This window comes from Andrographis paniculata, unplaced genomic scaffold, assembly GCF_009805555.1.
Source record: "Andrographis paniculata isolate CXL003 unplaced genomic scaffold, ASM980555v1 Contig65END, whole genome shotgun sequence".
In the NCBI taxonomy this organism is placed as follows: domain Eukaryota; kingdom Viridiplantae; phylum Streptophyta; class Magnoliopsida; order Lamiales; family Acanthaceae; genus Andrographis; species Andrographis paniculata.
This window is the reverse complement of record NW_026137601.1, coordinates 3,499,926-3,638,266: the sequence shown is the minus strand read 5'-3', so window position 1 is coordinate 3,638,266 and position 138,341 is coordinate 3,499,926. Positions and strand designations below refer to the sequence as shown.

The window sequence follows — 138,341 nt, the reverse complement described above, 5'->3', positions numbered from 1 at the left end:
TTGGTATGTCCCAAACACCCTGCAATATTTCCAAAATAGAGAAATAATTAATTATACTTAATCTTTACCCCACACTTTATCCCCTCACATCATCTGAATAAAAAAATAAAATATATATTTTTCTCTCAATCACATCACCTAATTTCTAAATATCCTACTAATATTATTCACCTAAAAACCCGTGTCAAAAGTAAATGTTGCACCTTATTTGGAACGGATTACTAATATTTATAAACAAATATGATACTTAAATCCAAATTTTAGTTTTCACTATTCGACGTTGTGCGGGCACCTATAATGTTTAAGCAAATAGCTTCGGTGAAGGTCCAGTAAAAAATATTATGTAATTATTATTTATTTTTTAAAGAAATAAAGTTCAAAATTAAATTTTATTATTTACTTATTTAAAAAATATATATTAAATTAAATAATTTTTTTCTTTTTTGATATTATACTTAAAAGTTTATTTAATATTTATTTATATTGTATTAAATAATTATATAAATTTAAAATTCCAAAGTAGAAAACTTTAAAATGATTGGGGCAGTCCTTACGGGGAAGAATGCCCACCACTTGATTCATCAAATCAAAGCCATTAATACGAGATGTATCATTGCCCACTTGAGTCCGTCGCTTATGTTTTCATTCAATATGAAAATTATTTATAAGATTGGTAATATCAAAGACATACGTATGACTAGATGTACGAATGCCTACGTGATATAAATTTTTTATCTTTTGTCATTTATTTATTGTTAGTGTATTAGCTTTGTTGTGTTAGGTTGTAAAAATGCAAATCTTTGATGTCCTAAAGTGTCATTTTGTTTATATTTTGTACTTTTGGTTATTGATATTGGATGTTTTTGAGAGTTGTGTTTTTTCAATTCCATTTTCTATTTTATAGTAATTTACTTGTACAAAATATATTGATATGGATATCATTTTGTAGATCGTCACGTTTAGTTACAATATTCCAATACTATGATATATAAAAAAATACATTTGAAACTAATGCAGGGGGTTTTGAATATGTTGGGCACGCAAAACAAAAAAAAATTTAGTCCGACTAGACGACTGATCTTACAGAAATAGAAGACATCCGATTTTGGGGCAGTCTCAAATGGTAACCGAGCAATTCCCTCAAATTCAAAATATAATTAAAAAAATTAAAAAATAATTAAAAATAAAGTTAATATTTTTTAAAAAATTCATTTGTTGCACAGAAATAAAAATATATATTTATATAATTTATTATATTTTTTTACCTCCTCTTTCTATCCCAAACGACTACTTACTGGACGGTTCTCCTCCTCTTTGTCATACAACCAATTCAGTATATATATCATTTTGTAGAAAATAATTTTTTAATAAAATAGAAAAAAAATTTATCCAAAGAAAAATATATATTTTTTTAAATTGGTTGTGTTGAGTACAAAAAATAATAATAATAATAATAATAATAATAATAATAATAATAATAATAATAATAATAATAATAATGGCAGTAGGACTATGGATGGGTTTGAATATAAGCCAAACGGCCTATACAGAGGTCGGACAAGATAAAGTCGGGCGAAGAAAGAAGTATCGGCAAACACGGAGGTCGGACAGGATAAGATCGGGCAAAGAAGAAGTATCGGCAGACACGGAGGTCGGACAGGAGAGGAAGTCGGGCGAAGAAAGATGAGACGGCCGATACAGAGGTCGGTCAAAAAGAGGTCGGACGAAAGGAAAGGTCTATTAATTGGTCGGGAGAACAAAGGTCTGTTGGTTGTTCGCTTAATTAAGCTACCTGTTAATCGCCTGATCGATTGGCCGGTCACTTGGTCAAAACAGTAGTTCAGTCGCTTGAAATGACGGTCAGTTGGTCGCTTGATTGGGCGACCAATGAATCGTCTGGACGAATGGTTGTTCGGCCATTTGAAGGGACCGGATGGTGGTCTCCTGATTGGGCGACCAATGAATTGTCTGAACGAATGGTTGTTCAGCCGAGTGAAGGGACTAGATGGTGGTCGCTTGATCGGGCAACCAATGGATCGTCTGGACGAATGGTTCTTCAGCCGATTGAAGGGACCAGAGGGTGGTCACTTGATGGGGCGACTAGTCGTTCGGTCTAGCGACCAGTTAGTATCTGGATTGGTCGGTTGGTCAATCGTTGGGTTATGCGGTAGGTTCAGTCGGTCGGCTTGCAGTCTGTCTAAAGTATGCTGGGCGGTTGGTAAGTCTGTTAACACACGTGTCGACAGAGGAGAACCTTGTGGGCGGTTGAGGTTGATTGCACATATATAAAAAAATATATTTATATAATTTATTATATATTTTTCTCTCATCTTTCTATTCCAACCGACTACTTACTGGACGGTTCTCCTCCTCTTTGTCGTCCGACCAATTCAGTATATAAATTTTGTAGAAAATAATTTTTTAATAAAATAGAAAAAAAAATATCCAAAGAAAAAAATATATATATTTTTTAAATTGGTTGGTTTCACAAATATAAAAAATATATATTTATATAATTTATTATATATTTTTCTCTCCTCTTTCTATTCCAACCGACTACTTACTGGACGGTTCTCCTCATCTTTGTCATCCGACCAATTCAGTATATATATTCATTTTGTAGAAAATAATTTTTTAATAAAATAGAAAAAAAATATCAAAAGAAAAATATATATTTTTAAATTGGTTGGTTTCACAAATATAAAAAATATATATTTATATAATTTATTATATATTTTTCTCTCCCCTTTCTATTCCAACCGACTACTTACTGGACGGTTCTCCTCCTCTTTGTCGTCCAACCAATTTAGTATATATATTCATTTTGTAGAAAATAATTTTTTAATAAAATAAAAAAAAATATCCAAAGAAAAATATATATTTTTTTAAATTGGTTGGTTTCACAGATATAAAAAATATATATTTATATAATTTATTATATATTTTTCTCTCATCTTTCTATTCCAACTGATTAATTACTGGACGGTTCTCCTCCCCTTTGTCGTTCGACTAATTTAGTATATATATTCATTTTGTAGAAAATAATTTTTTAATAAAATAGAAAAAATTTCCAAAAAAAAATATATATTTTCTTAAATTGGTTGATTTCACAGATATAAAAAATATATATTTATATAATTTATTATATATTTTTCTCTCATTTTTCTATTCCAGGCGACTACTTACTGGACGGTTCTCCTCCTCTTTGTCATCCGACCAATTTAGTATATTTATTCATTTTGTAGAAAATAATTTTTTAATAAAATAGAAAAAAATTTATCCAAAGAAAAATATATATTTTTAAATTGGTTGGTTGCACAGATATAAAAAATATATATTTATATAATTTATTATATTTATTTCTCTCATTTTCTACCCCAACCGACTACTACTGGACGGTTCTCCTCCTTGACCAATTCAGCATATATATATATATCATTCTGTAGAGAATAATTTTTTAATAAAATAGAAAAAAATTATCGAAAAAAATAATTTTTTTTTAAAAATTGGTTGGTTGCAACAGATATAAAAAAATATATATTTCTATAATTTATTATTGTTACGTAAGAAAAAAAAACCAATGTGCATGATTTTCGAGAATTGGTCTGTTAATGGCAGTGAGATCCTAAATGGGTTTGAATATAAGTCAAACGGCGTAAGTGTTATTAAGAAATGGGTTTTGTTCGGGAGAAACCTGTGATTAAGAGGTCGGACAAGAAGAGGTCGGGCGAAGAAGGGAAAACAATATACACTCAGGTCGGGTGGCATATAGGTCGGACAAAAGGAAGACGGGCGAAGAAAGATGAGACTGCCGATACGGAGGTCGGGCAAAAGGAAGACGGGCGAAGGAAGATGAGGGCCGATACGGAAGTCGGACAAAAGGAAGACGGGCGAAGAAAGATAAGATGGCAAACACGGAGGACGGACAAGAGGAAAGGTCTGCTAATTGGTCGGGCAAAGAAAGGTCTGTTAATTGGTCGTTTAATTAAGCAACCTGTTAGTCGCCTGATCGATTGGCCGGTCATTTGGTCAAACAGTAGTTCAGTCGCTTGAAAGGGCGGTCAGTAGGTCGCTTGATTGGGCGATCGATGAATCGTCTGGACGAATGGTTGTTCAGCCGTTTGAAGGGACTAAATGGTGGTCTCTCGAGTGGGCGACTGATTAGTCGTTTGTTCTAGCGACCTGGTAGTAACTGGATTGGTCGGTTGGTCGCTGTCAACCGCCCACTAAATCCTCCTCCATTGACACGTGGTTTTAACCGTCTCGCCAACCGCATAACCCAACGATTGACTAACCGACCAATCCAGATACTAACTGGTCGCTAGACCAAACGACTCATTTTCGCCCCACCAAGCGACCACCATCTGGTCTCTTCAATCGGCTAAACAACCATTCGTCCAGCCGATTCAATGGTCGCCCAATCAAGCGACCAACTGACCGCCCTTTCACTTGTCTGACCTCTGGGTCGGCCGTCTCATCCTTCTTTGCCCGACCTCCTTTTGACCGACCTCCGTGTCTGCCATCTCATCTTTCTTCGCCTGACCTTATTTCGTCCGACCTCTGTCTCGTCCCTCATCTTTCTTCGTCCGTCTTCCTTTTGTCCGACCTCCGGGTCGTCCGTCTCATCCTTCTTCGCCCGACTTCCTCTTTAAACCGTTTTTCGTATCGGCCGTCTCATCCTTCTTCGCCCGACCTTATCTTCTCCGACCTCCTTTAAGACCCTTCTACCATTATCATTATTATTATTATTATTTTTTATACTCAACAGTAATATTTAGATAGTTTAAATGAAACTTATATTAATTTCAACTATACATATAAAAAATTTAATGCTACCAATACTGCGCGCGTTGCATGCAAACGAGCACTAGTATATATATACAAATAATATATTTATATTCTTTTCGTCCCATTGAAAGGTTGTCATTTTTCATTTTTATTCATATCAAAACAAGATTACTGTTGATGTATTTTTTCAACAATAAAAAGTAAAATCCGAAAATAGGAAATTATCTTCGAATTTGATATATTTAGTGCATGAGATTAGGAATCTCTAAACATTATAGGATACATAAATAAAATAGAAAAATAAAACTACAGACTGGAAAATAAAGTGGTGATCCCTAAAGACAATTCTTTTGAATTTGGTGTCGATTGAAGATAGTTCCTTAGGTTAGGAACAGACTTATTTAAAACCCTTTACAGAAACGATTTTGATCCACCGTCTGGTCGGTTATAACAACCGCTGTCAACCACCCAGAAAGTTCTCTTCTGTCGACACGTGTGTTAACCGACCCACCAAGTCGTGCCTTCAAACCCGTTCATCAGTTGAAACTTCCCTCATCTGTCCAGGAACTGCTTCTTTCGCCCAACCTGCACATCTACTGCTTCCTTGCCCGACCTGATCATGTCCGACCTCAGCGCCCGACCTTATCACGTCCGAACTTATCCTGCCTCATTTCCGTACCTGACCTTATCATACCCGACCTTCTAGCTCGACCTAATTATGTCCGACTTCAGTGCCCGACCTTATAACACCCGACCTTCAATCCCGACCTTATACCATCTTATTTCTGTGCCCAATCTTATTACGCCCAACCTTTGAGCTCGATCCGACCACGTCCGACTTCAGTGCCCGACCTTATTACGCCCGACCTTTGAACTCGACCCGATCACGTACGACTTCAGTGTCCGACCTTATTACGCCCGACCTTTGAGCTCGACTCGATCACGTCCGACTTCAATGTCCGACCTTATTCCGCCTGACCTTTGCACCCGACCTTGTTACACCTGAGTTCCGTGCCCGACCTGATCACACCCGATCTTTGCACCCGACCTTGTTACACCTGAGCTCCGTGCCTGACCTGTTCGCACCCGATCTTTGCACCCGACCTTGTTACACCTGAGCTCCGTGCCTGACCTGTTCGCACCCGATCTTTGCACCCGACCTTGTTACACCTGAGCTCCGTGCCCGACCTGATCACACCCGATCTTTGCACCCGATCTTGTTACACCTGAACTCTGTGCCCGACCTAATCACACCCGATCTTTGCACCCGACCTTGTTACACTTGATCTGCCTTTTCCCGAGGAAGCTTCTTCTTTAATAGCGTTTATATTTGGACTTTTGAAAGCCCATTAAACTCGAATAAATCTTAACCTAATTTGGTAGGCCCATTCTCGCAAACCCTACCTATCGTTTTTTTCGTGCTCAACAATTACCATCTGTACTATATACATAAATATTCTTCAAACTTAAACTGTATTACACAAATTCTATTACTTTTATATTACACAATATTAATAAAAATATTTTTATTTTTTTACTACAACTTATTATAATACTAATATTAAAAAATCTACTTGTAAAAGGTATACGATAACGTTGCACTCCGAAACGGAGAAAGTCAACTATATATATTGTGCATTTATGACAGTTTCTTCATAGCTAGGTTAGGGGCAGGAATTTAGATGTCTTTTATTGATTTATTATTATTATTTTAAAATTTTGTACATATATATATATATATATTGTGCATTTTATTACAGTTTCCACATAGCTAGGTTAGGGGCAGGAATCTAGATCAGTTTTTATTGATTTATTATTATTATTATTTTAAAAACTTTAAAAAATAGAAAATTTGCACCGCCGTGCAAAATTCCAATAAATTAATTGTTTAATTATGTTAATAATTATTATTAAATAAAATATATTCAATATATATTATTTGATAGAAAATATAATTTTATATAATAAAGAAACATTTAAAAAATATAAATACTCCCTTATTTTTTATTTTTGTCTATCCTAAAATAAGAGTATTATTTATTTACTCTTTGCCTAATATAATAAATACTCTTACAATTTACAATATACACAAATACCATCGTTTTTAGAACACACCATACTAATAGGAACATTTTCGTTTTTTTTACTACAAATTAATATAATACTAATATTAAAAAATTTATGTGTAAAAAGCAAACGATACCATTCTTACGGAGGGAGTATTCATTTATAATTAATACAATTTAATACTCAAATTACACAATTATTATTCTTATAAATTTAATTTAATTTACATTTATATAATTATATTTCTTTTACCTATTAATCAACACACATTACAATTCTTCAAATTCAAATCAAATCTATAAACCCCAAAAATACAAAATTTTAAACTCATCTTAAAATTCAAATTCAATCGAAACTTCTTCCGAAAAAAAACCAAATCAAACAATCATATAATAATCAAGTTACAAATTTTTTGAATTATTCACAAAGTTGAATAAGGTACTCGTAACACTCTCAAGAGACCATTCTAGAAATCCCTACATTATTTGTCATGATAAAATATCCATTAAATCTTTTCACCAATCAAACATTTAAAAACTACATAATAATAATAATAATAATAATAATAATGGGAGTAGAATGCTTTCTTGGTCAGTTTGTATAGCTGTAGTTACATAAATTTAGATAAAATATAATTAATAAATAATTAAAAAAATATTAATAAAAATAATTATAAATTAATATTAATATAAATAAATAATTTAATTAAAATTAAAAAATTATAAATTTAAAATATAATTATATATTTATTCAAAAAATAAATTATATAAGACGAACTAATATAAAATGAAAAATAAAAATAAAGATTATATATAAAACACAGAAAGAATCAAATAATAATAATATGGGTGAGTGATATAATAAAGGTGAATTTAATTCTATCTAAGAAGTAATATCAGCCTGTTCATGACTTTTTTTTTTTTTTAGGCTGGGGCGGAATTGAAATAGTGGGCCCCTAAATATATATTTTTATATTAGTATAATAATAACAATTTTACATATTTTTAATGTAAATGTTAAAATAAAATTAATTTATATATATTGAAAATCAAAATATAAATAAAATTAACGTGACAGTTTTTAAGTATAATATAAAAAATTTTTAAAAAATATATGATTTAATATTTTTTAAAGAAATTTTTTTATAAATAGTCAAAATCTTTAAAAGAAATTTTCAAACAAAAGTATTATTTAGGGTGTTTTGTTTTGTATTTTGGTTTGAAGAAATGTTTTTGATATAATGTATAACAAATTATATAAATAATAAAAATATAATTGGCTCTGTTTACTTTAAAATTTTATTTCTACTTTTACTATTTCAACTTTATTTTTTCTTAAAAAATATCAAATCAAACACTCAATTTTTATTTATTTTATTATACTAAAATCTAATTTTACATTCAAAAGATCATATCAATACATATTTATATCACATCAATTCCAAAATTTACTGTTCAAAATCAAAACTTCTAAAGTAATATATTAGTTTTTTTTTGAAAAAATAACTGAAAAATTTTTGGTAAAAAAATAAACTCGTTATATAATATACAATTTTTAAAAAATATCACCAAAAAATATAATAGAATATACAAATTTAAATATATGACCATAAAAATATAATATAAATAACACACAAAATATTATCCTCTATCATATTTTCATAATTTTACATAATTTACAACAAAAATATATAAAAATTATACAATTAAATAAACACACTAAAACGTATAAATACATAATTAAAAAATTAAAATAAACATAATTTATTTAAAAAATAATATTAAATAAATTTTTTATGTAAAAATTAATTTTATTTATTCTTTAAAATATTTAACAATAATAATAATACATATTTATATATTAAGTATATAAAAGTATATATGAATATAATTGGGGGCTCTATGGACCCCTAGAAAAAATGGCCCTGGCCCAGGGCCGGGCCTGAGTAATATCATTGCATAAATAGCAAGCTACAACCAAATGCAGATTCAGATCTTTACAACAAATAAATTTTTTTCAATGAATGATAATAAGGGTTTTTTTTCTAGAGAATTTAGAATAATTAAATTTTAATTCGTATTAAATGAAGTGTCCAGACGTTTGATAGTAGAAAATTAGAAAAGAAGAAGAAAATGTGAAAAATTAAATACATAATGAGAATAAAAAAAAAAAAAAGATTTGATTGAGATGTTGGAATATGAGTTTACAACGATTACATTGAACCTATTTATAGAATATAATCGGTATCTGCAAACCGACACGATGTTTCTAATCTACTAAGAACATAAAAAGATGCAACATTTCAATACAAAAATAATAAATTACGAGAATTAAAACTAATCAATCTATTTATTTCTAACTTTAAATATACTTAATTTTGAGATTTTATCCAAATACCCATATTAATTAATAGATAATAAAGTAAAATAAAATAAAATAAAATAAATAGTAAAATATTTTTAATTAAAAAAAGTCATCGTCATAAATCGGAAATATTAAAATGGGGTAATTTATGTCTTGAATTCTATATTTTGATATCGTTTCATAATGAATTTATTTTTAATTTTCACAAAATTTTTCTTCTAAAAAAATAAAATAAAATAAAGGAGAAAGAAGAAATAAATGAAAATAACAACATGAATGTTATAAGATTTATTTCTTTAAAAATATGTTATTTGTTTATAATTAAAAAATAATACTATATTATATATTATAATTTATGTAAGACAATCCAATATTTAAATACAACGAAACAATAAATATATTTTAGGACTTGAATAAAATGAATTTGGAGGAGTGAGGACAATTTATTATATATTAAAAAATAATTTAAAATTTTACATATAAAAAAATTAAAAGTAAGAGGCTTTGGGGCAATTGCCTCTCCAAACCCCAATGTACATCCGTCTATGACAGTATTACTTGCAATCGAAAAATAAAAATCGGCAATTAATTTATAATTTGACAAACTATCACATAAATTTGAGAGACTATCAACCAAATAAATTTGTGAGGTGAGAGACACTGTCTTGAATTTGGAGTTGAAATTAAAGTGCAATGAATGTACATACTTAAAGATGTAAAGAGTTCAAGGATGGTGGCGATTACAATGGTGGCGAGAGTGAAGTATTTAGTAAGATGTGGACTGATAGAGTCTAATGTTTCGGGTTGAAAGATAGTGATGATGAGTGATTGAAGTAATATTATATTAGTGTTATATGTATATACTTTGTACGAGAGAATATCATGTGAAATTGATCATATAAAAATTTTGTTTGCTAGTCGCTTCGCCTTGACAATGATTCGTTTAGCCGAGAGGTAATCATGGAAAAATAAACTAAGACCTTGATTATCTCGCTAATTATTTATTTCTAAAGTCACGTGAGTCGTTCTTCGCGACAACTAGATCAAAGGCTTAGTTCGCTCTCTATCTACCGCCAATTATTCTGAGTCAAGTTATGCTCAAGAAGTCGCTTTCATGATGGGTCCTAGATAACCTAGTAGTGTAGAATCCTTTCAGAACCTTCTCACAAGATTTAATTAGTTGAGTTATATTTTCTTTCTATCCAAAGTCTACACTAACTGCGTCTTGAGATGTAGTTTTTATACTGGAGTCGACCATGCATGTTAGTGATATGCAGAAATATGCTATTGTATTAACTAAGAATTGAAATTTGTGTTTACATTATTAATGGAACATTGCATTTACACTGTGAAAATTGTATATTTATCTAAGTGCGAAAATTATATGGGATAGATAGCGACCATGCGACTCCTGTCACAAGTGCTACCAACCACCCATATTAAACTTCTAAAGTTTCCAACAGCTTGATCTCTCCTAAACCGTTTGCACTTTCAGAGAATAGAATTGTTACAAATGAGCTTGTATGACCCCTATCTATAGGCACAGGGCAGTGTTTCAAGAAGGAAGGTGGTTACACTTTTTCCGGTTGGCATAATCTCCTCAGCCATCTATTCTAGCATATGCTAATTTAAAAGGTCCAAATTTATCCTTATGGGGATTATCATTCAAACTTTAGAATTGAACTCTACTTTCTATTTTCACATATGGCTAAACCTATTCATTTAAGTTATCTGACAGCAACAAACTGACAATCTGACAATTACGATAGAAAATCAAAACGATATTGTCATACTCTTTTTCACAAGAAGCCATTCTTCCCTTTTAAATCTCTAGAACGTGACTGAAACACTTAAAATATGAAGGCATATCAACTTATACAAAAGAGGTTAAAAACATATTTGCCAAGCTATTTTGCCTTACTTAAACACAAATTTAATCTAAAACCATGTCAAATACTTACGAAAATCTTATGGCACAGACAGGCTGAACCGCCGGACTCCTTTATGAAATCCTTGGTTTTTATCCGGGTTAGGATTGTCTCCTTTTTTCGGGAATGCGGGCAGTTCCGAAGCTGCTCTCAAGCACTGGTTTGGTAAGAAAATGGCTACTAAAATGCTATATGATATTTTCATATCTCCGGGGACTAAATGGCAGCTGGCCACAACCATCTGGAGACGTCCAATCCTCCCCAAGCACGCGTTCATCCTATGGCTTGCTGACGACGGATCTGCTCAGTTTTGTGGACAACTCCTCTTCTTGCGCTGCTCCGGTGTTGCAGCCATGATTTATTACCTTTAGACAGTGCGGCGACCTCGAAAACTTCGTCTTGGACCCTGCTTTCTCGACGACTAAAATTAAGGCCTGTTGTTATCGTATTTTTTACTTTTTAGCGGGTGCTTGCTCGAATGGACCTCCGGATTGAATCTGCTCAGCCTGGAATCAGACCATGGGACCAGCTGGATTTATGTGCATATTTCTGGATGCTCATTGTAATGTCTCTGCTCCAATTTTGAATTAGGATTGATTTAGTTTGTAATTATTCTTTTATTTTAATTGGGACTTGGTGGCTTGCCACTGTTTTTTGCATTTCCTAGGTATGCCCGGTGTAGTTGTTCTCTCTTTTTATTGCTGTCTTTTTGGTTCCGGGTGGACAAGACAGCAATAAAAAGAGGTATGCCCGGTATGCCCGGTATATATATATATATTTTTTTTTGGAATATTTTTAGACATTATTTCTAATGATATTTTCATTTAAGTATTGATGTCTATTTTTTTTTAAATCACTCGTTATATTTCACGATTGATCAAGAGTACAACATTGTGTATTTTTCATGATCTAATTGCCTTCTTTCTTTTTTACCACTTTAAATACATAAATCCCATGTCGTGTTCCTCTATATACTCAATTCTCACTTTTGCTAATTATTTATCTCGCTTAAAAAAATATATTATGCACATTCAAAAAATTCACAATTTTCGTACCCCAAATATGCATAATTGGCGCCTGCATACCAATCGCCCTATTTTTAGTATATATTGAGTGATAGGTTCAAACAATTTCTATCCTAAGATTTTCTGTTTTTTCTTCTTTATTTTTTTTATTTTTTTCTTTTTCTCTAATTTTTCTACTATAATTAACTATTTACTTCAAACTTACTTAACAATTTTAAATTTAAAATTTTAACCGAATGATATGCTTACATTTTTTTATTTTGTATTTATATATACTATTCTATTTTTATTTATTTATTTTATATCTACATTTATATATTATTTTTTCAAGTGTTTAAAATGTGAGCATAACAATATGAAAATTGTGAAGATTATGCACACATGAAGTATAAAAATATAAAATTACACACATCTGGAGCATAAATTTTAATTTAATTATCATATAATAATATGAATATACATATAAATATATTTAGATATATTTCTCCTTTTGGCAAGATATATTCTAATCATTGAAAAAAATTCACATTTTTTTGTATCCAGAGCCTACCACGTGGCCTTAAGACACTAGATAGGACCAAAGCGAATGGAATTGTAACATGAAGATCACGCATAACTCGGGTTCATAAAAATAATTTTTGAAAGTGTGTAGAATATATTTTATCAATATCTAAATAGGGATTAAAAGTAATAATTTGGCATATATAGAGGATATTTTTTTTCAACTTTTCCTAACAAAAAAATAATATTGGAGATGAGATCATTACGTTTTTTGTTACTTTAAATAATTGTGAAAAATATTTCATGCTAATGGAAAACTTTGTGAATATTTTTGTTACGTAGCCGTGATTTTGAGTTATGAAAATTATATTATGAAAATGTTTGTAATAGTTTAAAATGTTGCGAATATTTTTGTTGTTTATGCCGCACCTTAAATTAGCCACAAATTTTTGACAATATTTGTGACGAAAAAACCAAAAGATACGGAATAAAAATACTCAAACATTTTTTTTACTTAAGTTGATGCTTTAAATAGTTACAAAAAGTTATTTATGATTTTTTTCGGAATATATTATACATGGAACAGTCATAACAAGAAGTTATGATATAATATTGTCACAAAATTACTATGTGTGACTTTTAATTGTCGTAAACTTAAATTTTGTGATAAATTTATGCGATTATTAAATTTTTTCCAGTAGTGATATATATTCTACATATTATGATATTTTAGTGAAAAAAAAAAATTATTTAACAATATGGCCACCTTTAAAATATTGCTAATTAGTCCTAATAGTACTGCATCTGTCCCACCACAATTGACATCATTTTCATTTTCGTTTATCTCTTAACAACGGATACTTTTCTACTTTAGGTAAAACTTACCAAATCAAAGCATATTTAACAAATATAATCAACTTAATTAACTATATAACATATAACATCATACAACCCACACAAAACCTTTATATATCTCTTTCTCTTCAAAAAAAATAAATATTTTTATCTACTTTTAGAACTTCACATTTTTTTTATCCTCTTCAAAATGATATTAATATTATATATATATATATTTTTTATTTCATAAATTAATTGTATTAACTGACAACATATAATAATAATTATATGTACAACACATTATTTTGATTACAATCATATATTTAGTATGCTATTAAAATACATAGATTAGTGCTAATTAGTATCTGCACCCTACCGGTCCCCTTGACAATACAATTGGAGTCGGCTTGGTTACTATTTAGAATACGTGTCAACACTATGTTCATAATATATTTTTGTCTCAACAATATTTTGAAAAAAAAAAATTAAGGTGTAATTCGCCCATTCATAGTATCTTATTTTGGATTTTTTACTTTATACTTCAAATCAATAATTTTTTACTATTTAGTCTATATATTTTCAATAAAAATATATTTTTTTCATAAAATTTAATACTAAAATATTATTTAAATCAAAACTTAAATTTAAACGTAAGATGTGATACTTCTGAATTTAGCCGATACTAGACCAACTCCCGTGTATGGATGAACTGGAACTAAGTCATCCGAGATTGAATAAAAATTAAATAGATTGATTAGACTACTCACGTCAATAATGTGCATATTCTTTTTCAGATTTTTTTTATTTTTATAAAATAATATCTCTATTAAATAAAAATATAGTTTTTAAAATCTTTAAAAATACATTTTAAATTTATTTACAACCAAACTTACAACTTGCAAGCAACACCTCGTTAATAATCCAACATAAAAACCAATTGTCACTGACATCTCTGTGATCCGATAAACAAATGCATATGTCTAGTTAATTATTACATAAACTATTTCACTAGTGGTTCGACATCTCTGATATCTCTCTTTAGTCAGGATTAAATTCATAACATAAACTAAATAGTTCGACAAGACTCTCATGCATAGACATGAATAGTTAATCCCTTTTTGCCCTTCCACAATCTTATCAAGAATCTAACGTCTCATTAATAATCTAACTATAAAATCCAATTGTCACTAACATCTCTGTGACAATTGAGTAGCATCTTTTCATGCATGATATAATTCAATTCAAGACCAGATAAAGTCTTCTTGATGTAGTATGTTGTTCTTTCTTTACTATTATCACAATCTTGTGCCAAGAAACAACTAATTACATCATGTGTTTTGGTCAGATACAGTTTTAGTGGCTTGTTCCCTCTGGATGGGACCAATATTGGAGGTTTGGCCAAAGTCTCTTTGATTGAATCAAGAGCTTTTTGTTGTTCATCATCCCACATCAATCCTTGTTGTTTGGCTCTAACTAGTTTATTGATGGGTTTCACTTTTTCTGTAGCATTTGAAATGAATCTTCGCAAATACTTCATCTTTTCAACATAGTTTGAATGTCTTCGGTGGAGTTCGAGGGTTGGATGTCCATGATGAATTTTGATTTTATTGTATCAATTTCATGTGACTTTTTTGAACTAGAAGTATGAAAAAGTTACCTACATATACACCATAAGTATATTTGGTTGGATTCATTCTCAGATTATATTTCCTCATCTTGACAAAAGCTTGTTCAAATCGACTAGGTGTGAGTGGAAGTCTATGGATTTCACAATCACATCATCAATATAGAACTTCATATTGTGATTGATTAGATCATGGAAATAGAATTCATGGCTCTTTGTTAAGTAGCTAATGCATGGTTTAACTTTAATGGTATCACAATCCATTCACATAAAGGCGTTTGGACATCTAAAAGAAACTTACATCTTCTGATAGAAAATTTTGGTTATAATTTGTGTAACCATCAATAAAGGACAAGATTTGATGCTCTACATCCAAATCGATTAACATATCAACCATGGACATGACATATTTATCTTTGAGAGTGACGAGATTAAACTCTCTCAAATTAATATAAATTCATATTTAACATTTTTTTCTTTAATAGGTATGATATTTGTGAGCCACTTAGCATATCTACAAGGTCAAATGAATCCCACTTTAAGAAGTCTTTCAAAATCTTCTATGATTTTGGGGCATTAATTTTGGATTAATGTGCCTTAACGTTTGTTTGCATGGTTTATATCTTTCTTTAATTGGTAGTCTGTGTTCGATCAAAGTTCGGTTCATAATTGGAATTTTAGAGTAGTCTTATGCTAAACAATAAGAAAATCTTTTAATCACACCAATCATCTAGTGTTATTGTTCTTGTGACAGCAAGCCACTAACTCAAAAAAAATTTGGGTCCTTATCGGTCCCTAAGTTGTAGTAAACTAAAAGATTTTGGGCTGAAATGGATAGTTCCATTTTCTCCAGCAAATCGGGCCATTTGAAGTTGTTTTCATTGAAATTAAGCACACATTCATAATAATACTTAGTAATAAAGTCATTATATTCATATATATTAGTCTTTGACATGATTACTAGATCAAAACTACTAGAAGTTTGGCTATATACAACCATGACAATAGTCTTTGTTCGATTCAATAAAAACAAGTACCCTTGATTGGTGAGTTTACAGCTTTGCCATTGGTATTCATCTACCAACACCACTTGGGAAATTGAGGTAATATAATTTGAGTATAGTACTATATATTCTATTGCATCAATCGGGCCGAAAGGACTAGGGTTGACATCTGTCATCAACACTTGATCTATTTCCTAAAATATGAGTTATTGATAAGTGAGGATGGGAAACAATGGGATGCATGTATTGTGATACCCCCGGAGTTGGACCGGTGCTAGGCCAACTCTCGTATATGGATGAGTTGGGATAGGTCATTCAAGATTAAATAGATTGATTTGACTATTCATGTCAATAATGTGCATATTTCTTTTCGGGTGCCCTATTAAAAGAATTTTAGAGTTAATTGTATTTTCTCTTGGGTAATTTCAGGATGGATGGCTCCATGGAAAGTCTTGAAAATGTATGTAAGTGAGGATAAAGAAAAAGACTTGTGTTAACCTGTGGGGTCAGTCTATAATACCAAGATGCCCCATCTTTGTCGCTTGTGGGTCAGGTTGTTACATGTATCCAATCCCTTTCCAAGAACACCGAATAGGTTATGTCTACCTCTATTATAAAATATACTATAAGAATTATTATTAGGCCAGTCTGAATACATGCTAACATTATTCCAATCTATAATCCCAAGATGTCCGATCTGCATGGCTTGCGGGTCGGGGCATCCTTTTTCAAGAACACTGAATAGGTTTATCTACCTCTATTATAAAAAAAAAAAAAACTGTCAAATTATTTTTAAGCCAATCTCAATAGGTGTTACCATCATTTTCTTTGGCTTTGTTGGTTTCCCAGTGAAACTAGTTGTTCCAATGTCAAGTTAAATCGGCTAATTTTTTTCTTAGCATCTTGAGAGTCTTCAGTGAAATTACATTTAAAATATCCCAAGTTAAAAAAAGAAAAAAAAAAACTCAATCGATATGTTTACCATTCATATACACATTCACATATAATGGTGTCAGATGTGGGGTTGTTTCTTTTGGAATAGGTGCGAATGTGATTGGTGTTTCTCGATCATATTTGGATCTTTGTACGCACTTAAAAAGCCATTGTAACCCATTATAGCTCTTTTTCCTCAATATCGTTGAACTCAGAAAATTCGTCCAATGTAGTTTCCGCTTCACCCACGCAAAATTCTAGCATTCTGATGTTTAATTTCGAATGCACTGACTCTTGGGCCTTATCAAAAAGAGTATTGGCTTGGAAAGTGGCCATAAAAGCATTATCGTCAAGTAACTTTAAGTCTTCAACATTAAAGTCTAACAATATGTCTAGTGATAAGTCCTTATGTGAAGACTTCCCTAGATAGCTTGGAATCTCTTTATTCAACAAAATTTGTATTTCGGATGATGAAAAGGAACCAAAAGCAAACTATGGTTTCCTTTTGTACTTTTGTTCTTGTATGTGAGGGTCAATATTGATTCAATTGTAGTATATGCATTGAAAATATTTGGCCTTGTTCAACATCGGCTTGACAAACTTCTTTTCTTTGAACTTGTCCTTATTTTCTTTGATGGGTCGACCTATTTTACCTATGATCCATTCATGCTTTATTGTCCTTGGCTCCATTCTTTAGTCTAATGTGATCCTAATTTTTGTTTTTTTCACCTATATGGTTCTTATCTTGGCAATTTCTAGACCAATGATGCTTTGGGTGGCTTTCTATATGTATTTTTTCTTTGCTCCCGTATAATGCTCCATACCTGTTGTTTGCATTTTGAATCTGAGTTCGATTCATTCCTAGAAACCGTTGGTCAATATCAATAGGTAAAGGCATTCTCTTAGAACTCGACCATTTATTTCCTTATTTCAGATTTTGGGGTTTGCGTATAGAATTCTCTTGTACAATCACCCCATCTCATACATTAACTTGGTATGTTCCATTGGCCATATTCTATTTTCGGCTACCAAAGTAGGGTACACCTTGTACCTATCGCTCATTTAAAGTTCCTACATCGCTTCTTACTTAGACTACACTTGGTCCTCTTAACTTGAATGGTATCACAATCCATTAATATAACGGTGCCATGGCATCTAAAAGAAATCATACTTACATCTTCTTTGGATAAATTTTTTTTGTTATAGCCTATGTAACCATCCATGAAAGAGAGGATTTGATGCCCTACATCTAAATCAATTAACATATCAACCATGGGCTTGACATATTCATCTTTGGGAGTGACAAGATTGAAGTCTCTAAAATCAATATAAATTCATATTTTAACATTCTTTTCGGTAATAGGTATTATATTTGTGAGCCACTTAGCACATCTACAAGGTCGAATAAATCCACTTTAAAAAGTCTTTTGATTTCTTCATTGATTTTGGGGCATTAATTTTGGATTACTATGCCTTAACATTTGTTTGCATGGTTTATATCTCTCTTTAATTGGCAGTCTATGTCCGATCAAAGTTCAGTCCAGATCTAGCATTTTAGAGTAGTCATATGGTAAATAATAAGAAAATATTTTAATCACACCATTCATCTACTGTTTTTGTTCTTGTGACAGTAAACAACTAACTCAAAAATTTCTTAGGCCCTTAACGGTCCCTAAGTTGTAGTCAATTAAAAGATCTTGGGCTGAAAAGGATAGTTCCATTGTTTTTTCCTCCAAATCGTGCCATTTGAAGTTGTTTGCGTTGCAATTATTCAATCACATACCATGCAAGAAATTTCGTAATTTCTTAAGCAAACATTCATAATAATACTTAGTAATAAAGTCATTACATTCATATATATATATTAGTCTTTGATATGATTGTTGGATTAAAACTAGTAGAAGTCTGGCTATGTACAACCATGACAATAGTCTTTGTTCGATTCAATAAAAATAGATACTCATGGTTGGTGAGTCTATAGCTTCGCCATGGGTTTATTTACCAACACCATTTGATAAATTGGGGGAATATAATTGAACTATAGTACCGTCTTTTCTATTGTATCAATCGGGCGGAAAGGATTAGGGCTGGCATCCATCATCAACACTTGATCTCCTTCTGAAATGTGAGTTGTTAATGGAGTGAGGATGGGAAACAATGGGATGCATGTATTGTGACCCTAAGAGTTGGGCTGATGCTAGGTCAGCTCCCGTATACGTGGATGACCCGGGTTAGGCCATTTGATATTAAATAGAGATTAAATAGATTGATTAGAGTACTCATGTCAACAATTTGCACATTCCTTATCAAAATCCGTAGTGAAATAACTTTAGAGTTAACCGTGTTTGCCCTAGGATAATTTTAGTATTGGTGACTTCATGGGAAGTCTCCCAAAGTGTATGTAAGTCGATAAAGCAAAGGACTTGTGTTGATCTGTGAGGTCAATCTGTGATCCCAAGATATCTGATATGCAAGGCTTGCAGATCGGAGTGTTACATGTATGCAATCCCTTTCCAAGAACACCCGAATAGGTTATGTCTACTTTTATCATAAAAAACACTGTCGAAATTATTTTTAGGCCAATCTCAATAGGTGCTACCATCATTCTAGCCTATAGTCCCAAGATGTTCGGTCTACGTGGCTCGCGGGCATGGGTGTTGCATGTATTCAATATCTTTCCAAGAACACTTAATAGTTTGTGTCTACCTCTATCATAAATATATATATATATCAAAATTATTTTTAGGCCATTTTCAATAGGTGCTACCATCATTTCCTTCGGTTTTGTTGGTTACCAATGAAACTAGTTATTTTAATGTCAACTTTATATAAATCCGCCACTTATTTCTCAGCTTCTTGAGAGTCTTCAGTGGAGGTTGGTTCTTAGTTACTCTCATAGTCGGTACTACCATTGAGACGCTTGGCAATTACGACTATGAACTAGCAATGTCAAACCTTTTTTTACTATTTGGCTAGAATGTAAACATATGGATTATACATTATAGTTGGGATCAGCTATGTTGCTTTCTCCCATTGTGATTGTCAAATTGTTATTGAAAAAAATAAAAAATTCGGCCAAAGCACAAATTTGATTTTAATAACTTGGGTTTAATAGTAAGTTCCTTAAGAGATGACATTGTAAATAATGAAAAGTAAAAATGCAAATAAATTATAGTGATTATCCTCAAATAATTCTCCAAGAATTATATGTGATTATATATATTGTTCCACTGGAAAGCAAGTATTTATAAGCACACCCTGATAGGTTATAATCAATTTTAGAATACAATCATTTTTCCCACATTTGCACTAGCTAGGTCATGGCCAGTTGAAAATTGCATAATAAAATACCTATAAAAATTTCTCAAATAAAACAGATTGAACTAGTTATTGTACTTATTAATCCAAATCAACATATTGTAATTATATGCACAATATATAATTGTTGAAATGACGAATGCCATTTATACAATTAGCATGTAACTGTGAGCTATATATTACATATTGTGTTGTATTAATATGTGATATGTACTGAAATCAACGGTGATACAAGTTGTGTGAACTATTGTCATATATTGTTAGTTCATATGTTATATTGTATTATATTAACATAAATTGTGTATTATATGTATGTGTTGTATTAATATGTGATATATCTTGAGACCAATAGTGGCATATATTCTGTGATGGACAATATCATGTGTTAGTCCATCATTTATTGTCTTTATATTATATTAATATAAATTATATTTCTTTCATCTCAATTCAAAATATTATTTTTATTATTTTCATTTATAACACTCAAAAGTATCATTTTTTATTTTAGAAAAAGTAAGCATGCATTAATATTAAAATACTCTTTAACATTTACTTAAATTACAAACATGCTATTACACATACAATTACTTTATACATAAAGTCAAATAACAAAAATATCAAAACTTCTTCCATACGGACATATAAAATACTTTTATGTATTAATATACTTAAAAAAGGATCCCTCTGGTTTGGAATGGAGAAAATAGTTTTTTTATATATTTTTTTAATATATTGGCCGTTGTATTGTCCCTAAGCCATCAAGAAATATGCTTAAACATTTTGAGTATGCATTTGAATGTGAATGTATATTTTTGTTAATTTTTTCCTTTTTATAGCAAAATAAAAAATAATATATTTTTCTATTAAATAAAGAAATAAAATCTAAGCACCGCCTAAAATAGATGCTTTGATATTTTATCTTATAAAGTTGACTTAGATAGAGCATCATATAATCTCATGGAGTTGACCTTGGGATACTCAACCCAGCCTTGCAAATTAATTTAACTGTATTGGACGCTACATATATATATATATATATTATGCTTGATTTTATAAATAATATATTGAACTTATTTAGGTTGCCTTTGAAATTGATTAATTTAATTGTATTGGATGCCATATATAGTCACGAAACTAGCATCTAAATCTCAGGGCAAAATGTTATAATTTATTTAATATTTAGCTAATAAATTTAAATAAATAATAATGACAAAATTATATATAAATTTAAATAATTTGGGGAGGGAAAATTGTATATAAATACATAAAAATTAATATTTTTAATACTAAAAAAATAATAAAAAATTTGGCTTGGAGGGTCCATCGACTCCCCAAACCCTAGTGTAGTTCCGTTCATCTGTATATATATTATGCTTGATTTTATAAATAATATATTGAACTTATTTAGGGTTGCCTTTGAAATTGAGGTTGAAAGTTAACTTTTATTATTAGTAATGATTTTGCTTTGAAATGTTCTATATATAAAATCTGATTAAAAATCAAATTAATATGTATTACAAATGTTACGTATAAATTAAATTTTATATAATACCAATATGCAATATATATAATTTTTGTAATATAAGTAATTATATATGATACGGCTAAAACATGCAAATTATCAAATCGTTGGCTTACTTATATGTTATTGTATTAGATTATGGGTAAATTATATAACATTTTCACATATTTTAGTAAAAATACACAAAATATTTTTTACTTTATTTATTGTGCGAAACTCTTGTGTTAATTAAAGTTTGTACATAACATCCTTTTCGTCTAAAACTGATATTTGATTGTAAATATAAATATAAATTATGCAAGTTTTTATACACTAAAAGAGGTAAAATATCTTAAATGATATTTTTTTAATAAAATAAATAAATAATTGATCAATCATTCGTTTTGGATGAAGAGGATGTTCTGTGCAAATTTTACAAAAAGGATTTCACGCAATAGATAAATTACAATGTTTTGTGCATTTTATCTAAAACAAAAGAAAGTGTTATATAATTTACCTTTAGATTATCGTCGATATGTTAAATTTTATTATTGATGTTTGCGAGATACCGTATATTATTATATGTATTTATTTTTACTAATAATATTTAATTACTTACTTTCTTCTTCTCATAAAAGTTAAATGTTTTCATTTTAGTATGTTCATAACAGTTGATATTTATCTAATTTTAATAAATTTATCATATTAAGTATATTTAACAAATATAAATTAATTTAATTAAATCTTTAACATATGATCACTCAAAATATCTTTATCTCTATCTTTTTTATCAATTTAATTAAAATTCTAACATATTATATGTAGACTCACTCAAAATCCTTTTATTTTTATATATTTCCTCGATAAACAAATATTTTTTTCTATATTTAAAACTCTATATTTTTTTATAAAATTAGTTTAGGTTAACAATAAGTATATAAAATATGTGTACATTTAATTGTATTATATAAAATTTTATTCTTTACAAATTGTGCACATAGTGTATATATTTTATTGAGATAATAGTGATTAAAATATTTAAATATATATTTTAAATTTATTTAAATCATAATAGTAATTTTTATTTTTAAAATATCAACACCACAACTCACCTAATAACTAATAAAATAATATCATAACTTACTTTATCAAGTTACTAAATTATATTTTTTTATATATTGTGTCACTGGTCAAACGCATAAACAGTTATGGGATGATGGTAGTATATATTAATCTAAGTTATACAATATATCACTCCATCTGTAATTCAATTTTATGTTCATTTTTTTTAGGTTATCATAAATAAAATGTTCTCATTTTTTTTAGCAAAAAAACAATATCACTTTTTTGTACTTTTTTTTTTTTTTACCGTAAAAGAACAAAAAATGATACTCCCTCAGTCCCAAAACTATAGTTTGGGTTGTGTTTGACACAGAATTTAAGGATTATTGATATTATATTGGTAGTGGGTAAAAAGTACGGATAAAATACTTTTTTACCATTGTGAATGTATTAGTATAAAAAATAGTGGCAATTGTGTAATAATAAAGAAAAAGTAAGGGTAATTTTATAGTGATATGATTATTTATGAAAATAAGACTATTGTTTTGTGACGGACAAAAATGGTAAACATGACTATTGTATTGGAACGGAAGAAGTAATTATTATTATTCACTTTTATTAAAATTTTATGTCCATATATTTGAGCACTATTTAAACGACGGAAGAAGTATTAAAATATTGACTTAAATCATTACATATATTGAATTTAATATGTACAATAGATTCATGACATTAGTATAAATAAATACTCCATCCGTCATCTATATTTATGTGCACGGCATGAATTTTAAGAAATTTGGATAAAATTAAAAAATATAATAATAAATAAATTCTTTTATAGTAAAAAAAATTGTAAAAACTATAATATAATTTTCTATTAAAATGAAAATAATTTTTTTTTATAACAACTAGGAAAAAAAAAAAAAAAAAAAGTTGAAACAAATTTGAATGATACCGTTGTCATCCAAATTGCTCTGTCATCCATATGTAGGTTCATTTTACTGTTTTAGTTGTCTTAAAAATATACTTTTATCTTTTTTTAGTAAAACAAATTATTCTTTCTGTTATTTAAATTAATTCTTTTTTCTTTTTTTTTGTCATCTAAAATTATATAGTTGTTTTTAGTAAAAAGGAAATCACTTTTTCTATATTTTTTTCTGTACTATAAAAGGAAAATAAATATATTTTTACTCACTTTTTTTAAAAAATTATGCCTGGTCAAATCAAAATAAAATTCGATAACGAATGAAATATTACTGTTTTTTACTATAAAAAAATATACATTATTTTTATTTATTTTTTAAAAAAATTGTGTTCGGTCAAATTGACATAAATTTTTATGACGAAAAATAGTAAATTATTATTATTATTATTATTATTAGGAGTGGGCATGTGATGCATGTCAGTGGAGAATTGATAAACAAATGTGGCCATTAATGATTAATTAAAATTGGGAATTAAGTAACTAATTAAATATAATTAGATTGTGGCCAAGATCCGTAGGTATTGGTGAAAAAAAATTCATATATTATTATTATTAAAAATTAATTTGTAAGTAATGTAATTATTATTTTAATCATTTAAGTAAGATAAGGTACAACCTTTGCTTGACTATCACATGTAATGTAAGGTTGTGTTCATGCAATAATTTTAATTGTTTTGGACAAATTCTTAGATTGATATTAATAAAAATATTATATGTATATACATATATTTAGCTACTATATATAATATATACTTCATTTATTTATAAAAAAATAATAATTCAATACAAAATATTATTTATTATATTACTAATACAATTTTTTATATCTAAAATAAATATATATTGCAAACAAAAAATACTAAGTAATCACACTTTAAAATAATTACCATCACAAATAGTAAAATATAATCATATATATAATTTATTTAAATTATCAAAATAATAAATGGTAGTAACATTTACATAATATTTAAAATAATAAAATTGTGACCATAAGATTATGAATTCAAATTTCCAATACCTCTAAATCTTATTTGTCACACATAGTTCGATTAGTATGACTTATCTTGCCAGACTAATTTTCAGGCTATTAAATTTGATCTATAATTTACCTGTAGCGCACTCAAAAAGTATTAACTATGAATTTTTACATTCGAAATTAGTGGCTTTGGTTCCAGAAAAAAAATAATAATGAAATTGTGTAACATGTATGTGTGTTTGCTTATGGGGTTTTGAATAATTAATAGTATTATAAATTACTCATAATTTTCTTTTCGATGCGATTTTCAATATATATTTTATTCTCTCGCAATAATCAACATTCTATATAAAATATTATTTTTTATATTATCGACATGATTCTCTATATTTTACCAATAAAATTAAAATCAAAATACTAAACAAACAAAGTATTTTTTTTTAAAAAAAATCAAAATAAATATATATTTTTTATATTATATTAAAAATAATTTATATTTAAAATATCGTATTAATATTTATTTATAACATATTAAATAATTATTTTTTGATTTAAAATTTTATTATATAAAATTTACTTATTCAACTTCTAAATCTACATATAAACAAGTACTAAGAGGCATTTATTTTTAGTTATAATAACATTATAAAAAATAGTTTCTCGTTTTCTGTAATTTTTTTTCAATTTTATTTTTTCTTGTAATAATTTAATAAAAAGATTATCAAAAAAAAAAAAAAAAAAAAAAAAGAAAAACCACTCAAAACTATACAAATACAAATAAACACACACAACTGCCATCATGTGGAAACATTCTTGTTTCCACATATACACAACTAGAACAAACAAAAACTACACCACACATCTTCTTACATATACATAAATATAAATATATATTTAGAGAGAGAGAGAGAGAGAGAGTATATCAACTAAAATACTTGTGAAAAATATATTTTATAGATTGTAAAAATAAGATTGTGATATTTTGTATTAATTTTTTTTTTCTTGTGAAATATAAAAATATTTTATTAATTTGTAGAGAAATCACAATTATTAAACTAAAAAGTACATTGATTGTAAAGAGCATGTTTATTTGTGAGATTTTGATTTTAATTTATTATTTTTAATTTTTTTTATATTATATTAAAATTTAATTTTATAAAAAATATCAAATTAAATAATTATTTTTTATTTATTATATTGTATTAAAATTTAATTTTATATTTAAAATATCATATTTATATCACATTAAATAATTATTTCAATTCAAAATTTTATTGTTCGAACCCAAAACAAATAAATAAAAATACCCTAATAAAATGATTACATTAAAGAAATGGAGCATATTATAAGGATGGAGAGAGCCGAAAATGGTGTATTAATACAAGGGTAAACTGTTTTTTTTAGTTCCATAATTTGACCCTTTATTATTTTAGTCCTGTAAAATGAAGTCTGTCGCAAACTAGTCCCATAAGTGAAAAACTTTATGCTGTTTTAGTCCTCCGGCGCCGGAGATGTCTGCGTGGCTCGCCGGAGGTAACGTGTTCGCCAAGTGTCGCTGATCTGGCGGACACGTTGATTTTTTTATTTATTTTTTAATTTTTAAAATTTTTTTAAAACTTATTTTTAATTTATTTTTAATTTTATTTGTATTTTTTTTTTGGTCCAATTTAAAAAAAATTAAAAAAATTTAAAAAAAATGAAATAAATAAATAAAATTCATGTGCTCGCCAGGTGTCGCTGACCTGGCGAGACACCTGACGGACACGTCACCTCCGGCGAACCACGCGGACGTCTCCGGCGCCGGAGGACTAAAACAGCGATAATTTTTCACTTATGAGAATAGTTTACGACATGCTCCACTTACGGGATTAAAATGATAAAGGGTCTTGTTACTGCATTAGAAAAACAGTTTACCCTTAATATAAAATAATAAATGTGATGTGTTTGGTTTTGTTTTTCCTTGCTCAAAGTGAAAATGTGTTTGAATAGTCCAATTTGCTTACTACTGTTAAATTTCTGAGTTTGCTAGCTCACAATTTTTATTTATTTAATTGTACATTACACTCAACATTTCAACGTGTTCACATATATATATATATTATGTTCATATAAATTTTTTTTTTTAAAAAAAAAAGATTAAGAAGAAAAAAAATATATTAATATTATAAAATAATAATTGCTTTAAAAAAATTAAAATTTTAATTAATGTTATAAAATATTTTATCATTCTGTCAAATTTACTATAACTTTCTTTTTTTAGTCGGTCCATTAAATTTACCTTATTATTAATTTTGGCAAATTTAAATACTCAATATTTAACTATTACCCTCTATTCAACACTTATTTATCATAATTGTTACTACTTTTATAACATTCCTTCTCTTCATTTCATTTCATTGCTAACTAAATTTCTAAAAATACCTTTAACTATTTCTTTTCATTTTTCAATAAAATATGTATTTTATTTAATTTTCGTGTCAACTCCAAATATGCTAATTTTTGCAGACAGAGAGAGTAATATAATACATACACACCAAATATATACACAAGATAAGGGCGGAAGTAGTCCCTGTGGGGAGTGAACTTGTGTCCGCCTTCAAGTCCACCTACAACACATGGTTCGCCTAGTGTGATTTGCCTTATCGGGCCTAGTTTACAGGATATTATGTTCGGTCGGAAGTTTACCCGGTGCGCACTTTCGGATAGCAGCTGCGGGTTCCCACATTATTATTATTATTATTATATCTGTTTCAAACACGGTACAATATTTATTTTCGGCACGGGAGTTTAGGTGAGTAGTACTTCTTCCGTCTCAAAATAATAGTCTCATTTTCATTTTTGGTAACTAACTTCCCATATTTTTACAAAATTATCGTTACTTTTTCACAATAATTATATAAAGTACGGATGTTTAGTCTTTTAAAAATACTTTACAATCACTATCAATATAATATTATTATTATTTCGTTTATGTGCTCATTTCAAATGTCCCTATTATTTTGGGACATATGAGTATTAAATAAGATAATTTATATTGAGTGATATGATGAAAAAGAAAAATATATATTTATTTGAGTGATGTGATGTGGTAAAATATAATATATGAATTAAATATATTTAATTATTTTCTATTTTAGAAATACTGCAAAATATTTGGGAAGAATAAAAAAAAAACCAAAAAAATAAATAAATAAATAAATAAATTGTTTTTAAGTAATATACTTACTAGTAATTAATATAAAAAAAATAATTAAACCTACAAATACTAGTTAACGGATACATCCAAAATAATTTCATAAATCTTTGCATCCAAAAATTCAACGTTACCGTCGCCATCATTTCTAGCAGTATCTGTAACCGACGAGAACTTTAAAATCAAAGTGAGTTCGTACTTCTTTTAATAAAATATACTTTCCCGCATCAATTTAAGTCTTTTTGGAATTTTTGTAATAAATTTAAAAAATAATAATATTTTATTAATTAATAAAAATATATAAAAAAATTTAATATTATTTGACTTGATATATATATAATTGTATGTGTAATTATATATGTAATTTAAGTAAAAATTAAATATATTTTAGTATCAATATATGATTATTTCTTCTAAAGTTAAAAAAAAATATATATATATATACTTTACTGACTAAAATGATAAAAAGAGCATAAGAGCATCTGTTACGGTCACCTCATTCATTGCCTTCGTGATTACATTTTCGGATTTTACTATAACAAAATAAAGTATTATCTTCTTTTTTTTTTTTTTCTTTTTGAAAATTTAAAATTTAAAATTTTAAATTCAATAAAAAGTATCTATAAATATATTTAAAATTCATTAACCAATTATAACTTTTTATCTATCATATTTTAAAATTATTTTTTTTTATCTCTAGTTTTTCCTATTCAAATTTTAAAATAGTAAATTATATGCTTCAAATTATTAAAATTTACATAAATTAAAATTTAAAAATTAAAATATAATATTATATAAAAATATTATTAGATAATAAAAATATATAGAACTATGTATAAATAAATAAATTATTTTTATTATATTATTACATAATAAAAATATTTAGAAATAAATAAATTATTGTAGGTATTATAAAATAGTAAAGATAATGAGTTGAAGATAATTAACTATAACGTGCGATAAAAAAAAAGTAATTTGAATGTAAAATGAACATGACGTGGATGGGAGAGATAAAAAAAATAATAATTTAAAAGTAACGACTATAACGGATGCTCTAATAAAAATCAAATGGTGTGTTCTTCCACTATTTTTCTTCCATACGTTTTCAAAAATATTAATAAAAAATATTAATACTCACACGCATTCATTATTTATATTCTCTACATAATTCTTCGTACCTCACATAAAAAAAAAAATACTTATTCAATTTATGTCAAGAAACAAAAACGCACATTTTGGTATATTTATGAGTTTTCATTTTGATTTTTTATTTACATAATATATTATTATTTAATAAAAATAATAATAATAATAATAATGTGCATTCCACCCTGGATAATTATAATTATGTCACAATTTTATTTTTATTAATCGTTATATTTATATATAATTATTTATGATAAATAATTTTATTTATTTATAATTTTTTATTATTATTAGTTTTGTTGTTGTTGTTAGATACACTTATTTAATTTATAATTTTGTAGTCCATCAATCTCTCATTTATTTTAATCTATATTTACGTGACTGTTAATATCTCTCTTCTATTAATAAATGATTACCAATTGGTTATAAATATTTTTATATATATAAATATATATATATATATATAAAATGCAATGAATCATAAGAAAAAAAAAATCAATATAAATCAGATCATTCAGTCACCCTTAATATAATTATTATTTTTTATTTATTTTATAATATGAATTATTATCTTTGTATTTATTTTCTACATTTGAATATATATTATTTTTTAGCTGGAAAGATATTTGGTTGCTTCCGCAACAAATCTTATAGCAATTCAATTTGAAACTCCAATTACGACCATTCGCAACTAATTTATAATAAATTTGTTTCTCTTGTAATCAATCGACAATATTCTTTTTATGATGATTCAATGTCAAAGTCTAATTATGGCTATTGAGGCAGCCAGATTATGGTGATTCTATTACTCCTTTTATCAATAATTAATATCTTTACGACTATTTGCAATTGAAAATTATTACAATTTGATTGTCGCTACTATGGCTTGTTGCATGAGCAAAAAAATCACAATTTGGTCATTTAGATTGATCATTATGACAATTGTTACATTTGGGTGTTAACAAATGACGACCACATTAGAAGACACATACAATAGATGTGGTTGATTCTCTTGCTACGTCTATGATCAGAGGTGAAATAGATCAGTTCATACAATAATATTTCATTTTTTTTTTTGAGGGAGATGATCACTCACCGTTCGCAGTTGAGCGTAATGATTAATAAAATAGAATTAGCGTCAATAGAAATTAACTAATTGTTCAAGTACAATTAATTTGAAAGAATGGCCGGAGGAAAACCAGAAAAATATTTTGGCCGCATCTAAACATCTAACGAGATCAAATATTTTGATCAATTTCTTGGTATAATATTTTATTTTCTATTTATTCTTAAGTATGAAAGATTAGTTTTATATTTCTTTTATACGTTCGAATATTCTTTTTGTAAATGTCTTGTATTTTTGTATTATAATGACTTCCTAAAATCGGCATTCAGATATAACTATTTTGAGTCAATAAGGATTCGATTGCGTTTACAACCAATTAACAATATTGTTTTTTTATGGCAATTCAATACTAAAGTTCAATTATACCAATTCATAGTGAAAATCAACAATTTGATTACTCCAACAATCAATTGACAATATTAGTATTGTCACAGTATGATGTCAAAATCCAATTATGATGGTTCGCAACCAAATTCTGGTCTCGTAAGGGATAATCTGAGGATGTGGAGATAGACTCGTGATCGTAAGGTCATGGGTTCAAACCCGTCTACGGGTCTTGTCTGCCACACATGATTTGCATAATGTGACATACGCGACTGCGAGTTTTTATATTATGTATAAAAAAATAGTTTTTTTTTTTTTAACGAAAGGTAGGTATCTTTTAAATTATTGGAATACTTACAAATATCATTTCATTTGTTTATATAAATCTTTAAGACTATCTCCAACCCACTGCATAATGCAGTTGGTTGGCTGAAAATAGAGGGGTTGGGGTATTTTGTGTATTTTTATAGTTTTTTGGTGTTTTGTATAGTTTTATTTTTTAAAAAGTGATATATAATTTTATTTTTTAAAAATTGATATAAAATTTTATTTTTAAAAAATAATATATAATGTCAAAGGAGCTCCGTTTGATCTCCCAGAAGCGGAAGCGGAATCAGGCGCTCGGCCTCTTGGAATTCTTGAAAGAGGGATCTAGGAGATTGGTTTTGATGCCATCCCAGAGACGACTTAAAAAAGTTATCAATATCGGGATACTCCATCGGCTTCGCCGAATGTCATGGCGAGCTCAACCCCCCTGGCCGTAGGCCAGGCTGTAGCTAGGCCGGGAAGGGCTTCCCGGACCACTAATACAATCTTCGCATTGGCATGCTTCTATCCTTTTGCCCTCCCCCGAATCCTGCTGTTCTTCCAGGGAACCCGTCTTCATCATTCAAACAAATCCGCGATATGTGAGACCCCTGAAAGCGGTCAAAGGCCGGGCTGTGGCCGATTTTTTGGCATTTTATTTTTTAAAAATGATATATAATTTTATTTTTGTAAAAAATAATATATAATTTATTTTTAAAAAAATGATATATAATTTTATAAATAAAATATGAATTATATATTTTTAGTGATAATGTAAAATAAATTAAAGTTATGATGTAATTTATAAATATGAAAAATTATATAAAATAATATAAAAGAAAAATATATAGGGAATATATATTTTTTTAGAGCAAAAATTGAAATTTGTGGTTTGAGTAAAATGACTGTATTTTTTACTGTAAGTGCTGCAAAAATGAAGTAATGGATTAGAGATGACCTAATGAATTATTTTATATTGTTGGTTCTAGCTTTAACATGATTTTGTAGATAATAATAATTTTGATAGCTTTTTAATTAGTTTGTCTTTATGTTTTATTTAAAATATTTTATAAACTGTATTAATAAAATAAAAAATATGAATAAAGAAAATTCACAAAATATATTGAAAGGAAGAGAGTATCTAAACAATTAAATTTAATAATTATTTTTATTTTTTTTAAAAAAAGTACAAATAAATATTAAGCGTCTATGAAATAGAAAATTAGCTCAAAAAATTCATAAAGATAAATACTGGTCACTTAGTTTTTTTTGTAAGTGGATTGATTTCCTAAAACTATTATTTAAAAACATACCATATACATACATAACATAATATATATAGTTTATGACCTATTTTTTTTTTTTTAAAAAAAATTAAAATTCAATATAAAATATTATTTTTTATATTACTAACACGACCATATTTAACACAATGAATAAACCTATAGCGTGTATACTTTGTGAAAATTTTCGACATACTTAAAAAAAAAATTAATATATTATACACTCATTATTTTTATATTATTTGTATAATTGTTATACCTTTCAAACCAAAATATAAAACAAACAAATCTAGTGTTTACTTCAATTTTTTTCCTTTATTTATAATTCATCCGTAATTTAAATAAGTATTTGTTTATTATTTATATGTAAATTTTTTAATATTAGTCTGATATTTATTTATAATTCATCCGTAATTTAAATAAGTATTTGTTTATTATTTATATGTAAATTTTTTAATATTAGTCTGATATTGATATGTAATATAGATTAAAAGAAAAAATTGACAAAAATATTAGTATGATACTATATACAGGTAATGATATTTGTATAATCTATCATAAATTGTAAAAATATTTTTAATATTAGATAAATAGTATAATTACTAAAAATAAAATTAATATTTTGTTATGCTACGGATCAAAATGAAAATATAGATAATTAATTAAGGGACAAGAAGTATTATGTAATTATTATACTCCCTCCGTTCCAAAACTATAGTATGAGTTGTGTTCGGCACAAGATATAAGGAATATTGATATTATATCGGTAGTGGGTAAAAAGTACGGATAAAAGATTTTTTTGCCCTTGAAAATTTATTAGTGTAAAAAGTAGTGGCAATTGAGTAATAATAATGAAAAAAGTAATGGTAGTTTTATAGTGATATGATTATTTATAGAAATGAGACTATTGTTTTGGAACGAACAAAAATAGTAAACATGACTATTGTTTTGGGACAGATGGAGTATTATTTTATAAAAATAAATTATTTTGATCTTACAATATATAATATTCCATCCGTCCACTTTGAAGGTTTACATTTGTTTTTTGTTTAATAATTTTTTAATATTAATTATTATATCAAAACGTAATACAAATTTAAAAAATGACAAAAATGCTTATATTAGTATCTTATAATACTAATAAAAAAATATTTATATAAAAAATTATACAAATATAATGATATTTTAAATGTTAAATACAAAAAGTAATGTAAACTTATTAAGTGGACGGATGGAGTAATATTTATAATTATACATCTTTTTATTTTGAAATACGAAAATTTTGAAAATACTACGAAGAATAATACTTCCTTTCGTCCGTTATGAATTATTGTATATATTTCTCTGTGTAGTAATTATGGATTCCATTATTTTATTATATATTTACTACTTTTTTCATCCTGTAATATTTAGCACATTTTGGTTTAGCAGGAGAATAAAGAAAAATAAATATTTTATTAAAAAAATAAAAAAAGTAAAAAGGTAGGTAGAAGTATTTTGGAAATTTGGCTAGTAATTAAAAAAAATAAATGTAATAAAGTTAGTAACATTATTTGTAAATAAGTGTGTATGAAGTATAATAATTAAATATTAATTTTTTTTACTTTCTAAATGTAATAATTGAATAAATTTAACAGACATGACGAAAAAAGAAAATATAAATAAATTTTGCAGACGAATGATATATTAAAAAATTAAAGATAAAACTATTTTTACACTATTTTTAACTGCAACAAAAGGTAATTATATACTCTCAATTCTATAAAATAGTTTTGTTTACCATTTTTGTCAGTCCTAAAATAATGTCTTATTTCCATAAATACTCGTGTCACCATAAAACTTATCGTACTTTTTCATTATTATTTCACAAATATAAATACTTTTTACACTAATATATTTGAATGACAAAAAAGTCTTTTACTGATATAAATATTTTTTAAATCTCATATTTAACTCAACTAAAACTATAGTTAACTAAAACTATAGTTTTAGAAGAGAGTGAGTATAATAAAGCTGGAAGAAAGAAATATTTAACCCCCAATCGAGCAAGAAAGATCAGATAGCATCTAGAAGTTTTCAAGACATTGTTTACACAACAATTTTGTCATTTTCGTTTTATTTTAATTTTTATAAAGATATCATATTAAATTTTTTTTTCTACAAATATTATACCAAATATTAATTTTTATTATTATTGAAATTTTCAAAACTCGGGGTGTGTTTTTTTTTTTTTATGAGTTTGAAAAAAAATTATTTAAATTTGGTATAAAAATAATATTTTATTTAAAAATGGGGAGGCCATAAAATCGATTAAGAAAATATACTAAACATGATCTTAGATTTCACGGATTCGGCTTCTTTGATTATGCGTGCTTTTGGAGTGGGAAGTGGAAACAACAATAAGTGTGTCCAGTCCACCCAGCAAATTTACCCATACAGCACAGCCCAGACGAGTGCCATCGATGGTCCCACATCTGAAGCGCACAGTACAACCCCAGCTCTCTATAAAAGTACGACCACCCACCCCGCTTCACTCCCACCGCCTCTCCTCCTCTTCTCTCCACTCCCCATGGCCGCCTCTCTCTTACTCATTCCCCTCTCACTCTCTCTCCTCCTCCAATTGGCCTACGGCGCACCAAGCTGTGCTGCACACGATCACACCTCCACCGGCTCCACTCTCCCCCTCTTTCACGTGAACAGCCCGTGCTCCCCCTTCCGGCCGCCGTCGCCCCTCTCATGGCAGGACTCTGTCCTCCAGATGCAGTCGGCCGACCGGTCGAGGCTGCTCTACTTGTCCTCCCTCGCCGTCGCCGGCAGGTCCTTCGTCCCCATCGCCTCCGGCCGGGCGGTCACGCAGAACCCTACCTACATTGTCCGAGCCAGTCTCGGCACGCCGGCGCAGACTCTCCTCGTCGCCATCGACACTAGCAACGACGCCGCCTGGATCCCCTGCTCCGGTTGCCTCGGCTGCTCAGCCACCACTTTTAACTCCGCCAAGTCCGCCACTCTCAAGCCGGTCCGCTGCGGCGCTGCGCAATGTAGCCAGGTGCGTACTGATCTTAACTTACTAAAATCGTGGTTTCCACGCGCCGCCGCGTGAGGATGCCTTCCTGCCTCCTTCCTTCGCAGTAGTTTCAGACTTTCAGTGCAACCCGTGACTTAGAAGAATAATAATAATATAAAGAAATAAATTCGATACATTCTGATATACTATATATATATTTTTTTGTCATTTAGTATAATAAAGAAATTATAGTGCCAGCTATTGCACTCGATCGGCCGATCCCAAAATTAGAAAAACTATGACCATAATACCTTTTTGACTTCTAAGTGCGCCACTTTGTATAATAAATTAAAGGTATATTTTTTTAATATAAATTTTATTTAAATAGAGGTGTTTGATGTAATATCTTATAAATAAAATTATTTGCAATGTTGTCGTTTAAATTTTTAAGTAAAACTTTTAATATTAATATTATAATGCATTTAATAAATAAGCTAAAAATATCAAATTAGTATTATATAAAAATAATGATATTTGTGTAATATATTATAAATTGAAATAATATTTACAGAATAACTTTGTTTTGAAATAAAAGTAAATAGAAAATAATAAACTTTTGGATGGAGGAAGAATTTGATATTGTTTAAACTAAAAAGGTACTATCACATTATAAATTTTCATTCATATGATATTATTTATTTTCTAAAAATTATTACATTAAATATATTTTTCTCTCACAAAATATCAAATCAAATATTAATATTTTATTTTTTACAAACTTTGAAAATTCTAAAAATTACCAAAAAAAAAAAAAAACCTTTATCTAAACAAAACCTTAAATTTTATACTCAGGCCATTTAAATTGTAATTGCATTTTATTTATTTCAATTAACTAATTTTATTGAAATATATATATATATATATAAAGGTAGCAAACCCGAGCTGTGGAGGCAGCACGTGCGGGTTCAACGTGACGTATGGCAGCTCCGCCGTGTCGGCGAGTCTGGTGCAGGACAACATAACCCTAGCCTCCGACACCATCCGCGGCTACACCTTCGGCTGCGTCAACAAGGTCACCGGAGGCAACTCCTTCCCGGCGCAGGGACTGTTAGGTTTGGGGCGCGGCCCGCTGTCCCTGATTTCGCAATCGGCGAATCTCTACGATTCCACCTTCTCCTACTGCCTGCCCAGCTACAAATCCCCAAATTTCTCGGGAACCTTGAGATTGGGGCGGAAGGGGCAGCCACTGACCATCAAGACGACGCGGCTGCTCAGAAATCCGAGGAGATCGTCGTTCTACTATGTCGATCTCGTCGCGATCAGAGTCGGCGCCAGGGTTGTCGACATTCCGGCGACTGCTTTCGCCTTCAATCCCACCACCGGTGCCGGCACCGTCTTCGATTCAGGTCATATTTGTAAAATTAGGGTTAGGGATTTCGATTCGGTTAGGTTAGGTTAGGGTTAGGGTTAGGGTTAATTAATTAAAACTGATTCTGATTTTGTTTTGGATTTGGATTTGTGAACGGCGGCGGCGGCGGCAGGGACGGTGTTCACGACGCTTACGAAGAAGGCGTACACGGCGGTGAGAGACGAGCTGCGGCGGCGGATGGGGAAGGCCGCCGTGTCGCCGTTGGGCGGGTTCGACACGTGCTACAGCGTTCCGATAACGGTGCCGACGATCACGTTCATGTTCTCGGGGATGAACATGACTCTCCCGCAGGACAATTTCATAATCCGGAGCTCCTCCGGCAACACGTCGTGCCTGGCCATGGCGGCAGCCCCTGAAACCGGCGTGAACTCCGGCCTGAATGTGATCGCGAGCTTCCAGCAGCAGAACCACCGCATCCTCATCGACATCCCCAATTCCAAGCTGGGGGTGGCGCGTGAGCAGTGCAGCTAGTAAGAAATCTTTAATGGGTGTGCCGGGGCAGAAATCTGTCACGGATTATCTGCAATGTTTCTTCGTCGTTTTGTGGTGTGGTGTTGTAGCGTAGCAGTTATTTTGCTTGTGGGTCACGGGTAGATGCTGTTCTTGCTGTCTGCTTGCCTGTCCGCCATGGATGCATCTCCACGCGCCTTTCCAGATCCCCTCAAATTGCTACATTTCATTCTTATGTTCAACTAGTTTTGTTTTTGTTTTTTTATTGTCATATGTATAATGTATCTCGATACATTTCAAGAGTACCATTTAATAATAAGAATCCGAATACAAAAATGCTGATTCAGATTCAGATTCAGATGCCAAGAACAGCTTTCTTTCTTCGTCGTTGCCATTTTTATGTTTATTTCGAGGGAATGGTGGTTGCATGGATTATATTGTTAACACGGGCGTTTTTTAGTTCATTATGTGTATAAGTAGCACTTACAGTATTAAGTAACACTACATAGTCTATAATCGGTGGATCCCCTGCTGCCATTAATAGAATTTGATATGAAATCGATGGTTTAAATTAAGTAGGGGTGAGATTATCTTTTATCTAATTCAGATTTTTCTTAGAGCAATAATTGGCAGCACCTTTCTGTTGTTGTTAATGCCATTGCTTTTGTCTCTCGGACACCACCGTTGTCCCACCGGTGATCTTCATTCTTTGAGAGAGTATGCGGGCTTGGTTGATGGGTGAAAAGCCAGTGATTGTGAATGACAGATTGTTTGTGTTGAACAATGCAACGATGGGTGGCAGCTTGTCGTTTAGTAATATGGGAGGATTGAGCGGAAAACGGTGACGATGGTGGAAGAATGGTAGTGATGATGATCGGAAGTACAGTGGGAAAGTCTGTGCAGACAACTGATATTGTGTTAAATAATACTACTTCCGTCCAGCTCTAAGGTCGTATTTACTTTTTGCATATTGATCTTTGAATATTAATTATTATATCAAAACTGTATAAAAAAAAATTATACAAATATAAGGATATTCTTAATGTTAAATACAATGACATGAAACGTAAATGTGACCTTAGAGGCGGATGAAGGGATTATATTATAAAATGATCCCTGATGCACATGCGAATGTTAAAATCAATGAAATACAATACCGATTTATTTTAGTTAACAATAATCTGAGTATTTTTGTATAATAATTAGTGCTGAATTTTTCTTGCATATTAATCATAACTACAAATTCCTTTTATATGTATACTCACAATAAAAAAATGTAAACATCATCTGGTTTGTGAATTCTATTGTATGTCAATAAATGAATTTTGTTTATATTGAATGTTGAAAAATGTAAAACAATATGTTGTTTGTTGAATAATAAAATATTGACATTAGTTTTGTATCGGGTTATATAATATAGTATGAAATACTTTTCTCATGCACGCAAATGCTAAATTTAACTGAATGAGATGATAATTTATTTTAATGAACAATAATTTGAGTATTTTTATATAACAGTGAATGATGAATTTTTATTTTTATTTTTATTTTTACTTTTTTGCATTTTAATCGTGATTGCAAACCCTATTATGTGCATACTCACAATAGAAATTGTAAAGTTTTGTTAATTTCATTGTATGTCAATAAAATGATCATGTTTATATCAGATACTGAAAAATGTCAAATAATATGTTATATTGAATATTAAAATGCTATCACATATTTTAGAGAATGTTGAATTTTGTATCGGGTTATATAATATAGTATGAAATGTTTCTCATGCACATATAAATATTAAATTCAACTGAACAAGATGCTAACTGACAGACCAACTATTGATCATCGCCTTGGTAAGCTATTTCCTCACCATTTATTTTAATTGACAGTAATTTGATATTTTGATACAAAAACGATCGCTACTACATATTATCGAGATTCTCAACATATGCAAATTATATCATAATAGTTTGGTCGTTCTCTAGATCTTGAAAACTTATTAAAACAATCAGGTCGTCGAGCGAAGGAGATGAAGTATCTAAAACTTCAATTTTTTCAAAGTCTCGGTTTCTTTTTTAGAAGTTTTTGGATTAATTTTTGTAATACAATCACAATCAATCAACATGATCCTAAACCTTGACTATCAACACTAATCTATATTAATATAATTCAAATACAATATACAAACTCACGTACAATACATGATAATAGTTCATGCAACCCTTCGTCATTAAAATTATGCTTATTTGGCTGAGTACGGATTTTTATTTTTTATTATTATTTTTTTTTTAAAAAAAGAGTAAAATAGAACATCTTCCTTTTATAAAAGAAAAAGTTTAAAAAATTGGTATCCTTTTACTAAAAACTAAAATAAGAATATTTTTGGATGACACAAAAAAAAAAATGCTACAGTTTTGTATCGGATTGTATAATATAATATAAAATTACATAAAAAGTGAAACATTACTATGGCTTGTTTGTTTGTATTTCCATGAATTTAAGATTTTTTTGTCTATTTATCTTTCACATTTACTAATAAAATTATAATCAAATTATTATTAAAAAGTTAAAACACATATAAAGTACAAAATACAAAATAACACACCCAAATTTTTAAATTGATCAAACACGGCCTTATGACGATTGAATTAATATTAAATTTGTCGGTTAATAATAATAACGTGTTTAGGAATGGCAGTATGGCGGGTTGAGGACGGATTCTCAAGGCCCAGCGACCCGACCTACTAGAAAATGTTAGGCCTCAGTAGCCGCCCCGCCCCACTTTAGTCGACCTAAAGACCTGCCCCACCCTGAATCCATCGGGTTCGGGCCGGTGCCAACCCAAAAAGTTACCAAGACGAGTCATCTTGAGACTAGGATCACAAGAACCGAGACCTCAAAATTAAGACAACATATAATTATGAAAGAATCTTAAATTACCTTAGTCTATATTACGTTTTATTTTAGATTTTCTTATTCCATGTTTAGTATTTCCTTGTATTTGTTACCTTGTGTAGGTATTTTTATGTTTAGAGTTTTCTTTTACTTTATTTTCTTTTATTGGATATTTCTTTTTCTTTTGTTCTTACCGCCTCTACCGTAATATAGTAGAGTGAATCTTGAATAAAATTTTATTGTTCTCTCACAATATTTGTCTAGTGTTGTGATGTAATTTCCTTCCATTCAGATATTTCAAATTGGGTCTTTGGAGTGATTACATCGGTTCGTGGCTTCTAATCCTTTGGAGTGAGATTTAGCTTATTGTTTGTGTTTTAGCCTATGGTTTTGATTTCAAGTCCGATACTTATTTTCGTGGTTAGTTATCATCTCGATCCATTCACATTCTCTGCAGTATTTTTTAGTCTTCATTCTTCTTCCTTTTTTTTTTTCAGCTATATTCTGAACCATTGGCTCTATTGAACTTTGTGGCTAAAGAAATTATTTCAAGCATAATTATATACGGTCGGGCCGTGTCACTCACAGTGCAAGAGGACATGGTCTATCATCTCCAATGACGAATGGCTTAAAGGACAGCTTGCTTGACTCGCATCCAGGACACCTCTTCTTCTTAATGCATCTCGGACTGAAATATCTTGATTAATAACCAACAAACCAAACATAGAAACTTAGGAAGGGCTGTCAATTTCCATAATCTTTCGGCGACTAGATCCTACAGTGCATTCCTTTGCTCGGCAACCTCAGCTGAATATACATCATCTGAAGTTCCAAAACAAATAATTTGGTCTTCCACATCGAATTTTCGGCAGCAAGAATTGATGGTTCCGATGAACGATTCCCAAACTCGAGTTTTCCAATCGAATGAAATTCTTCTGAGATGCACATTCCATTCCAAACCCATCTTTTCTATATCCACTCTCCAATTATTTTACCATCCCCCTCCCTATGTTGATCAATAAAGAAACAAATCTTGCAAAAATGATCTTTATAGCTTACTCTCCCACCCGCACATCTTCTCAAAATTTTGTCTTCTTTTCATGCCATCAAAATTTTCAATTCAAACTCTGAATTTTGTTCTTGTTCAAAGCAGACCCACTCTTTTTCAATCCAAAGAAAAAAAAATAGAGTGTCTGCGTATTATAAATGACTTATTTGGACACCAGATCGCCCAACTTAGAACATTCAAAACTTCTGCTACCAACAAGAATAAGTACGCTCGTAAGGGAGCCATTAATTAGGATTGCAGTAGGAGAGGATGAGATACATTTCATAATCCAATATCTCCAGACTACGAATCAGACGCTTTAGATATATCCACCTTAATAACGAAGCCCTTTAAACCTGCCTTCCTTGCTGCTTGGATTGTTTCAAATGCAACCAAGATACCATCCAGAACTCGATGCCCTTTAATGAAAGCAAGTTTTTGGTGACCGATAATGTCATCTACAACTCCCCTAATACCAAGACTCGACATTATATCTTTGCTATACTTTTATATTCACACCCAAGTAAACTAAGAGACCGATAGTGGTAAAAAACTTTGGACATGATTTTTTTGGAAACGGAATAATAAATGCCGCTCCAAATACCTTATGCATGGAGTTGGAATTCTGAAAATTCTATGGCAAAATTGTTCAAGAAAACTCATATTAAAGCCATCCGGCCCTAGATCGAGCTTTATATCTTTGGGCATCCAATAAAGGTTTCAAGACAATTCTTCCCACAGTTACCTTGATCCTTGGAAAATATAGGTAGAAATATTGGTGAGCCGGCTCTTTGATCGCCAGTAGGCCTTCCCAATAATTTTCATTCCACCGAATATTATTCGAGATATGGTTCTTGGTTTGTCATATTTTAGTGCATGGAGAGGTGGAAATGTCTTGTAGTCCTATCTTCATATCATGTGATTTTTGGCGCCACACACTTTCTTCATTCATATATGTGATTTTTTCTCCCAAAAGATTGCACATCAAGTTGAAGATCTCTGAGCCTGTTTACAATTCATTTTTATAAAACTTTCACCTTCTTCTCACATTCGAAAATATCCTTTTTTTTAGAAATCGATCAAGTCTTTACTTCCCGACCATGTAAATCTCTTTCCCGCCATTGGAAGGCCTCAAGAATCAATGATTTCATTGATCGAGAATCGCCCAAATTGCTCCACCTTTCCTCCTCTATGAGTGTCGCATTAAAATCGCCACCATCCGACACTTGATCCAATAATTCTTTTTTATCCCGTGGTAGTTTACACTCACTAGGATTATTTGGGGCTTACATATTCATAAGATTCACCATCTCCCTTTAACCACACAAATCGAGGATCAACTAGCTCCACCTCTAACTTAGTTGAAGAAAGAATCCGACAGCAAAGAAGACTACCATAAGCACTATCCCACGAGGCCCCACCCGACCTTTTCAATATAGTGATAGGATAATTTTAACGGACGGGACAAAAACAAATAAGAATAAATTTGACAGACTGGGAGGGAGAAGGAGTATATAAGTTGAGTAGACAAATGTAAAGTAAAGGTAGTGTCCCGTGGTGTAGGGGTTAGACTTGTGATCCTGAGGTAGTTTTCGCAAAATTTTTTCTTTAAAAATATCAAATCAATTTTTTATATTATACTAAAAATAAATTTTACAATTAAAACATTATATCAATTCTTATTTATATCACATCATATAATTATTCAAATTCAAATGTTTTACTATTCAAATCTCAATCTAAAATACTAACCCTCAAACAAACACACCTCTATGTGACTTTTTCGTTGGGGTTGGAATTCCCATGTCATTAAAAATAATAATAATAATAATAATAATAATGTAATGCAAGGGTATGAAAAAAGATACTAAGATATTTAAAAAATATAATGATATGTTTGTTTTTATTTGTTAAAATATGAATAATAAAATTATAAATATAAAAAATTATTTATTATAAATAGATTGTGCATAAATTTAACATAAACAAAGAAACCTCAACCACAATTATAGCTGAACGAGAGTATAATTTCATATTAATTTGTCTTCTATAACACTGTTCTTGGATAATTTTTAAATAAAAACAAAAATTGTCTTATATAATACTGTTCTTCGATAATTTTTAAATAAAAACAAAATTGTGTGTTTGATTTTTATTTGAAATTAAATATTTGATTTAAATTTTAATATAAATAGTTTTTAAATTTTAATGTAATACTTTTATTTTAAAAATATATTAAAATGTGCTTTAAAAAAATAAAAAGAAAATATTAAAAAAAAAATTATAGTTGTAAAATATATAGTTCTATATTCTTTTCCACAAAAAAAAAAAAAAAAAAAAAGAAAAAAGAAAATGAAAAAGAAAGCGGTGCTTCTTAATTCCCAATCAGCAGCGGCAACCGCCTTCGCAAACCTGTTTGATGCTTAAATCTCGTCGACGCCGGCCATTGTTCTCCGATTCCGATTCCGATTCCAATTCCGATTCGAGGTTATTCTATTGCTACTGTGTATGTTAACTACTCTTACAGTACAATCGCTGCTTAACTCCTTCCGCTAAAGTTCCTCTCCTCTCCTCTCCTCTCCGTCCGTGGCGGCGATGCGTTCGAATCCACCGCCTCCGGCTCCTTACGGATCGGCGAAGCCGCCTCTAGTCTCCCGCGCCCGTTCTCTGTACGCCGCCCGGCGTCCATGGCGGTCTTTCTTCGACATCTCCGCCTTCTCCCTCCCTTTCGGCTACGCGGAGGCTATGTCACGAATCCGCCGCAACGTCAACCATTTCCGCGTCAATTACGCGCTGATTGTGCTGGTTATCCTCTTCTGCAGTCTCGTTTACCACCCTGTCTCCATGATTGTCTTTCTGGTTGCGTTCGCCGCCTGGCTCTCTCTCTATTTCTGCCGCGACCGTCCGATCGTACTATTGGGGAGAAGCGTCGACGACCGGGTTGTTTTGGTGGTGTTGAGCTTGCTTACAGTGGTTGCATTGGTGTTTACGCATGTCGGAGTGAATGTCCTGGTGGCGTTGGTTATTGGAGTGGTTCTGGTTGGTGTTCACGCCTCCTTTAGGGGGACGGATGATCTGTTCTTGGATGAAAGTGAAGCTGTTGAGGGAGGATTGCTCTCGGTTGTGCGTTGATTTGAAATCTTCCCATTCGTTTAGGGTTAGGGTTAGGGTTAGGATTTGTGAATCAATCTTGATTTTGATGATTTCTTGGTCGATTGCTGCCTCTCTTTCTAATATTTCTTGAAATCCATTCAGATTTGCTTTGTGGCAGAATTCCTGTCCACTGCATTGCTGTGTTTTTTAGCATTAGAAATGAAGAAATACAAAAATGCTTTGGGCATGGCTTTAAAGGTTAGTCACTGTTTCCTGGTTCTGAATCTCATATACATGATGATGGACAATTGTGTTTTCTAGCTGCTAAATTCATTAATCTCTGATTTTCCTTAGCTATAAGTTTCTCCATATGATTCTTGTGTGTAGTGCAATGTCTTGATCCTGGTCTGTTCATCAGAATGAATTAATTGCATCAGGATTCAGACATAAAGAATGCTTTGGACATGGCTTTAAAGGTAAGGTGAGCCATTGTTTTCCTTGTTCATCTGCTGCCAAATTCACTTATTTAAGAACTGCCCTTTAGCAATAACTACTTACTTATTCATCCGTATGGTTCTTGTGACTTGTGATAGCTTTTGGTTTATCTATTGTGAGAATTCCTTGATTATAGACATCATCTGTATATCCATTCGACCCAGCCCTGTGTTTTCAGAATCAATCTATCTAATAATCTTTCTTGTAGGACCGATGATATTCAGGGGACTTTCGGGGCTTCTCTTTGTGTAATTTTGTGTTACCCCTTCCCTTTCTTGAGATCTCTGGTTGTTGCAACTATTGAAGAAAACTTCCAAACAATGTTTTCAAAAGCAAAAGCATTCTTACTCTCGATTCTTCTTTTTACCGCAGAAGATGTGATTCCCCTCCTTTCAACATTTTTTTTATTTTTTAAATATATAGTAAAATTTTTGTATTTTTCATCAATATTGAGTTATTTAGGGTGTGTTTGGTTGGGAGTTTTGATTTTGAGTTGGGATTTGAACATAAAAATTTTGAATTGGAATAATTGTATTATGTGATATAAATAGGTGTTAATGTGATGTTTTGAATGTAAAATTGATTCTTAGTATAATATATCAAATAGAAAATAGATGTTTGATTCGATAATTTTTTGAAAAAAAAAATTAATAAATAATAAATTTTGGGGAAAATCCTCGAAGAAGGTAACGAATTATACTATTACCTACAAATGAAAGTACATGTACCTACAATACATAATAATAGTAGTTCATATGTTCTATATATGGGTTGGCAACGGCTAAGGTGAATATATGTCTTGCTAATTGAATATAAATTATATTATTTGTATTCAAGTATAAGATTATTTTAATATATTCTAAATTATTTTTTCCATATAATGTTAAATGAACGTTAATTTTGTGATTTTTGTATTTATATATCCTAATTTATTATAAATTATGTTTTATTTGTATATAAGTATAAGGATTCTAGTGTGTTTATTTGGAGAATTGGATTGGATTTACACTATTCATCCAATCTTTTCCCCTAAAAAAATATCAAATTAAACACGTATTTTTATTTTTTATATTATACTAAAAATTAATTTTACATTAAAAACATCACATCAACACCTATTTATTAGGTCATACAACTATTCAAAGTCAAAATTTTTACTATTCAAAATATAAACCCCCAAACAAACACACCCATAAATATTCTAAATATGTTCACCATATAATGCTATAACTGTTAAGTTAACCATATATTGGATATAACATTACAATACGGTGATTGAAATTAATTAACATTATAGCAAAAGCAATAGTCATGTATATATCTCCAAAACATACTCTACTACTATTATATGTCACAAACAAAATACACAAGATTAGATTACCTTAGGAACAAGAAATCAACATCTTTTCTCCATCATCAGAGCCATCTTCTTCTTGATCTGAATCGGACTCGGCAAACTGGTCGAAAAATGTGTCAAGGTACCAGGGGCAGTTCTCGTTCCAATCGCCTCGATTGGCGCTGGCTCGCCAGCGTTGTTCTGCTATCATCTCTGCCGACAGCCCCCATTCTTGCATTTTTTCATCAGTGTGATGGACTGCTAGACTGTACTCACCCCCCATCCCCAGCTGCATCACTTGAAACTCGCAGTTCCCGATGTTGTTCAAATGCTCGAATTGTTCGACTGTCCATTTGAACCACTTCATGAGAAAAACACGGATCGCTAGCCCGTGGGATATGATCACAAGATTCAGGGCATCAGATGGGTTGCGATGAAGCCGGTTCATGTCTATGTCCCTCCATAAAGATTCAAGAAAACCTGCGACCGAAAAGAAATTTAAGTCCGCATAAATATATAAATTTTGGTTGATCTAATCTAGTCGATCACATGCTCTTCAAATTAGAAACTAAACACCGAATACAACAACTCAAGCCTGTCGGGGTGGTGTGTTTACTTGTGATGTTTTTCTCCTGATTTTACTATTTCAACTTTTTTTTTCCTCTAAAAGCATCAAATCGAACACTCAATTTTTATTTATTTTATTACACTAAAATCTAAATATCACATCATCACATATTTATATCACATCAAATAACTATTTCAATTCAAAATTTTACAATTCAAACTCAAAACCCAAAACTAAAACCTCACGAGTAAACAAACTTGATTTCCAAGATTTGTTGTGTTCTTCCATGCCAAAAATAAGTAGCAAGCAACATTACCCAACAAATAAATGTCATTCGATACACATATGCAATAAAAATCAACAATTCAAACACACACACAAAAAAAAAAAAAAAAAAAAAAAAACCATTCAAAATTAAAACACACTTAAAATAATAGACGCTAAACAAACAAATCTTTACACCAACGCTTGAATCTGCTTTCAATTGCTGATAGCTTCAGCATTTCATTTCTCAATTCTACCAATGAAGATTGCTTGAGGTGAAACTGACGGGTTGTTTTCAAATAAGTATTTTCGCAAGCTCTTGAATAACAACCTTTTAATAAGATTTGTGGATTTATTCTATGGCTATATTGAACATTGATTCAAGCTCATCACTGCCCTTAAGCATTATACATACACAATGCATCATATATCCAACAACCATGTTTGACACATCTTTCCTATTTTGAACTTTGTTTCAGGAGATTCCAGTACAAAAGCATCTAGCTAACAATATTCCTCTACAACTTAAATTTGGATCAATTTCAAAGAACTTAAGGTGAGAAGAAAGTGTAGTTATTGAAACAACTATAATCAAAATAATAGGAGGCAATCTCCAAGTGATTTCATATTCTAGTGTTGGATCAAATTAGAGTAGTGCTTCGACTGAGTAGGCTAACGGCTACGGCTTCAAGAGGTGATATGAAAATAGTATGATTCTGTGCTATGAGATAAAAGCAGCAGATTGGCGTTAATTGCAGAGACAACAAGTTTCTGAACAACTTTTCAAACGACTCCATTGATTTTTAGATTTGCCTAAACTATTGAGAGAATTTCTGCCTTGGAAGAACAATGTGAATCCAATAGAAATGGTTTTGTGCTAATTTTCAATCTCCAGAACAAAACCTAGGAATATTAGATAAGCCTTTAAATGAATATGATCTTCTACAGTTTCAATCACAACTTACAGGCACTAAACTGTGTGTCTTTCATTCTGGACGAAGTTGAATCAGTTGAACAACAAAGAAATCAACAAATATAAAGAACAGCAGGAATTGTTGGAGAATAATTAGCGTGAATACGATGACGATGATGCGAGGGAGAAAACAGAGTACGTACTTGAAACGCGGTCAAAAACGTCGGCAGCGGATTCTCCTTCCGGAAACCGATAGAAGAATCGGCCGAACCTCTCCCTGGTCTCCTTGATGACTTTCATCCGCTCGGCGACCTGAAAATTGCCGAAATCCTGTTCCCTGACTCGACATTCCTCCCTAACTCCAATCACCTTGTTCTTCGGAAAGGCTCGCCCGATCTCGCGGAGCGTGGAACGCGTCCTGACGTACGGCGAAACATAAAAGTAGACCTTCCAGTCGGAGGAAGCGCCTTCGTCGGACACGACGCGGCAGATCTGAGAGCCGGCGAGTTTGGCCTGGTCGATCCCGAGCGGCGTCAGAGGTATCTTGTTGTCCGGAGTAGTGGAGTAGGCACTGCCGTCGACGTTGCCGGCGCTCTCGCCGTGGCGCACGAGGATTATACGCTTTGGGAGGACTCGCCGCTTCGGGCTTGGGCTTGCCACCAGGCCCGGCCCGGAACTCGGTTCACGCACTCCATCAGGCATATTCTTTCCTTGTACGATGGCTATTGTTTATATATACTACGCGATGGTGGTTTTATTATTTAGGAATGGCTGGCTGGCTGTTGGTTTTTGGAATTAGTATAACCGTATGTATGTATGTTGTAACTGTGCGTATATATATATACACATTTAGGTTTGCTGTGGACGCGTTTGCTTGCTCGTGCCCTCATACGCCCACCTGTATTTGACCTTCAATTAAAATAATATTAATTCAATTCATCATAAAAAATAAAAATAAAAATAAAAATAAACCAATATTGTTTTTAATTTGAAATATTTAAAAAATTATATAAAATTTTGCTTATTACCATAATAAATAGTATAAGATAAATATAATTGTTGCAGTTACATGCTAATCCAATCTAAAAAAAATATAAAATTTTGTTTATTACCATAATAATATAATATAAATATAATGATTAGCATGCATCCGCAAAATGCTGAATTGTTACAGATCGCAATTAATATACATTGTAAAATTATTATTTCATAAGATCAATTTAAAAAATACGGTTATTCGAGAACATAGTCAAACTTTTTTTTTATTCTTTTAGTTATATATTCTAGTATTTTAATAATGTTTTGCTAACATATACTTCATCCGTCCAGTCATAAAGTATACATATTTTTATTTTGGGACGTCCAATTACAAAGTAATTATTTCATTAGATACCCCATTTTTTCACAAATATTCCTACTTTACATCACATCATTACTTTTATACCAAAAAAATAAAAGGAAAAATGTCATTTTACTACTTTTACCTACCCACTATAATTAAAATACTATTAATCCTTAATTTTCGCACAAAAAGTAATTTTATACTTTCAGCTTGGACGGAGGGAGTATTTTTTATTGTTTTATACATTGCATGTGTTTGTTAATCAATGCATTAGATATTGCTTGTCCATGTGTTTCATTTTGCTAATGTATTTTTAAAAATTAAAATAAAATAATAATTTATTTTGGCGTTAACGTATTTAACACTTTTTATTACTCAAATAATAATTATATTTTCCTCCGTCGTGCGAGGGATGAACCCTTTTATTATGGACACAGTTTTTTAGGTAGTGTAGATTAGTAAGTTATTAATAATAAGTTATGATATTAGTTTAGTATTATTTTTTATATGAATAATATTATTGGTATTTTAAAAATTTTAAAATTATATCTTGAAAAAATACATGCAATATGAATATCATTTTGTAGATAATAAAATTTTATATAATACAAATAAATAAAAAAAATAACTTATTTTTATTTATTTATTATTATCATAAATTAGTTTTATAAAAAATAAGAAGTTTTAAATATAGATAAAAAAAAATTATGGTAATTGAGAAAATATAGAATAAAGAAATTTTGAGTGAAATGGGTCAACTGTGGTGGAACGGAGGGGAGTATATGCTAACTTGTTCATTAAATTTTTGTTCATATACTTTTTCTATTGTTTTATAGAGTATATTTCTATAGTTTGCTAACTTACGTATTGAATATTTCTTATTCATTCGTTTTAATTTGTTCTCAAGACATTGTTTTTAACACAGTTTTAATTTCTTATTTAACACTTATTCTTTTGTTCAAATAATAATTATATGTGCTAACTTATTAAGTAAATTTTTCCTAAAATATAACTATAACAAGAAATGTTGTCTTAACTAAAAGTACTAATTGCATATATTTAGGGTGTGTTTGTTTGAGGAATTTTGTGGAATTTTTATTATTCTCACAAACTTTTTCCTCAAAAAACATCAAATCAAATTTTTATTTTTCGTTTTTTATATTATACTAAAAATCAATTTTATGTTTAAAACATAACATCAATTCTTATTTATATCACATCATACAACTATTCAAATTCAAAACTTTTACTATTCAAATCGCAACTCAAAATCCATACACACCCTAATGTATTAATTAAGCTAACCAATACTGTGAACCATAATTCCTCTCTATATATTTTTAGAATTTTTAACATTAACAATATTTTAAAAAAAAAAAAAATCTTTCATAAAAGTATAAGAAAATTACATTGAATATTTTATTTTTTTATTTTTAATTTGTTAAAAATTACAAACTTTCAAAATTTCTTTCTAAACAGAACCTAAAATTTTCTTTTATTTTTACTAAAATAATTATATATAAATATCTTTTGTATCTATTTTGATGATATTAGTACAGATTTCTTATTTTTGTATTTGATATCTCCGCTCGGCTCTTAGGTTACATTTACTTTTTTCGCGTTGATCTTTGAATATTAATTATTATATTAAAACGTAGTACAAATTTTAAAAAAAAATACAAAAATATTTCAATCGGTGTCTTATAATACTAATAGAATGACATTTATACAAAAAATTATACAAATATAAAAATATTTTTATTGTTAAATACAATGATGCAAAAGGTAAATGTGACCCTTAGAAGCAGACAAAGGAAATATGATTTTCAATCAATAGTAGAAAAATACTTTCGAATGAAAGCGAAAAAGCGGGACAATGGATGACGAGTTATATGATGACGACAACAAAGAAAAAACATATGAAAAAAAAATGACTGAAAGAATATTTTTGAATGTCAAATGAAAAATAACAAGGTGATATATCTATTTTCTCTAATTCTTGACATGACATTCAAATAGAGAAAGATAAATGATTTGTTTTTTAATTCTAAATATTTGGATCAAACAAATAAGGTAACTATATTTATTTTTATATCATCATTTTTCTATATCAAATATATCTTACATTGATCGTTATTTAAATATAAAAAAATTTAAAAAGAATTGCGGAGGAATCAATGCAGCGAAGATGACAGTTAAAATGGCGGATCAGCCCCGAAGTGAATATTACATGGCTTAAATACGAGAATGAGATATCCCAAGAATTTTGAAATCTAAAGGATAGATGCTAGCCCAATGGAAAAAATAATGAGTCATATGTTGAGCCAAAAGAAATATTAGAGGAGAAAAAACCCAAAATGTCCAAGTGGAAAAAAAGATCTAAATCAACATTTAATGAGGGTGACACTGGTTCAATAGAGATTGAGGAGCCTATTTTGTGGAAGGAAGAGCACACAGGGGCTGACGAATTAGTTAAGGATGTGGAGGTTATAACCCATGTTACCAAGTAGTGGTGGAATTTGAAGGCTAGATCATTAAAGACACAAGTTATAGGAGTTATGATGTCTTAATGATATCCAATAATAATGAAGGTTGTGAGCAACTAATGAAGTGATATTGCAAACTTTATGGAGCTCATTTTGTGGGAAAAAAAAATAAAAAATTGTAGGCTAACTGATTATTGCATGAGAAGGTAGCATATTCGGTGGTTACCAAGTGATGAAAAAGAAATTAAGTGATAAATCATTAAATGATTTTAGGGGTTACAACCGTTACCAAGTTGTGGGTTATTTTTAAGTAGTATATCATTAAAGAAGCTTGGAGGTTATATAAGTTACATGTGCTTTGAATGATCTCTAAATGATATTGGTAGTTATGAAAAATTAATAAATTGGAGTTACAAAGTTCCTTAGTGGTATAAAAGCCAAAGGAGAACTGAAAGAAGGGTATGATCAATTCAACAACACAACTCCCGGAGTTTATCACACTTATTTTTATTTTCCTTTACTTTTTTTGAATTTTTGTTTTCTTGTCGTTTATTTTTTCTTTCAATTGTTTTATATTTTTTATATTTTCGTTTAGCTTTAATTCAATTCTACTTGTACTTTTCAATTTATTTATCTAATTTTAATAAAATTTTAATTTTTAAATTTGAATTCGAGTTCATTTTCTTCAATAGATTTTTCGCTAGTTTTATTTTTTACAGACACAAAGCATTCTATCATTGGAACTTTCTGGAATATCCTAGGGAATCCTTCACCTATTTTTCAACCGGTTTTCTTAAGCCGTTACAAAAGTTGAGTATTCAAACTTTTAGATACAACAAATTGGCACGCTTGGTGGGACCACGATCATTTTGTGTCTCACTATCGAATACATTTGATGAATCAACAATTAAAAGCAATCATGCTTCCAAAAAGCATTGGTGTTGCCAAAGAATAAGGTCGGAACGAGAATTTTCCACATGATAGTGATTCAGTATTGGGGGATTCCACATCCCAATTAGAAGAAATGATCGAAAATTTGGTTCTAGACCTATAAACATATTTAGGGGGTATACTCGGGACGAACTTCAGTCATCCATTCATGATTTCGCCCTTTTGGTTTCCGAATACATTGTGGATGCTATAGGGACGACTATTAAAAATGAGAGTTGGTTCCAGAATGAAGAAGCTCGGAAAAGAATAGCCCCTATAGAAGAAGTCTTATGAATTATGGAGCACCATCAGTTCAACCACATCTAGACCAAAATCTACCTAGAGAAAATGAAAATTCCTCAAGTTGGAAAGGCCGGATTATCTGTAAATATGGATGCTCGAGCTTTCCAATCTACTAGGGGGCAAGTTGATCATATAATCCGGCCAGAGAACTAGCATTCCTCAACTTGAAGTGGCCGGATCATCCACAAATTTTCCCCGTTAAACCATCCAATTCGCTTGGGGGCAGGGTGGATTTACACGGTTGAGAGACAAAGTATTTTTGGCGGAAATACATTGCTAATATTCCCACCAGGGCCATGGGGGAATTGGACGTCGTGCATTGAACAATTCACCTTTCTCCCCATATACTATGGAGTTCCATAAAGTTTGTACACTTAGATTCCGTTGATCTACCCTTCAGCAAGAGGGCAAATGACTGTGGAATGAGTGACAACTGCAGCGGCTCCATATGTACCACCACTGAGCGCATTTAAAAATTATAGCTCAAATCCAGCGCTGCATATTTTGAAAGATCAGCCGATTCCAGATAATCGTCCAATCAGAGTACCAGCAACGGAATCACACGAAGTCCCACGACCGCAGTTGCTAGTAAATGAGTCAGTAAATCAACTTCTGTCACTACCAGTAGAAAAATTGCAGCATCCAACAGGTAGTAGATATCATCTCTAAGTGTTCCCTTTACGTGGGAGGATCGTTCTATTGCGAAAATAGTCAAACAAATGCCACCGATGGCCATTCCTAGGGGGTTACGACCACGGCAGCCCATTAGGGAGCCTTTCCATTAGATTCCATCAGCTCTAATAAAAACTTTGTACATCCAGTAGGTAGAAAATATGTTTATCTAAGTTTTCTGCTCATGCGCGAAGACTGTCTGGTTGTAGATTTACTTCAGAAAAAATTCCACCATATCAGGAGCAACATGAGGACATACAAATAAATCTATCCATAGATTATGATGCCTTGGCGGAAACAGTTCATAGAATGTATGGTGATCTTCCAACGATGCCCGCAAGACTGAAGTACCAATGAACTTTGTCGGACTGAATTCCAAATTTTTCAAAAGAATTCCAAATCAACCTTCGAGCATTTACGGCTCAATGTGATAGAGGTTTCGGGACCAATGAATGGTACAAATTGCAATTTTTTTCATCACTAACTGACCAACTTTTAGTTGGTACGCCTCGCTGGGTCCTAATTCATTGCAAACTTGGACCGAGTTGGATAATGCATTTCATTAGCATTTTCATAGTTCTCTTCCCGAGACAACTATCACAAAGCTCCTCACCTTGCGGCAAAGACGGGATGATCATGTGGAGGATATTTTGGAGCGATTCCGAAATGCAAAAGGATGGTGCAACTTGAAATATTTTAAGGATCAAGTTGTAAGCGTTGCTATTGATAGTATGCACACTTAATTACAAGAAATAAATTTGTCTTTTATGAACATTCCGATCTTCGGACGTTGACTTCTAAGGCCATTAGAGATGAAAAAAACCTTTTGAAAATTCAAGAAGCTAAGAGGCAAAGGTATCCTATAGTCCCAGATGAAGAGGGTGGCTCAGATCTTGAAAATGGCCAAGAAGGCCACCTTAAGCTAATATTCATTAATTTTATTGGAATACGGCCGGACCAAATCCAAGCACAAGCCTTATCGATACTAAAAAGGATTTAAAAGCCACCTTGGAAGGTTACACTCGCGAGGATCAAGTTGGCCACGAGGCCGCTAAAGAAAATTTTAGTAGGGGATTGATTTCTCACATATACGCTCCCAGAACCTCAGTTTCTTTTTGGACCCACACCTACACATGAATTTGTTGTCACATCGTAGTACACTTTTATCAACTCCACATCCTCCTCAATCGTCTAGTTTTTACTTACCGTTGGTTATGTTTTGATGGCCTTGTTAAGGGATTATGAAGTTAAGGGCCTTCACTTTGAGATGGTGAATATTGTACAAGGAACGGGATACTAATAGCTTCGAATTATTGAGTCTCATTATATGGTAAATGTGATGATGGTATTGGTGATGAGAGATACTGCATATTTGGGTGAAAAAAATGTTCATTTGGTTATGGGTAGTACTACGTTGCTTAAAACGGAGGGTTAAGAGTCATACCAAAATATTTTTGGAAGATTTTTTCTTCACTAGTAAGGTTTGGCGTACTTTGTGTAAAAGTATTGACGTTCAGTGGCTGTGATTGACATATTATTTGTCTAAGACAAACTGATTATCTCATTTACATCATCCATCACATTGTTTTCTATTATGTCCATCATGATTCTACACAATAGTAATTAGAAAGATACAAACAATCACTAAAAAAACATCAAAGGTTGAATTTACTTTAGGGCAAACTATTTTTTTAGTCCCGTAACTGGACCCCCTTACCATTTTAGTCCCGTAAGTGGAGTATGTCGCAAACTAGTCCCATAAGTGAAAAAATTTTGTTGTTTTAGTCCTCCGGCGCCGGAGACGCCCGCGTGGCTCGCCAGAAGCCACGTGTCCCGCCAAGTCAGCGACACCTGATGGACACGTGGATTTTATTTTATTTTTTCATTTTTTTAATTTTTTTAATTTCTTGTTAATTGGACTAAATAAAAAAATTAAAAATAAAACAAATAAAATTAAAAATAAATTTTAAAAATAAATAAATAAATAAATAAAATCTTTGTGTCCGCCAGGTCAGCGACACCTGGCGGACACGTGGCCTCCGGCGAGCCACGTGGGCATCTCCGCCGCCGAATGACTAAAACAATGAAAACTTTTCACTTATGGGACTAGTTTGCGACATGCTCCACTTATGAGACTAAAATAATAAGGAGGTCCAGTTACGGGACTGAAAAAACAGTTTACCCTTTACTTTAATTAAACAAAGATTAGCAAAACATTCCACTAGTACAAGCAAACCTCAAAATAGAAATAATTGATGTTCAGAAGGTATAACACAATTCTCTTTAGGAAACAAAAGTTGAACCCCATTAACATTTCAATTCCATGCATGCACTACCATTTACATATAAAAATATTCCATATTCTATAGACAAGGTTCTAGTCTATACTCGAGAAGCAATATTCAAACAAATAGAGAGTATCCTACTTTAAAAAAAAAAAAAAATTACAAAATGATACTGTCAAGTAATTTTAAATACAATGAGTACCAAAATTGTGTTTACTAAAATGAGGATTCTAGCAACCTAATAATACTAATTTCAAGTATGTTCTCTTAATGATTTCTATAAGAGAAAAATTGCAAAAAATATCTAACACGAATACACCATTATCACTTTTGTCCTGTATTTATCTCGCTGGTAAAATATATCCTACATGTTTGCAAAAGTCGTTATTTATATCATCTGGCCGTGCGTGGCCGCGCGTAATGGGGCGTGGTGTGAATTGACGCGCGGGCAAAGGACATAAATAGAGACTTTTGTAAACATGTGAGATATATTTTGCCAGCGAGATAAATACATGACAAAAGTGATATATTTCCTCCGTTTCTTAACAATCTATCCATTTTTTTATTTTGGTACGTTCCATAATAAAATATTTATTTCTTTTTTTAGTAACGATACTTTCTACTAACATGAAAAATATCCTTACAACTTATAACATATTACACAAATATCATTACCTTTATATCACACAATACTAATAAAGTTATTTTAGTATTTTCTACTTTATTCATACCACACCCCAATATAATATTAATATGCTTAAAACTTTGTACAAAAAATAAACGGATAGATAGATAAGGGATCAGGGGAGTATCATTTAATATGCCTTGGTATTTTTTAGAATTTTAGTCATATTTGGAGTCATAATAAAAAAATAAAATAAAATCGCTTCACGTTGAGAATATTCTGACAAAATTGCGTGCCAGCTTATCATATTGTTTGATCGCAATATCTCTCACGCTTGCAAAGACAAATAATGTGAATAATTGAAAGTCAATGAGATAAAGAGTTTGGTATTCAACTCTGGAAAATCACCACAATCTGTGTTAGAGTGAATCTCAACCACTAGCATATGTTGGAATGGGGCTGAGATAATGTGCCAGTTGGCAAATTACAACTGTCAACCTTCTAGAAACATTGTCAGTGCTTATAAATACGGGTTGATTTGAATTATTTGTAACAATTCCACTTAAACGCGATCATTTTAGGAAGAGTAGCTATAAAGAGCTCCAAAAGTTTAGCGTGGATGGATTGTAGCACTTGTAACAGGAGTCGCGTGCTCACCATCTATTTCATTTACTATATGCACTTAGCTAAATTTCCTGGTTTTATAGTGTAATCGGAGCGCTACCAATCGTATTTCATTTTGCGAAAAGAGGTCTTTCTCGACTCAACTTTCTATCTAATTTTTTTCATTATCTCCATACCTATATTCCAACACCATTTAAATCAAATGGTGAAGCATCTCGGAAATTATAATTCGAATTTGATACTAAGTGTGTGGGGGTAAAAAGAATTATAAAAATAAATATATAAATAAATAAAATACATTCCAGATAGTCCCTATTGTCACCGAATTTTGTTGAGGTCGAAAATAATAACATATTTATTATTTTAATTGGGATTTATAGTAAAATAAATATATACATATGCTTTTGATTTATTCAAACAATATGAAAATATCACTTTAGGAATTATTCCAATTCAGCTAAATGGACAAATCCATATAATCAACAATATAACCAAAATACAAAATACTTACTCTAAAAACCTTTTATTTTGTTACAAGAGAGTTTCACTATGAGAAAAATTGTTCAATAATTGTAAATAAAATTACTGTTATGATCAAATTGTAATTTAATCTTTATAACCAATATATCTATATTATATTAAAAATATAAGAATAAATATAACATATATTTTATATTATAAATTTTATAATGTAAGTTCTACTATTTGTATTAATAATTATTTCTTATGTCATTAAAATTTATATTTAGTTTATTTTTAATTATCATAAAAAAGTATTTTTATTTTATTTTTTTATCAAAAAAGTATATAATTTTTTCCTTTTTTGTATTTTTATTATAAAAATAACCATTCTTATTTATATTTAGTAAAATTTATATCCAAATATTTAAGTACATAATAATATGATAGAAAAAGTATTATTAATTAATCTAAATTATACTAGTAATATATTTTTATTATTACTGTCAATTCAAATATATATATATATAGTAGTAACTATTAATTATACTATAAATTATAATATCTTTATCTTTATCTTTATATTTATATTTATGCTATTACATACTCTTACTTTGTAATAAAAGAACAATATTTTATAAAATTAAATACTATAAGAGATATTAATATATTTGTCAAAATAAAATAGTGTTTGGAAAATAGTTTTTTTAAGAATTTTTAGCTTATTAAACAGATCGGTTAACGTAAATTAATTTTTCAAAAGAGTTTTTTTATCCAAAAAACTAATATACCCAATCCTTTTCGGGACTAGCATTTCTGCTACGCAGCTTAGGTTTGTCAATGACATTCTTGCTGCTTAGCTCACTTTCAGTGACCCGGGAATGAGTGCCCCTTTCAGCGCGGAGGCACATTCGGAACAGGTTGAGAGATAAGCTTTTATCGGTGTAAAGGTCTGCAAACAAGAGTTGGACAGCTTGACCCGAACGTTTTAGAAGAGTTTTTTCACTTTAATTTTGTTTATTCCTTATTTACCCTTAAAAATTAGTTATTTTTTTTCATACATATAAATATATTATCATTGCAGTATTTATTAATTATTTTTAATATATATAATTTATTAAATTATAATTTTATTTTTGTAAATTTAAAATTATATATAAATTATTTTATTTGTAAGATAATTAAATCTATTAAAATTAAATCAAATAAAAAAAATAAATATCATAGTTTATTTATATATTTTTATTATATAAATTTACATTAAAAATTAATAAATAATAATTAACATAATAAAAGTATATATACAAAAGATCTATTATTTTATATTTTACACAATTTTAATAAAAAACTATTATTATTTTTTAATAAAAATATTTTTTCAAATATAAAAATAAAATTAAATATTTTATAGTATTCTTATAATTTTCAATAAGCAATGATAAAAATTCTAATAAATTTTAAACTAAAATGAACAAAATTAAATATTTTAAAAAATAACATATGTGCTTAGTTGTCATTACTGTATAAACACTTAGAATGTGTTTGTTTGGAGGATTGGATTAGATTTCCACTGTTAATCCAATTTTTTTCCCCCGAAACATCAAATCAAACACCTATTTTTTATTTTTTTATATTATACTAAAAATCAATTTTACATTCAAAACATCACATCAACACCTATTTATATCACATCATACAACTATTCAAATTCAAAAATTTTACTATTCAAATCCCAATTTAAAATCCAAACCCCCAATCAAATGCACCCTAATCAAATTGTTATTTTATCAAAACTTTACAAATAGCTAATTGAATCAGCTAATCAAATCAGCTAATCGAATCAACTAACAACTACCATCTAATTGAAGTAACGGCAAATGGCTGATTGTAAAACACATAACTAACAACTACCATCTAATTGAAGTAACGGCGAATGGCTGATTGTGAAACACATAACTAACAACTACCATCTAATTAAATCAACGGCAAACGGTTGATTGTGAAACACATCGCTATGCAATCCACATAAATATAAAAAAAATTATATAGTTACTATCAAAATAATAAATTTATATATATATATATATAAATAATATCGAAAAAAAAAACAAAAAACCAAAAACCAAAATTAAGACACCCTTATACTTTTAAAAAAATAACCCGACCGAACGGCCACTCCTACGGCCACATCCAAACTCGCCTTACGCCGTAGGTCAAAACTCAGCCGTTTAAGGTTTTTGATTAGGGTTTAAATTAGGGTTTTAGATTTAGGAGCCAGGCAGTGCGAACGCCGAAAGCTCTAACCTTTTCAGCAATGGCGACCTACCCACTGCACGAAGAAAAGAAGCTAAACGATGCAGGGACGGACGATTACACTGAATCTGAAGAAGAAGATGAAAACCAAATTTTGGAAGATCAAAATTGGGATGACTGGGAAGTCGACGAGGACTTAGCCGAGGAACAAAGCTCTGCTGGGGAGCTTCTCTGTCTGTTCTGCGACGCTAAGTACAGTGGATGCGGTTTGCTCTTTGAGCACTGTACTTCGGCTCACCACTTCGATTTCTATGGAATTAAGAAAGCTCATGCCTTGGATTTCTACAAATGCTTTAAGCTCATCAATTATATTAGGTCTCAGGTATTCACATAGTTCGGATTCTTATGACGAATTTCTCTCAAAACTATAGTAGTTGATCAATCGTTTCTTCTTGATTTTGTATAATACTTGAAGTTAATTACTCGCATGGATTTTCCATCTGATCGCCATACACCTACCTTTGTTTACAAGATTCTTCCTCCAACTTCTGAACCTCCACTTGTCTAGTTAGAGTGATGAGAAGAAACAGATTTATGGACGTTTTTAAGCTTTTAGCCTCCTAAATTTGTTTGTCAGACTAATTTCAGGGACATAATCTGCGTTGCATAAAAAACATTTGTCAACATAATCTGGATTTGTTACTTGCTTCTATGGAGTTGATAAACTGATAAGGTTTTTTTTTTCTTTTTTTTTTTGTTTTCTTTAAAGGAAAACACTACTAATAAACTTAATGGGTTATGTCGATTGTTATATTTCTCTCTTTCCGATTAACAGGTTTCAGCCGACAAATGCTGGTGTTGTGCGAAGAGTTTCAATTCAACAGAAGAATTGCAGAAACATTTGAATGAGTGTTCCTTGGCGGGAAACACTATTCCATGGGAGGATGAGAGATTTCTCACCCCATTTTTGCAGGATGATCCGCTGTTATATAGCTTTGATGAATGCGAAGAGTGTGAGGATGAGAACTGTATGCCCTTGGACTCAGAGGAGCTTGCTATGCACATCTCCAATGTTGAGCATCTTAAATTTGATGATGAGGATTCTCCTGATAGATATGTTTCTGAGATCGTGAGTCCATCTGAGAATGGAGCTCGGGAGGCTGATTTTATTTCTGAAAATGGTACAAAAACTGTAACAGATTTGGGAAGATTAACGGCAAATAGAATTAGCAGTAGTTCTGATGGAACATCATCATCTGCGAATATGGATAACAAGAAGCATTCTGCATCTGCTTCAAAAAGTGCTGAAAATGAGATTGAGAACATAAATAAGAATTATTTTGGTTCGTATGGTTCATTTGGCATTCACAGAGATATGATCAGCGATAAGGTATCAAATGACTGGATACACTTATATGTGTAGAAGTAGACATACAATTCTGATTGAATATCATACTTTTTCATTTGAAATCATGATGTTTAAACTATGCAGGTAAGAACTGAAGCTTATCGACTAGCCATATTGGAAAATCCTTCACTGATACAAGAATCTGTTGTTATGGATGTGGGTTGCGGAACAGGCATTTTAAGGTGATAAAGAAAGCTGATTCTTTACCTAGTTTTGTGATAGGTTTCCTTAGTTTTCTCAAGATTTTTTTCATTGAGTGAAAACATGATACGCCCTCCATCCCACCTCATCAGAATATATGTATATATATATATAAGAATTTTTTGTTATAAATTTTTATTTTGGCTAAACATAAAAGTTATACAGACATATATTTGGTAGACGAAGGAGTGCAAATTACAAAAGACATTTTGGGGTAGAATTTATTGTAATTGAAATCAACATTATGTCTGCTGTAATTGTATTTTTTTTTCTTCGGTTCTAGTTTATTTGCAGCTCAAGCAGGAGCTGCAAGGGTTATCGCCATTGAAGCAAGTGAAAAGATGGCTAGAGTAGCTACTCAGGTTGAGTTCATGGTTCTGTATTTAGTCCTGATATGTTTATTATTCTACTTCATATATGGTCACGGCTAATGATGCCAATTTGAATTTGCAGATTGCAGAAAACAATGGTTATCAGCAGAATGGTAGCATTCAAGGGAAAGCCGTCATTGAAGTGGTCCATGGCATGGTAGAAAAGCTTGAAAATCTTAGTCATATAAAGCCTCACAGTATTGATGTAATGGTTAGTGAATGGATGGGCTATTGCCTTCTCTACGAGTCAATGCTCAGTTCTGTACTCTTCGCAAGAGATCAATGGTTGAAGCCTGGAGGTGCGATTCTCCCAGACACAGCTACACTGGTGGGTTTCAGTTTTTTTTCTATAAATCTCTTACTGATATTTGAACTCCCTTATGTCCTCACTAATAATGTACTCTTGGACATTGATGTATCCAGTTTGTAGCTGGATTTGGTCGAGGAGGTACCAGTATTCCGTTCTGGGAGAATGTGTATGGTTTTGACATGTCTTGTATTGGTCGGGAGATTGTCGACGATGCAGCCCGAACTCCTATTGTTGATGTCATTGACAGTTGTCATATCATCACCACTACCGAATCTCTTCAGGTATGTATTCCTCGAAAATTCTCAACTACTTTATGTTGAGAAAAACTACTTTAGAGGCTGTTTGGTATAGAGAAATGGAGACAGATAAATGAAAATATTCACAATTCTCTTGTTTAGTTGAGACAAAAAATTAAGAATTGGAAAATAAATCATTTCCTATTCTCTAATTTCATTTCTCTCCTCCTTGTATACCTAGAGAAATGAAACAGAGTGAGTCCGTGTATGTTTATTTATTTTATTTTTTTGTATATTTAAATTTTATGATTTAATCTGTGTTTATTTGTTATTTTTTTCTTACTATTATTTATTATTTTATAAATTTTATATTATATAGATCTCATAAAATATCATATTTAAATTATTATTAAAATAACTTATCAAACTAAGAATATAAAAAAAAAATACAATATATTATTTTATCTAATTTATTAATTTTTAATGACCAATTTATCTTTTAAAATTAGTAATATAGTGTATTCTTTCTATGCCTTAAGTATTTTTTTTTTTACATTTCTAAACCAGAATTCTCTGTTTTATCAAACAAAAAAAACAATTCTCCAAATCCTTTTCACTATAATTCCATTATCTAGTATCATTTCTCTTATTTATTTTCATTCTCTGTACCAAATGCACTCTTAATGATTTTCGAAATATCCTTGGAGATTTACGAGTCCTAATTGATATGACCATTTCTATAGTCCTTTCAGCTTGCTTATATCTTCACTAATGAGTTTATTTTTCTCTATAATTTCAGTCGTTCGACTTGGCAACAATGCAGCCAAAACACATGGACTTTACAGCTACGGTCGAACTAGAGCCAAAGTCAGATGGTTCTAACTCAGAAACTACTTGGTGCTACGGAGTTGTTTTATGGTTCGACACTGGATTTACCGAGAGGTTTTGCCAGGAGAAGCCTGTCATTCTATCGACCTCACCCTATGGTCCAAGCACACACTGGTCCCAGACCATCCTCACTTTGCGAGAGCCAATTGCAACTGCCTTAAATGGCAGTAATGCGAAAGCATGCACAGTGGGTACCAAAGACAGCCCTGCCGTGAAAATTCAATGCCGTATCAGCATTGTCCGTGCTGCTCAACATCGCAGCATCGACATATCATTGGAGGTTACAGGAATCGGGTCTGATAATCAAAGACACACCTGGCCTGCCCAGATGTTCAATCTCAAGTAACAGTTCTATCTATCCATCCTCTTCTTCTTCTTCTCAATCAGGTCATTGTTAAGTTTTTACAATATTTATATATAGACTAGGGAAAGGGAGAGAATTTGTTTGTTTTTGTAGAAGAATTAAATTTTGGGAAGGAATGATTAGTTGCTGATGATTTTATTCACAAAATATGATTGAATTGGTGTATAATCTTTTAAGCATCTTATTATTATTATTATTATTATTATTATTATGGTTTCAATTATCATTAGTGTTCTTTATTGTCTCAAGGAAGACATCAGAAGAAGATAGAAACTTTCGGGGTAATGTAGTTTTTAGTTAAAAAATTAGTATATTGTGAAAATAATAAATATTTTATATGATGATTTGTAGAAAAAATACTCCATTATTGATGAAAAGTTCCAAAGTTTCCAAAATTGTATACGTCAGTTGAGCCGGCCATTTTGAAAGAAATGTGGTTTCAAGGCTGTCATATAATCAAAGGAACACGCAATGTATCCCTAAATACAAAATAACATTAACTTTTGTATATATAAATAAACCATTGGATTATATTATACGAAAATCGATTAAGCAAGAAAAGATACTTGGCATAAAACTAATAAAAGAATTCTTTGATCAATGCTGGATTTTACTTTATGAGCATATCCTATCAACAACTAATCATTTATATAATTGCCTCACAAGCTACTAGCTTCACAGGTACTATTACACTCTTGCACAAAAAATACAAGGAAAACAAGAATCAAGGGTAGGAGGATGATAGTCCAATCAAAGGAATATTGCACATGGGTTTGAGAATATATATATATATATATATATGTGTGTGTGTGTGTGTGTGTCTGTGGAATTAATCACACGATCATATACATATAATCACATCCAACTAATGAAAATAATCAACCCCACATTCATTCACCAACCAAACTTCCATCTCTTTCATGCATAACAACATAATCACTTCACATCACTACTCAACCAATCTTTTCAGGACATGAATAAGCATTTCTTTCTATTTCCATTCTTTGTTCTTTAAAGACTCAGCCTTATTCCAAATGAAATAGGAGTTAGGTGTCAGTATTGAGCCTTTGCATATTGACTTGTCTAGATTGATTAAAGTATGCCCAATGATTGTAGTAAGTAACAAGAAGACACAACACAAGTACACCCCACCCCACCCCACCCCACTCACTCCTAGAGTCCTTCATTCTTATCTTCCTCTCTAAGCAAAGAATGGTGGTTAGACTTTAACAGGGTTCTTTCTTTTCATTATTTGATGTATTTGTGCCTCTTTAACAGATGTCTTGTTTAGGCAAAAAAGGCTCTGTATCTGTCTCTATCTCTGTGTGTCTTTACCTATTATATACAACGAATGTTCTAAGACTCCTGCCATTGAATTATTGCATATTTGATCATTCTTTGGATACACACACACACCACAGTATGGCTTCTCTACTGCACTACTTTGCTATGCTACAGTTGCTACTTATTGTCATGCATTGTAGTGTAGCAATAAACCCAAGCCCACCACAGGTAAGTAGAATCCATTTTGTCCTACATATGTTGGTTCATTTGTGTGTGTAATGCGATAGCAATAAACACTGATAAGTTGCAATATTTGTCGTTTTAAAGTCTGTGGGTTGATTTGGTACCTTTGCAGCCCTACGTCATTTACATGGGAAGGTCTTGGAGTGCCGGTGGAATTGGCGACCACGACTCCAATCATCTGCAGCTCCTGTCATCAGTAATTCCAAGGTGAGTTTGTGAGATGTTTTGTAAGTCATATGCATAGTGAAAGAAAAGAAAATTCTCATCTTTCTTTTTGTGATTTATATTGTTTTCACTGGTAGCGAAGAGACTGACAGAAGAGTTTTGTTGAACTCCTATGGTCATGCTTTCAAGGGCTTCTCCGCGATGCTCACAGAGAGTGAAGCATCTGTTTTATCAGGTGCTTTGACACTCTCTATCTTGTCATCTGATAGAAACCATTCTGTTGGTGATGGATCACCTCACCAGTCACCTGACCTCATTCTCCTGTTTGTCTGGTGAAAAATGAAGGCCATGATGAGGTTTTATCGGTGTTCCCTGATCCGATTTTGAAGCTTCACACGACGCGTTCCTGGGATTTTCTTGAAGCAACAGAATCCCAACTCAGATCAACACTCCCTCATGAGCAGAAGTCATCTGATGTGATCATTGGAGTGATAGACACAGGTCTGCCAATGCAATTCATACTAGTGTAAACTGATGTGTGTTTTCATGTTACAATGTGCATCTAGTCTACTCAAGACTCGGAAATCTCTTCATTCGCCGTATCAGGTATATGGCCCGAGTCGCCAAGTTTCAGCGATCATAACATTGGCAAGATCCCATCAAAGTGGAAAGGAGTTTGCATGGAAGGCCCAGATTTCACCAAGTCGAACTGTAACAGGTAGTCCTTATACATATATATATATATATATAGCTGCAGTGTATGCAATTCTTTCCGCAAAACCTGTCTTGACCCTTTTTTCTCCCGACTCTTTCTTACACAGGAAGTTGATAGGCGCAAGATTCTATTCGAACCACGCTGTCCTAACCAGATCAAACCAAACAATTGCAAGTCCACATCCAACTCAGACACAAGGTGGCTCTCCAAGGGACTCACTTGGCCATGGGACACACACCTCATCGATTGCAGGAGGATCACCCGTCGAAAATGCCAGTTACTACGGCCTTGCACGTGGCCAAGCAAGGGGGGGCCTACCCTCTGCCAGGATCGCTAGCTACAAGGCGTGCACGCAAGATGGGTGCACAGGCTCTGTTATACTGAAAGCCATAGACGACGCCATCGGGGATGGAGTTGACATCATCTCCATTTCCATTGGCGGTAGCTCAATTTTCCAGTCCAGTTTTCTGACCGATGCTATTGCCATCGGGGCCTTCCATGCAGAGCAGATGGGAGTTGCAGTGGTTTGCTCAGGTGGGAATGACGGACCGAATCCTTACACGGTTGTTAACTCAGCTCCTTGGATATTCACTGTTGCTGCATCCACCATCGACCGCAATTTTCAGTCAACTATACTGCTGGGAAATAACCAGTCCTTCAAGGTAAAATGTAAAAACAAGAAACAAATAGTACCATTTTTCATTGAATTAACTTGATCCAAAACTATATAGTACTTATTTCTTAAATAGGGAATGGCAATCAATTTCTCACCTCTATCAGTTGGAAGAAGATATCCTCTTGCTTTTGGAGAACAAGTTGCAGCAAAATTCACTCCAGCATCTGAAGCCAGGTAGGAAAATCTGTGATACATTATCATACTCAATACAGAGAGGGATTCAGATTGAATGCATCTTGCAGGAACTGCGTACCAGGATCTTTGGATGGGAAGAAAGTAGCTGGAAAGATCATAGTGTGCGTAAATGACGAGCCTACCGTGTCAAGGAACATAAAGAAGTTAGTCGTGGAAGATGCTAAAGCAAAAGGGTTGATAATAATAGATTCACAAGAAGAGTCATCACCATTCGACTCAGGCACTTATCCCTTTGCACAAGTTGCAGAAGCTGCAGGCACCAAACTCCTCCACTACATCAACTCGACTAGGTAAGTTGCACATGTTGAGGAACTACTTAAGAGTGCATAGTTCTTTTCAAGCTCGATACTCATGGATAATCTCACAGAAATCCTACTGCAACTATACTCCCAACGAAGGTGATAGAGAACTCAAGACCGGCTCCAGTTGTAGCAGATTTCTCATCAAGAGGTCCTGGAAGGCTTACAGAAAATGTTCTCAAGGTAGATTATTCACAAAAAGATGCATCTCTGTGGTTACTATCACCTGTTTATAATATGTTTCGGTACCTTGCCCGTTGCAGCCCGACATCATGGCTCCAGGAGTAGCCATCTTGGCTGCAATTACGCCCAAGATAGAATCATTCTACGGCGCACCAGGGAATAAACCATCACCATTTGGCATTAAGTCAGGAACATCAATGGCTTGCCCGCATGTCACGGGTGCCATGGCATTCATCAAATCAGTGCACCCCGAGTGGAGCTTCTCCATGATCAAATCTGCATTGATGACAACAGGTGATGTCAGCCACATTTGGCAGTTCGAACATTCATAGTTTCATAGATATATGCATTCAAACTCGTGAAGATTAAGGAAGGATGTCTCTCTGTGACTCTGCAGCCTCCACTGCAGACAACATGGGGGAGCCATTGACAAACACCACAGGGACTGCTGTCGATCCCCACCAAGCTGGTGTTGGAGAAATCCAACCCATCAAAGCTCTCGACCCCGGCTTAGCATTCGAGACAACTGCTGTAGATCACTTCAATTTCCTGTGTTACTATGGCTACAAACAGAAAATCCTAAGATCGATGTTCAACAACAACTTCACCTGCCCCAATAACTTATCATCACCAGCCAAACAGCTCATCTCCAGTATCAACTATCCCACCATTTCCATAGAGAGGCTCAGCCGTCACAATGGACCAAGAAAGGTGAAAAGGGTGGTCACCAATTTAGGATCATCACACATCATTGCTACTTATGTCCCCTCTGTAAATTCTCCTCCTGGCCTGGCAGTTAAGGTTGTCCCTAAGAAGCTTGTCTTCAGACGAGGAATGAGAAAAGCATCTTTCAAGGTTTTCTTTGATGGTAAGAAAGCACACAAGGGATATAACTTTGGAGACATAAGATGGTTCGATGGATCCCACATCGTCCGCGTTGTTTTTGCAGTGAACGTTGTGTGATAGTAAGTTGTGCATCTTTTGGGTTTAAACATGTACAAACATACATACATACATACGTATATTAATAAAGTTTGTACAATAACAAAAGGCCATGTTGACAATTCTTTCAGCATGCAAGTAATGTGTGTCACATTTACACTTTTAATAAAAACACTAAGATTCAGAGCTATTCTGAGTAGTCTAGGATCCTTAAATTCATCAAAACTACATAAACCAAAACCAGCAATGAACAAAGACAAGCCAAAAATCAAAGTGGAACAAACCATACCGGGGAGGGGGGGGGGGGGGGGGGGGAAACAAAGTAGGTGTCCAAAAAGTTCAAAAGAATTCCCCTTTCAAGTTGGAGCTAAGATGTTTGTTTCTGATCCATCAAGTCAAATATTTCGATCAGATCAGATTCCTTTGGGTGATGAATTACCTTGGCGATAATCTGACCCAGCGTTTCAGTGCAACGCATTGCATCCAAAACTTTGTCTTCAGGAACTACCGTGGACCTCTTGTGCTGACATGTTTCTCCATCTATGGGAGAAACTATTAGCTGCGAGATGCGCTGTTTTTTGATTTGCTGAGCATATTGCCTGACCTCCGTTCCAAATGTAAACAGGCGATATACATACACCACCTTCTTTTGGCCAAGCCTGTATGCCCGGCTTATGGCTTGCTTTTCAACTGAAGGGTTCCAGACAGTATCAAGCAGTACAAGTCTTGAAGCCCCAACTAAACTTATCCCCTCAGAACATGCTCTTTCTGAGGCAAAAAGCACCTTCGCCTCACTCTTTTCACTGTTAAAAGACAGTATGGATTCTTGCCGCTGCTTTTCATCAAGTTGGCCATCCATGTACAGCACCTCTCTTCCTTCAATCCAAGAAAAACAAGATATGATCTGCTTTTTGAGGTATATGAGAGGATCAATAAACAGACTGAATACCAGAACTCTCTCCTTAAGTGCATCAGCTAGCCGTATCAATTGCACAACAAAGTTTGCCTTGACTCCAGCATTGACATTGTTTTCAATGCTTTCTAACTCACTCTTATACATGGAGAACCTACTCATTTTCATTACCAGTGAAGGGTGTACGGATACCAGGGACACAGACTGAACCCGTATAAATAGCTGTTCTTGGCTAGCAATTTCCAGTAGGATCTTTTGCTTTTCTGTCGGATGCAAGATCACCAGACACTCACTCAGTCCAGGAAGTCTTTCCTCTAGTATGTTTCCTTTATAGACATCTATAAAAGGAACAAGCATTTCTTTAAGCTTCATCAGCCTGTCATTGTCATCTCTTCCAATAGAACTAGTCCATCCTTTTCTAGCCTCATCTCTTCTTGGCCAACAGCTCAAATCATGCCAGGGTCCTATTTGATTGACCGATTTGGGGTTAACAAGGCACAGTGTGTTGTACAGCTCCATTAGATTGTTCTGGAAAGGTGTACCGGACAAGATAATGCGCCTATGAGTTGCAACTTTCATCAGAGCATTCCATACTCGACTTACTTTGCTGCGAGGGGTGTGGCCTTCATCAAGCACTAAGAGATCTGGAGAGTACAGTAGTGATTCTCTGATACATTCAATAGATCCTTTTCTGTTTTCTCCGCCAAGCTTCTCAAACAGTTGGTAACTCATTCCCAAAATGCTTCCACCCCTCTTCCACAAGTACAATTTCAACAGCCGAATATTGTCCCTGCTCATCACTCTGCCTCCATTTTCCCCCATAATGTTCACTGCTAGTGCATTTTCATCACCAGATAGTTCCTTTGCATTTAGATTTCGAAATGGTACCTTCACTTGCCATTTATCAAATTCGGCTTCCCAAGTTAGAAGCATGCCTCTAGGAGCTATGATCACAGGGCGGCAGGTAGGATACAACTTCAAGAATGACAGGAGAAACATTATAGTCAGTCGAGTCTTGCCAGTACCCGGGGCATGTGAAATTATGCATCCTCTCCCTTCACTAGAAAGAGGCTGTTGCTTCAGCTTATCAATCCAGATATCACCTGCTAGGTTGTTCCACATAAATTCAAAGGCTTTTCTTTGGTGCGGGTACATATCCTTTTCGACACCAGCAATCAAATCCCAAACAGTGCCTTCGACATGATTAATGCAATCAGGACTTCCACCGGCATCATCCTGATACCAAGATTGACTGAAGATGGAGCATGTGTTTTTATCAACAATTGCTCTGTTTCGTCTCCTCGGATGCAGTATATGCTGCATAAGATTACAGACACAATAAACCAATGTAAGTCAAATAAAGAAGACAACAGGAAAATGATTGTCAAAATGAAATTGAAATTCCAGCAATTAACAGCATAAAACTATCATGTCCCAAACCTAGACATAATTATTCAAGACAATCAAATAGTTATCACTCAACCAACAAAAGAAACTAGTGATACAGATCATGTCTACATGAATGTCCATAGGCAGATTCAGTGTAGGCAGAAAAATGTTGATAGCAATGGCTACAGTTCAAGCAACCCACACGGTGAAACCACTCTACCCAAGATTTCAAGCGAAAATTCAACCAAAAATATCAATTTGCAGGAATACCTTCCTAGGATGTACTTTTCAATATTAACATAGAACTAGAAAAGCTATTGTACTTACAAAATCAGGTAAAACGTGCTTGATTCTCAGTATAACCTCACTACAATGTTCACAGATGTATCCAATTTGCTCATCAAGAATAAGCGAATGCTTCCCCTGGCGACAAAAAACTGCAGGACTGTGGTCAGAACCTGAGGATTCCGAATCTTCCTTTTTCTGAGGAATGGAAAATAGATATAAGTTTTTATGTGAGACAAGATGCACATAATAAGCTACAAATAAGGATTAAGATATGCAAAAAGAAGTGATCAAAGAACAAAATTGCATCAACCACATATACTGGCAAGTTAAATACCAGCTCTCATATTGTTCACCAACAAAAACAAGTTATTAATTTCACAAGCATCGATGCCAGAAGTGGAAGAGATAAGAATATAAGGTGCAATTTATCTTGACACCTCATCTTCTGTATACTCCATAATTCCGGAAAAGATGAAATTTCAAGGTTATTTTAATTTTTACAAAGAAATTTTCAAATGCCCACAAATGTTGTATAAGAAAGAAAGCATAACAGATATGAATTACCATCCAAATCAACATGCCAGGGAACATGTATAGATCATTCTACAACGAGTTCATTTCCAACATAAAAAAAAAAAATTAATTATGCTACATTGGAAGTCATTATACACACACTATGCCATCCATGTAATTAGTGTCAGAATTCAAGTGCCGGTAATCACACATTGAAGTGTGCAGCATAGCTTTGTTCATTACTTATGTATCATATTCGAAAGTTTCACACGAGCAGACGAATGATTTTATGAAACTAAAGTGAAGTCTACGGCGGTGGAGAAATCCAAATCCCGATTATCGGCTAAAGATCACATAACAAAAAGTAAATGTACCACGGAAGAACTAGCAGTAATGTCTATCTCAGATGCACGAAGATCCAATTCAAAATCACAGAAGATTGAATCAATCTCCATCTCCCGTTCTGATTTGGCAGGGGGTGGCTGCACCTCCTCCTCAAATCTAAATTTCAATGGAAGTCCTCCATGATCTAGGATAGGATTCTTCAGAGACTTTAACAGAAAAAATTTCAATTTTGTATCATAATTTTGCCCTTGCCACATCTTGTTCTTCGACAGCTTCATCTTTTTCATCAAGTATTTCTTCCAGAGAGTACCAATGTCATTAATATCTCCCAAAGGATCAAAGCAACCTTTTTCTGAGACGGGGAAATCAATATCTTCAAGATCACGTTCATTCCTTTGATACTTATGATCTTTGCAAGAATGAGATGGATTCTCCCTGCGTATTTCCCCTTTATCATGACTCCCATCACCATTCCCTAATCCAGAACATGTTCTTCTTTTCTTTAGACCACTTCCATTTCCATTATCATCGGCCTTCTTCCTTATCCTAGGGAGGTCGGTGCTACCTTCAGATTTGCTTGCCTTATCAGCAGACTCATGATTTGATTCAGCCAATGCACCCCTTTTCTTCTTATCCTTTCCTTCATGTTTGGCATCCACAATCTCATCATCTTCACTAATAATTACAATGTCCTCGTTCGTATAACCTCTTGTTTCCTTACGACCACTAATTCTTGTACTCGGGAATACACCAGGAGATTCACCATTTTCATCGCCATCGATATGATTCTTTTGTTTCTTCTCATTCTTTACCATGAAATTCGATTTTACCATCTTCACAGAACTATAATTTCCACTGTAAGAATCTTCAGAATCATCACCAGAAGTAAATAGCTCATTGTCAGATCCTTCGTAATCCTCGTCGGAAGAGCTATTTTCTTCGACCGTCTCCTCGCCGTCACATTTCGCCTTTTCCGAATCCACCGTATCATCTCCGACAGCAGACTCGGTCGCACTCACACCTCTTCCGCCATTAACACCTCTTGGTCTCTTCCCTTTTACCTCGTAGTACCAATTCAGGTAAAACTCCGCCCATTCACTTCTGGTTCGTGGCCTAGACAGAGCACGAGCATGCATTTCTGCGGCAAACAGTACAAAACAAAACGATGATTCGGTCGAGGCTAACAAGAATCAATCTAAACATTCAACCACTCGAAATACATTTCTGCTGCAAACAAAAACGATCATTTCAGTTGAAGTAGCGAAAACCGATTAAACAAAACCCATTGCCGCGAAGATAAAGTAAACAGGGAAAAGAAAAGGGGGGAGGGGGGCAGCTATGGAACTGAGCACGACGTCGAAGAGTGGTTGGGCAGACGAATCGGCACAAGTACCGGCAGAGGCTGATGCTGCTGCTGCTGCTGCTGCATGATCAAGGACGCACGGGATGGATTCTGATTGGATCGTACATGCACGCGCTGCGGCTGGTAAAATACAGATTCTAATTTTGGCGCGTGACCTTGATCACGCAGCGCATACTCATACTTTCAGTTACCGATTCTTTAATACTCGAAAAGGCGAGGGCTAAACTAATTATTACAAGGATTTTCACTCTATTTTTGTATATTATTAATTATTTTTAGTCTGTTCCGTAACATATACTTTTATATTTTTAGAAAATTTACTAAATAAAAAAATAATTAATAAATATAAATTAATTTAATTAATTGTTCTAATTATTATAAGGATTTTCACTTTATTTTTATATATTACTATTTATTTTTAGTCTATTCCATAACAGACATTTTTATATTTTTAAAAAATTTACTAAATAAAAAAATAATTAATAAATATAAATTAATTTAATTAACTGTTCCATCCGTCCTAATGTAATAATTTTGTTTACAAGATCCAACTTTGATGATATAGCACGTCTTCGTGCCGAAAAAAATTAAATGAATTTTTCAAAATATAAGCTTACTTGATTATATGCATTGTCAATAGGATGCATATCAAATTGTATAGCAGTCAATGTAACAAACACTATATTTATTATACTCCCTCCTCTCATTGAAAAGTCACAATTTTTTATTTTTATCCCTCCAAGGTTATCATTTCTTAATTTAGTAATTGTACTAACTAGTTAACATAATAAATATCCTTTCAACTTATCATATATTACACAAATATCATTACTTTAATATTACACCATACTAATAGGGATATTTTCGTCTTTTTTACTGCAATCCAATATAATACTAATATTAAAAAATCTATTTGCAAAAAATAAATGCCACCTTTCTAATGGGACGGAAGGAGTACATTATTTTTGGAGGTTGTTTGTAACATTCCGGTCGGCTCACGCCGGAATATTACCGCCATATTGAACTAAGGGGTCAGTTTTTATCAAACCGCCTAATGCAATGCTAATGCTTATATAGTATAAATAATTTTTTTTTCAATTTCAAATACTGAACTAAAATTGGTTTTTACACTTTTCAATTTCAATTCTTATGTTTTTGAAATCGAAGTTGTCGGTTCGAATCGAAACTTGCAGTTTAATATTTATTTATTTATTTATTTAAAAAATAAATATATCTAAATTTTATCAGAACAGTAGAGAAGTATAAAGAACTAAAAAATATTGATGCATCAATCGACACGAAAAGAAAATAGTGCAATTGACACAAAGAGAAGAAAAAAACACGTGCACAAAAGCAATAACACGAGCAACAACTGTCACGAGCGACAACTGATTAAGTTAGAAGAATGAGAGGCTGCCTATTGTGATTAGACTTGTTCCTCCAAATTTATAAGTTATAATACATATGTATAAAGTATTACATTCATATAAAACAAAGTATAAATAAATATATATTATATATTATTAATAATGTATAATAATTATGGATAATACTTCTTTACATATATATTAATATTTTTAATTTTATATATTTTATTATATAATCATTTGATATATTAATTTTTGTAATGGGTTAATCTTATTATATGGGTATATATATTATTAATTTAACAAACATAAATGTGAAGTGACAATGATATATAATGGATATATGGAGAGGGATGAATAAGCCAATTGACTTGGGTTCAAATTTTTTTATATATTTTTTAATTAAATTTATTTATATAGAGTATATATTTTTTATATAAGAGAAAATATGAATTGAATTAAAATTTTAATTAAAAATATATTTTTTAAAAAAATTTGGTATAATTTGGTATTATATTTATTGACTTGGGTTCAAATTTTTTTCATATATTTTTTAATTAAATTTATTTATATAGAATATATATTTTTTATATAAGAGAAAATATGAATTGAATTAAAATTTTAATTAAAACTATATTTTTTAAAAAAATTTGGTATAATTTGCTATTATATTTTATTTTTTTGAAATTATTTGGTTCATTTTTTAAAATGAATTGATTTTTTGATCTGTATCAAAAATATAAAATATATTATTTTAAGTTAGAATATTTTACCTTTTGTAATAAGTATTTAAAGTTTATGTTTGTTTGGATGTTTGAATTTTGAGTTGGGATTTGAATAGTAAAATTTTTGAATTTGAATAGTTGTATGATGTGATATAAATAGGTGTTGACGTGATGTTTTGAATGTAAAATTGATTTTTAATATAATATAAAAAATTAAAAATAGGTATTTGATTTGATGTTTTGGGGGGAATTGGACAAATAGTAAAAAAAATCCAATCCCTCGAACAAACACACCCTTAAAAGATTTTTTAAAATGTTTTGATTAAATATCTCTACATTTTAAGACTTTTAGAAGTTTCCATCTAATACTTTCAATCACAATTCACAATCCTTCCCAAACCTATGAGGGGGTATGTTTGGTACAGAACAATGAAAATAATCTTATTTCTCTTGTTTATTTGAGTTAGAGAAATAAAATTTGAGTTTTTTTGTTTTTATTTCTCTCTCATGTGCACATAATAAAGAGAAATGATAATACAGTATATATATATATTTAACTTTTTTTTTACTATTTAATTTTTATAATTTTTTAAAATTATATTATACAATTTTACAAAAATCAAATTTAATTTATTGTTGAGGTATTTAATTTTTACTATTTTTAAAAAATTATACTAAACTGTAATCTTTAAAAAATTATATATAATTTATAATTCTTTTTAAAAAAATCACAAAAAATACTTTTTCATAAATTCTTAATCGTTAAATTTTTATTTTTGGAATTAATCATTTATTTTTTATATTTGTAACTAAACTTTTTATTTTACAAAATAAATAAAAAAATTAATTCTCATTCTATTTCTCTTCGTTTTCATTAGCGGGTCTTGGGTACCAAATGCTCCGTAAGGCCCTGCCCTACACTACACTACACTACAAACAGGCTACTGCGCACAAGCAGCATTGGTCAGACCGATCAGTCAACCCGGTCCGGTCTGACCATACATACCGGGCTTAGGGTTCTCTCGAATTGGCCCAAAACAAATATCGATCTAACCCGGCCCGGGATAGATGACGGCCCAGTCTGGCGTGGTCGGCTTAGCTCCACCGTCGAAGTTGAACTTCCAGTACCAGAGAGGAGGAGGAAGGGAAACCCTCTTTCCATTGGAAAAGCAAGCAAACCACCCTCGAACTGGTAGGTTCGATTCGTGCACTTCTCCACTTTTGTGTGTACTGGCAGAATTCACTTCCGCGCATACGGTTTCTTGCTCTATTGCTTCGTATATTTGTGTGTACGGCGTATTTGAATAATAGTCGAAAGCAATTAACCAAAAATTTGTAGACCTGCTGCTCCCGTTGCTCGTCAATGAAAGAAAAGTGAACAGATTGTTCTTGAGAATGGTAAGCTTTAGCATATTCGTTTGTCTCGACAGTGCTTTCTTCGTCCTTTCGTGAAAATTTTCAAGTTATATTGCTGCGTGGTTGTTTTCTGCTAGGATTTGTTCAGGAAAGCGATTTTACATCCGGGGCATCCTCAGGAATTCGCTCTTCAGACTGTGCAACAAGCTATAAGACCCCAGGTTTGCTTGCTATTGCCTATATTTGGACACGAAATTTGGATACTGTGGAATTCTTTTTCACTTGTGAGGTTCCGAAGTTTAAGTGCAACTTCTAAAGGGAGAATTCTTGTTTCTTATGGTATTTATAGAGGAGATTTTTTCTGCTTTATATATTTGCACATTTTCTGGGTTTGTTCCTCTGGCTAAACCTACGAGTTCATTGTCTCTCCAGAAACAAGTTAAACTTGTACAAGATGAAAATCAATTGTTGGAGAACATTCTGCGAACTTTGCTTCAGGAGCTGGTGGTAATTTTTATGCTGCTTTATTATGTGCTTATAGTTTTTTGTGCTGGCATTCAGAAGCATCGTTGATGTAGATGAATTTCTAGTTGGTAATGCGTGGTGATGCATTGGTATTTGGTGTTTTGTTAACGCTAAGTTTGGCTTACTATAATAGCTGCATGAACCTTACCTAAGACAGCAGCTGCAATTAATTTCCTGGAAATTCGACCACTGTTCACTCTGTAAATAACTGAGTTTGAAAACTAAGTTCACTATTTATTTTCATCACATCTTCATCTTGGAATGCCAGAGGTTGTGAGCATGCTTGAACTTGTAGAATGTATTTTCAAGATAGCATAGCTGATGCCTACTGCTTTAATTTCTTCTGTTGGGGTTTTGGGTTAATTGTATATTGGAGCTGTTCACATGGTGGATATGTTGGTAGATTGACTGTTTGTTTCCAATTATAATAACTTATTAATTTTGTTTTCTTGTAGTCAGCTGCTGTTCAGTCAGGTGAGGCAATCATGAAATATGGTGAATCAATAGCTGACAGTGATATTTATCTCGGTCAGATTCCTCGTCTTCTTGGTGAGTGCAAAAATGTAATATGCATTGTACCGTTTACATTTCTTTTATGGTTTGTGAGAAGAATTTTTTTTTTTTATCTTAAATACTTTTTGTCTGCATTACTATAACTAATTATATTTTAAATTATGGGTTGCTGTGATGAATTCTATGGGATGACCGTCCTACATAAATATATCCTCTAGAGACATTAGCCTCTTTACTTGGAATTGTTCCAGTTTAATTAGAACAAATGTACAGTACCTAGTAATGACAGTACTAGACTAAACTACCACCATAAACAGTTGAGTAAGACTATCTAAATGGAGACCATTTGCTTCTTCATCTTTGCTTGAGAATGTAAAAAATATTTGGAGGTTTGTTGGTAGAATTTATATGTTTAACTGAAGTTGTGAAGGAGGAAATATTGATAATCAGTTGAACAAAAATAAATGCACTGAAAATATTGAATTAATGAAGCTCACGTTATTGGTTACAATATGCTGTGCTAGATCTCTTTTAATTCATATTATGTCTGCTTGCTTAAAAAAAGAACTTTATAGGGCTAGATAATTTGTGTCATTTGATGCTGTGTAGACTGTAGCCTTTGATGTTTATTGTCAAACCTAAAAACATATTTTTTTACAACGAAGAAATTGTCCTTATAGTTCCGTACAGTAATTATTATGCTTCTTTTTAATAAATTTCTATTTACAAATGGTGTATTGTGTTAAGTGTTAGTTTATTCTTTTATTTTCTTATGTTTCTTGAATTTTATTTTAACCATATATTTTACTGTTGCCTTCTTTTGCAGACATTGTTTTGTACTTGTGCGAGAAAGAGCATATTGAAGGTGGAATGATTTTTCAGCTTTTAGAGGATTTGACAGAAATGTCTACCATGAGAAACTGTGAAGATATTTTTGGGTATATAGAGAGCAAACAGGACATTCTTGGGAAGGTGGGTACCTTGTGATTGTGTTATTGCTTGTGTGGTGTTTATCAGTTATCTTGGACGCGCTTTATACTTTTCTATATGACACCTAATCTATCATTATATGCTTTACATAGCCAGAACTTTTCGCCAGAGGGAAGCTCGTGATGCTTAGAACATGCAATCAACTTCTTCGCCGTCTATCGAAGGTTCAGTTTCTTGAATGATTGATTTCTCGTATCTTGTATAGTTGCTCTGAACTCCCTTGTATCTGTTCTTAATTTTACGATCGTATTTGCCTCATGATTTTATAAGATCCAGAGTTAGTTTGGTTAGTTCATTTCTTTGGCTTGTATCATCAAGTGCTTCTCCATTCCTAAGAACTCAGATGCCTTGTATATGTGTTTTTCCTTGCTCTAGCATAAATAGAAGTTCCGGTAGTCCAACTTTTGTAGTTCTTTGGCACCTTGCTTTATCCTCCGATTTATGAAAGGTAACCTCAGATCTTGAGTTTCCTGAGCTATTAAAGACAACTTGCAGATTAAAAAGGTTAATTTACATTGTGTAAAACACTCATTACTCGTGGTTTGTGGTTTTCTTTATTTTACTAACTCTTCTTTCTGGGGATTGAGTTGCTTTACATGCACTGCTTAGTTTCGGAATCAATAGATAATGCACGTTGGAATAGTCAGGAAGTGCAATCCAATTGGCTATGGTATTTGAATGATTAGCCTCTTAGACCAAAACTTTTCACATCCCATTGGTGATCAGTTAAATCCTACAGAAGCTAATATATCATTATACAACATAAAAAATCCAACTTCATTATAAAGGAGTGCTCCCAAATGACATAACATCACTTTCTTTGGTGGAACTGATTTGACATAGACTTAAAAAATGTGTAATAGTGAGTCACACCTTGATTTCCAAAACGACATTGACTTCATTCTATTAACTCATTGCAGCAGTTCTGCTTACGGTTATGATACTGAGAATCTGTGACTGTGTATGTTTAATATTTTCTGTTCTAACATAGATAATGCGCTGAAGTAGCAGTGTGTAAACATGTATGGTTTTAGGGTGCTGAAGGTTAAAACTGGGTGTGTTTGTTTGGGGATTGAATTTTGGGTTGATATTTGAATAGTAAAAATTTTGAATTTGAATAGTTGTATGATGTGATATAAATAGGTTTTGATATGATGTTTTGAATGTAAAGTTGATTTTAGTATAATATGAAAAATAAAAAATAAGTTTGATGTTTTTGAAGGGGGAAAAGTTGGTGAATAGTGGAAAATTTTCAAAATCTTTTAAAAGAATACACCCTTAGTATGTTTGAATTGGGTAATATTTTGCTATCTGTGATTGCACTTCCTTTACTGTCCTTCTAGTGTCCTATGGCATGTGAGCTTCCTGACAGTGATGCCTAGCCAATTATGCTAATTACATTATTTGCATAACTCATCCATCTCATATTTCTCTTCCAAATAGAAAATTTCATTCTATTGGTTTTCGACTTTAATCCTATTCATCATACAAAGATACTTCACTATTCAATTAAAGGACTCATTAATAGTTCTCATAAGATATGGTGTGTTTGTTTTCTTATCTTTTATTGAGCACTCAATTCTAAAGTTTCATAGCTCTCAATCTAAAGTTTCATATCTACTTTGATTGATAGTTTAACAAAGGTTGTATCTCATCCAAAAGTTTGGAATTCTAGTAGTTAAAAGAATGTAAATTTTGAAATACTTGTTTGCTTATGATGTGGTGTTGCAGGCAAATGATGTTGTATTTTGCGGTCGAATCATAATGTTCCTTGCTCACTTTTTCCCTTTATCCGAGCGTTCTGGTAACTCTTCTTTTTTTTTTTGTTTTGTTTTGTTCCTGTTTATTTAACAGTGGATCCGTTTTCTGTCCTGCATTTTGCTAGCATTTGACATTCCTTTCAATCATTTTGACAGCTGTCAATATCAAAGGAGTTTTCAATACGTCAAATGAAACCGAATATGAAAAAGAACCCCCAGAGGGTACTTATGCTGTATCCTACTTTCCTATTTCTTTTCCTTAATCTGCTCATGAAGTTAAGTTAATTTTGCTAACACATCATCCGATTGACTTTTTTGCTTTCAGGCAGTTCTATAGATTTCAACTTCTATAAAACCTTTTGGAGTTTACAGGTCAGTAGAGGAGAGGGAATCTATACATGGGTCAAAACATTTTTGGAATTTTCACATTGTATTAAGTTTATCAATATATCTTCAGTTTTCAAATACGCCGGCAATATAAATTAGTTTTTGTTCCATCTACTTTTATTTTGAAGACTTGCTCTCTAAATAATTGAATAGCTTGTTGCCTCGTGATAATGAATGAACATGAAATGAAGAGTTATCAACTCCAGGAATTTAGGGTGGAGACTGAATTCAGTAATTCAGTGATTTTTAGTATAATACAAAAAATGAAAAATAGGTGTTTGATTTGATATTTTTGAGGGGAAAAATGGGATGAATAGTGGAAATCTAATCCAATCCCCCAAACAAACACACCCCTATAGGATTATGAAACCCTCCCTAGATGATATAAACCCATATTGTTTCTCTGACCCCTCTGTGATATATCTGAAGTTGAGATCTTAATAATTGGTTAAGTTCCTTTTTTGTTTATTTTTTTCCACAAATGATGTTCCAGGGTCTCAAAAATTTAGTTAGCCAGTGCCTCACTTATGTTTGATGTTACAGGAATTCTTTTCCAATCCTTCGTCCCTTATTCCCGCAATTACAAAGTGGCATAAGTTTACTTCCAGTTTAACGGTAAAATTTCTGTTCATAACCTGTATGGATAACTTTTATCACATGTTAATCTACTAATTGCTCTTTTTACTATCATTATGTTTTTAGGTTGTACTGAATACATTTGAGGCTCAGCCTTTGAGTGATGAAGATGGCAATGCCATTAACCTTGAGGATGAGGCATCAAGTTTCAGTATAAAATATCTGACTAGCAGTAATCTAATGGGTCTCGAGGTACTAACTACTAACACAAATAGCAGTTTCTTTCAAGCAACTTATCTTGACTATAAGCATGTTCAATTTCCTGTGTCATGTCTTGCAGTTAAAGGATCCAAGTTTTCGGCGGCACATTTTGGTTCAGTGCCTTATTTTGTTTGATTATCTGAAGGTAATTTTATATGTGAAATTTGTATTATTTACCTCGAATAAATACTTTTTGACCTACCATAACTTGCAAAAAGCTTCTATCGAATATTGGAGTAAAAAGATTGCAAAATTTTCTTGAAACCCATTTTTAAAAATGATTGATTATTTCTCTAGTGAGATGCAGTGTTGATGTAGCTGTTTAATGCATCACAAATCTTTCTACATTCCTCAATGACTGCTAAATATCGTTTTTATTTTTATTTTTTTTTGTGTGTATTTTGTTGATGAAAAAACATACAGATTTTTTTGAATAGCAAAAATTGTAGATGTTATTAAATTGTGTTCCAAAAGTTTATCTACAATGTAAATCAAGTTAAGATAAGAATATTGGTCAATGTAGGGCAACAAATAATTATCTTTTTTTTTTTATTTTTTATTATCTAATCAGAATATTTAATTAGTTTTCCATATCCTAGTTTAATTTCAAATATATGTAATTGTGAAAGGTCAGAGGATCTTACCAATTTCAAGTTCATTTTATTATTTATTTTTTAAAATTCCAATTCACTTATAATCCTATTGTAATAAAGACTACTAGCTATCTTCTGTAGGCCCCTGGGAAAAATGACAAAGACTTGCCATCAGAGACAATGGTTAGTTTTGTACTTTTATTCTTATAATTTCTGACAAACTGTTTTTAAAACTAAGCATGCTTGTTTTTATCCAATTTTGGGGGTATTTGGAGAGTTAAAACACATGTTTGATGAAAATATCATTGTTTACTATCTCATGATATAAGTTGTTTTGAATACAATGACTTATTTTGATTATGCTCTTGTGTGCTCCCTTTGTTTTTTGTTCTTTTGTTTTTTGTTTATATATATATATATAATTATTCAATCTTCTATTCTACCAAAACATGTAACACATGTTTTTCATACATAACACCATATTTAACAACTATTTTCACCACAAAAATATCAAAACAACAGAACAAAAAAAAAAAAGATAAAACAACACACTTATTTATTAATTTATTTCTCTAGATTTAAAATTGGCAATTTTGCAGTATTATGTTAAAATATATTTGAATAAATATTAAAAAAAAGCCATTGTAATTCTGTTTATTAAAATTATTACTATATTGTTTCCATTACATTGTACTTTAATTGTAAAATTGACTAAATTTTATATTTTGTTATTTATATATGTATTTTCACAAATGCTGATTTGTTATTTAATTTCAATAAAATTTTGAAAAATTTTAGATTATATATCTTTATAACAATATCTATTAATTTTATAGTACTATGTGAATTTTAGTCATTATAATAGTATACATTTTTTTTTTTTATTACTGTTTTTTAAACACATGCACGTGCTTAACCAAATGTTCATGTGATTTATGTGTAAAATAGTAGTAGGGCAACTTATAAAATGTTTAAACTAAGTTCTTTCGAATGGGTTCCTACATAACTATGCACATTGAAATCATGTCTTGCTTTCTTTTGCTCTTTGTATTTGTTCAATGTTCAATGTTCATAGTGATGTATAATTAAAATAACATGCATGATTGCTGATTTGACAGAAGAATTGATTTTCTATCAACCTTTTCAGTTATCACACTTCACTTATTTAAACATTTTTATATAGTTGACAAAAACTGTAGAGTTGCTGTCAAATTTTCTGAACCAAGATAATAAGAATGGAAAGAAAGAAAGTCTTAAGGGTGTGTTTGTTTGTGGGATTTTAGGTTGGGTTTTACTATTCTAGAATTTCTTCCCTGAAAAACATCAAATTAAACACATAATTTTCATCTATATATTACACTAAAATTTAATTTTACATTCGAAACATCACATAAACACGTATTTATATCACATCAAACAACAATTTTAATTCAAAATTTTACTATTCAAAACCCAAACCCCACTAACAAACACACTTGGTTATTATTTTTCATGTTTGTTGAAAATGCTCTATCAGAGTAGCCTTAATCTTCTGTCCTAGAAAGTAATATGATATTTTGTGATTGAAGAAAGAAGAGATAAAATCCTGTGAAGAACGGGTGAAGAAACTTCTGGAAATGATACCTCCTAAAGGGAAAGAGTTTCTTCGTAGCATTGAGCATATCTTGGAGCGTGAAAGAAATTGGGTGGGCATTATAAACCCTTCATTTGTATATCTCTAACTGATTACATTCTTCTAGTTGCTAAGGATCCTTTTTCTCTTTTAAAGGTCTGGTGGAAGCGTGATGGTTGCCCCCCATTTGAAAGACAACCAATTGATAAAAAGTTAGTTCAAGATGGAAACAGAAAACGGTATGACTGAATATGTAAAAATGAAAGGAAACCAATTGTGTTTGTGTGAGTTAAAAATTACCGTATTATAGAAATGAAAGTCACCAACTAAAATAATATTTATCTCTTCTATATTAGTGAGATTTTAGGATTAATTGCTTAGGTTTCAGTGCTCCATGTCCATTTATGTTGTGTCGTAGCATTTTGCTAGATGTATATTCCGTGGCTTATAAAGTTCGCTTGGGTATGAGAAACATGTTCTGTCTAAGTGAGTTTTAAAGATTATTTAGTATCATTAAGAGTTAAGGAGTTCTATGCATCTGATTTACTAATGTTACCTGGATTTTTATATTGAGTACATTTCATGGTGTACATGAGGTACCATCTTACACCAGAAAAATGTTTTGTTCTTAGCATGTTTAACAGAAGATCAAAGTATTATGTACTTTGATTTCAAAATTGCTATGCTATATTTTTTATGATCAGATGTTTTATTGTTGTCCCTTAGATATGTATTGTTACAGCAAGTTACTATATGGCTGAATTCTATTTTTATTTACATGTTCCCTCATTCTTTTCCTTCTGTAATCTTGTAGTCGACCTCGTTGGAGGCTCGGGAATAAAGAACTTTCTCAGCTATGGAAATGGGCAGATCAGAATCCGGTGTGTTCCCAAACTCATATTGTTTTGAAAAATTTGAAGATTTAAAAGTTTATCAAGTTAGTTTATATGCAAAGACAAGCATGGAAGCAGAGTGTTCAACTCTTTTTTGCCCAGTCCATTTGGCTTTGGTTTTTAAGACAAATTTTCCTCATTCCCAAATATTGAGTACCATAAGCACACAAGGGAGACATCCCAACAGCAAGAGATGGATTAGTTTTGTACTCCTTTCCTTTCTCTACTGAGGAACTGCATTTTGGTTTTAAGCATCAAAGTTGTGGGGTGGAAGAATGCACCAGGGTTACTATTGCTAGCACAAGTTTGTATCTACTATTACCTAAAAATGATAAGACTGAACAAAGCGAAGAAATTAGCTGTCAGTTGTGGAAAAAGGTGCAAGTTTAGCAATGATGCACAACAATTTGAGTCTTTAGTGCTGCTGCATGGGTGTAACTGTATAGGCATCAGGGTGTGCCAAGTTTCATGCATGTAAGGCTTTCCGATAGGATTGAGTCATTTTATTTCAAAGGAGTCGTGCCAATGGGTTGGGTAGATACTGTGCAATCTTGTGGGATTGGCGGATGCTTGTTGATGCAATTTCTACTATTGAATTGGTCTGTGAGAAGAAATATGGCCTGTGGGTATATATTGATTATATTCATTTCTAGTATTCATAATTAAACCATTACTTGCACAATCACATACCTGTGTGTGTGTGTGTTTGTGGCAACTAATCATCATTTATATTTTATCATATGATTTGATCATTATATTGCATCATATAGACACAAAACAATATGCTAATATGGATAACAAGAATACACATATTATAGATTCTTCTTTGTACCAACATACACAAGTTATGCCTTAACATATTCTAACCATTGACCTGTGCAACTTAAAATAGAGATCATATTCTTTGAATCTTAGGGTAGTGGGGTTTGTTTCAAGTGAGAGTCTATACTCCTTTTTTCATAGGTAGACAGATTCTCTAATTCTATATTTTACTAATGGCTATTTACTGTGATTTATTCATTGGGTCTTTTCTTCAGAATGCTTTAACAGATCCACAACGTGTTCGTACACCGAGCATTATGGATTACTGGAAACCATTAGCTGAAGATGTGAGATTATGATCCATTTTGGAGTCGCCATCATGCATATACTTTCCTTTTTGTCTGTATAATTGCCGAATAATTGAGTAATTGACAAAATCAGCTTTGATTGTCCACTTATGATTTGATCAACAGATGGATGAGTCTGCAGGGATAGAAGAGGAATACCATCATAAAAACAATCGAGTAAGTTTTACATTTGTTCTTCCCTGCACTTGTATTCCTTACGGATTTTATCTGCATGAGAATCCTACACAATGACCAGCATTGCCTTTTTTATAAATGCAAGTTTCCTTGTGTACAGTCTTAAGAATATTTCTTTTTTAATTATTAATAAATATAGTAGGAAACACCTCCAATTTTTCAGAGTTTTATTGATTATGTTAAAATATTTTGCGGAAACTCTAAAGCTTGCTTCTTGATAATCAAATAAGGGGCCTATATATAGGCAACCTAAAACAAACTCGATAGACTCAAATCTAAATAATGTAATATAATGGATATGACCAAATTTAAATCTAAATCTAACAAATATAAACCTAAATATCTAAAATATCTCAACAACATTATAACTTAGCTATTCTTTGACACTCCCCCTCAAGCTGAGGAATAGATGTCTTCCATTCCTAGCTTGGATACAAGATCATGGAAACTTGAACTGTTCATCCCCTTTGTTAGAACATCGGCTAATTGTCTCTCTGATGGAACATAGGACATACATACTAACCCTTCCTCCAGTTTTTCTTTGATGAAATGTCTATCAATTTCAATATGCTTTGTCCTATCATGTTGTATAGGATTATGAGCTATATTAATAGCTGACTTGTTGTCACAGTAAAGCTTCATAGGACCCTCCCATTTAACTCTCAAATCATCCAAAATGATCCTCAGCCAAAGTAATTCGCATAATCCTTGAGCAATTGCCCTAAATTCTGATTCTACTGATGACCTTGCTTCTACATTCTGCTTCTTGCTCCTCCATGTCACTAGGTTACCTCCAAGAAAAGTACAATACCCTGCGGTTGATCTTCTATCCACTAGGGAGCCAGCATAGTCAGCATTGGTGTAGGCTTCCAAAGTGAGAGTGTCATTCCATTTGAACAAGATTCCTTTCCCTGGATTGCCTTTCAAGTAGTGCAGTACCCTGTAAGCAGCTTGAAGATGAGGTTCTCTTGGGTCATACATGAATTGGCTGATCAAACTTACAGAATATGCTATGTCTGGTCGAGTGTGAGCAAGGTATATAAGTCTGCCAACCAACCTCTGGTACATTCTTTTATCCACAGCTGGTTCTTCTTTAGCTTCTCCCAATTTATAGTTTGGATCTATTGGAGTAGAAATCGGCTTACACCCAATCTTCCCTGTTTCTGCCAATAAATCAAGCACGTACTTTTGTTGAGATATGAAGATCCCTTGTCTGGAATATGCCACCTCAATACCGAGGAAATACTTCAATTTCCCTAGTTCTTTTATTTCAAATTCTTTCATTAGTCTCAGCTTTAATTTATGCTTATCTTTTTCATCATTTCCAGTCATTATGATGTCGTCCACATAGACTAAAAGAGCAGTCACTCCCCCTACAGCTGAATGCTTAATGAAAAGCGTGTGGTCACCTTGGCTTTGTTTGTACCCAAATTCCTCCATGACTTTTGCAAATCTGCCAAATCATGCTCTAGGAGATTGTTTTAACCCATAAAGGGCTTTTTTCAGTTTGCACACCTTGTTACCAGTGTCCCCTTCAAATCCCGGTGGAATGTTCATGTAGATTTCCTCATTTAAGTCACCATGGAGGAATGCGTTCTTAACATCATATTGTAGCAGTTGCCAATTAAAGTGAGCAGCTAATGATAACAAGATTCTTCCTGTGTTCATTTTTGCAACTGGAGCAAATGTTTCTTGATAATCCACCCCATAAGTTTGAGTGTATCATTTGGCTACTAATCTTGCTTTATATCTTTCAAGGGATCCATCAGCCTTGTACTTCAATGTAAAAATCCATTTGCAATCAACAATGTTTTTTCCCTTTGGTTTATCAACGATCTCCCTTGTTTTATTCTTCTCTAATGCATTCATCTCTTCTCTCGTAGCATTCCTCCATTCCCTTTTTGACAATGCCTCAAGACACATTGTGAGGGATGACAATGGTGTTCAAACTCATAATAAAGCCCTTTTGGGCTGGCGATAGGCGCTTAAAAGAGACATAGTGAGATAGAGGATAGAATGGTTGTTCAGGAACGGTCTCTCTCCTTGAATACACCTGAGCAAACTCTGGAAAATTGTGAGTGATGCTGGTTGGAGAAGGAGATGATATGGGTTCAGTGACAGGATCGGGTGACTCAGATGTGACTGGTTCAGAGGACTCAGGTTCAACCGGAACATGAGGAGGGTTTCGTTCTGAGTGACTGCGGGGTGGCACATGCGGAAGGTCAAGGGTTTTAAGTAGTTCGAAAGACTCACAAGTACTATCTTCCATCATTGAAATCTCCCCCTGAAGAGAAGACTTGAAAAAAAGGTCTATTTTCTGTGAAAGTGACACAGAGATGTAAAATTTTTTGGTCAAGGGGTTGTAACATTTGTATCCCTTTTGACTTTTGAGTGGATGAGTAACCGAGGAAAACACATTTGATGGCTCTAGGGTCTAGCTTCCCTCTATGTTGTTTGTGGACATGAACAAAGGCGGTACACCCAAATCCCCTAGGAGTGAGGCCATTTGAGGTTCTAAAGTGAGGGTAAAAGCTACGAAGGGCCTCTATGGGGCTTTTGTTTTCTAACACATGGGAGGGAAGTCTATTTATAATATATGTGGCAGTAAGAACGGCTTTTCCCCAATAGGACTTAGGAACATTCCCTTGAAACAGTAAGGCTCGGGTGGTGTTGAGTAAATGCCTATTCTTTCTTTCAGCTACCCCATTTTGTTGAGATGTCTCCACACATGATGAATCTTGGATAATCCCCTGTGATTGAAAGTAAGGTGAAAGAATCTAATTGAAATAATCTCTAGCATTGACTGTCCTAAAGCTTTTTATATTGACCCAAATTGATTTTGAACCATAGAATGAAAATTAGGTATAACAGTGCTAACATCAGATTTTTGTTTAAGAAGAAAGAGCCATGTGACCCGACGAGTGCAATCATCAATTAAGGACACAAACTAACGAGCCCCAGAAACATTAGGTATAGTGGAAGGACCCCATATGTCACTATGAATCAACTGAAAAGGATGAGAACTTCTCTTATTGCTAATAGGAAAAGATGTACGGATATGTTTTGCCAATTCATAGATGTCACAATGAGATTCAGAAATATCTAATCCTTGGAACAATTGAGGAAACATTATTTTTAAAATCCTGAAAGAAGGATGACCAAGACGTAGGTGATATAGCCAAATGACATCTTTATTCGAGGAACTAAGGAAAGAAGAAGGCAAGATACTCTTAGGTTTTTTAGATGGTTCAAGGTGGTAAAGACCGTTCCTTTCCTTAGCAAGTCCAATCCTCCTCCCCGAGTCCTGGTCTTGAAAAACACAATAAGAAGAGCAAAAAACAGCATAGCATTTAAGATCATGAGTCTAACTTTTGAATGGAAACAAGGCTTGTTGACAGTTTGGGCACATGGAGGACAATTTTAAGCATAAAGCTAGGTGTGATATGTATATCTCCAATCCCTGCAACAGTGGCTAAGGAACCATTGGCCACAACAATTTTTCTATTACTTAGACATGGGGTATAGGTGTGGAAGAGTTGAGATGTGGGGGTCATATGGTCTGTAGTACCGGAGTCCATAATCCAAGAGTTGGTATATAATTTGTCTAAGACATTCGTACACACAGATTTACCTGAAAGAGCCATTGAACATGTTCCAGAAGGCTTCTCAAGAGTCCCCAACAAACTTCTCAATCTCTCAATTTCTTCACTATTGAACCCCCCTATTGCTGGATTTTCCTCAATATTGGGCTGCTCTGCCATATGCGCTTGAGGCCTTTGCTGCTGCCCCCACGGTAGCCCCACTCTCGGCTTGGAGGTTTACCATTCAGCTTCCAACACTTCTCCCTTGTATGCCTGGTTTTCTTGCAATAAGTACACCAAAGATTGTCTTTATTTTCTTTCCCTTGGTTATCTCTACCAAAGTGTTTAGGCATATCATTATTTCCCTTACATATGGTTTCAGACATAACTTAGTGAAGAAGAAAAGTTCACAGCAATTAAGGCCAGAACAAAACACAGCGATGAAGGCTGCTTGAAGAAGACTACAGAACCCTGGAAAAATTCCTAGAGCTCTGATACCATGTTAAAATATTTTGCGGAAACTCTAAAGCTTACTCTTTTATAATCAAAATAAGGGGCTTATATATAGGCAACTTAAAACAAACTCGATAGACTCAAATCTAAATAATGTAATCTAATGGATATGACCAAATCTAAATCTAAATCTAACAAATGTAAAACTAAATATCTAAAATATCTCAACAACATTATAACTCAGTTATTCTTTGACAGATTACATTTTTAGAGTTGCAAATTTCCAACTTAACTAATGCCAGGTACCGTTTTCATGATAACATTCAGTAGGATTAAACTATAGTGTGTCGTCGTCAGTATGTAAACATTCAATTCATTGAACAAGTAGTATCAGTCAATATCTTATGCCCACAGCTCTTACTGGTGATCGGTGGTTACTTATTTTTCAAGGGCCAGGACTCTATAAGGGCAAAGATCTTTCTCAACTCTTAACTAAAACCACAATGTTACCCATCGTTGTTAAAAAAAATAAATAATGTTGCCCACCATTATTTCATTTGCCAGAATAATGCTTCTCGTATAGTATTTTGTTGTCTCCTGCTGGGTACATATTTTTAAACTAGATATAGTTTGTGCTAATATTCTCTTGTGCAAGCATTTTTTCTCAATGTGATCAATAACTACCATTTCTTAATTCTTTTCCAAAATGAAGGGTTTATTTTTGGTCTTAGATTATAATTACCACTATTTAGTTTGCACAATTTCTAGTAACATTATACGTCCCAACTTTGTTGTCCATGTTACTATTGATACAATAATTTAGGTTAAGTATAATTAGTAATTAAGAAATGTATTAATAAAAATAATTATTGTATAATAAAAATAATTATAAATTTAAATTAAAATAACTAAATAATTAATTAAGATTAAGAAAATTATAAAATATAAAATTTAAAATGTGATTAAAGTGTATACTTATATTTTCAAAAAAAAAAGACATTATGTGGACCGGACTGAAATGGAAAAAGTGGACATTTTATGTAGGACAGAGAGAATACTCTTTTCTCTCATAAAATATCAATTCAAAATATATTTAGATAAAACAAAACTCAAACCAAAACCAAACAAATCCAAAATTGTTTGGATTTCTTTCATTAACTGAAGGTTTGGTTGGCAATCCACCATCTCTTGCAGTCAAACTCTGCAGTTACCTGTGTCAATAACTAGAGTTTGATCCTAGTAGCAGTCTATAGGGCCATATTTTTCTGTTTACAGTAGTAACACTATAATGCCCTTAACCACTTGTATTTACGTTGCTATAAAATGCAGCTTGCTTATTTGTTTGGTTTGTCTTTCCTATTTATATGATCCTTACTGTGAAAAGTGTGTTTTGGTGCTTGGGAAATTATGGTGCAGGTCTATTGCTGGAAAGGTTTAAGATTCTCTGCTCGGCAAGATTTGGAAGGATTTTCGAGGGTATGTGTATCTAAATTATAAATGACATTTATATCAAATGATTTCCCAGGGTATGTGATGTGCATCTAAATTCTGTCTTGAAATGACATTTATAACTTCATTTCAAACTCTCATTGCAGTTCACTGAACATGGCATTGAGGGTGTCGTTCCTTTTGAACTTTTGCCGCCCGAGGTGCGGTGTAAATATCAAGCTAAACCAGGAGATCGATCCAAACGTGCCAAGAAGGAAGACACTAAAGGTTCTGTGCAGCAAGTGGAGGAATCTCAGGTATTTGAAATCATTTCAGATTTCGAAATACATTATGTATGTATGTGTATATGTAAGCACTGATCATTCATTTTGCTCTTTGGGAACATCACAAGAATCTGCATAATAACCAGTAAATTTCATGGACTGCCGAATTGTTACTTTTAGGAATGCTAATTTTCTGTTCAAAAACTTGCTTTGCCCCCACACACTGCATCTGATATCTAAGCAAAGTAATCACGTTTAGACAAGAGGCTTTTTTGATTGTTTTGGAGTTTCGAAAATTTGAAAATAATAATAAGTTATATTTAATTTGATGTTTTGTAAAAAAAAAATGTATTGATGTGATGTTTTTGAAAAGTTGAATAGTGCCAAAGTTTCCAAAGTTGCTGCATAAATAGAAATCTTGAGCTTTGTGTAGATGTTTAGGCTCCAATGCATTGTCATAATTTGTCGCCGCCAATAATGTGTTTGAAGGCATTCTCTAATTCCAATTGTGGCGATGTGTTCCAATATGTTTGATCACTTTCAGATTGCTACACCCGCAAGTGAGATTGATGTTGATGGAAATAAAATCGACCCTGATGCCTCCGCAGCAGCAGCTCCAGCCGACGCTGATGCTACAGCAGCAGCCTCTGTCAACCTTTCTCAAGGTGGAACCCCAACTCCAGATGAGCATCAGAAGTTGCAGAACTCAGACACTGATGCAGGGGGACTCGAGGCAGGTCAAATTGAAGCAGAACCCGGGATGATCGATGGGGACACTACTGATGCAGATGTCGACTTAGATGTTGTAACATGAGCAGCTGGTACTATATGTTCTACTCAGAAATCAGTTGAGATCTAAGCTGGAGCTGAAGTGGACATACTTCGATGGTAAGTTATCACTTTCCGGGGACCAAAATCGAAACTTGTTGCCCGAGTTGATGTCTCGATAAGACATTTCGAGTAAAAACTTTCTTCGCAGTCACGACATCCTGTTTTCATTGTTTTCTTGGCCTATGCATGCATAAATGAAGTGCAACAAGTTATGTGAACAGCCAAGGCAAGGCAACGCAATGTATTGTGTATGAAACAAGTAATCATAGTTAGTTAAAGAGCCTTCTGACAATGAACAAATATAATGAAACCAAAAAAAAAAAAAAAAGAAAAGAAAAGAAAAATACAAATATTGAGGTTGCCATTTGATTTGACTTGATGCTACAGGGGCTATGATGATTTAGATAGGTGTTCTTGGTAAACATAATGCATGCATGCATGCAAAGTAATCAAACCGTAATTAACCACATTTTTGTATTCAAAATAGTTAAAAGTATTTTGATTCAAAATAAAGCATTAGGCTCAGGAAATGATTCATTTAAATAATAGGGTAAGATTTTTTGAAGGTCTAAAAAAATATTCCACGCAATTTTATGAATAATGTGTATTTTGTATATATGCTTAAGAATTATATATAAATTATTTAGCATCTATTTATTTATGTTTCAATTTTCTTCACATTTTTACGCTAATATTATGGTTGTATAATACCGTCTACATAATAATTGATATTTATTTTTTGTACGTTTAAAAAATATTTAATTTTAATGATAGTAGCATAGCTTTGATGTGAAAAGACAAATAAAACTTTATAGTAATCTTTTTCCTTTTTTTTTGCTTTGCGTGGTGATTCATGGTAATATAATTACTGTTCTTTGAAAAAAAAAAATTAAAATTATAGTGTATAAAAATTAGCAAAATTGCATAATAATAGCAAAAAAATAATTAAAATTACAGTGTACAAAAATTAGCGAAACTGCATAATAATAAAAAGTAATAGTATAATTACAGAATAATTAGAATAATTAGTATAATTAAAATTATATACATAAATTACAAAATTAAAGTTAAAATTACACAATTAAATTTACAGTGTCTGTACATTATAAAAAACAGTACACAAATCTTAATTTATTGTAACATCATTAATTGAGAAGGAAAAATTAGTAGACAACAAGATAAATTAGTAAGCATCGGGATAAATCATCATGACATTATACAATAAAAATCATAGTGAACATAAATAAAAACCAATGCACCAAAAAACCTCAAAAACAGAATTCATTAGATAGTGACATCATTTTGTCACATCATCGGTTGATATTTTTGGCCCAACCCATAAACCAAGCTCAACTCACAACCCAAAACCCTTTAACCTGACCTGGTTCTAAGGATCCGACCCGACCCGTGTCTTATAACTCCCATTTCCATTTTCATTTGGTAAAGTGTGTATCGCGGTTGATTCTGGTTTTATCTCTGGTTCATCTTCTTCGCCGTTTTTCTCAATAAGTTTGGAGGTTTTCTTATTCGCCGAAATTGCAATCGTTCTAGTTCGATACATTTGGTAAGTTGTTCATTTGGGTGTTCTTCGTGAGGTTCTTGGGGAAATTGGTCGATTAGAATTAGGGTTCTAAAATCGAGTCCATAGGTTTGGAGTTCTGTTTGGAGGCGGTTGAGTTAGTCTCTAAGTGCGAGTCATTATGTTGTAGACTGAGCCTTCAAAATAGTTTCCTTGATCATACTTTTTCGAGTTGCTTGGGAATCTCTTGAGAAAGAAGGTAATCGCCGGAGGAAGTTGCCGGAGTTCGCTGGAAGTCTCCGCCGGAGGAGGGAGACGCTGCTTTCCTCTGCCTTGCTACTGCCGCTCCTCCGCCTGGGTTTGCCCGCCAGAAGAAGCTCGAACAGGGAGTGTTCAATTTAATTATAATCACCCTGTTTTTAGGCTTGATGTTGTTTTTTAGTTTTTGTTAAGTTTTCTTTATTTTTTCGGTACTTGGTTGTTGATTTTTGTTGTTTGACAGATTAATATAAAAACACAACATCATCTAAATCATTCTTATCAAAAGGAAAATTTTCTTAATTACAAAAAGTATTTTCCCCCACTAATTTACACAATATATATAATATATATATCATAAATTCAAATGTCTCAATCCCTAATTCACAATGGCTGCACATATGAAAAAAAGTCAAATTTAAATACCAATGATATTAATTGCATTGCTCATGGAGAAATTATTGAAGCAAGTTTCAAGTTTGTTATGAGTAGACAAGTCATTCATATAATTTAGAAAAGAATGCATGGACAAATTTATCAGGTTAGCCCATTTGTTTAAAAAAGTAAGAAACCAAGCCTCTCTCTCGGGTTAAGAGGAATGAGTTTTATTAAAATACTTAACAAAATATAGTTATGCACAAGAGGGGCATTTATAGAAATATTGCTAAAAAGATAAATTAAGCAAAAATACTATAAAAAATTGAGCAAAGTTGTTGATCAGACCACACACCAATACTATCAAGTCTCCATTCGACGAGAAAAACAAGATAGAGATGTTGAAGTTCAACCTCAACTTACTACAAATTGATAATGTGTCGAAAGTAATCAAATTTTGAAGCATGAAACAAATTGTGCACGTAGAGGAGAAGTTGTTCAATCTTACTAGGGAGACGGAAAGATACTATCTAGCACCTGATGAACTAAAGCTGTATAGGGCTTGTCAGAGTAAAAGATTCATCACGAAGATAATATTCTTATGTGCAGTTGCTAGACCGATGTATGCAACCAATGAAGAATGCATATTCAATGGAAAAATAGACATTTTCTCTTTTACAGAAAAATTTCCAACCCAGAGAAAAAAATTCAAAGAATAGCACAACTGAGATAATGGTTACAAAACCGTTAGAATCCATCACCAAGGAAGTCGCAAAGAAACTTTTAATCAATAAGGTATGTTATTTTACTTGTATTTATATGCCTAGACTTCCTTAGCTCTCAGAACATTCTATCACTGTGATATCGATCATAAGTATAAGTCTCCTAAATAAAAATTACGCAAGTAATCCTCACTGGTGACTTTATAAGATGTGATACCAGCAAGAAAGGGGAAGTGGCTAACTGATAGGGACAAAAAATCACTACTTAACAATTTAACACAAAGCCGCATATCAACAACTTTGATTTAGATTTCAGACAATCAACAAACCCCGATGTTCAAAATTAATTTGGTGTTTCAACAACCAAACAACTCAGACACAAATGTGAATGACTTGGGATGGTTCCGGATACTTCCATCTCTATAAATTACACAACCAGGTACCATAGTCGATGACTTACATGGAGCAGTTCACAAATAATTTGAACAGTTATCACATACCACTCTAAATTGAATGTTTCTAAATTTGCAAGCATGTCTTGGTGAGATAATGACTAATATTGGATAGAACCATTATAAGATCCCGGGAAAGACTCTTTAAGAAGGTTAGGGAATCTCTCAAAAGACATTCAAGTGGACCATGAAATGATTAAGACATATATTGATCATTTGATGGATTTAAATAAAGTCGAAGGTCTGAAAGACTTTTATGACTTCTCTAGAGGAGTTTTAGAAAAGATAAGTGTGTAAGTAAGTGTAGTAATATATGCTTTTGATGATGGGACAAATTATGGTTATTGCTATAATACACCTCCATTTATAGATGTTGTTTAAACAATAACTAATAATCTATTTTGTAGGATAAGTAAATTGATTTATACATCCAACAAATTTTTGTATGGCTGAATGTAACTACGGTTTGATGGGATAATATGCATATGCAACACTTTTTGTATGTCACTTTAACAATTTATCATCACAGAGTGTCGTGAACTCACTCTCAGAAATTAATTGACGTTTATAGGGTACTCTCATAGATTAATCATTATTGAGTAAGGGCCGGGGTGTACAAATTTCAATGGACATGTGGTTGCATTACTTATACAATAAACACATGTTGCAACTATGCACAATCAGTACACTTTTAGAAGAAAATTGTCATCGAGTGGGGGCTGTTTATGCATAAAATTTTGTGCATACATGGTGTCTTTACTCATAGAGTAAGCCATCCATGAACAATATGCACTGCACACAACCAACAATCTATATTGCACATAATCAACACAAACCTTCATCATTTTAGCCAATAAAATTGAAATTCTCAACTTCAATTACTCATAACAAAAAATCATAGTAAATATCCTCAGAGTAATCGGGTAAGGTGGTCGCAAGAGGACAGTAAATCCTCAAGAACTGAAGGAACACCTCACGGCGGCTGCGAGCATCGATTCTGGCAATAAGGGTTTCTTCGCCATTTTCTTTTGAATGACAACCGGCGACGGACAGAGGGACACGTCCTCGGAGTTTGGCACAACCCAGCTGGAGTACATGTGGGGCGATTTCAGCATCTCAAAGGTCGAAAATCTTGAGCCTGTATACAAGCAAGGCTTCTCAACCGATGGTTGAAGGCCCCCCACCTCGAAGGTCGCAAGACCAATGTCGAAGGTCCCGCACATCTCCGGTACCATGGATTTGTAAAATTCGAAGTCGAAGAGGGAAAAATCGGAATAGGGCTTCTCAAACGATTTCCGAATGGCCACAACGGGCAAAGCCAGAGGAGGAGCCCTCAATAAATTCTTCGAACGATCGATTACCGTTGGTTGACAGCGACGGCGGAAGCAAAATTCAAAGAGAATGACGAAAATAAAGAACTGAGAGAAAACCCTAAAAGAGCAAGAGGATCAAGAATGAGAATTGATTGAGAATGAACATAATAAGTATTTTTGTTTTTATTAATTTTTTTTATTTTAATAATTTTATTTTATTTTTAATTTTTTTGTTTAGGGTTTAATTTTTAAATAAAAATATGTAAACTTATTAAATGGACGGAAAAAGTATACTTTTATATAAGACCGATAAAATTTTCAAAGAAATATGAGTCTTAATTATCGGTTTCTTTTTAAAAAAGATATAGTAATATACTTGTATTTCATTAAAAATATAATATCAAAAACTTATTTTTTATTCAAAATATTATATTCAATATCTATATTGCATTAATATTCATTTGTTATTCAATTTTTATTATTTTCAAACCATTAGTGTTTGTTTACTTTTTGTGTGATTTTTTTTTTTTAACATATGGATTAGCAGGCGCTAACTAAATTTCCGACCGAACCTAATATTCTGCAAACTAAGTCCGACAAAACAAATCATATTAAGCGAACCATGTGTGACAGATAAAAAATGAAAACGTCGGAATTGAACTCATGACTTCACGGGTCTTATCATAATGTCTCACGAGAAAATAATGTATATTTTTAGAAAATTGAATAGTAAAAGTATGAGAAAAATGCAAAGCAAACAAAACGTTTATCCTACAAAAAAAACTCCAAAACGCTGAGAAACACAAACAAACACGGCCCAAAGATTCTTATGTGTTATTCCCCTCACACATAATGCACTTACGTAATTGCAGGACACATCCTAACGCACCGTTCAACTAATTACAAACCACCACCATATCCCCCCAACCCTTAACTATCTTCTTTTTTTTTCATTTATTTTATTTTATTTTTATTTTCTTTTACAAAAACTTTGTTTTATTTCTTCAGAAAAATAAAAAATAAAAAATAAAAAATAAAAAAAAGCAGCTCCGATTTATGTCTTGATCAGATCATTAATGTCCAATAAGTATGATTTCACCAGCAGTTTTCATTTCCATTTCCATTTTCATGCATGCTTTATTGTTCACCTACCAAATTTCTCCTCCACAGTTAACAACAATACATAACACACCCACACAAAACTTTCGAAATGATTCTTGAGTCCTTATTATTCGAATTTCGTCGTCGAATTTTCGACTTGGAAGAAAACGAAAAGAGAAAGAAAAGAAAATGCTCGTGCCAAGCCTAGTCGAGAGGCTTCGACCTCTCGTCGGGCTCAAGGGCTGGGACTACATTGTCTTGTGGAAGCTCGGCAACGGCCACAGGTTCTACGGAGATTCTTTTTCCGGTTTGAAACTGTCAGTTTTCGGCATTCATTATTATTATTTTTTTTCTATTCATATACATTTACATATACAGGTGTATTGAATGGATAGAGTGCTGTTGCGCGGGAAGCGATGGTGTTGGCGACGAGCTTATTGGCTTCCCATCTTCTTCTTCTTCGCGCCATCCTTGCCGCGATGTAATGTTCCCACACGCGAGAATGGCGTCGTGCGATTTATTGGACCAGCTTCCGTCGACGGTTTCGCTACTCGATTCCGGGTATTAGTACACGAGTTTCGATTTTGAGTTTTTGATGTCGAACATAATGGTGGCTCTGTTTTATGTAGACTTTACGCACAGCCTCTGCTGTCGAACCAAATTTCGTGGCTCAACTATTCTCACAACTCCGAGTTATGTCTATCCAAAGTATGTGTTCATCGAAGATAGATTGTAGATAATGTAGCCTTGTTGTTTTCGTGCAATGAAGCTGATTTTTGTTTGTTTGTTGTAGGAAACTGTCGGGACTCGAGTCTTGATCCCGTTGTCTCTGTCTCTTGGGCTGCTTGAATTGTTTGTCGCCAAACAGGTACGCCGTTCGGTTTTGTTGTTTTTGACGACGAAGATTAGATTAAATTAGATTAGATTAGATATTGTGCGAATGAATTTTTCAGGTGGGTGAGGATCAACAAGTTGTAGAGTTCATCAAGGCACAGTGCAACATTTTCATGGATCAGCAAAGTATGAGCAACTCCGACGACTCCTTCCAGCAGCAGATGTTCGCGGATTCATCGTCAAAAGACAATCTCCTTCACGATCTGCCTCAAGAAATCTCTGTCGACCGGATCCATCTCTGCGCGTCGCCCCTGCAGCAGCAGCAGTTGAGCAACACGTTGGACGCCAGCATGAACAACAACAATAGCAACAATGGCGGCGACATGTTTTTGGAAGGCGCCATGGGGTATGACTCGAACAATATTTTCACACCGTCGATGGAGGTGGAGACAGGTCGGGGAAGTAGTATGATGTCGAGGCTGAATGCGGTGGAAGAGCAGATGAACAATGAGGATTCGTTCTTGTGCGAGAACAACCGGTCGGATGAGTCCGATCCTAACGACGATGAGGAGGACGCCAAGTATCGAAGGAGGACGGGGAAAGGGCCTCAGTCGAAGAACCTGGTGGCCGAGAGGAAGAGGAGAAAGAAACTCAACGACAGGCTTTACTCCCTTAGAGCTCTTGTTCCCAAAATCTCCAAGGTTAGATCAGATCGAGGCAATGTGCTAACCTATTATTATTATTATTATCATTAGGCTAAGTTTCACCAAATTGTGACCAAATCTACCGTGGGTCTGGTTTCATAAATTCTACGTTTAATTCCTAGACGGTCCAAACTACCAATAAAATTTAGAATATCAATTTCTAAACCCTTAAAATTACAGATATATTTACTATTTTTTATATTTATTATTTTTTTTAGACTAAATATAAAAAAATAATATATTTGTAATTTTAAGGGTTTAGAAATTTAAAATTCTAAAATTTATTCGTAATTTGGGCGCATCTAGGTCAAATACCATGACCGCCGAGGGGTTACACGCCTAGTTTATGAAACTACGAGACGCAATTTAAAAAATATAGAGGATTTGACGCAATTTCATGAAATCGGTTTCGTGCAATTTAGTCTTATTATTATATATAATACTCGCATCGACGATGCTGAGTGATGGTTGTGTTGTGTTCATGCAAAGCTGGATAGAGCGTCGATTCTGGGAGACGCGATCGACTACGTGAAGGAGCTGCTGAAGCAAGTTAACGACTTGCAAACGGAGCTGGAAGAGGACGAGCAGTCCGATCAGGATCAGGATCATAATCAGAATCAGAACCCGAACGACAATGAGACATTAAGGCAAGACGACGACAAGGCTGAAAATGCATGCACTCTTCTTCTTAAGCGCCAACATAACAATCGACTCAACCTCAACCACAACAACAACCTCAAAGCTTCGTCGTCCTCGGCCAATGCTAACATTTCTAAGCAGCAACAGCTGGATGGCTCCAGCGACAAAGTGCAGCAACAACAAATGGAGGTCAGAACATTCATTCATTCAATTTCGGGTGTGTTTGTTTCGAGGATTTTGTAAGATTTATACTATTCATTAATTTTTTTTTCCCGAAAAACATCGAATCAAATACCTATTAATTTTACGTTCAAAACACCACGTCACGTCTGTACCTATTTATATCACATTATACAACTATTCAAATTCAAAATTTTTGCTATTCAAATCCCAATTCAAAATTCAAACCTCCACAAAAACTCACTCATTCAATTTCATTCATTCATTCATCCATTAATGGCATGACCCCTATTTTTTATTTTTTACATTCAAAATATCACATCTAACACCTATTTATATTACATTATAACTATTTAAATTCAAAATTTTTACTATTTTCAGCCGCAAGTGGAAGTGTTCCAGCTGGAGGGGAACGAGTTCTTCGTGAAGGTCTTCTGCGAGCACAAAAGTGGGGGGTTTGTGAGGCTGATGGAAGCCCTCAACTCTTTGGGATTGGAAGTAACGAATGTCAATGCCACAAGGCATACATGTCTGGTTTCCACCATCTTCAAAGTTGAGAGAAAGAATGACGATATGGTTCAAGCGGACCATGTTAAGGAATCTTTGCTGGAGCTGACGCGGAATCCTTCTAGAATCTGGGAAGATAATACTGCTGCTGCTACTACTACTAATAATGAATCTGAAAGCATCGGCGGCTGTAATAACAATAATAACAAGAAGAAGAAGAGAGATCAGGACTATCATCGCACCATCCACCATTACTCTTTACTCTGAGATCAACCCTCGCCACGTGGCCACCACCGGGACACAGACACAACATTAATTAGAAGATACATTAATAATAATAATAATAATAATTATTATTATATAATATGAAAAGAAAAAGGAGTTTACTGATGATATATATATATATATATGTTTCTTGTTTGTTTGTACTATATAAGACGGAACCATAGCGGTTTATGATTGATGTTGATATAATTAATTAATAAAAGGCCTTCAATCAAACTCCCTTTACCATACCATGCACTAAATATTAGGATTGTACGGTCCCTATCATCCAATCCAATGTGCGACCGTTTGTTCAATAATAAGTAAAGTAAGCAAAATTTCACTCGTTGTATGAATTTCAACGAATGCGAAATAAATTCAATAATCACATTGAATCGAGGTAAAATTACTCTCCGTAAACACGAATACTTTCCGATAGTGCTTCCGGTTCGTAGCGTAACATTTCCAAAGATAAAACGACATTCGTCTCCAAATTAATTAGGTAGCACCCTAATATTTCGGAGCTCCGACGAACTAAAATGAAGGGACTAGAGCTATATCGGGAAGCTTAATATAAGTGTAAATTACCGAAATATTGACCGAAAATTTGCCGGAAACTTAGAGAAGGAGAGAAAAAAGTTCTCTTGGTTTGGTATCTACAATGAAGTGGTGAAGAGGACCTTTATAGGCACTCCATCCATTGGGAAATAAATTTCCCGAGTTGAAACCGTTGGCTCTTAATTCCGGTAACGTTCGGTCATAAATTTCAAATTCAATTTCGGTCATAAACACCAGTTTAATTTTGGTTATAAACACCAAATTTAATTCCGATCATAAATATTGTTGAAAAATCGGTTAATTATTTAATCGATGAAATTTATTTAAATTAAATTCATAATTTTCGGAACCGACTATTCGCTGAGTTAAAATGCATGTGTGTTGTATGGTGATTATTGATAGTGTGGTTAGGTATATAAATGCCGGTAAGCCGCAAGCGGGCGTGCTACCTGTCCGGACCAGATAATTACATCCATATATGATAAATAATTATTTGAAATTTAAAATTCAAATAATATATTTAAGACCGGAATTAAATTTGATGTTTATGACCGGAATTAAATTGATGTTTATGACCGGAATTAAGTATGGTGTTTATAGCCGGACGTTACCATAATTTAATTATCGTCGATTACAGCAGTTTCGACTCGGGCGTTAATTGCCTCGCTTGATGGAGGTGCCTATAAAAGGTCCTCTCCACCACCCCATTGAAAAAACCACACCAAGAGGAGAAGACTTCTCTTCCTCTATAATCCGGTGAGTTTTCCGGCAAGCTCTGGAATCTATACTTGCCTAGCTTCCTGACATAGTTTAAGTCCCCTTATTTTAGTTCGCCGGAGCTCCGAAATATTAGGGTGACACCTATTTTGGAGATGAACGTCGTTTTATATATTTTTGGGAACGTTACGCCAAGAACCGGAGGCACTACCGGGGTCTATTCGTTTTTACGGAAAGAGGTTCTACCTCAACTCGACCTGATTATCGAATTTATTTCAATAATTTATTGTGATGATTATCGAATTTATTTCGATAAAATAATTGTGATTATCAAATTTATTTGATAATTGATTGTCGAATTTATTTCGATAAAATTGTTGTGATTATTAAATTTATTTTGATAAAATTATCGAATTTATTTCGATAAATTATTTTGATATCGAAATTTATTTTTCGATAATTATTTGATATTCTTGCGATATAATAATCTTCCAAAAAATATATTATTTGAATTTTGAAATTTCAAATAATAATTTATTATACGTGCATGTAACTATAATTTTTGGATCGGACGGGTGGTATGCAGACATGTGGCTTACCGGCATTTATATGCCTGACTACACTATTAATAACTAACGTACTACTACATGCATTTCAACTCACCGAATAATCGATTTTGAAAATTATAAATTTAATTTAAAATTAAATTTCATCGATTAATTAATTAACCGATTTTCGAATGTGCCAAACAATCAATTTGTCTCAATTATACTCTTCGGCTAAACTAAATTATACTCTTCTGAAATTTGATGACACGGGCATCTGTTACATACAATATTTTTATTAAATGTCACTATAATTTGATATATTTTAATTTATATTAAATTAATATTCATAACAAAATAATTATTACGCCGGTAATTATATCACAAAAGTACCCTTTCAAAAGTTTCATGTATAAAACTATGATATATTGGACTGGTTACTATACTGAAAATATTATTTAGTTAACACATCACCACATTTAGTAATGACATTTAGTAATGTATTGATTATTGTGATTATTTAGAAAAAATTTTACTGGTTGTAAAATATATAAATTTAAAAATAAAATAAATTATAAGACTCGATTTATTAAAAAATAATAATAATATAATATTATTTTGTATATTTATGTTTTAGAATATAAATTAATTATTTTAATTGGATTGAATTTTAATAATTTGGGTGTTTGATATTTTAAATTTTAAATAATTCACCTAATAATTTTTAAATAATACAAATTTTTTAGTGGTAACATATTTATTAAATCATAATTTTTTTTTTTTTTTTTTTTTTTTTTTTTTATGAATAAAATCACTGGTGGTACGTGGCACCGTTCCACAAAAGGTGGATCCGCCCCTGATGCTGATCTAGCTAGATCAACGTATACCATATGATGTAAATATTAATTTAGTGAAAAAAAACAAGTGTTGTCATCATGCTTTAACGCGAGTTTGTGTATTTTGTCTCCATAATTTTGTGTTTGCATTTGTTTTCGTAAAAGTAAAAAGTATACATTTATTTTTGGTGCGAGGTATAAAAAATAATAATATTTTAATTATAGTAGGTAGGTAAAAATCGTATAATAATATTTTTGTCCTTACTTTTTGATATAAAAGTAATTATTTGATGTAAAGTAAGGATATTTCTGAAAAAAAAAATGGGGTATTTAATGAAATAGTTACTTTGTAATTGAATGTCCCAAAATAGAAATATCTATACTTTCTAACTTGACGAAGGAAGTAGTATTTTTTGAATAAAATAAATACTTCATTTTTTTTTATACAAGAATTACATTTACTTTTGACACGAAAATAAAAAATATTGTATTATAATGATAGTTAGTGAGTTTTTAGATTAGAAGACAAATTTGCCCTTTAGCTTTATTTGTAATTGAATGATATTTGTATAAATAAATGTAATTGAAAGAGTATTTGTAATGAATAGCGGAACGAGTAATTACTAAACATGTAACTCTTGTAAGTGAACATAAAAAAAAAATAAATAGTGTAATCCTTGTTGCTGGATAGATGAAGTAAATAATTTATCAATCATTCATTTAATAATTTTTTGGAGACAAACTATTATAACAATTATAAAATAAATGATTGATCAATTATTTATTTATTATTCAAATAAGATTATTTAAGATATTTAACCTTTTTTAGTTGCACAAAATTAGCATATTTAACTACATGTTTACAATAAAACATCAGCTTTGGATGAAGAGCGTGTTCCGTACAAATTTTAATATAATACAAGAGAATTTTATGCAATAAATAAAGATAAGACGATCAACGGACAATCATCGAGTTGTGTTTTCATAAGGACCAATGACAATATGATACTAAAGGAGAATGAGGAGTAAAAACTAGTTTGAATTGAGAATCGAATGAATATGAGATAGACAATTAAAGAAAAAAGAGCACTTAAACAATTCAATTTTTTTTTAAGAAAAAAAACAATTGTATAGCAATGGTTGAACCCAAAAGGCTGTCTACCTATCCCAAATAGAGATTAAGCCGTACATAGTTCTTAAGTACAACCAACATAGTCAATACAAGTAATCAACCAACTAAGAGCCTAAGGCTAGCCAAAGTAAATGAGCGCTAGAATCAAGACTAACAAGGCTATAAGCGGGACAACTAAGTACTAACCATATCAGATGCTAAGTACAAATCTACCACCTAGTTAAAGTCATCAAATACACCTAAGAGTGGTAAGCCAAACGTACCTATCGATGGAAGCGAAAGCCCGGTCGTCCCTTGGCATCTGCTTGTAGAAGACCTCGAATTTGCGGAGGAATATCCTCCGACTCCAAAGTCTGATCTCCCGAAAGGGAACAAATTGTGCTCACTAGTGCATCCGCCATCCGATTTCCTTCTCGGTAGATATGGGAGATCCCCCAAGTAGTACCACAGAGCTGCAACCGCAATCGGCTAAGGCACGCTTGTAGGGACTAATGTATGGACGACAACAAAATCAATGCTATGCTGCACATCGAGTCAATCTTGATCTATATGAGAAGGAGGCCATGCACCATCGCTAAGTCCACTCCTCTATGTATCACCTCCAACTCTGCAAAAGTATTCGTCGCATGCCGAATTGGTGACTGATATGCAACCACAGTCGCTCCGAAGGAGTCTCGAATAACACCTGCGGCTCCCGCCAGCCCTGGGTTTCCAAGCGATGCACCATCCGTATTCAACTTAAACCAACCCGGAGATGGTGCCTCCCATCACACAAGTGATGACGATCGAGGAGTCGGTGGAGGGTACCGAAATCCTAGACTCACGGCAATATGTAGATCACCCACCCAATATTTTTGGGTAAGAATACCGGCACTCCAAAACACTTATAACTGAGAATGTACGCGCCAAATAATCCTATCGGGTGAGAAATGAATACCTCAGTGTTTTGCGTCGTTCCGGGCAATCCATATGAACCACATAATCAACAAAGGAATATATGCCTGAACGCTCCTCGAGTGAGACGACGAAAGCCGCCAAAAAGATAATATAAGGTGTGGTACTCGTGTCTTCGGTAAAGTAACCCGAAAGAGCTCCGCAAAGTGACTCCATATCCATTTAGCCATCGCCGACTCCAAGAATAGATGTGCAATCGTCTCCTCAGCACGACAACACTGACATCTCGATACGATATAAACTCTATAGTGTCGAAGTATCTCAGACGGGTATGCGTCAGCGAAATAAATGCCACAAGAAAACCGACATAGTAGGAGTAAGAATGCGTGACCATAGAGCCTCGGAAAGTCAACTCCAAACTCTTACATCTCTACAACGGTCCCATGCCGAAGATGTATTGAACAACCCAGATGTCAAAGGCCTTAAAGTCATCTGACTCTCCGAACATCAAGGAGAAGTACAAGACCACCGACCCCTTGATCTCCGAATGCTCCGTAAGCGTGCGTTCGCCACCACGCAGACGGAAAATTGAAGCTCGCCGACGCCACTCCCTAACCATCGAGTGGAAGAACCGAGAGTTGCGTTCCCCCTCAACTACCCAATGACACGCAACTCTTTGTTTCCAAAACACCTCATCCAAAGCAATCGCATGTGTCAACTCGGCTGCACTCCTCTTCCGTCGAAGTAAGTTAGCTTCCGACTGATCCCGATCATAATCGGCCTCACACTCCTCGGCCCTCCGCTCGGCTGCCTCCAATATATGAAAAACATTCCCAAATACATGTTTATTCCACTATTTCAATGCTTGTTTTGAGCCGTCCAAGTTTTAGCCTTAAAATCATAAGTCCCTCCGGCCTTGGCAACCCCAAGACCTCCGTCGGTGCCTCCCAACTTTGTCGAACAAAATCTAAGAATGCATGATGTCTGGTCCATATATCTGAAATCTAAATACTGAAGAAACCCGATGGCGCTCATGAGCGATAGGCATAAGAAGCGGTGCATGATCCGAATACAATCGCGGAAGGTGGCGAACCCTAGTTGAATCCGCGAAGTCCTCCCACAATGCACTATGGAAAACTCTATCAAGGCGTTTCCAAACACGTCCACTAGTCCATGTGTGTGGCTGCCTCTCAAAACTGGCATCCACAAGGCCAGAATAGCCTCCGCAAAATCACGAATGAATCAAAGTCGAGATTGTCCTGGCCCCTTCCTCTTCGAAATATCCGCAATGGCATTAAAGTCACCGTCAACCAGCCAAAGGATGTCACCTATTGATGCCGCCATCTCCCCCAAAAAGCTCCAAACCTCCCTATACCGTGTAACAGTACACCGCTCATATACCCCTGTCAAGAGAAAGGACCGACACAACTGCGGAAATAAGACCTGCATATGAAGAATCTGATCATCATCCTCCATCATTTGTGTCTGGAAAGAGTTCTCAGTGAAAATCCAAATAGTGTTGGCAACATTTCCAACCATCCAATCAAAACCCAAACATCAGCAGAAATACTCCGGCTCTGCCTTCACCATCGGCTCTAATAAAACAAGAATTCGAGCCCGATGCTTTAGACACAACCAATGCACCTCTCTCTGAGCATGGGGATTACCAATACCCCGTACATTCCACATCAAAACTGTAAAATCTGCCACCTAGGATCAAGAGAAAGGTCAGCAGCTGCTCAATCCTATAAGCGGGAAAGACTGCAAGTAACACACCGAGAAATATTAGGCGGTGGCGGCCTCGAAGCAGTCTCCCTCAAAGTAACATCCTATATCATATCAAGGGGATCCTCAACAACCATGTAAAGGCCACATTCTATCTCCTCACTAGATGACATCTTTGGCAAACCACTAACTGTGAGGAGTGGCTCCGATGACGATCTACACAAGAGAGGAGCCTCCAACAAAATGATCTCGTTCCCCCGAGGGGAAAACACCAACGTATCAACCAAAGACGGAGGAGTATCATCCCGAAGAAGCGGAGAATCCTCTAGATCTTCAGAGGCAAAAAAATCATCATTTGACTCCTCCAACATCGAGTCAACCGCCTGAAGGCCAATATCCTCCTCCACAATCGAATTATGAGAAGACTCCGGGATATCCTCAACCAATACCATCTTCCCTTTATCCACCCTAGGAGGCAGCTCTACGACCGTAAGCTCCACATCCCGAGAGTCCAACATACTCTTCTCAACAACAGGCTCCTCAGTAGTAGGCTCCACAACCTTAGGCTCCATAGTAGTCTCCTCAATATCCCTGTCTTCACCAATGAGGACTCGTATACCTGAAGATAATCATCTTGAAAGCCTAGACTGTGATGTACTTTGTATCTCTGCTCTATCAGTCACTCGAATACCTGAAGAGAGCACCCTCTCCACTGCACCTCTAAAAACTGGAGCCACCGGGGTGGACACCTGAATCCCCAAGGATAGAATCCTCTCAACACCGCCCTGTCTCTGACCACGGCGACATCTCCTACGCCGCCTCCTACCACGGCCCCTGGCGCAGGCTCAGGATCTGCAGCCTTAGCAATATTGTCTACAGTAATCAGACTCTCAGAACCAAGTACAAGAACCTCAGTAATAACAGGCTCCCGTGGAACATCCTTAGTGGTCGGCCTAGGGGCCCCCCTCCAGCCACAGCTCACCGAATCATGTCCCAGATGCCGACAAGAAGTACAGAATTAGGGAACGCGCTCATAGATCATACGCTGTCTAACAAAATAGCCCATTCCCAACCTCAATCTCAAATGAATAAACCAGTAGCCGACACAAATCCACCTTTATACAGACTCTCGCATTAACATTTTTCTCGTTTTTCCGTGCACCATCAACGCGCAAAGGGGTCCCAATCCCAGAGGCAACAACATACAAATAATATATGTGGTACATATGGAGCGGAAGCTGCGGGAATGACACCCAAACGGGGACAATAGGAGTATCCTCAGTCAAAGAAAAACCCGGGGTCCACTTAAGGACTCTCATGGGGGGATCCCTGTATCATCCATAACCCCCTAATCCAAATACGAATATAATCCTCCGGACATGACAAACGGATAACAATATGACGACGATTCAAAGAACATAGAGAATAAGGAGCAATCAATTTAAGACTAGCTAAGCCATCAACTCTGTCATTTCAAGAACTATAAGCAGTAATAAAGCGCCCAATCACGACGTAGGGATGAGCCATCACGTATCCCGCTGTCTCTTCAGGGGTAAAACAAAGACGTAATATGCCATCGGATCTCACCCACCCGCCAATAGGAGTCGGATGAGGGGCGGTATCAAACGAGAATAAACCCTCCAATCCGCCATGAGACTTCAATCGAGCCATCGGGGCAGGCCATAACGAAACTACATTCGCATATGAACAAGCACCGAAACCTGTAGAATCTGAAATTGACCTCCCACCCACACCACATGCCTGTGGAGATGGGGCCCCGGTCTGAAGTCCCATCGGAGCCACGACAACAACTGCTGCCGGAGGTGGCACGGTGGCGGAGAGGCGGCCGGCGCTAAAGATGGCCTTTTTGGACTTGAATCACTATCAAAAGTACTTGAACAACGGCATGCAGAGTTGGGCAGTTCTTACCTAAGGTTTTCAGGGCCTAGAAATTCATTCGTATCATCAGAATGGCCAAACTCCGGTCGGATGGAGTAGCTGCAGCGGCTACTCCCGAGCTCCATCATCGACGGTTGGCGTAGGGAGACGGTTACTACGCATGGGGACCACCACACGTGGGTTTGTTGATGCCCTCATCACACCTGCATCGACATTTAAACAGTTAGACGACGAGGGTGGCCGGAATCCTAAGCTCCAGTGAGTTCGGCCGTCTTCTCCAACAATCAGCTTAGAGGCATTCTCCGGCGATGATAGGATTGGGAGACGGGTTTTTTTGAGGTGCTGAATCCATTTTAAGTGAAATAATAGCAGTCGGACATCCAGAAACATGAGAACGACGATCGTCGTGATTAAGCATCTCCGGTGACACCGTCGTGCGGCTGTGAGGCATTCATCGGCGACGATGGTATCAACATAAGGGCTATGAAAGACGGTGAGCACCATGGTGGAGTTAGATCGCCGATCGGACGTCAGATGAGAGAGATCAACGGCGACGATGATGGTTACCAAATCGTTGGTGGCGGTTACTTTGTCTCCGGAGAGTTAGGGTGAGTTTCCAGAAACTACTAGCTCAGTAAAGAGGTTTTGAGGCATGAGGAATCCAAATCTGGTGGAAGGACGGCGATTGAACATCGGAAAACTGAGATCCGGTGAGGTTGACTTTTCAACGAAACTCCAGCGAAGGTTCACCGGCGTCCTTAGGTGGTTATCGGAGATGGTAAGTTGGGTATAAAGGTTTTCCGATGTGGCGAACCCAGCTATGGTGAGATGTTAAGGATCGGACATCGGGATTTCCGTCGACAACTCCGGTGACCTTCAACCAAATATGTCGACTATCTGCATGGCGACCATTGCGGTTTCTGGTGATAGAAAAGGGTTTTCGGGGGTTTTTATATGATGGCGAGAGTGATGGTGATGTTGCAGTGGCCTGAAAACCGCCAAAGAATCAAGGCGTTGGCGGTGGTGCAGAGGATGGAAAGTGCCTGGAACGGTGAGAAGACAATCGACATAATTTAGGGAAGACGATCGTCGGTTGGCTTATCGGAGTTGGGTGTTTTCGTGGATGGGGAAGACGATGGTCGGTCTAGATTCGTTGGCCGGTGACCAGAGCAGCAAAAAATGGTTGACAGAGGCGAGCGATTCAATCAAATAATTCACTTTGAGTGCATAGAAGTTTGTTGGTAGGAAATTTTCAGAATGTATTACTCTTTTTCACTGAGGGGGTGGATTGAAACGATTGCATCAAAGATTTGATTTGAAACGAAACACTTAGCATATGTATATTGTATTTATAAATAATATTTATAAAAAATCATGTATGTTGGAAATGTTGGCTTTGGCTTAACCAATCGATCTTTTGATAATAAATAGTTGACTCACTTCTTAGCCCGGCCTACCGAACTCGGTCCAAATTCTTCAATCCAAATCCAAGCCCTAAGCCCAAACCGTCGTATCAAATCTCAACCCATTAGCTTAAGTTAGTTTGTTTGGGTGTTTTTAAAACCGTGTGTTAGTTAGTTTGAGATTAAGTTAGATGGTGGATTGTAGAGTGAGTGAGAAGAAACCAATCGAGATAGAGTGAGAGTGAGAGTGAGATAGGGAAATCAATTAGAGAGAAAATTTGATAAAGCAACCTTCCAATTTAGAAATCAAAATATTCCGGTAATTGTTCCCGATAAGATTCCGGTCAGTGTTTCGGTGAGTTTCAGAGAGAATTTCTATGAGATTTCTAAGATCTTTCTTTATGCTAATTCTGGTGGGTATTGAAGTTTAAAGTGAAGCACCGACCTCCACCTTGAGACATGAATATCATGAGCCATTCGACACCCACTACAAGAAAAAATCATTTTTGTAACAAAATTTTTTTTTGTCTCTAAATCTACTTTTTCCGTTACTAATGACATTAGAGACGGAATTAGGAATAGAATTACGTTAGCTACGTGAACTTTAGGGACGAAATTCCGTTATTTTTTTGTAGTGACCATGGATTGAGTAAAAAATCATCGTCCCAATCATCGGTAAGAAGATCGAAGTAGTTCAGAGAACATCAAAGAAGACGACCGGAGCCCAGTGCTGATTGTTGTCTGTAATGTCGGAGTTTTTCTCCGCCGGATGAGAAAAAACTGTTGTCGTTCTTTGATTAAAACTTCGTAGTCGTCAACATAATCGGATCTGGAATTGTTTATTAATATGCTATGATGATTAATGTGTTTTGTGTAATTTATGGTGTTTATTATATTTTCTAGACTTTTGATTTAAGTGACTCAATTAATTTTATTATGTCTAGAAAGATCTTCCACCTAGAATAAAAGTGTGTTAATGTAAGTAAAATTATGAATGAGAAATAATATTTAGTCTTATAATCTTCCTCTTTGGTTCACCTACCCTTCAATCAACACGAATTGGTATTAGAACACTATGTGTGTGTGTGTGTTTTTCTTTATCCACCTCAACATTTATATTTCAAATTGTCCAACACAAGCCATTCACAACCAATTCCTATTTTTTCTAGAAAAAATTATGACCATTGGATTGTGAAATTAAAAAAGATACTTATCTCCAAGTACATGTGAGAGTATAAAGATATATTTGAAGACCCTGAAGACTTGATGAATCTGGGTGATGGTGCATGAAAAATATTGAAGGACAATCGAAAGAGAAATGCAAAAATTCTCTTATGTATTTAACAAGATTTGTCGACGGAGTTGTTCTCCAGGATCATGAGAGCATGCAACCACCGGAAAAGAAGCTTAGGAGATTTTTCAAAAGGAGTTCCAAGGCAACTTGAAAGTAAAAAATATTAATCTTCAAACGCTTGGAAAAGAATTTGAAACTTTTTAAATTGAAGAAATCTGAAAGTGTCCAGTATCACTACACTCGGTTGATGGGCATTATTAATCGAATGAGATTGCTTGGTGAGGAAATTAGAAATAGCAGAGTGGTGGAGAAAATTGTAGTTAGTTCGCCTCCAAATTATAATACTATGGTCACTGTCATTACATAAATTAAGCATATTCTCTTCTTGATGATCGAAGATGTGATGAGTTCGTTAAAAGCCTATGAGAAAAGAATGGAAAGACACTCAACAATATTAGTCGAGATGCTTTCCAAACTAAGCAAAATCTGGATACTAAAGAAGGTGAAGTAAATAGTAGATATGATAGTGAAAAAAAGGGAAGCATATATAGTAGTGGACAAGGTCGAGACCGAGGAAAAAATTTAAGAGGTTGAGAAAGACACAATATCAATGAAAAAAGACAAGCTTTTGATTAAGCGAAGAACTCAACAAATTTCCAAAATATTTCATATACAATTTCCTATAATTTACATCAAAAATATTCTTTCAAATCAAAACATATAACAAACACATTCAAAGTATTTCATTTCATTTTGATACAAGCCTACTTATAGGCTATTAATATAGTATGAATCACCAAATATGCCACATAGCATTAGATAACAAAAACACATATAACTATATACATTTTTTTATTAATAATAAAATTTTAAAAATAAAATTAAATAAAGGGTAGGGAGTGGAAAATCATGTCGAGAAGGGAATTATTTTTATTACCATCTTTTTTTTTTCCTTACACATATTTTAATCGAAGTTTCCCTATTTAATTTACAAAATTAATTACTAATATATATGATTATCGAATTCATAAATGAATACGTAGGGAAAATTGAAAAAAATATTCTACATGTATACCCCACTATCACTTTTGTTTTGTATTTATCTCGCTGGTAAAATATATCTCACATGTTTGCAAAAGTCGCTATTTCTATCATTTGGCCACGCGTGATCACGAGTAAGAGCGCGTGGTGTGAATGTCATGCGCGGGCAAAGGACATAAGTAGCGACTTTTGTAAACATGTGGGATATATTTTACCAACGATATAAATACACGACAAAAGTGATAATGGGGTATACGTTGCCAGATATTTTTTGCAATTATCTCTTAACACGTACATCTGCGTAGTGTATGGTAAGATGTAAAAGGTAAAAAGCGAAAGGCTGATAGCGTCAAAAAGCTCTATTTAAACGCTCCGCCAAACCTTCCCAACTTATTCTTCTCTATACATACATTCCACATTCTCCCTCCGTTTCTGCATTACATATACATATACATATATAGCCTTAATAATAATATTAATATTTAATAATCATTTCATCAAAAATGACAATGACAATGGCCACGGCAACCGCAGCCGCAGACAATGGCGAAACCACCGCCGCCATGATAACCAAGCAAAGCGCCGCCGACGAGATCAACCAGAAGAAGAGTAGAATCCAAGTTTCCAACACCAAGAAACCTCTCTTCTTCTACGTCAATCTTGCAAAGGTACCTCTAATTCTCCCCCTACATATTCATTTTATTTATGTTTTTTTTCGATGAAATCGAACCATGAAGAATCGCCATTTCCGTGCAGAGGTACCTGCAACAGCATCAAGAGATCGAACTTTCTGCATTGGGCATGGGTACAAACTACATTCCTTTCGATTCGAACATTATTCATCCGCAAAAGAAATTGTCATATCAAATATCAATGTTTTTGTTAAAATATATTTAGAAGCAATATATTATATTTATACTAGTTGTTTTGTGTAAGAGATTCGTAGGATTTGAAAATGAAAATTTTAGTTTCATATTCTAACATATATCAGAGCCAAATTCTCTCCGAGTACATCCATGACCCGTTATAGATGTATTTACTTCTATCCGCGATCATGCGGTCATTTTCAATTCGTCTCCGTCTTACTATTTCAATCTCCACTAACAGAGTTTTACTTTCAACTTCAAGTTTGTTCGTAGAAGATTTCGGCTATATCTTTTTCGGTCACTTATGAGAAACTCAAATTTGTTCATTCATATCTTGAGTTTGAAGAGGAGTGTTAAAATATATTTAAAAGTAATATATTATATTTACGACAGTTGTCTTCTATAAGAGATTCGTAGGATTCTTGCTTTACTTAAACGATCTATATATCACTATAAATATATACGATTAAAATAGAGAATTTTAGTTTCATATTCTCACAATTTTTAATGTTATGTTGCCTGAATACAGCAATCACCACAGTCGTAACCATAACCGAGATCCTCAAGAACAATGGATTGGTGAAGGAGAAGAGTAAGCTGTTCTGTTCTATTAGAATTTCTCTATATATCAATGGCTACGAAAAAAACACACAGATGCATTGAAAAGAAAATAAAGAATTATTCACTGCAGGTATCGTAACATCGACGGTGGGAATGAAGGATGCAAATAAGGGAAGAACTATTCAGAAAGCTCGGGTCAGTACTTCTCATATTTCAAATTTAACCTTCCCAGAATGATCATCATCTAATGTAAAATTATTTTTTGGATGGATTTATCAGATCGAAATCGTGCTGGAGAAATCAGACAAATTCGATTCAGTAATGCATCCATCCGACAACACAAATAATACATCTGCTACTAATGCTGCAGCTACAACCAACACCAACAACAACAATAATGCTGAAAGCAACGAAAAGAAGCAGTAACAAATGCACGTAACGGATAAAAACATACGTAGTCGCTACATGCATGTATTGTATCTCGACTTAGATACGAAGAAGAAACAAGAAGAAGAAAGCTAATACCTTTTAATTTTTATTTTTAAATTTATAGCTGTCATTCTGAGCATTTTTACTTAGGAACGTTCGCAAATGAAGGGATGATCGGAAAAGAATCCGTCCGACCGGACCACTTGATCCCACTTATTATTTTGTGTCATGTTGTAGAGAAGACAAACCTGTGGTTTTGAAGTTGTGTGTATATTTTGCTTCCTCTTCTTTTCTCATTAGTCTCTCCCAATCCCAATTTCTGTATCAACTTTTGTATGTCTCCGTTTACGCGATGATCCTGCAGAATCAAACTTCTTTGTGTCTTCGACACAAGAAAAGAAAAAGGAAGCATTTCATATTTATAAACAATGTATCCAAAGACATTTATGAGTTGAGATAAACCAAAAAATCATATGGTGTAGCAAAAACCTCAAATCTTTCAAACTATTGAGGCAGAAATCGAAACAAAGCCAAGACAAACACAAACACAAACACCAAAATCGAACAAGAATGACACAAACACTGTACAGTACAACCAATTCATCATCAATTCCACCAACACCTTCTCATTATAGTTCTTCAATCGATCTCCTTCAATGTATAATTAGTAGAATCTGCAGAACATTTCGCACAAAAATTAATTAGTTTGCGACGCTTTTCAATCTGAATAGTACTGGAATGGGGCATGTTAAACCATGAAAGTTAAACTAATACCTTAAAAACTTTAATCATTGTAGTTGTAAGTTGTAACACAACATAAAAGAACCTAAGGATATCCATGCATTGCAGAATAACAGTATGAAAAATTGGCTCCAAGTTGTCGATATGCTTCTTTGAACAATACAAGGCATTGAAGCTTTAATTAAGCATTCTTTTTACGGCTTCCACAATACAAGGCAACTAACAATGCTAAAAACACCTTGTAATTTATACTTCATTTCATCAAAGTTATATAACAAAAAAATGAGGTCCATAAGCAACGTAAAGAGATGCAATAAATAAATCTAATGGAGTTTTTCAAGGATTGCGAGCAGCTTAGAATAATTTGATGTTGAGTAGAGAGCACAATACAAGAATCCCATTCAATTTGAACACACATTCAGAACTTTAAAGATATCCGTGAACTACAACGGCATCACTAGCTTTGGTACGAGAAATATTTACAATTTGTGGCAAGACAACATTCACAGATTTCCTATAGCAATAAAGAACCTAAGATTGTCCATGCACAATTTGAAACAAAATTTTTTCATGTTTGTTTTTCATTTTGCGGACACTTTCTCTTCTTGATATTGAGTGCTAAACTACTCGGGATAATAAAGCCCAGAACACTCAAAAGTTCGATATATATATATATATATATCGATAGATAAACACACAGTAAAGAGAGTGTACCATAGACATCTTGAAACTTGAGAGTTCATCTCAAACCTCACTTCTTCTGATGTAAGCCAAATACAGCTCTTGTACTCGATCAGCTACTTCTCGAATGAATTCAAAGCCTTCACTGCCCTTTTCGAGTGAATTGATCGAACTCTCAATAATGTTTTTCTCTGCCTCAAGTGCCTCAAATCTTCTGCTCATAGCAGCAAGCTTGTTTCTGATTTTATCTAACTCGCCATCCATATCAATGTGTACGAATCCTTCATTTTCATGTTGGGAGTTATTATGTTCAGATCGATCTTCAGAAGAAGCCTCTCTATACACAACCGTATCTCTTGGCAGACGATTTTTTGTTTCCATTTCACCATTTCCGTGTGAAACCCCTGGCGAAAAAGCATCATCAGCTGAGTCAGGGTAGACTTCATGTTTCGAAAACATAATCAGTTTTTCCTCCAACTTGCTCAGGTTTTCCAAAATAATTTGTTTTTCATCTTCAAAGCACGGGGAAGACACCTCATGTCCTCCACAATCGTTGTTAATATTGATATCATGTTTTAGCGCAGCCACGTTACTTTCTTCACTATTTGCTTCTACTCCTGATTCAGGTGATGGCTCAACTATGTTGTCAGACAGAGATATATCCCCAAATCGTTTCCTGTACAATCCAAGTTCATATTCAAAATTTTCAATCAGCTGCTCCCTCTCTGCAAGACGATCATTAACAATCTGCAGCGCTTCGCCATCGTATTGGGCTTGTTCTTCCATCATTCTCAGGCACTGCAGTGCCTCCATGTTGAGGGCTGCTTTCTCTTCTTGCAACCTCGTAATCATGGCCATTGCTTGATTAACGGCAACTGCCGAAGCATTCCTCTCTTCCTCTAGTTCTTTATACAGAGCGCTCATTATTTTCTTATCATGCTCCACCTGCCGTTTCAAACGATCTGCCACACTCTCACCTTCAATTTCGCTGACAACGCTCCCATCAAAAGACAAATTGGATTCATTTCTCTCGAGTGAGATTCTTCTCTGAAGTATTTGCATCCCTAAAACACTCGAACCATCCACAGCCTTATAATCTTCACTGTTTGCACTCACCCTTGGACTCATATCATACAATGGTAAGTCAATCGTACGGGCAGCAGATATCTGCGAAAGCAGGATTTTTAAATCTTCACTAGCTCTTGTAGACTCCGTCATAGACCGTTGTTGTTCTAAGAGTCTTCCGGACAACTGCCTTCCCCTAGGGCCGACAGCTAATCTATAAGCATCACCAAGATCCAAGGACTCCACCATTTGTGTACTGGCATCTGTTTTCTTATGTTTTGAATCAATCCGAACTTCATTTTTTAAAATACTGTCATCATTTTGATCCACCAAAGTTTCTTCACATCCAACATTAACTTCTTTCTCAAACTCAGTTGTGATCGGAACACCTAAAGCAAATAGTAAACAATCAAACATACACAGCAAACGAATAAAAGGTGATATAAATATAATCTGCGCAGTAACTTTCACTTGAAAGAAACAGAGTTTGAAAGAAGATTATTGACTTACTGATATCTTTGGGCGCCTCATGATGGGTTCCATTCACTCTTGGAGAAGTAAATGCTTCTGGAAATGATCCACGTGCTGATTCGGATGTTTCATCGACATTATTTTTACAATCAGCAGGCTGGCAATTACTTCCCTCTAAATCATGTCTAATGGGTACCTCAGATTCTGCATTGTGAGCAAGATCGGATGGCTCCTCTAGCGAGGATGTGACAAGAGAAGCTTGATGGATTGATTTATCAAGAGATGGACAATCAACAAGTGTGATGGTCTTAGGTTCTGAAGGTGCACAGTTGGACGCTAAATCGTGGCCTAATGTCTCATTTACACAAAAATGCACATTAGTGCTCTTATTATCCAAGAACCGACCTTCGGATTCAGCATCAGATGTAACTCTAATGTCCATATATTCCACATGTGGCAGGGGATCAGTGTCCTCGGCGCACACTTGGCCTCTTTGAGACGAACCCTCCATTGCTTTCTCATCCACATCATATTTCGATGTAAAAGATACCACCTCGTTAATCTCAGCTCCCTCAGAGTTGCTATTAAACAACTTCTCTGTACAAATACTAGGAATCCATTGCTCGTTGCAGCACATGCAGTTTTTTGATATATGTTCATCGGCCGAAGCATCTTGGAAAGGGTCATAACAAGGCCCGTTGCCCAATTTACCAACTATCAATCTGCATCTTTTGGCATTCGACTTTTCTATAGATGTGGATGAGAATAAGCAGCTTTCACATGTTCCATGAATATCAACAAGGTTTCCATGTTGTCGACAGAAAACTAAAGAAGATATCTTCGACTTGTGTCTTCGGCAGATTAGTTCCCAGTAGAATCCTGCCTTCTCTTTCCCCAACACATGATCGAGTCTAGAGCATAGCAAGCAGGGAACTTGCAATCGGCTGTAACGGGCAAACTTCGTAACCAAGAACGCGAAACTAGCCTCTATAAACAGCAGAAGAATCAGCATCCACTCGAGGACAGCCCTAACTAATACAGAAGCCACCACGGGAGAAACTTTTGATCTTGATTCATTTCGGCCCCTTAAATCCATTGACCTTAAATTCTCAAAAGCTTCCACACTGCAATGAAATTGGGAACTGTTGGAAATTTGAGACTTCCAAATTAACTAGCTCCATCCATGGAGGAGAGCGAAGATAGAAAAATTGATTCCAGATAAGATCATCAAGGAGAGAGCTAAATGATCGAAATTAGCTAGCATGATTATTTAATTTCAAATTATTAATAGCTTAGTAGCAAATCAATCATGACAATCTACGCATTCATTTCTAACAAATCATGTCTGAGTCAGTAAATCAATTAAAGCATCCAACGCAACAAGCGAAAATCGAAGTGGACAAAAAGAATGGGAAGAGAAGGTATAACGATAGATGTTCATACCTTGACAGGGGTGGAGATGCGGTTCCTAGGGCGGTGGTGCGGCTGAAGGATTCAAACAGGGAAAGTTTCTCCAGAGATGGTAGTTGGAATAAAATAAGAATGAGAATAATAGTAGTTACGGAGAAGACAAATAAAAATGGGGGACAAGAAGAGAAGCAATGCCGACAGTGAGTGGGAGTCGGCGCAGGGGAGAATTGAATTGAGTTGAGTCGGAACCGAAAGGCTGCTGAAACCCTACCCCACGCCACCCCACCAAAAAGTTTGGGGTTTTCACTTTCTTTCGGCGAATCAGATGGAAGATTCTATTCCAATCCATTAAATCCAGCTTCGCTTCGTGTTTTGACCAGGTAGGAACTCAACTAGGACAACTGTGTTTTTCAGACAGATTTTAATTCATAATCCATCTTTTAATAATTAATGAAACTATCTAATAAGTTTTAATATTTTTTCATTTTGATTTTATATATAAATTAATAAGATTTTAAATCTTATTTTGAGTTTTAATTAGTATATGTCTATTTTTTTTATTTCTTTTCCAAGGAATCCCCGGTCGCTATTTCAAAGTGCGCCCTGCAAATTAAGTTCGACAGACGAATCATACTAGACAAACCATGCGTCGCAAGTGACCTGAGGTATCGAGGGTTTAAACCATGACCTCACGGTCATAAATCCAACCTCACACCATCAGGTCATTGCGGAGGACTAGTATATATCTATTTTTTACTAAAATAGAAAGTGATACTATTTGAATAAGACAAACAAAAATAATAAAATGGATATTTTGAGTTATGACGGAGATAGCATTTTTCTATTTTGCAAAATATGCTACAATATTCGAAGAAACAACATAAAATCTACATTTAATTTTATGAACTTGCACAAAATATTTCTATTATTTAAAACTTGTGTCAGATCTTTTGTACTTTATGAAATCTTGTATCGTCCGTCATTACTTAACCATGATTGTTCCACACACACCCACATAGCGAATCTAATTAAGAAATTCTATAAGTGAAATTACAAATGTACTTTTGCCAAGAATATACAATTTTATCTCTCTAATTTATCCTTCACTCTCTATATTCCGATGCTTTGCAGATCCTACTGTTTTTGTCCAATTGTCTTTCTGCCGGTAGTCGTTGGCGAATCTATTTAGCCCGATGATGGCTCCCTCTCAGTATGAAATTGCGGCGAAACCGTAGGGAAGAGGACTTGAAGAGTAAATTAAAATCATCCCCGCTGGAAAAAAGACCAGCAAGTTCAAAATTGTGACCGTGCAAGACAACGAGTGAGAGAGTTGTTGGAATATTCATGTGAAGGCTCGTTTATTATCAGCTTTGTTTATTTCTTTTTTCTTTGATTTATTTCTTCATTGACTCTTCTTAAAACAGTAATGTAGAAATTGAAATGATACTTAGGGATGTTATTTCGTTTGAGCACAAATCGTGATCGGCCGAAACTATTGGCGATGTCTCTTGTGAAAGTTAGGGAATAATATGAAATCAAAGAAGGACGTTTATTTTATGAAGAATTGAGTCAATGAATCTCGGAAATGCTGCAAACACTTTTTTTTTATCAAGTACGTCAAATCAAAGACATTGAAATCTACGGTTTCGGATTTTGAGAGATGGTTGGAGGGGGGTGGAGGGTGAAGTAACGGCATTTTGAGAAATTGGGGGCATTGAATTTGGTGTGGCTGAAAGTAATGAAGAAGTTTTTGGAATGAAGAATGACAGCAACATGAAGCATTGGCATCATGTGGTTTTGCAACATCAGCAAGAAGTGAAGGAATTTGTCATACCGTAAAGGCAAATTCCACAATATAAAAATTATATTATAAAAAATTATCTACTTTTCACCAAGAGATCTTAAATATCCAAGTTTCTAATGCTATTTGTGATGACAACAAGGAGGAACAATAAGGAACAGTTGGTCAGGATCTCAATCAACTCTGATAGGACAAATAAAGCGTTGGTTCATCAGCTATGCTTGCTTAAAACCTCCAGGGCACCACATAGATGACTTGAACAGGATGATAGCACTATTGTGCACCTTTCTTTGGTACTCAAGTGTCAACTCATATTTCCCCACACCTACCTATCATTCACTCTTATTTTCTATGTATAAAATCTTAATGAATAAAGTGTGGCGTGTCTTTATTTATAGGCACAAGATACTTCAACCCCAAGTATACTTCAACGTGAAGTAATTTGTATGCATCGCGACACATCACCTCCAATTTGTATTGCTCATAGCACAACACTTGACTTGTATGCAACTCGACACAACATGCTCGATGTGATATGTTCATTGTGACATTTTTTCCACATGACACATCGTACTTGATTGTGCTTAAAGATTTTTTCAAAAAAAAGTGACATCGTGCTTAAGGCCACATCATGCTTAGAAAGGCCACATCATACTTAGGAATACATCGTGCTTAAGAACACCTAGGAACACCTCATACTTAAGAAGACCTCGTACTTAAATACACTGCAAGCTTAAGAAGACTTTGCTCTTAAAGGCCTCTCGTATTTAAGCTTTCTTCACATTGAAGAAATGACAACTCGTGTTTGGACACGTTGTGCTTACTAGCATTGTGCCACATCATGCTTGGACACATTGTGCTTATTTGTACCATGCCACCTCATGCTTAGTCATGAGATTCTTGTGCATATTGTTTCTGTGTCCACATATGCTCACGTAATTCCAACAAACTCCTAGTTGCACCAAAATTCATGGGTATTTCCTCACGTAGGATTTCACAAAGTCTCTCATTCATAAATAGTTCTAGTCTATACCTTGTCTAGTTGATGGATTTGTGCAAACTAGGTACTATGACCTAGGACACTGAATTGACCTCATCTAATGAGTGTGTCTTTTAAGAGCATCCATCAAACTCTTTTTATCAACATCATTTCCATGTCTCTTATTGAAACAATAATGTATGAATTTTCTTGATGCTTCAAATTATTGAATAGTGATGTCTCACGATAGAGACCTCACTCATGTCACAATTATCTTAAGATTATGTCCATAGAATCGATCATATTTATACATTTTTGTATTTTTCTTGTTTAAGAAACTATTGCTATAATTTTTTGAATGTGTCAAAACACCATGCATGCCAAATTTATTTTCATGCACTGTAAAATCTCATATTGCTTTTAAGAAATATATATGGCCTTGGTTTTCTTAATGCATAAAAACTTTTTTATAGATTTTTTTCCTTTTGCAATACAATTCTTATACCCAAGATCACTCACTTGTTAAATGATGTTCTCTTGACCCTTATCAATATGGTCATATAATACTTATCGTCAAAATAAGTGGATTTCCCCTAAGATAAGAAGAAATATTCAATAGTCACTAGGAGCAATAAACAAAAAAAATTCACTCCAACAAGAGAACTAGGGAAAACCTCTTGATTTTTTTATTTATTTTCGGTCACATGTTAGTGTGCGCACAACTCATGATTTACCAACCACATGGAATATTGCTATTCCCTATTTTAATCATGGTTGTTGTGAACTTTATTAAGATAAAATGTAGTTATTATCTTATATTATCCATTTGTATTATTCTTCCACTGGAGTAGCACAATTTTATTCCATAAAAAAATGCAACTAGAAGTCTATGCTCACACATTTAATACCATAGTGTATTGTTGCTCAAACTCATTGAACACCACAAGTTTTCTCTTAAGAAAACTTTCCCACATTAATGTTTTCCAATGCAAGTGTGGAGTTGCACTGATGATCAAGTACCACATTTGTCTCATCTTTAACATAGATAATGATACAATACCATTAATTATCTATATAAAGACGATTATTTAGCTTAAGATTGGATGAATACACTATTGTACATCTCAAGTAAAACCTTGTATTATGCTTAGCATATAAGGCGATTATTCCTAGCCAAGGTTCGTGCTTCTAAGCAATCTCATTTTTGTGTCATTCAAGAAAGAAATAGATCAACTGAGTGAGTGGTTATCCCAAACTTTGTCTATGTTTTTCATAGATTTTCCTCTTATTAGTTATGATTTGCATTTTTGAATCAATATGATATAAAAGTCACAATAACTTGTCATACATGCAAAATATTGGTGCAATAAGGACAACAATAGAATTACATCATAACAACATAGACCCATGGCCTGTACATGGTTTACAAACTCATGTTAGCGAATATGTTTCGTGAAAGGGTCAAAAACCATGAATTTTGTAGATACAGAATCTAACTTGACATCACCACTCTCTATTCATCTCATATGAATATGTATTTGATCCCAATATGTTTGGTATTTGCATGATATTTGGGATGTTTTGTCTAAGTCAATGAAGGCATACTATCACTAAAAATGGTTATGAATTTCAAATTTCTTTTGAGCAAGCCAAGGTGATCAAGAAAATTTCCAAGCCACAGAGCTTCTTGAATAGTTGCAGACCCAACCATAGTCGATAGAGCGGCGCAAGTTTACTTTTTACTGCACCATATGTCTACTCTATTTTTCATCAGGAACACATATATCGATGTGGAATTATGATTTTTTTTTATCACCACCCCAATCAACATCAATATATCCAAGGGACTAAATGTTGTTACCTTCATAACATAGCCAATAGTTTTTTGTACCTCTAAAGTATCTTAAGAACTTTTTGACACATTTCCAATGTTCAATTCCAGTGTTCGATGAAAATCTTGCCAATGGTCCAATAACATAGCTTATGGCTCGTATTGAACATAACATTCCATACATTAAGCTACCGATAGCACTCAAGTGTGGGGTCTTTTTCATTTTTTCCTTCTCTTGGGAACTTTTTAAAGACATTGATGAACTCAATATGTAATTGTGTGCTAAAGGGATATTCATAAGTTTTTAAGTTGTTCGTGTTGAACCTTTCAAGTACCTGATTGATATATGGTTATTGGCTCAAGTATAGAAGTTTTTCTTTCTGTCTATCTGGATCATAATCCCAATGATATAAGTAGTTTCTCCTAAATCCTTTATTTCAAAGTTTGAGAACAACCATTCCTTGATGACTGTCAATCAACTCATGTTATCACTAGCAAACAATATATCATCAATATATAATGACATGAGTACAAATTTTTTTTCTTCTTCAAGGATATAGAGGTCTTCATACATCATTTGGAAGCCTCAACTTACAATTGTATGATGAAACTTCGAGTGCAATTATCTATAAGCTTGTTTTAGCCCATAATAAGACAGTTTTAGCTTACACACCATGTGTTTCTTTCATTTTTTGAAAAAACCCTCAAGTTGTGTCATATAGATTTCTTTACTTATATCAATATTGAAAAAATTGTCTTTACATCCATTTTGATGTAAATCCAGATCAAAGTGTGACTAGTGCTATGATCAGCCTCACAAAGACCAATAGATAAGGTTTAATTGTAGTTTGTACATTCTTTCTGTGTATACCTGATGACTCCAAATATAAGCATATTCTTAGGTTGACAAAAATGTGTATTACTTGAATTTCTGCATAAGAACCATCAAAATAATTCGTAATCGGCATACAATATTGATTTATATCACTAGGCATGATCCAGAATTCGTTGTTGAGACTATTAACGATTTTTGCCCTCTTAAGCGGTATTCTGGAACTAGAAAAGCTAAGGCAGACGCCGCAAGCGACAGCCGCCTTCGCTCGCAAGCGCCCAAGTCACACTTTGAAAACACTAAGGCATGAGAGGCAAGCGGCCACCTTCATAGCCGCAAGCGATAACCTCTCCCGCTTACAAGCGACAGTCCAGATACCCACCACTGCAGACTATCACCAGATTTCAACAAAGTACTTCAACTGCAGCGGTACAGTCATTTCAATTCCAGCTAGCACAAGTGAGCCGAGCTACGCTGATGCCCTCCTGCTCTCCAACAAGCGAGGAAGATCTGTGCCCTTAACCTTCAACGCAAGCGAAGCGGGCACCCTGAGAGTTATGGCCAGCAACTGCTTCAACAGAATAACCACCAGCAACCGCCTAACTGCCCAGTAGTTGGAACTGCCTAACTGCTACTTGCAACCGCCTTTTCACACCTGGTATAAATAGGGCCAGATATCTTTATGAAAAGTAGATCGAGTTCTTGGACAATTTCAGCATACACATAGCGTTCGTCGTCTTCCTGTTTTCGAGAGCTCCAACCCTGTAAGGGAGTTCTCCACAGGAAAGGCCAAGGGAGTGGGGGTCTCCCCTCTCCCTTGGCCACGTCTTTAATGCTCTCTTAGATTAGATTACTGCTTTCATTTACAGCTTTGTAGTCTAATTCTTTTCGCGCTTTCGTAGTATATAAAGAAATATCATTCATTTCTTCAAATTAAATTCTTTCACAATTTTCCATACTTATATAAATCAATTTTAGAGAATTTCATATCACTGGTATAGAGCGAGAGAAGAATTGATTAATTAAGCCTTGTGATGCGCCAAAAGCGGTCTCAAGGTAGTTCAATGTAGTTAAGTACGCGGGAGCCTTGTTGACCTACTTAACTACTATGCTAAATTTGATTCTGATAAAATAGTAGCAACATCAGGGGGTAAAGCCACTAATGAGGCAGAAATTGGGAAAATTAACGGGACATAGACGGGGGTCTATTAGGTCGCAGAAATTCCTAGTGACAGTAGGGTTTCTTTCTTATAATGTCTTAATTCTGGGTGTCATTGAAGTCTTGTTGTAAATCCCCCCCATGCCAAAAATACCAGTGTGATGAGTTCTTTATAATCCAGTTTATATAATTACAGCATCTTCCTATCGTCATTTTCATAATATACATATATGTTTCCGATAACACACTTACGTCATTCGCTCGCTACATCCAGGGAAATCTACCCATTTAGTAACGCATAGTTCAGACACAGCACCTTTCATTCACTCTAATTCGCTCATATACATATACATATAATATGCCGCTCACTCACGCCCCAATCCCCTGGTAACCGCGATTCATCCATGCCCCGATCATCTGGTTGCCACTGGAACTCCGCCTCTCGCTTCCGCTTCGCTCGTCTCCGTTCACCTCATCCTTACTGCTTTATTTACCACTTTCAGTAATAAAAGATTCACGCCCGCTCCAAGCGGACCCCTTTTCTTTTCTTCGTCGCTTCTCCAAGATTTTTACCATTGAAATTCATGACTTTAAATCCTTGTGTTCGACCTGGAAACTCACCAGTAAAAAGAGTATAAATAATTGTGATAACTATCCAGGGTCTACAACCACACAATTGCTATATCTGATCGTTCTTCTATAAAAACTCTACTCATTGATTTTCGAATAAAATTCCCTACGAATTGATATCCAAACTACAATAACAAAATTTAGTTATCAATACCCCTTAGCTACCAAACATGCTTTATATTTTTCAATAGAGCCATCACTATTTTTCTTAATCTTAAGAAGCCATTTGGTTCTTATAGCCTCATAACTATAAAGAAGCTCAACTAATTCTCATACTTGATTAGTATGCATTGGGGATATTTCCTCATTCATGAATTATTTCCACTTAATGGCATTCATCCCTTTAAGAGCATTGATAAACGAAAAAATTGGGTTTTGTTATATTGGATAAATTGATGGTTAAATTCTGGCATATTGCAAATGATTAGATATTGATTCAATGAAAGTGTTGTTGTAGTTCTCAAATTTTCTTATAAAAAATATGTTTATACTCATTTATATTGGCGAGTTTCTATATCGAACATAGGAATTTTAAGTCATAAAATAAAATCAGAAGAATACTTACATGTGATTTTGGTTGAGCGGAAATACAATAAAGTCTCGCGTGAATGAGAAAAATATTAACAAATAGCTTTGTAAACTAAGGAGTAAAGTGAGCAAAACGTGAAATTGAGCGGAGCGGTGATTTCTTGGCAATAAGTTTAGTGAGGGTAAAAGTGAGATGAGCGGAGTGGTTGTGTGTGAGTGGTATACATTTAGTGAAATTGGGTGAGCGGTGGATGTGAGCGAGAATGAATTTGGTGAGTGGTAATATATCTTATGATAGAACGAATGAGGGTGTTGGTGAGTGCATGTGCGTTCCTAAATGACTAGAAATTTCTTGCATGAAATGAGCAGATGGTGATGGTGAAATAATAGAACATGTATATAATACAAAAATAACATAAGTAAAGTGTGTTATCATGCTTATTCACTTAAACTACACTTTTAACTCTACTCATACTAGACCGTAAGGAAGTTACAATGAGGTTTCAATGATACCCAATTAGGAATATTATTTAAAAGAAAAGCCACTATCACTTGATATTTATGTGATCCGATAAACAAGCTCATTATATCTAGTGAATTATTACTTTCATCGTTCTATTTGTGGCTCTACCCCTTTGATACATCTCTTTAGTTAAGATTAAAAATTCAGATCACAAGTAAGTAGGTTACAAGTCTCTCTCATATTTAATTTCTACGAACTACCTCCTCTATGTTATTGCGATGTGATCATATGTTTAAATGGTTAATTTTTCTTTCGTCCTTCCACAATGTTATCTAGAATTCAAAATTGAAAATCAAATACAAACATGGGTTCTTTTTAATGCAAATAAAGATGAAGAAGAAAATTATATTAATTAATACTATTGGAAAATTGTAAATTTACATTAAAAAATAGTCAGTGAAAGAAGTAAGAAAACAATTAAAATTTTTCTGTAAGGACATAACTAAATGGAGGTTAGGGGTGGAGAAAATTCCATTAATCCCTTGACCTCCACTAAACCAAAGAAAATTCCTTACAGTTTGGAGCTCTAAAAAACTAAAAGAGCAAAACAACAGTAAATTGTTGTAAACACTTATGTAATATCGTACTTTACAAAGAGATATATAGCCTGATTTGTAGAGGATTGAGTTTAGGGCAATTGAGATGTTGGAGATCAATTGCAACAGTTGTACAGTTAAAACAGTTGGGCAGTTAAGGCGTTGGTGTTTGTTGTAGCTAGCATAACTCCTATCTTGCTCGTTTCACTGTAGAGGTGGTCAGTATGAGCATAGATCTTCCTCTTTGCTTGCACGAAATGAGGAGATCAACGTCATCATAGTTGTTGTAACTGAATGGTTATACCGCTGAGAGACATTTGTTTCACTTGAGCGGATCATTCGTAATTTTGACTATTGCTACAGTGATGGAAACTCATTGGCATCTGGATTTCTGCATGAGCGAGATTCTCATCACTCACAAAATGTTGCATCATCCTTCATTGTTTTGATCAAAATCATCTATAATGGCCTAAATTTCGCTTAAACTAAACTAAAAAATTAATAAATCTTAACTAGGGGTAATTGGATCATATCAAGCAACACAAATCAATAAAGTATTCCATAATTTAGAATTGTGATGGTTTTTGCAAAAAAAATAAAGTAATACACATATTTTGGTAGTACAAAATATGTTCGATTTGGAGTTATCAAACCTCCTCATACTAAACTTTTGTTCGTCCTCGAACAAATTCAATTAAAGGAATAAAGAGTTATTCCATTCGAGGTAGTCAAGTATTGCATAAGGTAAGTGTCATAATTGTGAATAAAAATAAATCTAAAATAAAAGCAAGTGATTTTTAAGCTTGCATAACTTGTCAATCGGATTTAATATTCATTTAAGTCACATCAGTATAATCAACTTTGCTCATTCAGAGAAGATTCTTTTTGATACGGTAACCTTTGGTCTATAGACAACATAATTGTTTGATCGTTTCATTATATTTCGCAATCGATTAGAGTATAGCATTGTGTTTCTCATGATCTTATTTATTTTTCTCATTGTTGTATGAATGATAAATCCTCCTCTTTTCGCTTACATTATTTCTCAAACCATCTTTAAGGGGTTCTTACTTCAATGTCATCTCATATAAACTAAGTCGATATACAAAAGTTCGTTCACCTTACCGAGTATAGAATAATTGAAACGATGGGGGCATTAAACTTTTCAAGTCATTGAATGAGGTACTTAGTTTAACTAAATATTCAAATTATTGAATAAGGTAACTGAAAAATTACTAAATTCAACGCTTAAAAGTGATTGTACTATACTTTAAAAACATATTTAACACTTAGGTTCAACAATGTATTAAGAGAATTTAAAGCAAAAATACATGATTGCAGTTAGGATAGGTATACAATATTGAAAAGTTTAACATCTTATAAAATATTCCAAGTCTCATTGATCATTAACAAAAATATGTACAAGTCCGTCATTGCTTACACTCTTTCACTCATCATATTACATTGGGGGAGACTCTCGCTCGCTTAGGGGAGTCTTATTTTTACCTCAAATTAGAGTAAAGCCGCCCTGCCTTTGCCATGGTATTCAAGATCCGCTACATCGTTCTTCTTAGCTTAGCTTGGTCTCTCACTAGCTCCACATGTTGCCCAACTTGAGTTGCATTCTGGCGATTAACACTTTTTAGTCCTTCCAAAATCTAATTTTGGCCTTGTAGAATTTGGGCCTACCCTTACATGATCTGATTTTATGCTGCTCCCATGTTTGCAACTTTATGTTCCATGATGGCTATCATTTTTTCATAGAGGTGGTTTTGGATTGTATGTTAGTTGTTCTCACCTCCACTACGGCGGTCCTATCCTCATGATCAACTAACTTCTTGTTTAATTTCTCAACCAACCCTTTTGTTATTTCCTCATTGTAAAAAAATTGGGTGGTGAGTATATCTTCTAGATTATTCAATTTCTCATCCAAGAAATCTAGAGTCTCTTGAGTGGTAGAAGTGTTCGCATCAGCGGGATGAGGTGAATGTCCTTAAGCCTCACTTGGGATTGTTGCGGCTGGCTGTGGAGAAGACTCATTTGGCTCCGGCTCTAGTTCTAGAGTTGGCTTACGGTTGGTCATCAACTGCTTGGCTGCTTCGAGTTCCCTTGCTCCTGCTCCGATTTCACGGTTTGGAAGTAGGTCTTGATGTGCACTTGCAGCTGGGTCAATGGATTTCACCACTTAAGTAATCTAGCCAGAGTCTTCATTGTCTTCTCCTGCACGACTCCCTCGTTTTCTCATTTTCTATCTTTTGCATTTCAGCAAGCAAAAGAGCCTTTATCTTATTTCTTTCCCTTTACTCGTTATCCTCCTTCTCAAATAAGGCAAAAAAATCCAATTTTGTAAAAAGAGAAGTTAGAGTGGTTGTAGGTGTTGTCTCCATTGAAGTATGGGGGCTATATATAATTGGTTCTCCTTTGCTCACCCCCACAGTTGCATCCTTATTAGTGGAAGAAACTTGCATAATTGGCAGATTGGTTATCACTGCCTCAACCTTAGCAATTTTATCGGTAGTTTCAACATTAGCGGTGGCAGCGGGCTGCTCGTCAGTGTACTCCTTTAATATCTATCTTATTTAGCATATTTTCATGCAAAATTGGCTCTCACTCGTCCTTATGTTCAACAAAAGATGGCTCAATACCCCTTGCTAGATAAAGGGAGGAAGTTCAATGCTAGATTGGTTGGACCTCTTGGGTGATTGAGTTGTTTGGATTGGTATATAGGATTTTTGTTGAGCGGGGATGACTGATGGAGTCATTTCTTGCTGACTCTTGGGCTCTTGAATGGTGATATCCTTTCTTAGACAGGAAAGCAAGATCTCAACATCATCAATCTCCTTACCCTTACGTTTGTCCTTCTTTTTCCTTGTCGGCTCATTGGCTAGGCTTTTTGCCTTCTTTGTTTTAGCCTTTGTTCGTGGATTCTTTTAAGCCGTCTCAGGAGTGAGATCTTCCATAAATTTTGTTTTATTTCCCTTCTCTCCGGTCTTATTATTCCATTTAGCCACTTTATTTTCCTTGAGGCTCCTCTACTCTGTGAGCAATAAACTCTATAATGTTTCGCTCAACTTTCAGGGTTTCATTTAAGTTCTCTTCTTCTTCTGCTCTAGCCAGTCCAGGCTCAGGGGAGCGGACCAAGTCTTCCCCAACTATATTCAACTTTTTCTTGGGGGGTTGAGCCAATATTGTAGCCCCCTGCTCCTTATCAGCACCTTGACCCAATCAAATCCTTTCTTTTCTAAGCACATCTTATGAAATGAACATGGTTGCTATGTTGCATATCATGTGGCATTAATGGATGTTTACGAGATTATGGTGGTAGAGGTAGTGAATATTTAGTAAGACGTTGAGTGATAAAGTACAATACTTCCGGTTGAAAGAGAGTGATGATGAGTGATTGCACTAGGATTATATTTGTGTTTTATGTATATACTTCTTACTGAAGAATATGGCGTGAAAATGATTATAAAAAATTCTTGTCCCCTATTCGCTTTGCGTGAACAATGGTTCACTAGGTCTAGAGGCAATCGTGGAAAGACAAACTATATACTCAATTATCTCTCTAATGATTCATTCCTGAAATCATTTTTAAATGTCCTACAAGCCATTCTCTTCGAGACTCGTAATAACTATATTCAATTGAATGAGGAATTAGTTTACTCTCTACTTACTACTAATTATTCTAAGATGCTTAAGAGTCACTTTTATGATAGGGCCTAAATCGACCTAGTAGTGTGAAATCCTTACGGAACCTCATAACTATATTCAATTGGTTGAATTAAATTCAATTTTAATAGCAATTTATGTTATTCGCGTCGCAAAACAGTAGCTTTATACTAACGTCAACCATGAGTGATAGTAATATGAACCAAAAAAATATATTTTATTAACTAAGAATTGAAGTTTGCATTTACATTGTGAATTGAACATTGCAATTATTATATTAAAACTATAAATTTATCTAAGTGCATAAAGTAAATGAGATTGGTGGTGAGCATACGATCCTATCACCAGTGCTGACAGCCACCCGAACTAGACTTCTGGAGAAGTTCTTTATAGTTAGAGCTCTCCTAAACCGTTTGTATTTTTCTGAGAATTGATTTGCTACAAATGCGCTAGACTGAACCCCTATTCATAGGCACAAGGTAGAGCTTCTAGAAAGGATGGAAGTTCTATTTTTTCCAACTGGCACAATCTTCTCAAAAGTCCATTCCAACATATGCTAATTTCCACCGTCTGGATTCATTCTCAAGTGGATTATCATTCAAACTTTAGACTTAAACTTCAAGGTTCCTTTATTTTACAATGCCAACTGCTCTTTTAAGCGATCTGACAACACGAACAAGCTAACAATCTAACAGCCTCCAGAGACAATCACGTGACATTGTCAGACTACTTTTCCTATGAATCCATTTTTCCCTTTTAAATCTCCAGAATGCGACTGAAACACTTGAAATACGAAATATATCAAATAATACAAAAGAGGTTAAATACACATTTGCCAAGATATTTTGGATTAGTCAAGCACATATTCAATATAAAATCATGTCAAATGCTTATAAAAATAATCAACTAAACATGCTCGAAATCAGTGTTATCAATTCATATTATCGATCAACATGTTAAAGATCTGGTTCTCGGGTATACGAAGTTGGCATCTACTCACAACCCTCCGGAAATATTCTAAGAACTATTTGATAGGTTCCTCGTTCCTTTATTGTACATTTATGAGGTCTGAGATTGTTATCTATAGGAGAGGGCTATAAAAATGCTCGTGGAACACCCTCTCTAAGTCCGCCCATATATAAAATGAACCGGACGCAACAAGGTGTACCATGTGAAGGCCCAACCAGTTAATGGAAGTGAGAACTGAAGCGTGTACCAGTTGTTATTTCCGAACTCCTCTCCACAATGAGCTGTGAATTGGCTTATATGTTCTATTGTCGAGTGAGAGTCTTCCCTAGAGAAAAAAGTGTAAATTTTGGAATCTTGGAGTTCCTGGGCAGCGGGTGGTCCAATGCGCCTAGTCCGGAAAAGTCCTTTGATAATGGGGCCCCACGGGAAGTGGATTGGGTCACCATAGAGATGATAGACAACCTCTTAAATTACCTTAGTTTTAATGTGAAGGGCCAATTGTAGACAACCTTGGTGAACCGATCCTTGCATCGAGAATCATACTCGGTTCCCCTAGTCAGGCCCCCTCGGCTCTGGTACCGGCAACACCAAAAGATTCCCAAAATAAGTCGGAACTGCCCAAGATGGATATCCATGGACTTGACATGTCCCAAGAAATATAAGAGAATCCCCTTCATGATGGGTCCCTTGCCTTCCAAACAATGGTTATGCTGGTGGAGCTGTACTCCAGGTCACCTCTGAAACTGCAGGAATTGCCCCCCAAGGCATTCTTGGAGCCACTGCTCCCAAGGGCATTCCTAGAGCTGACGGTGTAGACCCATAGATCATTTCCGAAGTTGTTGGAATTGATCCCCAGATCATTTCTAGAGCTATCGGGGCTGATCCCCAGGATATTCCGGGGGCTGACATAACTGATCCACAAGTCATCCCCAGAGTTGGTGAGATGAGGGACGATCTTAGAGTTGCCGATAGTCATACACCTCATACGTTAGGAGCTTCTTACACCACAACTGCTCTTCCTTGGATATGAAATTCAGTAGTAGACATGTGCAGAATTATCCCATTGAATAATGAATTGAGATACAATTGTGACTTAGGCGGAATAGCTTCAGAGCTTCGCAACATCCGCACTGAGAGATTGAATCCAAGATGTTCGGAGCTAATCATCATTGATTTCCCCTTACGAGCTTTCTCTTCCATTATCCATGAGATTTTATTGCGGATGGTGACCTTTAGGATGTCCATAAGTATCAGGAAAGCTCCAACGCCAAATCATAGAGTGGTGCTTGAATCTCCCTTCAGATCTAGTTTTGGAAGATGCATTCCGGCAATGTAACTAGCCTATCATCTCATCCCAGCATTTTGGATGACTGATCATGCTTAGTCTGTCCAGCATAGGTTGCACGGTGTTTTTCTGCTGATTCATTTGTTTTTCGACATGAAGGAACTTTTGGAAAAAGTAACTTGCAATTGTGCAACTGTATGTTCATGCAAGACTCGTTGGAGTCCTACTAGGAGCGTCAATATGTTGTTGCTAAAAAAATGCGTCAATAGCCTACTGGGTTTGGGCATGATGGTATAAAAGAGAATTTTCTAGTTTCTTTAAGAAAATATTCAAGCTTGGTTTCGCAATGGATAGGTAGAAGACCAAATTTGTGATCAGACTTAGAATTGAATTAGGCAACGGAATTGAGTAAATAAATAAATTGGGTAAAAAGGCTGGAAATAAACTAGAGATTAAATAGATAAAATTGCAAAAATTTGAAGAATAAAATAAAAACTAAAGTGGTGGTGTGAGAGATAACCAGCCACTATCCGAAAATGCGCACTGGGTAAACCAAATCAGGCCCGACGGAAAAGTTACACTAGGCGAACCATGTGTGGTAGGTGACCTGAAGCGTCGAGGGTTTGAATTCATCACCTCACGGTCATGAGCCCAACCCCTACACCATCAGATCATCCCTTACGGGACTAAAAGGATAAAAGAAAACTCTTTTGTTGCCAAAATAATACTCTCTACGTCCGGAAAATATATGTAAATTTGTTTTAATGCGAAAGTTAAAATATAATAATATTCTAATGTTAAAATAAGTAGATAACAAGTAAACTAAAAGTATTATAAAAAATTTATTAAAAAAATAATAAAATAAATAAAAAAATTAGTGATAAATTATTATTATTATTTATTAAAGCAGAAATAATAAATTATGAATTAATAAAATTGTTCATTATATAAAGTAATTAATCATAAATTTAATGAATAATCAAAATAAATAGTGACATAATATTAACAATAAAATGAACTTTTTTTTCTCTCATAAAAAATTACACAAGTATTATTTGAATCAAATTTTGAATACCATAATACAAAATCAAAACATACACTCCACACAATACAGCGAATTTTGTTTTCTTTTTTTTTTTTTTAATATATATATAAAACATTATAATTATATTAATATTTGAACCGGGAGTGGCCAAGCACTTTGTTTCCAAGGTGCATTCCTAGGCAAAGAACAGCCTCCTCGTCCTCGAACATCTCATCATATATTGCTATCATCAATTCCGATAACGCTCCACTAAGAATGGTTTAAATGTCATCAAAACTCCGATGGCATTTATTACGTTCAGGGCAAAGAAAACCATCAGATCGCCTGCATTAAATCAAACAAGCGTTACACCAAATTGATTACATATGTACTATCGAAATATATTTGTTATTTCAAAAATCAATAATAGTACGCATTGTCAATTATTAGGCAAGATTGTCCGTAATTCACTTATAATTTCGAAATTCGAACGGTAATTTTTTATTTACTTTAAAAAAATATTGCATGAAATTCCGTCATACAAAAAAATATGGATAGAAAATTATTATGTGTGGTTTCATGCAGTGTTTTCGAAAGTATAAGGGAGTGTTATGCAATTTTTTAGAGTATAAAGAGATTTTATCCTAAATTTCGAAACCATTGGAGAATTACGAGAATTAGCTATGCATTTGTATTACATTAACATAAACTATATATTGTCAGAAACATTATGTGTTGTCTGGTACTGTCAGCACGATGCTCAATTGATCATAGTTACTCAAAGTACACATAATATACCTGGAAGAAAACTAGCATCTTGTCGAGTTTGCGCCCAAGAAAGCCTGCCCAAAGATGGACAATGTCAGCAGGACCACAAAATGTCAATAAAATTTCTCAGACTTATAACTTATTACACAACATCAATAGACTGTAAAGACATCATCGATCATAGATCATATCGCATCTAAGTAAGAAACGACTCACAGTGTCCCTCCGCTGGCAGGACCGATTGCCTGGGAAAGCGACATTAACGAAATCGCGATACCATTTGCAGCACCTCTCTGGTCTTGATCCTGACAATTAGTTTTGCAACATTTTATTTCGAATGCGAATTCACCATCGACCATGCATGTCAATTTAAACTCGAATGAAAGAAAGCAGAATCGTCGGACTTGGATGGACGTGATATTTTGTAAGAAAAACTATAAAAGATTTTCGTAAAGAATTACCACAGCTCTATTTTGCAAAATGACCAATCCTGTAAGAATGGAGAGCTGCAAGAAAGTGAGCAAACAAGGCATAGTAAGAAAACGTCGACAACAATGGCGAGGTTTTCGTGTGCATACCGAGAGAGTGTTCTTCAAGAGGGAGGCGCAGTTAATCGCGATGGAGAGCGCAATCCCGTCGAGCTTCGCTATGTAGTGATAGCTTGTTAATAGAAGAATCGAAATTATCTGCAGTGAGCATTCATTAACTTAAATAACCGTAACGTGCTTTAAAAAAACAGCTCCATATCAATATCGCATCTTCGCATACTCCGAAAATTCGACAGAGCACGATTGGGCCGAAGATCCTCTCGAAGGGTGGATACAATGAGCACTGAAACACTAACAATCCGATACCTGAAGTTTCGAGGAAGCACTCGTGTTACCGAGCGAATGATCATAAAATTGAATTGGATCGAATTGAACGTACCAGAGATGGAAAGAACCGATCCGACATCCTCAGTGGTATAACTTAAGCCCCCCAACTCTCGGGGGCTCTCCGCCCATAACGAAAAGATCTGTATTACAATTTTTGGGGAAAAATAATAAAATTGTCTTATTGATCGTCAAAATACAAAACAAAATATCTAAAATATAAATCTACTGAATCTAAAACTAAATATCTAAAATCTTTCGACAATGTTTTTGCACATTTAAAAAATCTTGGACAATAAATGGCGATAAAGATCATTCATACCTCGGTATAAGCCATCTCTTGAAGTGAGAAAACGCAATAAACAATGATGGACGACATGAGGGGCCAGTTTTTTAAAAGGCTTTTTTCTGAAGAGCTTTTCCTCTGCCACTCCTTGGTCTCATCCAAGCCTCCAAATGTGACTTCCAAAGTATCGTACGAGTTCTGCGCCGACACCTGATTTTTCGCCGGGTGCGTGTGCAAGGTTTCCTACACTCATTCAAATTTCAAACATTTTACACATGATGATTTTCTAACTGATCATTGGAGGGAAGCAAGAGCATACCGGAATCCACAAACAAGCGAAAGTGACGATAGCCGCGAAAACTGAAGTAATCAAGCAAGGAAGAAAGTAGGGAAATCTACAAAAGAACTTGTCTCGATAAAAAAAAAACAAAAAACGAAAAACCACAGTAGCTGCAGAGTGTGTAAACTAATCGTGGTAAAGAAGTAAGAAGCACCTCACAAATATCGAATCTGATGCGAACATTCCTGGATATTTCTCCGCAGGCTTCATTCCAACATTATCCGCAACAACGTTACAAATCATTTGGACAAACAAGTTTTAATCCTTATTACAATATATATATATATATATATATACCTGAGCAAGATAGCCTCCCAAAGCCGGTCCAATAACAAGCCCAGTGCCCCATGCTGTACTGGCCTGTGCAGTTTTCATGTTCAATGTTATGTTGCTAATCCTATCGCCTAGGATGTCGATGTATTACAAAGCATGTAATAACTTCTTACTGCGGATATTGCTAAAGCTTGGTACTCGTCCCGGACTAGTTCGCACCCATATGCCTGGTCGTGTAGCAAAGCTGTCAAAACATTTGGTATGTATGGCTAAAACAGCTGTCTTTTACGGACATACCTTGGCAGTTCCAAATACACCGTTCAAAGTTCCGAGGATAAACCTTGACACGATAGCCATCCAAAAGTTTACGCTAAGTCCAAACATAGTATTGAACACTATGCTGTA

The 138,341-nt window shown here is 33.6% G+C and overlaps 11 protein-coding genes across 22 annotated transcripts in view; 7 read left to right on the top strand and 4 right to left on the bottom strand.

The window, feature by feature from the left end:
* The first annotated feature begins 34,847 nt into the window (after positions 1 to 34,847).
* On the top strand, positions 34,848 to 37,529 carry LOC127262124 (aspartyl protease AED3-like). Its single transcript, XM_051290657.1, has 3 exons — positions 34,848 to 35,340; positions 36,227 to 36,704; positions 36,840 to 37,529. Exons 1-3 carry the CDS (start codon positions 34,864 to 34,866, stop codon positions 37,196 to 37,198), a joined length of 1,314 nt encoding a protein of 437 aa, XP_051146614.1. The 5' UTR covers positions 34,848 to 34,863; the 3' UTR covers positions 37,199 to 37,529.
* A 5,929-nt stretch (positions 37,530 to 43,458) lies between these two features.
* Positions 43,459 to 45,148, top strand: LOC127262123 (PRA1 family protein E-like). 5 transcript variants are annotated; one of them, XM_051290656.1, is made up of 3 exons: positions 43,459 to 44,468; positions 44,629 to 44,686; positions 44,914 to 45,148. In XM_051290656.1, the coding sequence occupies exon 1, from the start codon at positions 43,713 to 43,715 to the stop codon at positions 44,247 to 44,249; it is 537 nt and encodes a 178-aa protein (XP_051146613.1). In that variant the 5' UTR covers positions 43,459 to 43,712; the 3' UTR covers positions 44,250 to 44,468; positions 44,629 to 44,686; positions 44,914 to 45,148. The 5 variants fall into 5 exon arrangements, with proteins under 5 accessions (XP_051146613.1, XP_051146612.1, XP_051146611.1 ...); XM_051290655.1 differs by having other exon boundaries at positions 44,629 to 44,691; XM_051290654.1 differs by having other exon boundaries at positions 44,598 to 44,686.
* A 756-nt stretch (positions 45,149 to 45,904) lies between these two features.
* LOC127262122 (phosphoglycerate mutase-like protein AT74) lies at positions 45,905 to 48,580 on the bottom strand. Its single transcript, XM_051290650.1, has 2 exons — positions 47,990 to 48,580; positions 45,905 to 46,521 (listed from the first exon to the last, which is right to left on the bottom strand). Exons 1-2 carry the CDS (start codon positions 48,486 to 48,488, stop codon positions 46,088 to 46,090), a joined length of 933 nt encoding a protein of 310 aa, XP_051146607.1. The 5' UTR covers positions 48,489 to 48,580; the 3' UTR covers positions 45,905 to 46,087.
* Positions 48,581 to 59,693: 11,113 nt separating this feature from the next.
* On the top strand, positions 59,694 to 63,751 carry LOC127262681 (probable protein arginine N-methyltransferase 3). Its single transcript, XM_051291482.1, has 7 exons — positions 59,694 to 60,147; positions 60,601 to 61,155; positions 61,258 to 61,355; positions 61,658 to 61,736; positions 61,828 to 62,073; positions 62,169 to 62,336; positions 63,091 to 63,751. The coding sequence occupies exons 1-7, from the start codon at positions 59,827 to 59,829 to the stop codon at positions 63,523 to 63,525; spliced, it is 1,902 nt and encodes a 633-aa protein (XP_051147439.1). The 5' UTR covers positions 59,694 to 59,826; the 3' UTR covers positions 63,526 to 63,751.
* Positions 63,752 to 64,813: 1,062 nt separating this feature from the next.
* LOC127262037 (CO(2)-response secreted protease-like) lies at positions 64,814 to 68,424 on the top strand. Of its 3 annotated transcripts, none has more exons than XM_051290527.1 (11): positions 64,814 to 65,055; positions 65,183 to 65,277; positions 65,378 to 65,470; positions 65,581 to 65,736; positions 65,812 to 65,953; positions 66,057 to 66,612; positions 66,700 to 66,800; positions 66,869 to 67,111; positions 67,189 to 67,303; positions 67,384 to 67,597; positions 67,701 to 68,424. In XM_051290527.1, exons 3-11 carry the CDS (start codon positions 65,437 to 65,439, stop codon positions 68,264 to 68,266), a joined length of 2,127 nt encoding a protein of 708 aa, XP_051146484.1. In that variant the 5' UTR covers positions 64,814 to 65,055; positions 65,183 to 65,277; positions 65,378 to 65,436; the 3' UTR covers positions 68,267 to 68,424. The 3 variants fall into 3 exon arrangements, with proteins under 3 accessions (XP_051146484.1, XP_051146483.1, XP_051146482.1); XM_051290526.1 differs by having other exon boundaries at positions 65,373 to 65,470; positions 65,842 to 65,953; XM_051290525.1 differs by having other exon boundaries at positions 65,373 to 65,470.
* Positions 68,425 to 68,612: 188 nt separating this feature from the next.
* LOC127262386 (SNF2 domain-containing protein CLASSY 3-like) lies at positions 68,613 to 72,987 on the bottom strand. Its single transcript, XM_051291039.1, has 3 exons — positions 71,723 to 72,987; positions 70,875 to 71,030; positions 68,613 to 70,475 (listed from the first exon to the last, which is right to left on the bottom strand). Exons 1-3 carry the CDS (start codon positions 72,827 to 72,829, stop codon positions 68,613 to 68,615), a joined length of 3,126 nt encoding a protein of 1,041 aa, XP_051146996.1. The 5' UTR covers positions 72,830 to 72,987.
* Positions 72,988 to 76,186: 3,199 nt separating this feature from the next.
* LOC127262451 (THO complex subunit 1) lies at positions 76,187 to 92,773 on the top strand. Of its 3 annotated transcripts, none has more exons than XM_051291138.1 (22): positions 76,187 to 76,340; positions 76,488 to 76,546; positions 76,642 to 76,725; positions 76,937 to 77,011; positions 77,485 to 77,578; positions 78,369 to 78,514; positions 78,625 to 78,696; positions 80,264 to 80,336; positions 80,449 to 80,514; positions 80,618 to 80,664; positions 81,223 to 81,294; positions 81,382 to 81,507; positions 81,596 to 81,661; positions 82,251 to 82,292; positions 83,678 to 83,794; positions 83,878 to 83,960; positions 84,536 to 84,602; positions 85,652 to 85,723; positions 85,850 to 85,900; positions 91,369 to 91,428; positions 91,548 to 91,697; positions 92,209 to 92,773. In XM_051291138.1, exons 1-22 carry the CDS (start codon positions 76,217 to 76,219, stop codon positions 92,476 to 92,478), a joined length of 2,016 nt encoding a protein of 671 aa, XP_051147095.1. In that variant the 5' UTR covers positions 76,187 to 76,216; the 3' UTR covers positions 92,479 to 92,773. The 3 variants fall into 3 exon arrangements, with proteins under 3 accessions (XP_051147095.1, XP_051147097.1, XP_051147096.1); XM_051291140.1 differs by having other exon boundaries at positions 76,293 to 76,344; XM_051291139.1 differs by lacking the exons at positions 76,187 to 76,340; positions 76,488 to 76,546 and having other exon boundaries at positions 76,708 to 76,725; positions 77,489 to 77,578.
* Positions 92,774 to 98,277: 5,504 nt separating this feature from the next.
* On the top strand, positions 98,278 to 101,518 carry LOC127262452 (transcription factor ABORTED MICROSPORES). The gene is made up of 7 exons (XM_051291141.1): positions 98,278 to 98,519; positions 98,614 to 98,796; positions 98,865 to 98,943; positions 99,029 to 99,103; positions 99,189 to 99,770; positions 100,263 to 100,601; positions 100,974 to 101,518. The coding sequence occupies exons 1-7, from the start codon at positions 98,425 to 98,427 to the stop codon at positions 101,364 to 101,366; spliced, it is 1,746 nt and encodes a 581-aa protein (XP_051147098.1). The 5' UTR covers positions 98,278 to 98,424; the 3' UTR covers positions 101,367 to 101,518.
* A 12,392-nt stretch (positions 101,519 to 113,910) lies between these two features.
* Positions 113,911 to 115,260, top strand: LOC127262385 (uncharacterized protein At2g34160-like). Its single transcript, XM_051291038.1, has 5 exons — positions 113,911 to 114,075; positions 114,164 to 114,212; positions 114,803 to 114,865; positions 114,965 to 115,029; positions 115,114 to 115,260. The coding sequence occupies exons 1-5, from the start codon at positions 113,911 to 113,913 to the stop codon at positions 115,258 to 115,260; spliced, it is 489 nt and encodes a 162-aa protein (XP_051146995.1).
* On the bottom strand, positions 114,048 to 119,937 carry LOC127262450 (myosin-binding protein 1-like). 3 transcript variants are annotated; one of them, XR_007841135.1, is made up of 5 exons: positions 119,665 to 119,937; positions 118,261 to 119,345; positions 116,719 to 118,139; positions 115,512 to 115,937; positions 114,048 to 114,169 (listed from the first exon to the last, which is right to left on the bottom strand). XR_007841135.1 is itself a non-coding variant. In XM_051291137.1 (4 exons), the coding sequence occupies exons 2-3, from the start codon at positions 119,315 to 119,317 to the stop codon at positions 116,749 to 116,751; spliced, it is 2,448 nt and encodes an 815-aa protein (XP_051147094.1). In that variant the 5' UTR covers positions 119,318 to 119,363; positions 119,665 to 119,937; the 3' UTR covers positions 114,893 to 115,937; positions 116,719 to 116,748. The 3 variants fall into 3 exon arrangements, 2 of the variants coding, with proteins under 2 accessions (XP_051147094.1, XP_051147093.1); XM_051291137.1 differs by lacking the exon at positions 114,048 to 114,169 and having other exon boundaries at positions 114,893 to 115,937; positions 118,261 to 119,363; XM_051291136.1 differs by lacking the exon at positions 114,048 to 114,169 and having other exon boundaries at positions 114,899 to 115,937.
* A 15,554-nt stretch (positions 119,938 to 135,491) lies between these two features.
* Positions 135,492 to 138,341, bottom strand: part of LOC127262453 (protein ZINC INDUCED FACILITATOR-LIKE 1-like) — a 3,937-nt gene continuing 1,087 nt past the window's right edge. For both annotated transcript variants that reach the window (XM_051291142.1, XM_051291143.1), the window contains exons 5-17: positions 138,234 to 138,336; positions 138,110 to 138,163; positions 137,961 to 138,023; positions 137,818 to 137,867; positions 137,643 to 137,718; positions 137,360 to 137,566; positions 137,093 to 137,180; positions 136,934 to 137,019; positions 136,744 to 136,851; positions 136,627 to 136,671; positions 136,382 to 136,470; positions 136,196 to 136,239; positions 135,492 to 135,742 (exon numbers count right to left, since the gene is read on the bottom strand). In XM_051291142.1, the coding sequence (XP_051147099.1) occupies positions 135,648 to 135,742; positions 136,196 to 136,239; positions 136,382 to 136,470; positions 136,627 to 136,671; positions 136,744 to 136,851; positions 136,934 to 137,019; positions 137,093 to 137,180; positions 137,360 to 137,566; positions 137,643 to 137,718; positions 137,818 to 137,867; positions 137,961 to 138,023; positions 138,110 to 138,163; positions 138,234 to 138,336 (1,108 nt within the window). In that variant the 3' untranslated portion in view covers positions 135,492 to 135,647. The remainder of the gene's footprint in view (positions 135,743 to 136,195; positions 136,240 to 136,381; positions 136,471 to 136,626; positions 136,672 to 136,743; positions 136,852 to 136,933; positions 137,020 to 137,092; positions 137,181 to 137,359; positions 137,567 to 137,642; positions 137,719 to 137,817; positions 137,868 to 137,960; positions 138,024 to 138,109; positions 138,164 to 138,233; positions 138,337 to 138,341) is intronic.

Coding starts and splice junctions, on each gene's coding strand:
- LOC127262124 (XM_051290657.1), top strand. CDS start 34,864: ATGGCCGCCTCTCTCTTACTCATTCCCCTCTCACTCTCTCTCCTCCTC. Junction 35,341..36,226: donor GCGCTGCGCAATGTAGCCAG/GTGCGTACTGAT, acceptor ATATATATAAAG/GTAGCAAACCCGAGCTGTGG. Junction 36,705..36,839: donor CGGCACCGTCTTCGATTCAG/GTCATATTTGTA, acceptor CGGCGGCGGCAG/GGACGGTGTTCACGACGCTT.
- LOC127262123 (XM_051290656.1), top strand. CDS start 43,713: ATGCGTTCGAATCCACCGCCTCCGGCTCCTTACGGATCGGCGAAGCCG.
- LOC127262122 (XM_051290650.1), bottom strand. CDS start 48,488: ATGCCTGATGGAGTGCGTGAACCGAGTTCCGGGCCGGGCCTGGTGGCA. Junction 46,522..47,989: donor CGTTTTTGACCGCGTTTCAA/GTACGTACTCTG, acceptor TTTCGGTCGCAG/GTTTTCTTGAATCTTTATGG.
- LOC127262681 (XM_051291482.1), top strand. CDS start 59,827: ATGGCGACCTACCCACTGCACGAAGAAAAGAAGCTAAACGATGCAGGG. Junction 60,148..60,600: donor TCAATTATATTAGGTCTCAG/GTATTCACATAG, acceptor TCCGATTAACAG/GTTTCAGCCGACAAATGCTG. Junction 61,356..61,657: donor TGCGGAACAGGCATTTTAAG/GTGATAAAGAAA, acceptor CTTCGGTTCTAG/TTTATTTGCAGCTCAAGCAG.
- LOC127262037 (XM_051290525.1), top strand. CDS start 64,822: ATGTCTTGTTTAGGCAAAAAAGGCTCTGTATCTGTCTCTATCTCTGTG. Junction 65,278..65,372: donor CTGTCATCAGTAATTCCAAG/GTGAGTTTGTGA, acceptor TTTCACTGGTAG/CGAAGAGACTGACAGAAGAG. Junction 66,613..66,699: donor GAAATAACCAGTCCTTCAAG/GTAAAATGTAAA, acceptor TTTCTTAAATAG/GGAATGGCAATCAATTTCTC.
- LOC127262386 (XM_051291039.1), bottom strand. CDS start 72,829: ATGCATGCTCGTGCTCTGTCTAGGCCACGAACCAGAAGTGAATGGGCG. Junction 71,031..71,722: donor TTACTGCTAGTTCTTCCGTG/GTACATTTACTT, acceptor TCCATTCCTCAG/AAAAAGGAAGATTCGGAATC. Junction 70,476..70,874: donor AGCACGTTTTACCTGATTTT/GTAAGTACAATA, acceptor AATCTTATGCAG/CATATACTGCATCCGAGGAG.
- LOC127262451 (XM_051291138.1), top strand. CDS start 76,217: ATGACGGCCCAGTCTGGCGTGGTCGGCTTAGCTCCACCGTCGAAGTTG. Junction 83,795..83,877: donor TGGAGCGTGAAAGAAATTGG/GTGGGCATTATA, acceptor TCTCTTTTAAAG/GTCTGGTGGAAGCGTGATGG. Junction 85,724..85,849: donor GGAAACCATTAGCTGAAGAT/GTGAGATTATGA, acceptor TTTGATCAACAG/ATGGATGAGTCTGCAGGGAT.
- LOC127262452 (XM_051291141.1), top strand. CDS start 98,425: ATGCTCGTGCCAAGCCTAGTCGAGAGGCTTCGACCTCTCGTCGGGCTC. Junction 98,944..99,028: donor CCGAGTTATGTCTATCCAAA/GTATGTGTTCAT, acceptor TGTTTGTTGTAG/GAAACTGTCGGGACTCGAGT. Junction 100,602..100,973: donor TGCAGCAACAACAAATGGAG/GTCAGAACATTC, acceptor TACTATTTTCAG/CCGCAAGTGGAAGTGTTCCA.
- LOC127262385 (XM_051291038.1), top strand. CDS start 113,911: ATGACAATGACAATGGCCACGGCAACCGCAGCCGCAGACAATGGCGAA. Junction 114,076..114,163: donor TCTACGTCAATCTTGCAAAG/GTACCTCTAATT, acceptor ATTTCCGTGCAG/AGGTACCTGCAACAGCATCA. Junction 114,213..114,802: donor ACTTTCTGCATTGGGCATGG/GTACAAACTACA, acceptor GCCTGAATACAG/CAATCACCACAGTCGTAACC.
- LOC127262450 (XM_051291137.1), bottom strand. CDS start 119,317: ATGGATTTAAGGGGCCGAAATGAATCAAGATCAAAAGTTTCTCCCGTG. Junction 118,140..118,260: donor TGAGGCGCCCAAAGATATCA/GTAAGTCAATAA, acceptor TATTTGCTTTAG/GTGTTCCGATCACAACTGAG.